We start from the raw sequence: 144,179 nt of genomic DNA on the forward strand, positions 1-144,179 counted from the left end.
TTTCAAATTGATTCAGAAGTGCCCTGTAACAAGGGTCCAAACTACATGATATTCAAAGTGTGATATTCAAATTGATTTAGAAGTTCCCTTTCAAATTGCTTATGTAGTTCATATCATTTACTGCAAGAATTCAAGATTTCTAAAAGCTTACCAGCCATCTTGGAGATTCTGGGATAATGGAGAGACCAATAAGAAATAGAAATCTGGGAACTAGCTCTGCATCACCTCCCATTGACAACCTACCTCGCTCATCAACGCATATTTTTTTCTTCTAGCTGTGTTCTCGGGAGAGATCATAGGTATATTCTGTATGAAAGTTTGTGAAAAGTGGCCACCAAGTGGCTTGCTTTTCCTTTTTGGAGGTGATATGTCATGCTATAAGCATTTTGCTATGTATTTTCCTTTCCCAAACTATGAAATAGAAACTTATGCATTCTTTCTTTGGAAAAATAAAATCAATTAAAATTTGCATACCATTCACCCTATCAAATTATTGTCAATCCAAAAGTTGCAAAAAATCAGATACCATTCACCTTAAAATACCCCTTGGATCAGACACACATGTTGCAAGGCCCATCAAACACATATATATCAATGTAGGAAAAAATAAGAAAGCAAAGTGCCATCACCCTTCCAATCTACCAGAAGCACATATCTCAATAAAGTTGCAAACAATTTAAAAACAAACTACCATCACATGTCCAAAAGCCTTTACAGATAGTAATTAATGTTAATGTCGTTTAGTGAAACACTGAAAGGAAATTCCCAAAAGATGATTGAGGACTCAATTGTCAATAATAACCAAGTGCAATTTAACTATTGTAGACCCCATGCATACGACTAAAATATAAATACTTCCAAAAAGACTCTGATAACACTTTTGAGCTATAGACTTTGATTTATATGTCCAATTTAAAAAATAGGAAAGGCAAATACCACATAAAAATTCAAAATAAAATGCACTTCATGTGTTAGATGTTGCTTTGGTGTAACTCTGTTGACTTGAGTGAGTAGAAACCATCATGATTGAAGCTCATGCCATCAGATCCTTGATATCCTTTCTAGCAAGCGAACCATTAATCTAAAATTAACGGAAAAAGTTAACATTAGTGAGAAGAACGACATACTTAACCGCAAAACATATTCATGAAAAAGGAACCACCTCTTCTTGCTTTTCATGATTAAATGGACCAACTTCAGAGGAACCATAGTGGAAGGCATCCAACACAAGTGTTGAGGTAAGGGGTACCCTTATCTCCAAATTGTATATATGTGTTGAGGTAAGGGGTACATATAGTTATATAGGTATGTAATTCTATTGTTTTTATGGAGGAAATACCAAATTAATGTTTGAATGAAACACAACTACAAAAAGATGAATGGCTAGTGAAAGAAACTTACACCAAAAAGTAGGTAGAAAAAAAAGGTTGAGTTATCCTGAACATTCACCATTTGAACTATTCACTAGACCTGAAACCAAAAAGTACAAAATTAACATCAGATTCATACAAACAAATCAACAAAAATATAACCAATAATTATTTATAAATGATCAAACATATGGAAATACATAAGGAAAGAGAAAGTAGAATGTTTTGAAAATCTACCTTGTTCAATTTTTTCATAAAATCTGAAAAAGCTTTGTAGTCACTTTCTTCTAATTTGTATGTATCATTCCTACCGTTGTATGATAAGTTTTCAATTGCTATAACAGATTCAAGTTGTACAAAAGCATGATCTGTCAAATCATACTTATACGTGCGTTGCCCCTTTATTTTACTATACCAACATAGTTGAAGCTCGGTGCTTTCTAATCTATCCAAAAGGTCAATGTCATTATGGTAATCAAAAACCCTATTACCATCCTTCTTCCTTATTCTTTGAACCCTTCCAATGTACCACGTTCCACAAGAAACACCTTGTTTTGTACTTCGAGGAACACCCTTTCTTGCAGTATGTTTAGTGGGGGGAATTGAGTTGCTTTTAAACAACACCCCACAATCTGATCCAATTCCAAAGCCAATTGAAACACCCTTTTGTAGAGCATTCCCATCTCGCCTAAGGTAGACCCCATTTCTCACTTTAGTCAACATATCTTTGGATAATGTTGGATTTCCATTCAACTGACTAACCAAACATGCTTTAAACATATCCTTACCATTAATATCCACCACTAGCTTTATCGTTTTGCTTACATTTTCATCAATGGAATCTAAAATTTCATCCAACTCGTGTCTCCACTCACTTTCCATTATTTTCAATTCACTTTCATTGTGTACCAATGATGATGGAGATTGGAATATAGAGTTGGAACAACTCGATGGAGAATCATCAACTACTTCATCCACAATTTGGAATGTTGGATAATTTTGATCCTCTGTCCATGGTTTAACCCACCAAGAAGATTGAATGAAATTTTTTGGTTGCATTCCAAGAGTTAATAAAATGTATTGTGCATCCTTCAATCCAATCTTAAGGTCTTCTATAATTTTAGCGTCTTTGGATATTGAATCATATTGCGACAATACGTCAATGATTTTTATTGTTTCTTGGTGCAATCGTCCAAATTATTTCTTGCTTCTTATGAGATTTATTAAAATGAAGCCCTTAGGGATTTGATTCTTCTTCGACAACTCTATTAAGGGTTCCAACAACATGAAGCAAGTTAGTGAAATCATAGGCCCTCTCCACTCCAACCATCCCACCAACTTTACTAAATAAGTTCTCACATACATCTGACCCAGTCAGGTGCAAAACACATGGCAAGTTAGAGTAATGATCTCGAAACAATCTCATCAACAAAGCTACAAAATGGAAAGAAATTTTCACATCTTGATATGCCTCTTTGCTGATGAAATTTATGTTGACATTAGTGTGAGATTGTTTCTGAACTCAACATAACCATAATGTGAAGAATGATGAACTCTTGAAGCATTTCACACCCTTTCCCAAAGGCTCAAACTATGAGACATAAAGATGTCAATGTAGTCAGCAACAATCATTAGATAAGTCTATGTAGCTAGTGTCCTCTCTAACTTTCCACTTGGGGTAATTCTCAACTATTTCAAACACCTTTGAACATGCCTTGAAGCAATGCATTGTGCAAATCCCCAATTTTTTCGATCCATTCTCTCTATATCTTCACCCTTAAGCTTGTGATCATCCACTTTAAAAGTGTGATAAACCATTTTGACAAGACCAAAACTTATGTACTAATTTCCTAAAACCAATTCTTGTCAACCGCTAAACAAACAATTCACTAGCTTTTTGCTGTTGTGGATGTAATCTTGATCATGCAATCCTGTTACATTGCAACCATTGTACAACCTAGTTAGCCTCCACCCTTCCCAAGCAATTTGATATCGAAGATATGATGTTGAAGAGTAATCCTTCAACATAAGTTGTCTTCTTCTACTATCCCCATCCAAGGAATGACCAAAAATAGGCCCCAAATTATTTTCCACGTGTTTCTTCCACATAGATTCTACCTTTTCCCATTGTTGATAAACAACATTTGCATTCAACATATTGCATGTTGGATGAACAACCACAACCAAACGAGGAAGCTTTTCATGTAAAGGGTTTGTAATAATAACACGTGCATAATAGACAATAACATTGTTCTTAAAATAATATATTATAATCTTATAGCCTACAACTTCCTCACCAACTCTCACCAAGAAATGTGATTGGCATTTATGTTCTTCTTTTGTACCACAAAACCCCACCAGTTTATCACTTTTTGCTACCCACCCAACATATTTTTTCACAACTGTTTCATCTTCAACAAGAAATACAGGAATTGGGCCATCTATACCATGCTTGGCTTTATAAGAAGCATAAAATTTTTTGACTGCCACAAAAATGTGCTCATGCTCCCCTGGGATATATGCTAATGACTTTCTAGCTTGCCTTAAAGTTGTAGATATTGAAGGATCATCCAGATTCAAGCTAATAAAGCTATGTAATCTAAGACCTCCCCATAAATTGATCATCTCATAAAGGGGTTTTGTGGATGTACTATAACTTCTCCATTCTTTTGCATGCATCAAGTTATGAAATATATCCTTGACAAACTCCAAAACTGTGTCTTTACGTTGTAATTTTCCTTGCTTATGTGCCTCACACACATCCTTGCAAAACCTAAAGACATCCTTCCTTTCTACTGATCCAAACAACTTTTCCTTTAAGGATCTCATTCTAATAGAGAGTGTAGCAACCTTTGTCCTCTCCCACCAAAGGGCTCACATTGTTGATCTATGGTTAGCATTTGTAACCCTTGCAATATTCTTTAGTTCATTTTGAGTCAAATAGTCTAGTCTTCTACCTTTTCATGTATCTCGTTCACTTGATTTATTGGTGCACATTGATTCACCATATAGTTGCATCCTGAAGTCATTACATTCTGGAACCAACTTGCAAAATTTGCATGTTAATGAATCAAATGGGATCCCTATTTCAAAAGCCCTCTGGCAATGAATATGCCTATATGTACCATCAATACGACATTCAATACCCTCATAACATAGCATGATCTTAGTATGCTTCTCTATGTCCCATAATTTTCCACCCCTTTGATCATCCATTAGGACCTTTGTTTCCAATCTCTCCCCATTTCTATTAATATAAGGATACCAATACCCCCAACATTGTAGTAACAAGGGAGATAATTGAACTATAATAAGATAACAACACAAAAAAAACAAATAAATTTGAAGTAAGATAAATAAAATAATATAAAAATTCATATTCAAGTTTAGTCTAAATTGTTAATTAACACACCAGAAGTAGAAGGATTTGCAATTGTAGAATCCCTATGTAATAATGATGGTGATAATGGGACCAAGAACTTAGTCAAACTTTGTTGGGACTTACCATTAGTAGGCTTCTTGGGTCTCCCAACCGTGCCACTCGTCAACCTAATCTCCTCATGTGAACCCTCATTTGAAGTAGTAGTAGTTTGATTCTTTGGTTTCATGTGTTCATTTAGAGAATTGACAATATTACCACTTTTCGGCACTAAACAAAACCATTTATTGCATTGTGTACATTCCAGTCTCACTTTTTTCATGTCCTTATAGTCTGCAAGTGTTTCCTCAACCACCTTGAACAAATTAGGCTCTTATGTCTTGTTAAATAATCTAGAAGTTTGATTGCTTGATCAATATGAAATTGATCTCTAACCATCACCGTCTGTTGTACTTCATTACATGAAGGAATTTCACCACCTCTTGGCATTGAAAGGCATTGTTGATGGGCCCCTATTTTCATATGGCAGTTTTTGAAGTTGCACATTGTTCATGATGCGAAGGATACATCACCTGTTCCATAATCAATGCTACAAATTTCACAATGGATCTTTATTTTAGATTCTCCCTTTTTTGAATATGCTTTGAGAGTAATTTTCTCATTCACAAAATATTCCATTTAACTTTTAACTTTTTTCCCCAAGATGCCAATACTCTAGGATCAATAACTATGGCTTGTTCCATTTACAAAGACACATTTTAAACTCATGGTTGTTTATGCATAGGTCCCTCCACATTCACTTCAATGTTTTCAAAGATTGGTATTGCTTCCACTACATTTGAACACTTTGTTTCCACATCAAATGTGCCTAGTTTCCTCTTGATGCCTAAAAGTGTTGTATAAAATTTCCATTTTTTCTCTTGCTTTGGATTTAAACTTATTCCATCCTGGATAAAATAAAAAGGGTATCCAACGATTTCATCATCCAAAATTTCATCACGGATTTCAGCAAATGTACAACCTTCTCGATGCTTGACCACGCCAATGATAGAATTCTCTTCACTGATAGCAATTTTATAAAACAACTCCATCTGTTTTTGCACATAAATAAATGAAAAAGTAAGTAAAATTCCACAAGAATATTGGTTTATTATAAAACAAAGAGCAAGGAAGCAAGGTATGAACTTTCAATTCAAAGCTCCAAAGAACATGAAGAAATATTATTATTTTGATGAAACACCTTGATTCAAAATGTACTATCGGTGGATTCCTCAAATGGAACTAAAACAAAAAATAAGATAGATTAATAAAACAGATTTGAGAGCTGATTTATTGAGCCAAATATTGACAAACTTATAGGAAAGCTTAGGCCCTAGAGCTGCCTCAATTTTGGCCTTATTTACATCAATTTTTTGTGTCCTAAAGAGGTCAAAACCAAACCCTTGTAGCTTTTACTATTCGTTGGTATGAAATGCATTTATGTTATCATGTTATATTTATGTTTATGAAATTTTTTATATATTAAGTTCTCATGGCTATTGTTTAATACAAGTCTGCATGTAGAATATTTATTGAATCTATCCAGAAATTTGCAAAACTTGAAGCAAAAAGAAATGACAGTATAGAAATACACTAAGGAACTATATAGGTTGTTCATAAGATCTGAACAAAGAGATGGGGGTGATTAGATTGTTGATATGTATATCAATGACATTTGGCAGTTGCTCAAATGAACTCACCAGATATCATTTGAGCAACAAAAAGAATAGAAATATTTAATTTTATTAGGGTTCGATGGTTTGGTTTCATTGATCTTTATTACCAATAGATTTTTTTCTTGTTTCTAAAAATTGGATTTTCATATGATGGCCCTAAGAGGCTGCTGGAAAACTTAGTTTTCATGTGATGGACCTATGGGGCTATTGGAAAACTTAGCTTTCATGTGATGGTTGTAAGGGGTATGATCCATGGATCCATTAGGTACAACAGAGACCATAGAAATGGCCATAGGAACCTCAAGTGGCAGTAGAGGGAAACATCTTGGAAGAGAGGAGTCTTTCAAAATACTTGTACCAATACTAACAAAAGTACCAATACTAAAAATATATTTAGGAGTACCACCCATTGAAGGAACGTTGCTAGAAGTAAGCAGTTGAAAGTTCAGGGTGTAGAAAGATAGTTGGTCCACTGTCACAATTTTCCCTTGGTGAGGAAAATAGATAAGTTGGAAGACTGACAGGACAATGGATTTCATGGCATAGATCCAACTACGCTCCAACAATGTTACCATTCAAGGTACGAGGGAAGATCCTGAGTCGGATATTGTCATCAATCATGGAAATGGAAACACACCAGAGATGGTATGTAGTGACATGTGTCATCGCGTCATCTCCTTGCTTGCCTTCAAACTTTGAAATGTTGGCAGGAATTTCATGTGGGATCGGAGGCCACAACAAGTTGTGGTTGATGGGGTCATTAGTTAACTTATATAGATCTGGGATGTGGAGAGTAGCCAAAAATGGCAGTGGAGTAGGTGGCATGGAATCTGACTAGGGAAAACTATGTTGACCTGAAGGACCAAAAGGTCTAGCCATCAACTAGTTTCCAAAAGGGTACATGGGTGTGATTGAATAATAATTTCCTTGTGGTGGAGTTGGATTTGTCTAAAGTGGAAATCCATATGGTATGCCCCCTGCCTAAGGGAGGTAAGAAGTAAACTAGTTACCCCCATAATAGAGGTTTCTTCCAACATGTATTGATGGTTGAGTTGGAAGGCCTCAAGGAGATGCAATAGACCTAGAATATGGGACACTGTTGGACACATAAGCACTAGTACAAAATGATGAAATTAGTGACTAGGTGACTAAAAAAGTTAGTCACCACAATTATTTCAAGTGAATTACTACTAAATTTGAGCAATTTTAAGTGACCCAACTAAAAACGACTAATTTAGTCTAGGGGTAAAATATACGACTACATAATAAGTGACCCAACTAAAAGTGTCTAACTTAAATGACTAATTTAGTCCAAGGCTAGAATATATGAACAGATAATAATTGACAAAATATATGAATTAGTCATTTATGTTAGTAATTTTTAATTGCGTCACTTTGGAAATGGAGAATTGCAATTTTGATATTGAAGTGTCACATTTTACTAAATTCTAACACTGTAGATGGATTCAAAGACCTCCTTAGAGGAATCTATAAATCCATTTGCACTGTTAGAATTTAGAGACACGTGGGTCTCTGAATCCATCTACGGTGTTAAAATTTCGAAGACCCTTTAATTGTCACTAAATTTTAACGTTGCAGATGAATTCAAAGACCTCCTTCTCTGAATCAAGTTGTAGTGCTTTTTATAGTCCAGGGGGGGAGTTATCCATAGGAAATTATTGTTTTAATATTAAATTTATTGTTTGTGCCAATGACCTGCATGGATAGTCAAATCAAATATTAACATTTATATTTATTTGGGTGAAGTTTAATTTTGTGTTTGCACCAATGCGTTCATTATAATTTTAGTAAGGGTAATTTTTAGATAGTTAAATATTGATATTTATATTTATTTGGCGATAAAGTTTAATTTTTAAACTTCATTGCTTCATGTGAGTTCCTTTAAATCTAAAGTTAAATCTTCATATTTGCATTTAGTAAATAAATAATCATAACCTTACTTCATGTTAAAAGTTAAAAGTGTGAGTTTATTTAAATATATTATCAAAATATAAATAGATAAACCTAACACACACACACACACATATAAGTAAATATTCATAACTTAATTGTATAATCATTTTTATTTTTATTTTTTATCAATTTAATTGTGTAATAGTGTGTGTTTTTTGCTTTTGTATTTTTTTTTTAATCAATGTTATTAGGTGACTATCGTGCTCACTATGAATAATCTAATATTATCGAAAACCCAAACCCATTTTATGTGTTGGCTATCAATAATTTGATGTTCTAGTGTCAATGAAAATGGGAAACTAGTTGGTTGGCTATGAAGTTTGTGTCTCCGACACTTGCCTATGAAAATCCTGCCTGTGAAACCCCTAGAAAACTTGACTATGAACCTCGTTTCCACGAAAACTAGTCATTCTCACCCTGCAAAATCTGGCTATTTCCATGAGAACCAACTATTCTTACTATGATGAACCCTTTATGAAATCTAGATGTTCTGAACTATCCATGAAACTAGTTTTGTTTGCCAATTTTTGCTTTTGGTGGGAGTGTTTTAGTTAGTTTTGAGACAAATTCATATGTGGTTAGATATTTTTAAGGGTTGGGAAATTTTATATATATTTGTAGCATCTGCAATGGATAAAAGGTTATTGGAGAGAACTTAGAGGCTCTTGAAGAGGCGGACAATAGCTAATTCACAGTTGAAGTGTGCAACTTCGGATAATTCACAGGTCAGTTGGGTTTGTATCTGTCTTATGTTCATGCATTTTAACATATCTAGATTCCTATTACAACATTGAAAAGATATATACAACTTTTGGTATATAGTAGCTCTGTATATACCTAAACCCTTAGTGTAGACAGAAAGAGCAGACACATGTGTTAAGGAAACCTGTTAGTAATGATGCATCCCATTTGACTATAATTTCCTTACATATATTTGAGATATTGATGTACAAGGGTTTTGATTTAGGGGTTTATGGTTTTATTGGAAAAATTGAAAAATCTGATTCAAAGGTTTGAAAACGAAGTAGAGAACCATGGCGGGAGTTCTTGATTTTCTTTCTGTTTGTTTGTAACGAGTGTGATTAGAGTGTTTTAAGGGGTTGGGAATCGCCATAGGGTTTTGAATTTCATCGTTTCAATTTTATCTATTGTCTTTTTCAGGTTCTGAGGTTGCTATTTCTGATGAGCGGCTGCGGGTTCTAAACTTGCGCCATCATAGTTGTTATCTATATCGGTTCCTGCTTCAAATACCTTGGAGAAAGACGTTGAGTGTGATTGGTAAAGTCATTATTCCTAGTACCCTGATCTAGGGAGATGGATACCATTCTTCTTCTCTAAACTTCAATTCTTTTGCCTTTTAAGGTGTGTGGTTTGACAACCCCCTTAAAAGTCACGACACCATAACTTTTGGAGGCAGTTTTGGACAACCACCCCGCTCACCCCCCCAAAGTCATTAGAATTAAACTTTTAGAGGTGGCTGTTAAATTAATTCCTCCAAATGTTCAATTCTAATGAATTTGGGGGCATGAGGATCTTTTGGTGTATTGAAGGAGGCAAGGGGACATAAGGGTAGCATGGATGGGTAGAAGTGAGAGGTTCGAGCATGGTTTACTGACAAGTTCATCATGGAGTCATCCTGACAAATGAACGCCAGATAAGGGCCATATACATCACTGGTCCCAAAATCTACCAAATTAGAAAATCCACTAGCATAGAGGATCATAACGAAGCAACTGTGAGTGATATAATAGTCCCCAAAATGCTTGCCATCCAAAGCAAAGTTAACAGCCTACTCGGAAAGAAGTGTGACTAATGGGCTAGAAAGACCTAGCCACCAGGACCAGAACCCCGAATGGCTCGATTTAAAACTCTCACCAGATATATAAAAACAAAAAATGCCTTTCACCAACACTAGCTACGCCAACACCAACACCAACAACACCTCCATCAAAATCTCTCCATTACCGTTTATTTACATACCATCATCAAAACATTATTTTATAAAACTAAATAACCATTAGATTTCAACTTTAATTATTTATTTATTTAAAAAAATTAAATTTTATTAAATAACCAAACCTATTATTTATTAAATTTAATATTTATTAATAAATATTAATTTTTAATTAAAATAAATATAGATTTCCTTACATGTAAGAGTGCGCCCTTACATGTGAAAGTAAGGAATTCTAAGGCCCATCCATAAGTGTGGAATTCTCCTTACCTTTGGCCTTTCCCTCCCTTTTACAACTAGACTCGTCAATAATTATAGATGTTATAATGACCTGTTGTATGTCTTCCTCAAAGATTAACTAATTTGTCGTTAGATTGAAGGGATAGTTTTGGTCGCTGTTACGTCCACGAAGCTTACTCAATTTTCATTGAGTACAATAAAAATTGGTATATCTACACATAAATTTAGAACCCAACTACCATCGTAAGTACTAGATCGATAACAGAGGCATACGATCGATAGTGAAATATGCTACTGGATTTAGATTTGACATGGTTCAAATGCAATTGGTGCTGCATCAATTTCCATTGATTTCATACATCCTTTTACATCCTTTTTCCATGGAGTGTACCAATAAGGAAACATTAATCTAAACCCATAATGATAGCAATTTGAGTTTTTCTTGGTGGGGAGCGAGGAGTGAATTTGTTCACAAATCATTGTCTAGTCTGCAGTTAGATTTTTTGCAATCACTAAATTCCTAGCTATAGATCTTCCTACTCACTCCTCTGTTGATCTAAAAGCTATGGAACTTCAGTAATTTGTAGAGAAAAAACCAAAGAATTTGTGTGTCAGCACCGAATCCCCTGACTGATTGGCGACCACGAGGACCAATAACATGCAGGCCAAGTTGGTGGGGTTGGATGATTGTCTTATCATTATTTTTTCCAATAATGAATATAGTACTATCATCCTTGATGGGTTTTATGATATTTCTAAGTTTGAAGGGGAGCTTGTTATGGTTTTATTTGAGAATGAATTAGATGCAAGGTTTCCTTATTTCGGCCCTAAGTATTTTTATGCCCTCTCCAAGGATTTTTTTTGACTGAGAATGAATCAGTAAAGGATCAAAGCAACATGATGATTATATGGATAATATTAGGTGTATTGCGTGCTTCCTAGTTCATTTTATTGTAGGCATGGCTTTGTTAAATTCACGGTGGGCGGGTCTTGTTAATTTGATAGAATGATCTTGATGTTCATTGTCTAACGAAGCCGATGGCTTAGATATAACTTATCTTGTATTAGACACCACCAAGAACATCTGTCTTGGGATGGATGCAGAAGGTGCTTCTCAATTTTTGATTATGATGGTCTACCTCTTATGATTGTGTTTATAATAATTCTAGTCATAGTGGGATCATAGTGGTTCCGGTAATCAAGTGCACTCCCTAAATCACCCTCTCCAAAAAGAAGTTGTACAAAAGAAGGAGTCGGGGTCGGGGTTAGGGTTGGGTAACAAAAAATAAATTGTATTAGCTTGCTTATTCATGCGATGAAATTGAATGCATGACAATATCATGCATTCTAAGAGGCCTCAAAGACCAATGTTATTGGGTTTGTCTTACTGGGTTGGGTTAGTCTAGAAACACAGGTAGTGAGGCCCTATGTTTCCATGAGCCTAATCAAGAGACCTTACTCTTGCTCGCAAGGGTAGGGTATATATACCTCCATATATTAAGTCGACTATATTAAGTTGGATGTAAAAAACAGAGAATCTTCATTGATAAAATGAGTTCTTACATACTTCCTCAACATAGAATCAAAATCAAAAGTCACCCAAGTGAAGGGGACAAAGCCTACCAAATTAAACATAGGAACAGAACAATGAATTGCATTGAGTAAATCAATGGATTAGAAAAAACAAACACCTAGCCAAAACCCAAATAAAGCCACAACAATATCTGGGAAACCAGACAGATCGTAGAAAAACATTCATATCTCAAAGGACCTAGAAGAATGAATGGTTCCATCAATTCATAGCTCATAAAACATAAAGCTAGAGATACTATCCAGCCCTTGCTTGGACAAACCATCAACCTCCATGTTTTTTTCTTTGTACACATGGAGTAAAGATAAATCAGATAAAGAAGAATGAAGGGCATCCATATTAGCCATCTAGTGATGTAGCAAAGGAACATCTAGAGCACTCCTCCCCTACAACTAGTCAATGAAAATTTTGGCATCTCCAAAAATCCTAATGGATTCAATGGCTAGCCAAACTAGCCGTTCCATCTTCTGAAATTAAGACTTTCGATGTCATTTGGCGTACAATAACCTCTATATGCTTATCACCAATTCGTACCCCTTGGGATCGGTAAACTTTTTGAATCTGATTGACCAAATGAATCTGACCTTGTTCCATAGTTATCCTAGCGCTTATGAATAACCCCCAAAGACTTCCAAGAAATCTTGTCATATCTCTGGTCCAATGTTCAAAACTTTCTTTCAGATTCATCAATATTGAATTATTCAAACGGGCTTCTGACAATTGTTCAACTTTAGGAAGACCTTGAATTATATCACTGGATTTGAACCTTTCATATATCAATGTTATCAATGTATCTCCTTTGTTAAGAATTTCTCCATAATGACTATGGACAGTCACTTTTCGAGTAGCCAAATAAGGTTTAGCTGATCTAATGACTAAAGATTCCTCATCAACTGCTATAATTTGACCAGATTCAGGGAGTGGTTCATCCTCGGATATCCATACACTTTCAGGAATCAATTGTCCAAGACTAACTACTGGAAATGGTTTTTTCGCAGAATTCGGATTCGGATGAGGAAGAGCACCAATTTGGACCCAATAGATTAGAAATGATGTTCCTGCACGGATCGAAATGATAAATTATCATATTTTCGTCCATGAAATAATATTTAGGTACTTGGAAAGTATTGAAAGAATTGTGGAAAATGGAATGTTTCTTTGATAATACTTTTTTATAAGTTAGAAAATGGGAGGATGGAAAACGATTGGTTATACTATGTAAATTACCCAAGAGCCCTGAAAATTCAATGATTTTTGTCATAGGATCCTTTCTATTTGATTGATTTCCCGTATCATAACATTTAGAATCATTGAATAGAACGATTCGAAAATAGTCGGATGGTGATAGAACCATAAAAGATCCACTGTCTTCTTCCCCATTAGATAATGAGCAAATAGTTCCTTGATGCTTACTAATTAATTGACTCTCCCCATCGGAAGATAAAAGATTAGTGTGGTCCAAATTGTTATGGAACATAAAATTTGGACTTGTTTTATTGTCCATTCTCCCCATGAAAAAAGGGGGGTATTTCATCAAGCTAATTTGAACCATATTGTTAACGATCTTATTTGTTCTTACTGAAATAAGAGAAACATAAGCCTCAGATTCTATAGAATCTATTTGTTCCCAATCAAATCCTATACAAGTTCGAACCAAGGGAATACTTATATCACTCATTACTTGGATTCGTTCACCATCTTCATACGAAATAGAATAGCTAATTTGAATATGCAAGTTGTCCCCTTCCCTTGATAAATCTAGGGAAAAGGGTGTTGTCATATTCGACCCATCAGGTATTCCATGTTCTACGTTAGAATATCCAAAAATGGAATTTCTCTGTAGAATACCACTTTTGGGTATTCTAAGAATCACATCAGGACAAGGTATTATTCTTTTTTCCCATTCTTTATCACACTGAAATGAGACGATGAATTGATTCATTTGCTTTTTCCCCTTAATATTGTAATTATTAGGGTAAAAGACATAAATAGAGTCTTGATTCTTGTTGGATATGGTCCGATCAGTTTCAGTTTCTGAATAACTAAAGATTTTTTCTTCCTTCTCATAGCAATTTGAATCACCTGATCTATGTTCCACTTGATCCACGTAAGAATCAGAAAGTGATTGATGTTTGGCAACAAAAGGTTGAACATATACTTGATCCTGATACTTATGAAATGGAAAGGGTACTACATGGGATCCGTATATACCTCCCGATAATATCCATAGATAACCCGTCCTGAGTATAGGATGAACATTACCCTGTACATATTCAGGTGCATGACACACATTGGTACTCTAGTGCATTTCTCCTTCTAAGTCAGAATATATATTTTTGCGAACTTTTTCCTTGAAGGAAGATGTTCTAGCATGAACCTCGGCAATAAGCTGTTCCGATTCCACATATTGATCATTCTGAACCAAAAGAAAACTTTGTGGTGGAATGGTTAAGTTCTGTACTTGATCCTGACCATCAATAGTAATGGATAAGTTATTATGACATAGATAAGTAGGATGTCCATTACGTGTACGTGTGGGATAAACCAAATTTTCATTGAATTCAATGTTCGTATATGTTTTGCAATATCACCAGTAAATACCCCCCTGGTATGAAAAGTCCTTAGTGTTAGTTGAGTTCCTGGTTCTCCAATGGATTGGCCCGCAATAATACCTACTGCCTCTCCTAATTCAATCAAGTGACTGTGATTAGTACTCCGACCATAACATAATTGACAAATTCGAGATATAATCTTGCAAGTAAAGGGGGTTCATATATATATTGGTTGTGTTCGAAGGTTTATTAATTGATTGGCAAGTCCAACTCCAATATCTTGATTGCGCGTGGCAATGCATCTCCTATTTATATATACATCGTCTGCTAGCACACGACCAATCAGTATTTGTGTTCGTACAACAATTTCATTTCTGTCCCTCTCTCGACCTCGAATGGGACTTACGAAAATACCTTAGATAGTGCCACAATCTGTTCTACGTACTACAATGTGTTGAACTACTTCAACAAGTCTACGTCTCAGGTATCTAGCATCTGCTATTCGTACATCAGTATCCACAACTCCTTTACGAGCCCCATAACATGAAATAATATATTCCGTTAAAGAGAGCCCTTCGCGTAAATTCCGTCGAATGGATAGATCGATGATTTGTCCTTGAGGATCTGAAATTAATCCTCTCATACCTACTAATTGGTGAACCTGAGATGTACTTCCCCTAGCTCCTGAGAAGGACATCACATGTACTAGATTTAAGGGATCAGTCATGCTAAAATTCGGATTCATTTCTTTTCTCAAATATTCACTAGTAGCATACCATATCTCAATCGATTGACGTAATTTTTCCACTGCGTGTACATTCCCATAATGATTCTGTTTCTTCGAAACAAAACCTTGTTGCTCCGCATCTTGGACGAGCCATCCTTTGGAAGGCGCTGTTAAAAGATCATCAATTCCTAATGAAATAGCTGTATCAGTAGCTTGTTGACAACCCGAAGTCTTGAGTTGATCCAAGATATGTGATGTATATGTCATTCCAAAGTGATCTATTAATCTGCTAATAAGCTATTTAATGGCAGTTTTATCCATCACTTTATTATAAAAGGGAAAATTATCAAAGGGAAATCTAGTTCGTTCCTTCATAAGGAAAAATCTCCATATTTTCATGAGCAAGATTAAGCAATGGGTTCAAGCCGGTTATTCGAAGGCTTCCTGAGAGCTGGTAGTGATTTATTTGGGTGTTCAGAATAGGCAAACCCTTGTATGGCTTCTTCCATTTCTCGATTGAAACGAGTACGACCAACAATTGTTCGAATGTATATATTAAGGATTCCTCCCATTCTACCTTTTCTTATTCGATAATTTTCATGGATTTCATGAAAAGTACCCAAAGATTCGTATTGAACTTCGATAGGGGCTTCTTGGTTTACTGAGGTAATGATACGTAAATCCACTTCCCCCCACCGGAGCCATAAGGGGCTATATAAGTCAATTCGTTTCTGTCGGTAAGCTCTGAGCACATCATCATAACTATAAAAGGAAGGTTTCTTACAAGAAAAGCTTTTATTTTCCGAGTGATACGGATGGTACCTATTCCCATAAATACCTTGACTATTTTGGACCGTTGATATTTAAAGTCCAAGAAGCATATCCTGAGTTGGTATAGAAATAGGATCCCCGATAGCTGGAGACAAAAGATTTGTCTCAGAAAACATGAGTAAACGAGCTTCTGCTCTAGCTTCCAGAGATAAAGGTACATGGACAGCCATCTGATCTTCGTCGAAGTCTGCATTAAATCACCCACAAACTGATGGATGTAAACGAATGGCACGTCCTTCTACTAAAATAGGTTGAAACGCTTGTATTCCCAATTTGTGTAAGGTAGGTGCTCGATTCAACAATATGGGATGTCCTTGCATAACCTCTTGAAGTACTTCCCATACAATGGGTCCCTTATCTCGAATCATACTTTTAGCAGTTCTTAGGTTGGGAGCAATATGTCGTCCGATGAGACTACGAATTAAAAATGCTTGAAAAAGCTCTATTGCTATTTCTGAGGGTAATCCACATTGGTACAATGATAGAAAGGGACCCACCACAATAATGGAACGACCTGAATAATCAACTCGTTTGCCTAGTAAATTTTCATGAAATCTTCCCTCTTTGCCTTCGATCACATCTGAGAACAATTTATAAGGCCTATTATGACTGTCTCTCATTGGTTGTCCGCAGATACCATTATCGAGAAGCGCATCTACGGCTTCCTGGATCAATTTTGTTTGATAAATAACAAATGACTCAGATCCACTTCTTGCTAATAAATTTGTAAGAGTATTATTCCGATTGATAACTCTTCGATAAAGTTCATTTAGATCTGATGAGGTAATAAGTCCACCTTCACCTAATTGAACGATTGGCCTCGGTTCGGGAGGAATAACTGGTAATAGGCATAAGACCATCCATTTTGGTTCTATATTTATTCGGAGAAAATGTTTAGCCAATTTCATGCGTCCAACCAGAAAATCCTTTCTTCTTCTAATTTTTTCATCCTCCCATCTATCCACAGTAGATTCTTGGTTCTCTTCCAATCTATTCCATTTCAATTCCACCAAGATCTTCCATTCCATATGTGAACTATCTATAATCATTTGCAGATCCAGACCCATTAGTTGTTCCCTGATAGCATCTCCCCTAGTAGCTATTTCTCTCTCTTTAAATGTTCCATAACCCCAAGGAAAGAGGTAATAAGGACGAGCAGAGAGGTAATGAGGAATAATCTCTCTCCAGGATTGAATCTCATAATCGAATGTACACCGTGATCTCAATAAAGTTGGTTTGTTAGCTATGGGCCTAGCAAGAAAAAGATTTGGACAGGTTATTCTAAGATTCCCCCCCCTTCAGGATTGGACGTGAAAGTTTCCTCTCATCCGGCTCAAGTAACTAAAAAAAAAGATGCAAAAAACTCTTTTTCGCTCTGAAGAGAGATCGCTACTCTCTGCTCAAGTTCCAAGTGAAATTGAGTATTCCTTTATGTTATGATTCTACAACATAGATATGGAATTATTGAGCAGTCTCCTCCCTTTCAAACAATCCTTTTCTTCTTGAAAGACCTTCAATTAGGGATTTACTTGTATTTATCTCGTTCCATTTGATCCTTTAGGTTCCTGCTTGCTTTGCTTTACTTCGATGGTTACAATACTATTGATCGAAGCATATGTGCGATGAATAGACTCCTATAGCCATATCTTCGATCCGGAATACCTCTATTCAGGGCTAACCCAAATAAAAGAGAATGAATTTCAAATTCCATTATTTGAAAGAAGTGTTTTCACGAAGTTTAATTAGCAATTTGATACATAATATCTAAACCCTAGACTAATTCCTGTTTCTCAGCATCTTGAAAAGATGCTTATAATTCTGAGCTTCATGCTACTCCTCTGGAGGGTCATGTCAGAGCTAAAGACATCCCAATGAGATTTAATAGGATGACAGTTCCTGATTACGGATCTGTATGGTCGGAACTTGTGATCAAGTCGCACATCGCAGTATACTGGACCTTCTAATTCTTTCCGAGTTTTAGCTAATAGATTCACAATATAATTGGGAAGGCATTTCAAATACCATACGTGAACCACCGGACATGCCAGTTTAATGTATCCCATTTGATATCTTCGAATTCGAGAATCAACAAATTCAACTCCACATTGTGTGCAAAATTTTGCATCTATCTTCTCATTTCCAATCCCTGGAGAATTTCCACAAGAACAAACTCTACTTTTGATAGGTCCAAAGATTCTTTCACAAAACGATCCATCTCTTTCTAGTTTATTAGTTTCATAATGTAGAGTATAAGGGTTAGTCACCTGTCCAACTATCTCACCATTAGGTAAAATTGTTTCGGACCAAGCACAAATCTGTTCGGGAGAAGCTAATCCAATTCTAAGTTGTTGATTTTTATTCTGGTCAATCATAAAAGATCTCAATTTATTGTGATCAAATTTCCTCTCTATCTATCTGAAAGTTTTTCTCAGATATAATAGCATGATTCAATTCTAGAGCTAAAGATTGTAATTCTCGAATGAGCAATCGGAAAGATTCTGGAGCAGTGTCAGGTTTAGGTATTGGCCCTCCAGTGATAATGGCACCAAGTACTTCATTACGAGTTCTAATATGGTTAGATTTGAGAGTAAGCATCTCTTGTAAAATATAAGCAACACCAAAACCTTCTAGAGCCCAAACTTCCATTTCTCCTATTCGTTGCCCCCCTCGTTTGGATTTTCCTCTAAGAGGTTGTTGTGTAACCCGTGCATAAGGTCCACTCGAACGTGCATGTATTTTCTCATCAACTTGATGACTCAATTTCGACATATAAGCTTTTCCTATTGTAACAGGTTGTTCAAAAACATCTCCTGTTCTTCCATCAATTAATCTATGTTTTCCAGGATGATCTGGTTCTAATACCCATGGATTAGCTGTTTGCTCACTAGCTTTGTAAAGTTTAGGAAACACTAGTTTTCTCGAAGCTTCTCGCTCGTATTTTTCGTCAAAAGGTGTTATTCTATAATGTTTGTTCATCGGGTTTCCTGCTAAACCGGGCAAACATTCAAAGATCTGTCCTACATTCATTCGTGAAGGTACCCCTAATGGATTAAATACCATATCAACTGGTATTCCATTTTGCAAATAGGGCATATCTTGTCTGGGCAAAACTATTGAAATAATACCTTTATTACCATGCCTTCCAGCTACTTTATCACCCACTTGTATCTTACGTTTTTGTGATATATATACGTGTACTGTTTCCGCATTATCACCGGAATCATCTACTCTATTGATCCATCTCACGTCGATAACTCGACCCCTTCCACCTATAGGTGTTTTGAGACAATTTTCTCTCGCAGTGGATATGTTATGAAACCAGCTTAAGAAAAGATAGAAAAGATAGATCAACGTCTTAGAATTCAACCTCTTTGAGGGGGCAACCTCCTTTACATGACATAAATGAACAATTCTTGGATGATTCAAGTGACAAAACCTCCTTTCTATATATAGGAGTCTAAGGAGTCACAATATAATCCAGTCGACCTAACAATAATAATATAAAGCCACAAAAATAACAATTGAGGGATTCTATGGGGCACAGTAATAACAATATGGGGGCAATAGGGGCACAACAATATTAATAAGGGGTATAACTACAATAGTAATGGGGTAATCACTAGTATTATAGGGACCCAACATGCCCCTCTCCTTCAAAAAAGTGTTGTCCTCAACGCTTGAGTAGTTCTGGATACTTTTGCATAAAATTCTCATCCTCCCATGTGGAATCTTCAGTGGATAAGTTCTTCCACTTGATAAGATACTCTGAAATTGATCGATTTCGTAGCTATCGAGTTCTTGTTTCTGTGACTGCTTCCGGTTCCAATATAATTTTTCCTTCCTCGTCAAGTTCTAGCAATATTGTTTGAACTGGGAGCTTGTCACCTATAACCTTCTTTAAACATGAAACATGGAAAACTGGGTGCAATCGAGAAGTTGCAGGAAGCTCCAATTTGTATGCCATAGTACCAATCTTTTGCAACACCTTGTACGGACCATAATACTTTGGTGATAATTTATTATCCTTCCTAGCTTGCTTGAGGGACATTTGCTTATATGGTTGTAGCCGTAGGAATACCCAATCACCTACATCAAAACATCTTTCACTGTGATGTTGATCTGCCTGTTGTTTCATTCTATTCTGTGCCAACACGAGGTTATCATTTAAGAGTTGGAGGACTTGTTGTTGATGTTCGATGTGATGTTCCACTGCCTGAACCTTAGAATTTTCTCTTAAATATGATGTGATGGATGGTGGTTGATACCCATAAAGTGCCATAAATGGGGTCATTTTTGTTGCTGTATGGAAGGAAGTGTTATACCACCATTCAGCCAGAGGTAACCATTTGACCCATTGTGTCTGTTTATCAGATACAAAGCAACGAAGATATCCTTCCAAACATTTGTTTACTATCTCAGTTTTCCCATTAGATTGAGGATGATAAGATGAGCTATGAGCTAACTGAGTAACAAGACAAGAAAATAATTCTGTCCAAAAATTTCCCGTGAAAATGGGATCTCTGTCACTTACAATAATCTTTGGGTTTCCATGTAGCTTTTGAATTGTTTCCATAAATGCAGTAGAAACTGTACTGGCTTTAAATGGATGTGATAATGCACAAAAGTGTGCATACTTGGTAAGTCTGTCAACTACCACCATGATGACACTCTTTCCCTCAGACTTGGGTAAACCTGTGATAAAATCCATTGAAACCTCCTCCCAACGTTGGCTAGATAAAGGTGTAATAGACCCAGTGTCTTAATTGTTTCAACTTTATTTTGTTGGCAAACCAAACTTTCTGCTACAAACTTTTGAATATCTGATTTAAGGCCATCCCAAAAAATTCCTTCTTAACCCTGTGGTACGTTTTTAAAAATCCTGAGTGCCCTCCTAAGGGAGAAGTGTGCAATTCCATAAGAATCTTTTGTTTTAGCTGGGAATTCTTACAGAGGTATAAGCGATCTTTGTACCATAATGAATCATTTTGCCAGCTAAATGTATCAGACGTACTGGAATCTTGTTGTAACTTTCGAATAAGTGCCCACACTTCTTTGTCATTCTTCCATTCCTCCCTTGCTTCGTTTATCCAATCTGGTTGGATAATAGAAATGGCGCACAACAATGCTTCCACATCCTCATCCTTTCTTGAGAGTGCATCTGCCACCACATTTTGCTTCCCTTTTTTGTAGATGATTTCAAAGTCATAACCCAACATCTTTGTGACCCACTTTTGTTGCTCTTCAGAGGATAATCTTTGTTCTAAAAAGTATTTAAGGCTATCATGATCCATTTTTACCTTGAAGTGTCTTCCCATTAGGTAGGGTCGCCATTTCTTAAGTGCATGGAGTATTGCCAACATTTCCTTCTCATAAATAGCTTTTCTTAAAAACTTTCCCTTGATTGGACGACTTTCAAAAGCAATGGGTCTTTCATCTTGCATTAGAACAACACCAATTCCATTTTCTGAAGCATCACATTCCACAATAAATGTTTTTGTGAAGTTCGGTGTAGCTAAGACCGGTGCTTGGCACATTGCCTCTTTAAGATGTTCAAAGGCCTTTGTTGCTTCCGGAGTCCATGAAAATGCATCTTTCTTCAATAATGTTGTTAGAGATGCTGCTATTCTCCCATAATTCTTAACAAACTTGCGATAATACCCTGTCAAACCGAGAAATCCTCGCAGATGCTTTATGGATGTGGGGATTTTCCATTCCTTAATGGCTTTAATTTTGCTAGGGTCTACCTTAACTCCTTCATGAGATACAATATGACCCAGATATTCCACCTCCTGGACTCCAAAGAAACATTTGGATCTTTTTGCATATAATTGTTTCTCCTCCAATATTTGTAGCACCCTGTCAACATGTTCAACATGATCCTTCCAAGACTTGTTGTAGATTAGTATATCATCAAAAAATACTAACACAAATTTTCTAAGGAATGGTTTGAAAATTGAATTCATCAAACCTTGAAATGTTGAAGGTGCATTGGTAAGGCCAAAAGGCATGACAAAAATTCATAATGACCCTCATGAGTTCTAAATGCTGTTTTCAGAATGTCTTCAGTCTTCATTCTGATTTGATGATATCCTGAACGAAGATCCAACTTGGTGAAGTAAATTGATCCATGCAATTCATCCAGTAATTCATCAATGACAGGAATGGGGAACTTATCTTTAATAGTGAGCTTGTTGAGCTCCCTATAATCCGGACACATGCGCCATGATCCATCCTTCTTGTGCACCAATACTACTGGAGCAGAGAACGAACTTTGACTCGGTTGAATTATACCAGCCTCTAGCATTTCTGCAACCATACGTTCAATTTCACTCTTTTGGACATAGGGATATCTGTACGGCCTGATGTTTGGAGGAACACTTCCTGGAATCAGATGAATAGCATGATCATGATCACGCATAGGTGGGAGACCTTTGGGAGTCTCAAATACCTTGGAATGATTGTCCAGGACTTTTTGGAGATCTGGAGAAATAGATGATTCCGATGTGGAAACATCTAGCGAACATAATTGTGCAATTACACCTCTTTTCTCCTTTTTTAGAAGCTTTGTCATACCATTAGAGCTGATTATCTTTCCTGGTTTCCATGCAATACCCCTTAATTCAACTTCCTTTCCTTCCGTAGAAAATTTGATGAAAAGTTCTTGAAAATTAAAAGCTATTGTACCCAAGGATTGTAGCCATTGGACTCCTAGTACAACATCAACACCTCCCATTGGAATGGAAAGCATTGGGTTAGTCAATACATATTCTCCCATGGATAGCTTGATATTATGGCACTTTCCAGAGCAATTTATTGTTCCTCCATTTGCAATCATCACTTGACACTCTGGTGCTGGATATAGGAAGCAATTCAATTCTTTTGCTACCTTACAATGAATAAAATTGTGGGTGCTTCCTGAATCAATCAACACTATTACCTTTTTCTTCTTGATTTGTCCTTCTATCTTGATGGTTTGAGGAGTGGTAATTCCCGCCAATGCATTACAAGATATGGTCGGATTTATTTGTTCTTCATCTAGACTTTGTTCCTGGAGTATATCCTCTTCTTTTGACCTTTCTTGCTCCTTTTCTTCTTCCTCTTCACAATCTATGTAGAATAATTTCTTCTCAGCACACTTATGACCTTTAGTGTATTTGCTATCACAACTGTAACAAAGCCCTTTTTCTCTTTTTTCTTCCAATTTTTTTGGTGTCAACCTTATAGGTTGTGGAAGACTAGGGGCAACAACACTTTCGTCTTTATAGTTGTGAGTGGTATGCTTCTTGGTTGCCATAATTTTGCTTTCCATTTTTCTTGCTAACCTGAATGCCTTCTCTAATGAATCAGGTTCCCAAAGGCGAACTTCATGTTGGATATTATCCCTTAAAGACCCTATGAACACATCAATCCTATGCTCCTCTGGAATATCTTTTACCCTTATGTTCAATTTTTGGAATTCCTCAATGTGCTCCATTATTGAACCCTTTTGTTTGAGACTTATCAATTGGCTAAAAAAAGTGTTGCTTTTTGTATCCTCATAATGTGCTATCAATTCTTCCGTAAAAATTGCCCAAGTGATAAATTGTTTACGAGAGCAAAGCCATTGATACCATACAAACTGATTTGGTTCCAAATATAAAGTTGCCATACGTACCTTTTGTGTGTTTTGCACATTATTGAGATCGAAGAATTGCTCCATCTGTAATATCCATGTGGCAGGATCCTTGCCATCAAACTTCCTCATATCTACTTTTGGAATATGGTGGGTCTTCGATCCAACATTAGAGTCTATGGAATCATGATTAACATTTCTTTTGTTCACATCATGAGTTTCCTTTACAACCTTTTCACCATTAGTAAGTATTTCTTGTAGAAAATTTGTCAAATTTGTCTTCAAATCTGCCATGTTTGTCTTCAAATCTGCCATGTCTCTCTTCAAATCTGTCTTCGAATCATCCATCTTAGCTTCCATGCCCTTTATATTAGATTCCACGCCATTTATCTTAGCTTCTGTTAGCTTTTGTGAGCGTGACATCTGTTGCACTTGTTCTTGTAATTTTGATATATCATGTAGCATTTCTTCCTCTTCTTCATGAGTCATGCTAGAGCTTTCAGGTTCCTTACTAGATGTTTGCATTTTCTTTCCTCGGGGCATCAGTTACTGATAATAATGCTTTACTATGCCCTTTGAATTCCTTCAAACCAAGCTTACGCAAAAATTTAAAAAAAAAACTACACACCTTTTTTCACTTTGTAGAAGCATGATATTGAATCTGATGTATCTCTGTAATTTCAGATCCCCCAGTTCTAAAATTGCGACCTGTAGTATCCTTCTATGTCCTCTTTCTAATGCCTCAAGTCTGACCCAAATTGGATTCTCCAAGGAAGAGTTATGCGAAATCTCCCACAGTGACTTGATTATAGACTAGTTCAGTAGAGAAAACTTGTACGACGTGCCACGAGTCACTGTTTCGACCTTTGGATCTGAAAAATGCGTACAAGAAACTACAGTCTGTCCTCTTTCTGTACCTTCTTACAAAATTTCAATCCAATCCACAGAGAGAAAGTTATGACGATTTTCCCCAGGTCACGTGTTTGAAATGTAATTCAGGAGTCTGCAAAAAGACCAACTTCCTCAGATCATATCTCCGCAAATATAGTGCGAAAAGCTCTGAAAGTTGGACCCAAGGTTTAGCGTGATTTCTTCTCAAATGGGTTTTTTTTGCAACTTCTGAGACATCACAGAAAAAAAGTTATAGCGAAAATTCCATGATGACCTGTTTGGAGCAGCGAAACCCTAGAATCCAAAGCTCCGATACCAAATGTTATGAAACCAGCTCAAGAAAAGATAGAAAAGATAGATTAACGCCTTAGAATACAGCCTCTTCGAGGGGGAAACCTCCTTTACATTACATAAATGAACAATTCTTGGATGATTCAAATGACAAAACCTCCTTTCTATATATAGGAGTCTAAGGAGTCACAATATAATCCAGCCGACCTAACAATAATAATATAAAGCCACAAAAATAACAATTGAGGGATTCTATGGGGCACAGTAATAACAATATGGGGGAAATAGGGGCACAACAATATTAATAAGGTGTATAACTACAATAGTAATGGGGTAATCACTAGTATTATAGGGACCCAACAGGATACCTCAATACCAAATATGGTTTGCAATAATCTTCCTTCTGGGGTACATAATGTTTCTTCTATTGTTTGAGGCGTTAATTTACCTACCAAAACATCACCTGTTTCTATCCAAGATCCTAGCATTACAAGACCATTTTCGTCCAAATGACAAAGTGAATGAGCATCTAAATGAGGTATTTCTCTAGTGATTCTTTCAGGACCCTGGCTCGTCATACAGATTTCAATCCTGTATCTTACGATATGGAAAGAGGTATAAATATCTTCATATACCAGACGTTCACTAATGAGTATTGTGTCTTCGAAATTGTATCCTTCCCATGGCATATAAGCTACTAAAACGTTTTTTCCCAAAGATAGTTCTCCGCCTACTGTAGTTGCACCATCCGCCAGAATTTGTCCCTTCTTTACACATTCCCCTTGATGAATTTGAGGTTTTTGATGCGTACAAGTATTGGTATTAGAACGTTGATATATAACCGATTCTGTTCGTACAATGTCTCCATTAACTGATGAAGTTATATTTACAACATCGATATACTCGATCCTTCCCTCTTGTGTAGCTATAGCTACACTTCCTGAATCTAGAGCTACTTGACCTTCCAACCCAGTTCCGGCAATGCACTTCTTGGGTCGAAAAAGTGGAACTTCTTGACGTTGCATATTAGAACCCATTAGAGCGCGATTTGCATCATTATGTTTGAGAAAAGGAATAAGGGAAACTCCAACGGAAAAATATTGGAAAGGAAAAATACTTCTGAAATGGATTTGTTCCCATGCAATAACTATAAATTCTTGTCGGTATCGAGTTGGAGTAATTTGTTCCTCTTGAATTTCTTGATTTAACGCCAAAGAATTTCCCGTAGCTATCCGATAGTATTCATCCTCATCTTCTCACGGTAGTAGATAAACCATATGTTCTTCTCTCGATCTCTCGAAGATCTTATAGAATGGAATTTGTAAAGAACCACAATCACCAATCTTTGCATGAATAGATAATGATGCAACAAGTCCAGCATTCATTCCTTCGGACGTATCGATTGGACAAATATGCCCATAATAACTGGGATGAATATCCTGTGTCCGAAAACTAGCAGTTCGCCCTGTTAAGCCCCCAGGGCCTAAATGGCTCAATTTTCGCCCATGAGCTATTTCCTTCAATGGATTAGTTTGATCCAAAAATTGGGATAAGGGGTGTGAACCAAAAAAATCTTGAAAAGTGTTTTTTAAAAGAGTTGAAGTGACCAAGTCCTGAGGAGTTGATCTGCGCTTGGTTGCTCTGTGTATAGTTCTTTTAACTGCATCTTCTAAACGACCTAGAGCTAATCTAAATTGATTCTGTAATAAATCTGCTACAGAACGAATCCGTTGATTTCTGAGGTGATCTATATCATCGAGTGTACCCATTCAAAATTTCACCCTGATAAGTAATCCACAACAGCCAATACATCTTGTGGTAATGAAAAAATCTCGTTCTCAGGTATATCAAGGTTCAGTTTTTGGTTTAGATTTCGTCGACCAATCTTTCCCAATTCACATCTTTGTCGGAAACATTTTTCTTGCAATTCTTTACATAGAGACTCGGAAAATACCAAATTGCCACTTATACAGTAGAGTTTTTTATAAAACTCCAGAATGGCTTTTTCCCTCGACCATAGATATTCCTCCCGCTCCCACCCCTCCTTCTTCTTCAATAAAAATAAAAATCTTTCGGGATAGCGAGTATTGTCCAGAATCTCTTCGAGATTTAAACCCATAACTGATAATAGAACTGGAATAGATATTTTTTGTTTTCTGCTTACACGAGCCCATATCCTTTCTCCCACATCGATCTCTAATTTCGATCTTCTTCCCCAATCTGAAATCAGAGTGCTAGTATATATATAATTAGTTCTATTATGGTCTAATGCTGAATGGTAATAAATACAAGGACTTACTAATATTTGATTAACCACGACTCTGTAATTCCCATTTACTACAAATGTTCCATGGGAATTCATTAAAGGAATATTTCCGAGAAATATAGTTTGTTTATGTATCTTCCTACTATTCCTCCGAATCGATCTTGCTGGTACATATCAGAGTAATATGTAAGGGACTGATATACAACATCTCTCTCTTTGATGAAAGCTTATGATAATTCATATTCATTACCAAAAATCCTGAATTCAATTTCTTTATCTATATCCTCAATTTTTGGAAAATTATGAAGTTCTTCCATCAAGCCCTGATCGATAAAACGACAAAATCCTTAAAATTGTATCTTACCAAATTCAGGGATTGCAAACGCTCCCTCATTTTCATCTAATCGCATTGGAAGTTTCCCATCTGTAGAAAAATCTATTCAATTATTCCCGATTGATCTATATGGATCAATCCGACAAACAAGATTCGGATGTATATTCAGTCTTCACTATATCCCATGAAATTCTACCCGTATCCAGATATACTTCCAATTAAAAAAAAAAAGGATAAGGAAGAGGTACTTTGATACTTTCTTCCAACCACGTGAAATGGAGCTATGAACGAATGAATCAAACCATTCTTAAATGTTAATCTCACTTAGAAAATTTCCTATTGAAAATAGTCAGATCGAAAGAAAGATGGAGAACAAATTAGATCCATTTCCTTTATGGTTGACTTTAGCATACATCTCATACTATACTTAAAGGACAAACGAATGACTTGAAAGGACAAAAGATTCGATCTGTCCATGGGATTCCCATATCTCGGCGACATAGCCAAGCGGTAAGGCAGAGGACTGCAAATCCTCCATCCCCAGTTCGAATCCGGGTGTCGCCTTGTTGAGGTAAGTAAATGGAAGGAAAAGTCTGTATTTCCATTACAGAACCTCTGGAGACATATTGGTACATATTACCAATATAGATAGTGAGTTACGTACATTTGATCCTGATTCCGTCGTGAATGTACGACCCTCGAGTTAGTTATAGTAACTTGTTGGTCAATGAACAAGTGGATTTATTGATCTCTCATATAAGCTCGAACATCAGTAACGTTCAGAATGCAAAGGTCGACCATTCATTTCAACTTCAACTTTGCACTATGGTTAATAGTTCCCTTATCATCTCGATGATGAAATCATTATTTTTTAGAGAACATGATCCATATGGATATAGTCGGTATAACTTGGGCTGCTTTAATGGTAGTTTTTACATTTTCCCTTTCACTCGTAGTATGGGGGAGAAGTGGGCTATAATGGTAATGCTTAAGAATCAATTATTGTGTTCCTTCCATATCATGCATGGTAATATATTCTGTTCCATAAGGATCCAGTAATATTGAATCTTTGTTCCAAATTGAAACACTCTACATGGAATTATTTCCTCTTTATCCCCGTAAGGGATGTACGTAATCCCTTATCATTATCATTTTCCTATGAAAAATCTTATTTTCTTCAACAGGTTTGAATTCATTAGTTCTTTTCTAGAATGAGTCGATAATCTCATTTCTTCCACTGAAGAACGATCTCTCTTCTCTTTCTTAGTAGGAATAGAAAGAGTCCCTATTTTATCAGATGGTTCCGAATTGATCGGATCAGATATGAATTCCATTCTCGGAAAAATATGGGACATAAGTCATAGATTCCTTTTCTTTTTCATATACCATTTCAGGTGCTATATCTAACATGTGCTAGATATAGTGTCATCACCCCCATTCCAGTAGAATTGAAAAACCCTGCTGGGACAAAGCTCAATGAGAACTTTGTAACTACATCGCCCCCCAACAAAAGTCCCATTGAAAAATCCAATAGGGAAGAGTGTCCCTAGATCCAAAAGTTGAACAACCCTTTCAGGAGAGCTAGGAAACTGGGGGCCTATCTCAAGAAAGTAACCAACAATCTTAGCACTGGTAGAATAGCAGTCAGGGTGCATGTCCTTGAATATTGTAGCATTTCTAGACCACCATATCCCCCAAAGAACATACATGGGGAGCACCCTCTATGGTCTTGGATTCAAGGACCAAAACATAAGACACTCAATAATGGAAGACCAATTCAAACCAACCCTAGGCTTCAGTAATCCTGCCACATTGAGCCATATGGCCTTGGCAAAGGGACACTCCAAAAATAAGTGAACAATGTCTTCGATGGAAAAATGGAAAAAATGACATCTACTCGGACCCTGAAGGCCCCTTTTCATCAAATTCTCTGAGGTCAAGATGTGGTTAAAAAGGATCAACTAGGAGAAACATTTGATCTTCAAGAGTGCATCCCATTTCCACATTGTTGGGTGGTGTTATATTCTTTCCATGACTAGCCCACGTAGTTAACCAGGGGTTACAGGGGGGGCGGAGCCCCCCCCCTCATTGCATTGATTGTGCAGTGGGTAGCCCCCCTCTATGGGGTTCGGGGTAGCACCCCGGGAAATTTTTTTTTGGACCCTATATTAGGTTGGGCGGACCTACCTATGGTTTTGTGCAGGGTTTTTTCACATGGTTTTCGATCCACGGTTTTGGATGCGATGGTTTTCGGTCCATGGTATTGGATGCTTCGACATGTATAAATATGTATTGTAACATTGAAAGGAACATAATGAAAAATCAAACTGGTAGTCCCGGTTTTGGGATCTAGGGGAAAATCTCTGTGTATATGTGTTTTATGTGTTATGCTCTCGCATTGTTTATTTTTTGTATTACCAAGGAAGCATAGTTATAAAGGAAGCATAGTTACGAGGTCTATGAACAAGGAAAGACATAATCTAAAGGTTACTAATCCTGTGAGCCAAGGATGCACTTTACTTAGGCTTTTTCACTCGTTAGGTAACAACATGAACTCCCTCTCCTCGTATGGTGGGTGTCGACTTGGTTAACCATAGTTTCACCATCTTTTCTTCAATGTTTTGGCATCTTAGTGGCTCCTACTGAAACTTCTGTAGTTCACTCTTCACAATTGTACCCATCATAGCTGACCTAACCCTCCCTTCCAAAAGGATTTGATTAGGTCCGTCAGGGTGCGTAAGCACGCTCAACTAATAAGGCCGCCATCGACGAAGTCACTCACTCATTCCCGTAGTTCATAGAGGGAAAACAGGCCCTTTATTTTATTACCCTAAAGTCACTTTGCATATGTCATTATGGGTTCGGTTCTCACCCATATTTCTTTCTTCACACTGCACCCCACCTCACCTCTCCCTTCCAGGCTTCGGGTTCTCCCAGCCAGCGTCACGTTCTAGCATCCACGGGTTCAACCAGCCGCCCGGAAGGCCGCCAATAGTATGGAATCTTCATTCATAGCTCACGTACCGATCAACTCTCAATCTAAAGGAAAGGGTTGATAAGGACCTGACTGGCTGGGTTTCTCAGGACCTTACCGCCTGAAAGGACCCTTTCTTTTTTGACCTCGTCTTCTATTCTCTTCCCCGATACCAGTTGATTGGGTCTAACCCCAATGCTTTAGGTCTTTCTTTCTAACCCTATCTGTACGAAGAATTCATATGCAGGGAATTTCTGTACGGGGTTAAAACCTACATTTGGTATCAGAGCTGTTTTGGCTTCAAGGGGATGCCTTTGTTACTGAGGGGTTTTGCTTGGGCCTGTGGTAGACCTTGTTCAGTGGGAGATCTGCAGGATCGATTTTGGTGGTGAAAGAAGATGGCGAACAGTGGAAAGATAGAGATCGAGAAATTTAATGGTTAGAGTTTTGAGTTATGGAAACTCAAGATGGAGGATCTATTGGTGGATAAAGATCAGTGGATCATGGTAGATCCAGGTACTAAACCAACGACAATGTTTGATGAAGAATGGAAGAAGTTGGATTAGAAGGCAAAGAGCACAATACGATTGTGTGTCTCAAATTCAGTATTGCTGAATGTATCAGGGGAAGCTATGACAAAGGCTTTGTGGGACAAGTTAGGGACTTTGTACCAATCTAAGTCTCTGGTGAATAAACTGTTCCTACAGAAAGAGCCGTATAACCTGAGGATGAAAGATGGAGACTCCGTAATAGAGCATCTGAATGCGTTTAATACTGTGGTAAGTCAGTTATCGTCTGTTGATATTAAAATTTAATATGAAGATAAGTGCATTAGTTTGTTGTGTTCTCTACTAGATTCGTGGGATAGTCTAGTTATTGCAATAGGTAGCAATGCAACTGCCTTGCAGTTTGATGAAATAGTCTCATCCTTGCTAATGGAGGAGATGAAACGGAAAAATATGGAGAGCGAGAATGGTGATGCCTTGTCTGTATGAGGACAGTCCTAGAACAGAAACAAAAATAAGTCATCGAGTGGGAGATATAAATCTAGAGGGAGATCTAAATCTCTAGGAAAACTTGTAAAGGTGGTGTGCTAGAAATGCGGAAAAGAAGGGAACTACAAAAGGGACTGTAAATCTAAAGCTCCTGACAAAGGAAAGGGATCTGATGATGCTCCTTCTGCAGAGGCGAAAACCACCTCAGATGAAGGTGGGGATGTGTACTTGGCTTCTTCAAGTACACATGTAGATCATGAGGCATGGTTGATTGACTGAGGTGCATCCCTTCACTTCACTCCCATAGAGAGTGGTTCTGTGAGTATGAGAAATACGATTCCTGCATTGGCCAGAAATCTGATTTCTGTAAGCAAGTTGGATGATGCAAATGTAAAAACAGTGTTTGAGAAAGATACATGTAAGATGGTTTGGGGAGCACTGGTATTGATGTGGGGAGTTCGGATTGGAACTCTGTAGAAGCTGCAAGGTAGCACTGTTGTTGATGGGTGCAACAGTTCTGTGGTTCCTGAAAGTGGAGCAGAAAATCTAATGGTCTATGGAGAGAAGACCATGCTATGGCATCAAACGCTTGGACATATTGGATAAAAGGGCCTTCGAATACTTCATGGTAAAGGTATGGTAGAAGGTATGAGTAATAGCTCTCTGGATTTTGATTTCTGTGAAAATTGTGTATATGGGAAGTAGAATCGGGTGAGTTTCACCTTTGGTGGTAAGAGGGCGAAACAAATATTAGAGCTTGTGCACAATGATGTGTTTGGACCTGTGAAGGTTCCATCACTAGGTAAGTCTGTGTACTATGTATCATTTATAGATGAATTTTCAAGGAATACATGGATATATTTCCTTAAGAAGAAATCTGAAGTCTTTGACAGGTTTAAAGAATTTAAGGCTCTAGTGGAAAACCAGACAGAGAAGAAGATAAAGGTGTTGAGGACAGATAACGGTGGAGAGTTTTGTACTAAGGAATTTGAAGAATTCTGTAAGAAGTGTGGTATAGCATGGTAGAACACTACTCCATATACAGCTTAGTAAAATGGAGTTGCAAAAAGAATGAACAAGATATTGATGGAAAGAGCAAGAAGTATGCTCAATGGTTCCGGGTTAGGATAGGAATTCTAGGTAGAGGCGGTGGAGACAGCATGTTACCTGGTCAATAGATCACCTTCATCAGCGTTGGAGGATAAGACTCCACAAGAGGTATGGACTGGTAAGAAACCCTCTCTTTCACATCTGAGGGTATTTGGTTGTGATGCATATGTACATGTTCCAAAGGAGAAACGAACCAAGTTGGATAGTAAATCTGAAAAGTGCATCTTTATTGGGTATAAGGATGGTTTAAAGGGTTATAAGCTTTGGAACCCAGCAACAAGGAAGGTTGTGTACAGCCGAGATGTGGTTTTCAGAGAGGTGAAAGATGTTATTAAACATGAAGTCCAACCAAAGGAACCTGAGAAGATAGAGTTTGAGCTAAAGGAGGAAGAATCAGACTCTACAGCACAGGAGGAATCAGAATATGAAGAGCCACAAACTCTGGGTGTAAGAAGATCAGTTCGAGAAAGAAGGAAGCCAGAAAGGTATAGTCCATCTGCTTTCTATTCAATTTTTTCTTTATCTATCACTGATGATGATCCCAGAACTGTGAAGGAAACATTAGATTCAGAGGATGGAAAACTCTAGAAAGAGGCCATGATTGATGAAATGGCATCTTTACATAAAAATGAGGCTTGGGATCTGGTGGAGTTTCCTACTGGAAGGAAACCCATTAGTAGCATGTGGGTGCTCAAGAAGAAGACAAATGTAGAAGGAAATGTGGAGAAATACAAAGCTTGGTTGGTAGCAAAAGGTTATTCCCAGGTGCCGGGAATTGATTTGGGTGATATTTTTTCTCCTGTTACCAAGGTAACTTCTATTAGATTACTTTTATCTGTTGCTGTTGCTTTTGATTTTGAGGTAGAACAAATGATGTGAAGACAAAATTTCTTCACGGGGATTTGGAACAGGAAATTTACATGAAGCAACCTGAAGGCTTTGTGGTGAAGGGTAAGAAAGAACTGGTATGCAAGTTAAAGAAGTCTCTATATGGGTTAAAATAGTCACCAAGGATGTGGTATCAGAAATTTGATACATTTATATGGGGACTTGGCTTCACGAGAAGCAAAGCAGATCACTGTGTGTATTTTAAATTAATTGGTGACCATGTTATTTATCTGGTCTTGTATGTGGATGATATGTTGTTGGTTGGAAATGGCAAAGAAATTATCCAGGATTTGAAGACCCAATTGTCCTCCAAATTCGACATGAAAGATCTTGATGCTGCAAACTATATTTTGGGCATGGAAATTAAAAGAGACCAGGAAAAGAGAAAGCTTTGGTTAAACCCGAGGAAGTATGTCAAGACAATATTGTAGAGGTTTAATATGCAGGATAGTAAACCGGTGAAGGTTCATATTCCTGTAGGTGTAAAGTTACCTGTTGAATAGTGTCCCAAGACAAAAGAAGAGGAAGAGGATATGTCCTGTGTTCCATATGCAAGTGTAGTTGGTAGCCTAATGTATGCGATGGTCTGTACTAGACCAGACATTGCACATGCAGTGGGAGTATTGAGCAGGTTTATGTCAAAACCAAGAAAGGAGCATTGGACAACAGTGAAGTGGGTTTTCAAGTATTTGTGTGGCACTAGTGATTATGGTTTGTGCCGCCAAGGAAGACTAGGATTGGATAGAGTTTTGGATATCTGTGGCTTTGTTGATGCGGACTGGGCTGGAGATCTAGATCAGAGAAGATATACAAGTGGGTATGTCTTTAACCTATTTGGAGGTGCAGTCAGTTGGATGAGTAAGAAACAATCTATAGTGGCACTATCAACTACAAATGCAGAATACATGGCAACCACTCATGCAAGCAAGGAAGCAGTTTGGTTGTAGAAATTGTGTCCAAGTATGGGGTTAGTACAGGGAGCTATAAGGATAGACTGTGACAACTAAAGTGCAATTTTCTTGGCAAAGAACCCTACTTACCATTCAAAGACAAAGCACATTGATGTTCAGTATCACTTTGTGAGGGATATGATAGAAGACAAAGAGGTGTTGCTGGTAAAGGTGGACACTTTGAAGAATATTGCAGATGCATTGACAAAATCTGTGAGCTCTGAGAAGTTCTCTTGGTGTAGAGAAACAATGGGCATTGCAGGGCTTGATAAATGACTAAGCTCTCCTGTGGCCCCTTGTGGAAAGAAAACAACAAGTGGGAGAATGCTGGGTGGTGTTATATTCTTTCCACGACTAGCCCATGTAATTAACTAGGGGGTTAGTGGGGGGGCAGAGCCCCCCCTTCGTTGCGTCGCTTGTGCAGCGAGGGGTAGGTAGCCCCCCTCTACGGGGTCTGGGGCAGTGCCCTGGGAATTTTTTTTTTTGGACCCTATATTAGGTTGGGCGGACCTACCTATGGTTTTGTGCATGGTTTTCGCACATGGTTTTTGGTCCATGGTTTTGAACGTGATGGTTTTTGGTCCATGGTATTGGATGCTTCAGCATGTATAAATATGTATTGTAACATTGAAGGAACATTATGAAAAATCACGCTGGTAGTCTCGGTTTTGGGATCCAGGGGAAAATCTCTGTGTATATGTGTTTTATGTGTTATGCTCTCGCATTGTTTATTTTCTGTGTTTAAGAATTCGTATGTAGGTAATTATTGTATGGGGTTAAAACCTACACACATGAACACAGTCCATTCATCAAAGGAACTGGGGGGGGGGATGGAGAACAAGAAATGAATGCATAAATTTCTTTGACTTCTATGTTGCCTCTAGCAACTCGGCCAACCCATGAAATAAAATTAAGCCTATCATTTAATGTTATCCCTACTTCAATAAGATTGAGTCTATAAGACTCCCATTCTAGATCTATTTCTGCATTCAGTCCCAACTCCCAAGAATGTGGCCATGTATGAAAGGGGTAGTCTAGGGAAGTTTGATTCATTAAGTCAGAAAGAAGTCTAAACCCCAATTGGTTTAATGCCAAGATAATTTGTGGCGATAATGAATGATCCCCTTTCATCCCCTTCATCGCATCAAACCCAATTTGTATCTTAGCCCCATTTCCTGTCTGCCATTTCAGATTTTCACGAAGCTAAACCTTAGCAGCCATCAAGCTGCCCCATATAAAAGATTTTTTACATTTAGAGGGAGCTCCCGAAATAACCCACTCTTCAATACTTTGTTGCTAAAGATATTTCCCTAATATTATGTCTCTCCATAAGCCCTAAGCATTAAAAGCCCTCCACAAATTACAACAGAGGAGGGCTAGATTAAACTGCTTTGTGTCCCTTAATCCCTAGCCACCCGAATCTTGAGGGAAAGAAAGAATTCCAATCTTGATGAGGTGATATTTTTTCCCTAGGCTAGATTGCGCCCATAAGAACTTGGTAATGATAGCATTGATTTTGTGAATGACCGCCGATAGGAGAAGAAATATGTGCATCCAATACACATAAATTCCTTAAAGCACCGATTTGATCAAGATCACCCTACCCCCGAGGATCAACCATCAGTGTCCTAAATAGAAAGTTTTTTATGGATTTTTGTGATCAACCATTCCCAATCCAACAGTCTGTTACAACTAGGTTTGAGAAAGAATCCCAAGTATTTGACGCCCTAAGACAAAGGGATCGACTTACTCCCAAATAGAGCTTCTATTTGCTGGCCGGTCCATACATCCATCTCAACCAATATCAACTCAGATTTTTCCTTATTGATAATGAGACATGAGGCTCTACCAAATTTAGAAAGAATCTGATATATAATTTCCCATTCTAAAAATACGTCCACACCAAAACAAAGGACATCGTCTATGAAGAAAAGATGAGTTGAGGTGGCTGTGGAAGAGACCCTACAACGGATCGTAGAAAAACATTCATAGCTAAAATGACCCAAAAGAATGGATGGTTCCGTCAATTCATAGCTCATAAAACATAAAGCCAGGGATACTATCCATCCCCCTCTTGGACATTCCATCAGCCTCCATGGTTTGTCCTCTGTACACACGGAGGAAAGATAAATATGAGAAAGAAGAATGAAGGGCATCAATATTAGCCATCGAATGATGTAGCAAAGGAACATCTAGAGCGCTCCTCCCCTGTAACCAATCAATGATAGTTTTGGCATCTCCAAACATCCTAATGGATTCAAAGGATAGTCGAAAAACACTTTGAAGTAAACCCCACAGTACCAAAATATCGGCCCTATAGTTAGTGCCATCACCCCCATTCCAATAGAATAAAAAAACCCTGTTGGGACAAAGCTCAATGAGAGCTCTGCAACCACATCGTCCCCCAATAGAAGCCCCATCAAAAGATCCAGTAGGGAAGAGTGTCCCCAGATCCAAAAGTCGAAAAGCCCTCTGAGGAGAGCTAGGAACCAAGGGGCCTATCTCAAGAAAGTAACCAACAATCTTAGCACTGACAGAATAACAGTCAGGGTGCCTGCCTTGAAGCTTGTAGCATTTCTAGACTGCCATATCCCCCAAATAACATACATGGGGAGCACCCTGTATGGTCTTAGATTCAAGGATAAAAACATAAGACACTCAATAATGGAAGACCAATTCAAACCAACCCTAAGCTTCAGTAATATTGCCACATTGTCCCATATGGCCTTAGGAAAGGGACACTCCATAAATAACTGAACAATGCCTTTGATGACATAATGGTAAAAATGGAATCTACTCGGACCCTGAAGGCCCCTTCTCATCAAATTATCCTAGGTCAAGATGCAGTTAAAAAGGGTCAACTAGGAGAAACATTTGATCTTCAAGGGTGCATCCCATTTCCACATGGGCATAGTCCATTAATCAAAGGAACTGGGGGATGGAGAACAAGAAATGAATGCATAAATTTCTTTGACTTCTATGTTTCCTCCAACAAATCAGCCACCCCATGAAAGAAAATCGGGCCTATCATTTAATGTTATCCATACCTCAATAATCTTGAGTCTATAACACTCCCATTCAAGATCCAGTTCTTCATTCAGTCCCAACTCCCAAGAATGTGGCCATGTGTGAAACGGGAAGTCCAGGGAAGTTCGCTTCATTAAGTTAGCAAGAAGTCTAAACCCCAATTGGTGCAATGATAAGATAATTTGTGTCGATAATGAATGATCTCCATTCATCCCCTTCATCACATCCAACCTAATTTGTATGTTAGCCCCATTTCCTACTTTCCATTTCAAATTTGCACAAAGCCAAATCTTAGCAGCCACCAAGCTGCCCCATATAACAGATTTTTTTACATTTAGAGGGAGCTCCAACAACAACCTACTATTCCATACTTTGTTGCTGAAGATATTTACATAATATTATATCTCTCCATAAGCCTTGAGCATTAAAATACCTCCACAGATTACAATAGAGGAGGGCTAGATTAAACTGTTTTGTGTCCCTTAATCCCTGGCCACCCGAATCTTGAGGGCAAGAAAGCATTCCAAGCTTGATGAGGTGATATTTTTTCCCTGGGCCAGATCCCACCCATAAGAACTTGGCAATGATAGTGTCGATTTTGTGAATGATCACCGACGAGAGAAGAAATAAGTCAATCCAATACACATAAATTCCTTGAAGCATCGATTTTATCAAGATCACCATGCCCCTGAGGGTCAGCCATCAGTGTTCCCAAATAGAAAGTTTTTTTCGATATTTTTGTGATCAACCATTCCTAGTCCAGTAGACTGTAACAACTAGGTTTGGGAAATCATCCCAAGTATTTGAAGCCCGAAGACAAAGGGATTGACTTAATCCCAAATATAGCTTCTATTTGTTGGCCGGTTGATACATCCATCTCATCTGATATCAACTTAGATTTTTCGTTATTGATAATGAGACCTGAGGATCTACCAAATCTAGAAAGAATTTGATATATAATTTCCCATTATGAAAATTTGGCCACACCAAAAAAAAGGACATCATCTATGAAGGAAAGATGAGTTGAGATGGATGTGGAAGAGACTCTACAACCAGTAATGTCCCTAGTTGATTTTGCTATCCTCATGCTTTGAATGAGCGAATCAATGAATAAAATAAAAAAGGAGTGGGTAGAGAGCACATCCTTGCCTCAGGCCCCTGGAAATTTTGAAGAAATTAGAGGGGTACTCATTAACTAGGACCGCCATAGATGCCAAAGTCACACATGCCATTATCCATCTAACCTGATGATGTGGAAAGCCAATCTTGTGAAGGATGTTGGGTGTGGAGCTTGATTATCTTCTTTATTCAGAGGTATCACCGCATTGGACACTATTTTGTAACGTGGAAGCAACATTGCCTATAAATATGCACTACCAGGGGGCAACGCCCCCGAAGCTAAAAATAGATGTAAAATTGCCTTGTAAAATGTTGTAATTTCGTAGTCAATCTGGGCCATTCATTAGGCGGAAACATGATGGTAGAAGTTATGTTTAGTTTAGGATTTTTTTCCCTAGAAGGTAACCCCTCGCTATATATGAGGGAATTGTATTGCGGCTATGTAGATCTATATTCTGAGCGAGAAAGAGAGAGGAGATTGTGTGTGAGAGAAGAGGAAATTACAATGGATCTTCTGTAGGATTTATCTCTTCATTTTACTGGATAATATAAAAGGAAGGACTGGTTGTTTCTCTATTGACGTAGCCCAAACTGGGTGAACTACGTATATCTGTGTCTCTCTTGTTTTATGCGTTTTTGGTGTTTATATTTCTGCAGTATTTTCTGTGTTCCATTTCTATGTAATATATAATTTTCTAACAAAGGATCAAACAAAGAAAATCCCAGTCTACCCGATCATATGCCCTTAGTAGATCTATTTTCACGAGGATTTTTGTTTGTTTGATTTGATCGAATGTATACTTTCTAATGCAATTGCAACTACATCCTATATTCTCCTATTAGGAAGAAAGCCAAATTGCTCCGGGCATATATAAAGAGCAAGAATATTTTTAATTTTGTTAGCTACAATTTTAGAAATCAATTTATAAATAGAGTTACAAAGGGAAATATGTTTAAAGTCAGAGAAACAAGTAGATTTTGATTTCTTAGGAGTCAATGCAAGGAAAGTTGTGTTGATGGCTCTTGAGATGCGACCAAATACCTGAGATTCTTCAACCACCTGCAACAGTTCAACTCCCATGAGGTCAAAATAGGATAAGTAGAGCTCAACTGTCCAACCATCAGGGCCCTTAGTTTTGTCTTTGGCCATATCTTTGAGCGTATGGAGGAGCTCCTTTTAAAAAACCGGAAAATCCATGTGCTTGATGTCATCCTCATTAACAAAAATGGGAAAGAGGTTTGCCAAATCTACTTTATCCGTAAAGTTATCCTCCTCCTGTTCAATGAACTGTCTGCTGAAAAACCTATGTGCTTCTTCCATAATATCCTTGAGAGAATGTATCCATCTACCCTCATATTTCCTAATATTCCAAATAGTATTAGCAGCCCTTCGTTTAGAAGCAACCCTGTGGAATAATTTAGAATTTTTATCCCCTCCTTTGATCCAATCGGCCCTGCTCTTAAGACTCCACTCCTCCACTTGGGCCAAAAGAATTTTACTATTCCTTTTAACTATATCCTTAACTAGATTTAAATGGGATTATAAAAAAAAAAACCCTGAAGAGTAAGTGATGGGTCCATATAAGTGGTGATATCAACCTCAATCTGCCTAAGTTCTAGCTTTTGCTCCTCCTTACGCTTTTGGATCCAGGCCTTGAAATGCCTTCAAGTCTCTTCAGTTTGTAGCTAAAGGTATCCACTTTTGAATTGAAGGCATGAAAAAGAGGTTGAGACCATGACTGAACAACCAATTCCTTGAAATCTGGCTCATCGATCCAATGGTGATTAAGTTTAAAAGGAAGTACTCCCTACTTCTCAACACCCTTCCATTGGAACATAATTGGATGGTGATCAGAGGTTTTAAAAAAAGAGATAAGGCCTCCAGATTGACTAGCCTCATTGTCAAGGATGAATGCACTAGGAACTGATCAAGCCTTTTGTCTATACCATCATCTCTAGACCGCCCGTTCCTCCATGATGGGTACAGGGGTTATGGAACAATGTCCAAGAGTAGTTTTTGATAAAAGAGGTCCTTAAAGTATCTAGCAAGGGGATCCACTCTAGATTTCTTCCCCCAGCATTCATGGTCCTCAAGAGTAAGGTTCAAATCCCCAACTACTATAATATGCCATAGGTCTAAGATACCATTCCCATCAATTCTGTCCGAGAACACTTTTTTGTTAATGTAAGGCCCATAAATATTCAAAATTTGAATTCGTTGACTTGTTCCTTGGCAGTATCATGATAAAATCATGCCAATCTCAGCCTTATATGCTTTGGATTTTAACATTATATTGTCCCCATATTATTTGCTAGATATGTTAAGAATATCCAAACTGCAAACAACAATGAAACCTCTAAAATTTCCAGAGTATAAGATGTGCTAATAATAAGGATTTTGTGGATGTACATAATGTAAAAAGTATAACCTGTGAAAAAAAATTATTTTATTGAAGCAATATCTTTAAAGGAAAGAGTGGAAATAGGGTGAGTTAATATATAGATGAAGGGCATGATATGCCTTGAATGGTAGAAAGAACAACATGCCTGTAGGTTAGCATGGGATGGATGCACGAGTACAATGCAAATCGATGAATGGATGTTTTCTCCTACAATATCCAAAGTTTTTGGTGAGAGCTTGGAAAGAGCGTCATTGTAGCTGGTTAAAGAGCCCTCTACATCATCTCTTGTGGTATGTGTTGTAACATGTATTTTGTTGTTTGTTTCATTCAAAATAATCACTTGAAAAATATTTTGAAAAAAAAAAAAGGCAAAATGGAGATGTAATAAGTTGTATATCGGAATTAAAACATAAAATAAACGAAAAATATATCGGATTTTACAAACGGAAACAAGTGTTAAGGCATTAACACCGGACCCGAAATAATATATGTTGTGTTTAAAAGTTTGGCGGGTCCGCAATGGTTATGGACGGTTGGTTCTGCGGACAAGCACCAATTGCGATTTGTGATTGGGTTCCGGACCCGATGATTTATATGCCATGTTTTATAATGACGACAGGTCTGGAACAACACAGAGCGCTTATATTATGTGTATGTGACCTCACTGATCACGATCTGCGATAGAAGCCAGACTTGAATATATATATATATATATATATATATATATATATCTATTATATTTAATAACTCTGGCGGGTCCGAAAAGCCTTTATGCATGTATGTTGGTTCCTTTGCCGATTGCGATAAGAAATGGGGATTCTAGACCCGATAGTTGATATATTATGTTATATAAGTCCGATAGATTTTCAATGCATACAAAAAGGCAAATTTCAAGTTATAAGGCAGGTTTTCAGACGGATCAAAGATAGTAAATGGTTTCTATTGGAACTCACCTGATCCCACTTATCATTCAACACGTTGAAACTGGGTGGAGAGAGGAAACCGCCCATTTTGGGCGGGTATTCTCCAGGCTTATGTACCACCCGAAACCTTTACAGATCGTCTGCTCTGAAAAGTGTAGATCAATGGTGGGGATGATTCGGCGGGAAAGTATACCTCGGAAATTGTATGAAGTCCGTATTGAAAGTGAAAAAGCATGTTTTATAATATATTTTCATTATAAAAGCTTTACAATAGAAAAGAGTAGATATAACATAAGTCCAACAATTCCATAGTTATGTGGCCTAAGGGTGCATAAGTTAAGTTTTACAGTGATTTTCGGGCCGATTGCGATTTGCGATGCATGTCAACGGAGCGCTAAACGGGTGGATTTGACAGGTTTATAAAGCAGGATTAACTCTTTTGAGTTCTAGATTAATCAGAAGTTTGCGTTAATTTCGCTGTGTAAAGTGGAAAATCAGGGTTAGAGCCGAAGCTGAAGAGGAAGACAATCCGATATGTTTCTTTGCATTTTGGCCAATCAGAATGCCCATAAGCCCAGGATTATACAAACTAAACACATTTCATTATGGCTAAAACGAATTAAGCATCATTAGGGAATTTACAGAGGAATTCGGCAGCGGATCAACAGAGCAAGCCAGCAGTTATCATCCCCTTCTGAATCCAGTTATGTTCTTGTTATTTCATGTTCTTTGAGGTGTCTTTTACCCTCTGTAAAATTCTGTAATAGTTTTTACTTCATATAGTTAGAAAAGCAGTTAGATAATTTGGGCAGTTTCAGAAATCAACAACTATTCCATAATGTATAAAAAGAGGAAAATTTACTAAGAAAGGGTTGGAATTTTGGAGAACCGGAGACTAGGCCACTGTATTCCTGATATCATCATTGATTAATGAAAGGATCAAAAGTTTCCATGAGTTGTTGCATATAATTTTGTAAGCTTCTCTGTCATGTGTCATGCTATGTTTTCTTCTTTTCAAGTATAGTAATGAAGCTGCAGGTCTTTATTTGCTTATGTAGATAAAGTTAAAATTCCTTAAAAGAGTGCTCCTATACTTGAAGTCCTCACTTCCTTTCTAAATTATAGATAATAGTTTCTGTGAAAGACCAGCATATTGTCTATGATTCAGTTCTCATTATCATAATTCCTCTAAGTTACAGATAGTAGTTTCTGTGAAAGATCAACATATTATCTTTAACTTCTCCTTCAAAATTTCTTCATTCATCATTTATATTTGGCAACAAATGGCATTCTGAGATGTTTTGTTCATACATGTATTAAGAGTTAAAGACCAAGTTTTCCAGGTCCTTAATTTGAGAATACAACAAACGATAAGTGACAATAAACAAATATTTACTAATGTCTTAAGCACAATTTCCCCACAGCTAGGAAATTGGTTTCTTAAGGAACAACAATACGCATAAATTCCCCACATATAGTTGTTGTAGTCATAAAACAACACTTTGTCTACTGTTTTAGTACTTTTCCTGCAATAATTTCTGCAACAATCTTCTTTAGAGTGGATACACAGATATTCAAACTCTTTGGGCATTTGAATTTCCCCTTGGTTCAAGATTTTTCAATTTTCAAAAGAGTAATTACAGGTTGTGCTAGCGTCACTAGCAGTATCCTCATGTTTGCAATATCTGAAAGCAAGCCCACATAGTAGGTTCCTTTCTTCTAGATATTAAGAACACTATGACACGCAAGGGGTTCCTTCATTTGAACAACAATGGATCACATTTAATGAGAAAGTACCAAGGTATTGGTGTTGTTAGTATTTCATTTGTTTCACTGTTATATTTAGGAAATGATTTTATGAAATTTTAGGTAAGCTAATAGCTAAGGAAGGCCTTCTGTTCATTTTTGTTCTATGAGATCCTGCTTGTCTCTGGAGTTTTAAATATATAGTTTAGAAATTGGTGTTAAGATGGTTTTAACTCAAGAAAAATAAAGAAGGTAAGTGAAATGGCCTGATATTTTCTTGTGAATTGAGTAATTTGTTCCTTTGCATTATGGACTATGGATTTTGTTAGCAAACATTCTCATTCCTTTGTTTGCTCTATAACAATGAAGTTTGCAGTGATCATTGAGGTACCTTCCCTCCTACCTATAATATCTGTTTCTGGACAAGTGTTGTTCAATATGATGTGTTTGTTTGATTATTGGAAATGTGCTATTCCTTGACATAAAAATTGTCTAGTTCTTGGTGTTGCACCTGCAGGTATGCCCCAATATTTGGTTCCCTACCCTCCTATGGTGTGTCCCACTTTTCCTCCACGTCTAACAAGAACCATGGGTGTGATTCCCCTTCCACGACCTCTAATTCCAAGGGTTCATGCAGTGCCCCCATTTCTGAAGCTCACTCCAGCCACAATTTCAGATCTTGCTTCAAAGGGTGCCATACTACTTATACCTCCCACTGAGAAACCACAAACAACAATGCACATTTTCATGCCTATTGAACTACACTTATCACCATGGGCTTGAATTACCCATTAGTGCATTTTACCTTTGTTTTTAATTAGAGGGGAGGTAAATTTATTTTCAATTTATCTTCATTTATTTGGAAAAGTTGGTTATGATAGCTTTCTAGATAGTGAAGGATGAAGCAGGTCTTATGGAGATTGGTTACATATAGGTTGTGTTAGGATACTAAGAATTCGTATTGCAGTAATGAGAATGTAGTACATAACTAATGTCACTGATGTTAACTGGATTGGGAAATGCTATATTGACATTATTTAGATGCATATTCAGATTTGGATTTGACACACAATAAACTAAGTTAAAAGTGGCCACAAGATGGCAGATACCAATTGTTACATTGTCAATGATAAGTAGTGTCATATCCAGTGATACACATGGATGTGTTCCCACACTGAGGGGATGCATTTTGTGCAGAAATGACATATTGAAAATGCTAGGGACACCTAGGGTGCGTTCTAGAAGTATCGTGTATGCTCCATAGATCAGGGAATCAACTGGGTGTGTTCTCATTCCAACTTGCATAGGGGTAGGTTGTCTCATCTTGTCTTAGTAACAAGTTTCATAGATTAATTTTCAGCAACTTATAAATAAGTATAAGTGATCTTATTCTTCAAAAAACAACTAAAAGTAATATTTGTAATATTCATTGATAAATATATCATCCCTAAGAATTGAGTCTAATAGCGAGCTTGCGCTCTCAACCCTTACATCCGAGTGATAGGCTTCAAGGCCTCTTAATGAGGATAACAATGATTGCATATAATTGTATCAGAGAGAAAGGATGAGGACGAAGACTTGAGGGTCTTCCTCATTCATTGGTGTTCCCCAATTTCTTGAAAATAATATACCAAGAGGGGGTGTCCATATTTATTTTGCATATCTAGACCCTTGGGTTTCTTGGGACTCGGAGTAATACTTAACCCATCAAACTCACCAAAAAATTCAAGTACTCTTCTTCCATCCCATTCTACATCCAAGCATGGACTTGGATTGATTAGCATTGGTATTGCATTGTGGTTGGATTGAAAGGTGAGAGTTTTGGCTTCTATAATAATGAGGATTAAGGCTCACTCAAATTCAAATCTCATTGGCTTTTCCCTTGTTCTCTAAGTTACAGAGTATAGGTTTCAAGAATAGCCTTTCAACTGTCCTAAGTGCTAACATCTTAATGTTTCTTCTTCCTTGAAAGAAGCATTCTTAGCCATATTTTGAGCTTGAGTAAAGTTGGCTATTGCATCCTTGATAATGGCATCTCCAAACCCTCCATTTTTTAGCCAACATGGAATACATTTCCAACTTGCTTATTCAAGATTGATAGAGTGGTACTTGTACTTCTAAACCCTACGCTTGAGTATATATGCATTCAACCTTATATTCTCGGTGGATTGGCCATGAACAAGAGTGTCTTAATAGCCATTGTTAGTATGGGTGCACTCTCACACAAGATATGCACATATAATTGTACATATTAATGTATAAATAACATCCCTTTTCTGCAATAATGTGTGATGGCACCAAGAATTCCCTTCATGGGAAGTATGGTTATATATACCTTACCATTGGATTTTTTTAGTAGAGTGAGATTTGAGGAGGGATGGATTAATAAGGTAAAAATAAGGCCATTTGACTTGATAACCTTCTTAACCCAATGAATCAAATTTGTGAACAACCTTTAAGTGGATTGATGAATTATCTAGCATTTATGTAAGGTTGAGGAAGTTCCCATTTAAAACCATTGTTATGCAGTGCCTTCATATGTTAGTGGCATAAGTCAATAATTATTATATGAATGAAAACATAGTGTTATTGATTGTAGGAGTTGAAAAATTAGGGAAATGTAACCTCAATTGATTCTTTTGATTAGCGACCTTCCATTCCTATTGTTTATTCAATGTCCACATTCTACTTGACATAGATGATGAGATTAGTTGGGATATTGGGAATCTTCATGTCTTCTAGGCATTAAAGCTGTGCATATTGGATTCTGCACTACTTGAACAATATAAAATATGCATAAGTGGCCCTTGATTTGACTTTAGAATCTCACATTTAATTATTGTTTTCTGTACCATGTAGCGGTAGAAGCTTTCTTGATTGAACAAGGCCTGAATTTTATTTTCCATTTGTAATGGATGGTAGTTTAGATTAAATTGTCTTTTTTGTAAGTCCCAGGGAGGCCCAGTTGGTTTACTTCCGGATGATGAAAAGTAGAATTTAAGGGTTTTCAAAGAATATTTTCCTTAACATTAATTTCATGTATTTTTATTTTTTGTTGGCAAGGTTAGTTTGGAAAATTCAATGCAAAATCTAAAGTCCTATCCTGTTAAGTACCATTTATCACATTTGTTAAAATGCCTCCTATGGGCGTTGTACAAAATATGCATGGTAAATGATCTATATCCCTACTTTTATACTCAGATAATGATTATGGTGGTGGTCAGATATAAAGTTGGCCATTTGGTTAGAGGGTACAATATTTTCCATTATGGAAAAACTCTGCTTCTTATTGATAATTTGATACACTATTAGTGTTGTCATTTAGTTTCTTCATTATCCATTGGATCCATTTTATTTGGTGGCTTCTTATCTCAAACAGAGTTAAAGGAATTTTTTTTTCTATGGCATCCTATGGAGGTTCTGAAGAACACAATTATTACCTAATCTAATCAGAGGTAAGATGGAAGACTGTTATTGTCAAAAATTTCTTTTCTTGTTGGTTCCATAGAATTCAATTTTGTTTCCACTCCCTTCATGTGCCACAATTGGTGAATTTGTCAACTATGGCTCAGGGATGTTCATTGTGGCATGATAGATTTGTTAATTGGAAACTCACTTTGATGGAGTCTGTGTAGAGCATAAATTTATCTCAAGTATAATTTGGAAGTATTCTAGAATCTAAATAGAATGAGGTTGCATGATGAATATTTAGTGCCAATTCAAATGATGTCATTGTGCCCTCACAGTCCTTTAAATCTCTAATTTATCTACCCTATAAGCTGGCCTTGGGTTTGAGGCAATTCAAATTCAAAGCTCTAAACTCAAACTTGCCTCCTAGGTTATTGAATCTTGGCCAGCTCATCAAGCACCCATTTAGGGAATCTTGAAGTTACCTTCTGGAGAAGTCGCTACAAGCTCAACTGATACCACCGTGAAGCTCTGGAGAGGTTCAAAATGTCTTCATAATTTTATAGGACACATAGGTACATCTGATACAAAATACATATTAATTTTATGGGGTGATTTAAGCATGGAGGAGATGTGCAATATCAATCCAAACCATTAATATGACATGTTTTATTGCAATGCCTATGGTGAGTGAAGTGAATTTATCATATTATATTAAAAGCTAGCTAGCCCTTCTCCAGGCTACTATTTTATCAGAGATCCTCAACATTATGAGAAAAATTGTAAAACAAAGGAGTCTAAGTAAATATGTAGAGAATCTTGGGCTACATATGATGTCTTGTAACTTTTATGTAACATATTTGTTTGTTTACCATGAAACCATATCTTTTGACATTGCAAGTAAAATCAAAATATCTTGTTGCTTCTTCACACACCATCTCTGGAATTATCATGTGAGCTATAGGTGTCTTTATACTCTCTTTCTTCATGCATACTTTCTTAAACTGCATTGTTTATTTCCTTTCTCATACAATTTGAAGAATATCTGCTTATTTTGAAAAGTAAGAATTCATTCAAGAGTTTCTGAAAATTGGCAAGGTGTTATTTGAAGGGTAGATAAATAACATGTCATTATGCACTATTCAAATCTTTAATTTTGCAAGGCATCTGAATGCCATATTTTGCTCCAGATCGAGGCTTTGTGGGGAAGTGAAGAGCGAGAAAGTTGTTGGGCATACCTCTTCTTAACTGAATACTCAGCTAAACCCCACCCTCTACATTCTAATTCCTCGAGGTTCTTTAGGGCACAACCATGCGATTTATGTTCCATTGAGGCCACCAAATGGAACAAGTGTGAAGGTGGAGCCCCAATGTTCCATCCTCTCAATAATCCTAAAGATCTGTCCCATGAAGAAATGTTAATGATAGAATTTTCTCCTTGCTGTCCAATCATATCTTTAAAGGAGTGAGATCTCGAGAGTCAAGCAACTGGTGACCCATGATGCTATTCTTCCAAATATTGATATTTTAACCATTTCCTAAAATCTAGGTAAACTGATCCATTATTATTGGAATGTCAGATTTCATAAGCCTCCAAATGGATGGCCATCATCTCACTTGGAGAATATCATTTGGAGACTACTTTCTTTCCCATATGAAATATTTTTCGTGCAACTGCAAAACCTTTTTCCACCATTCATACCTCTGTGACACTAGACTTCATAGGAGTTTAGCACCCATTGCTAGAATCCTTGTTTCCAAGCCGACAATGAGATTTGGGTTACTAGACAATAGACCAATTAACCAAGTGAAATATTTGGAATTGGATTTACCTCTTTACTAGAGAAAGTATCTTAATTCTTGAGCTAGAGTTTGCTTAACAATCGCCTGAGAAAGCATTGGAGAAAATTGATAGATGGGAAACATCTAAATTGGAATTGTTGCCAGGGAGAGTTTTTCTCCTTGGGAAGATAAAAATGTTTATGGAACAATATTGAGGGAAAGGAGAGCATTCTCATGCGATTCTTATTTCCTGTTATGCGTATAATCTTAATATATTTTGGGAAACACAACTAAATATTGCCTGTCACCTCCACCATGGAATAAACCTTTGTCCTATTGAATGAAATGTCTTATTTCTTGTGGTGAGAAAAAAACTAGTAGAATTAAGGAAAGGAATTCTCATATGGTAACTCCAAAATTACTGGGATTGGGACCCATTAAAAATGGCTTGTGAGTTGTCGTCCCTTCTTAACCAAGAAGAGCACAGGGGGGGCTTTGATGTGAGGAGAAAACAACTCAATTTAATTTTCTCAAGAATGAGATGCATGAGTTTGAGTTAATACAAATGATTCATAAACTAGAGGGCAAAATTATCTTTCTGAGGAGGAGATTCAAGGATTTGAACAATATCAGCTTATTGTACAATCTTGTTATTTTTGTGAGAACGTTGGTGTTCTTGAATAAGGTGAAGTTGTAGCATCTTACTCTCCTTCAGAAGTTCATGAGATTCACTCGGGGAAAATAATGAATGAAATGAAGGGTCATATTTTTTTTCTCATGAAACACATTCAAGAATTTTAAAGAAAATAAAATGTTGCCCAAACATGTTCTCATAAAGGTGGTGTTGCTTTAGAAGATAATTTTGTAGATCCAAATAGTTACATGCTTGATGAGTACTTTAGGACCATGACATTACTAGCCTTCCTAAGAATGACGATGAATATGAGGATTGATGGTTACATATTTTTTTTTAATATCTCCTTTGGTTATTTTGGTCTGTAATTCTGAAAATAGTTGGAACTTCTATTCATAAGATCAACCACTGTAGAAAATATGTTGCAAATTTGTACTGGGTGCTTTTCAATTAAAAAGAGAATGCCTTCCACCATATGGTAATTAATAGTAGCATATTGTCTAATGAAGTATTGTGGGTTCTTTACTTGTTGATTTTTTAGCTCTTTAAATTTCGAGGGAAATCCATTGTAATGAGGAAGGGTTAACTTGATGATTATCAGTTGGAAGTTAGGTTTTGAACTATGGCTTGTGATGTTTGAACTGCTTATGCATTTTCCTACTTTGCAGTTTACATGTTCTTGAATTATTTTGTAGTGGAACTTGTTTCCTTGACTCTATTTTCTCTAAAGTGAGGTCATGCCATACCCACATGTGTGTTGGCCAGGGGCTCACTCCACCTCTGTGTGCTCAAAGTGAGGGCATGCCCCCTACCCATATCTTGTTTTCATTTGGCTGAGTGGGTTTATGAATCACTTAAATCAAAAGAAATTAGTTCTAGTAGCAGGGATAGTTATTTATCAAGTTAGCCATTGCAGATAGTCATATTAGTCAGATAGTGTTGGTGGTTTTGGGAAATCTTATGAAGGAGAGATTGGCAGTGGTGGTGTGAAAGTTATAGTTAAGAGAGGAAACGTGCTAGTAGAACAAGCTATCCATGAGTTCCAAGAAAAAATATAGATTCTTTCTAAGCTCAGGCATCGCCATTTGTTGTCTCTTATTGGTTACTATGAATAAAATTGTGAGATGATTTTATTTTATGATTACATGGCCAAAGGACCACTACAAGGACACTTGTATGGTAACATGAATTTGAATCCTTTGTCATGGAAGTAAAGATTAGAAATATGTATTGGGGTTTCTCGAGGTCTTCATTATCTTCAAACATGGATTGCTCAGACCATCATACATTGGGATGTCAAGACCACAAATATACTTGTTGATGAAAACTTAGTTACAAAAAATTCATATTTTGGATTATAAAAAATGGGCACAACTCTTGACCATACTCATGTTAGCACTACGGTGAAAGGTATCTCTGGATACCTGGACCTAGAATATTATCGTAGGTAGCAGCTCACTAAAAATTCAGATGTTTATTTATTTTGTGTTGTGTTGTTTGAGGTGTTGTGTGCTCAACCTGCTATTAATCCTTCTCTTCCTAGAGAACAGGTAAGCACTGTTGAATGGGCACTCCATTACTAGAGAAAGGGTGGGGAATTGAATTGATGACTTAACATCAAAGAGTGCCTTAACCATGCACCCAATCACTGTCTATCCAAGACCCCATGGACCTACATGAGAGTGCTTCATTTGACAAAGTTATTGACCTTTTCTAGGTAAATGGCTTTGTATCCAACATGGAGAAGTGGATGTGGGATTTTGACTGCATAATAATGAAGGTACTCTAAATACTTAATTTTTAGTCTTATTGATACGTAACCTATAGAGATACAATTTCTAGCAAAAAGGAACAACTGGAACTTGTTCTTGGTTGATGAAAAGCAACAATAATATTCACCCATGAGGAAAACATTTGGACAAAAATAGAAGCAAATTACTAATGCAATAAGCCTGAAACCTAATCATCCCATGTAAGACCACATTAAGAATTACAATAGATATTACCAAGAATAGATGGATTTGACATTAGAGAGTAGAACCATGAGGCATTCTTCTTGCATTTTCATCAGTTCCATCCCTTCTTCCCTCGTATTAATATTAGTATTGTTCTTACTTACATCAACTTTACTTTCATGCCCCTCATTTTCTGTTTGAATTCCTCTCTTTGATTGCTTCATATTATCTCTTGAACCCCTCATCTACTTTCCTTTAATCTTCTCATCACCCTTTCACTCTTCAGATCCTCTCTCTTGCATGGGCTCATCTCTGGCTCTCAGCTATGTTAAGTTTTGTCTCTTCCGTCTCCTAACCTTTTATGTCTTTGACTTGATTTTTCCATTCTCTTTACTCCTCTTGATCCTCGGCTAAATTAATAAGGCATGTATATTTTATATGTTTTGGAGTTTTTTTGTTTGTTGAGGCTATAATTTTGTTTTCATTTAATCAAGTCATCATTAAATTTTTGTAGTACATGGCAATTTTCCAGTCATATGCTTTCACATGGTATTTTTCTGTAAAGTGATCTCCATGGCTTTAGCATTCTAAACATGTATTTAACACTATTCATTTTTGTTTCAAGTCTTCATCTTCAACAATATTAGTGTACCTTGATCAAATTGAAAGTCCTTTCCTTGTCTCAGTTCTAGGTTTATCTTTAAAATAACTAACAATTTTAACTTCCATTACATGAAGTTTTTTTTGGAAACCTTAGAGAAAACAATTTTCCTTCCAAAAATCCTCACCATATGACTTAGCTTCTGGTAGGATACCTTTCAAAACCAAATTTCAATCATCATTCCTTATTAAATATTATCACCAAAAAGATACAGTTGGCACTCATCTTTCAATGCTGGAGAAAATCAATTTATTTGAATAAGTATGCTTGTGATTTTCCTGTTTTCTTTATTATTTTCAATACTATTTATGGCCCAATTATGTTTGTGGGCTAGACTAGGGACTGTTGCAAAAGCTATGATTAAGGGACTTCCGATCATTCTCAATAAATTCATTTCGGGCCAGGTACCGTGACAACCCTATAAGTTGAGCTTCATTTGAAATGTGATACATGATACGTTTCACGAGAACCCTGTGAAGCCTTCGTAATTTTTTATGATAATTATAAAATCAGTAGTCTAAGGAATTTGCAATTCTAGCAGGCTTTACAACATTTATTGACTTTAATTTAAAATGGGGTACCTCCAAGCCATGATTATAGTCAGTTACACAACATCAAATCACTGTTCATTTCAATGCAATCAAATAAGCCTCCATGCCCTCATCCATTATTTGGATTGTAGTCAACAAGAAAGACATTTTGAGTCTATGAGGCTTGCCAGTGATTTAAGCCTTCAACTTACGTGGTGTCTAGAAACATTTAAACTAAAATGGGATGTAATATTGGTTATAAATATAGAAAACATGGATGGAAAAGAGAATATGTCACAAAATCTCAAATATTAGTTCTCGAGAAGGTTGAGATTCATAAGACAATGAAGGGATCAAATGGAACTGACCTGCAAACTCTATTTCTTGCAATAAACAAAGAGGAAAACAATATTAAGTAATCATAGCATAAAACCTTAAAAAATGTGTGTTAGAGCTGATTCACAAGCATGCTACAGAGAGAATGCATAAGTGCACTAGAGAGAAGAAAGGAAACCAAGAACAAGAGAGAAAACACTTGATATGGTGCTCATAAGCTAAATAATGAATCACTTTTTACTTAGAATGATGAAATTACAAATAAATCTTGAGTGTGTATTTTTACACAACTTAAGAGGAAGGGTGCACTCCTTAAGAATGGTTTTTGGTCCACATAATGACTAAGTTGGTCCTAACCGCTTAGATATATAATAAATTTGTTTTGACTAGGTTGGCTTTAAGCCAAACCCTAGAAGCACACTAATACAAAATAATAATGAATTGAAAGTGAGGTTGTCCATGGTTGTATGGAAGATTAGATTGTCATTTCAACATTGTAATGTATTCAATACCCTCTGTGTAGTTTGAGGATATGGGGTTCTTCATGAAACCACCATTTGTTCACTCCAAATTGTTTATGTGATACATTTCCTCACTACCTTGCTATTAAGAAATTAATACTTGTGGGCATGTCAATGCAAATTTGTGCAAGAATAATTAATTATTCAGCCAGAGTGGCACCATTATAATTGTAGGTTTATGCATGCAAGAAGTATTGAAAAAATTAGAAAGTTATAAATTTCATAACATAAACAACATTAATTCAACACAATTCACATGTTCATTCAGGAACACTTATCTGTTTGGAAAGTGTCCATTATATATATATATATATATATATATATATATATATATATGGAAATTAAGCACTCGAACACCATGGTTTCTCTGACTCTATTCTAACATGCCTTCCACTTGTGCCTCAAACTCCACGTGGCTCTTCCATGTTATATTTTAGCACAATCAATTTTTGTAAGTTTATGTGCCCTGACATATGCAGATTTATAGGTAACCTTATGGGCACTGGAATATGCAGATTTATAGGTAACCTAGATTTAATATGTGGTCTGCAAGTTGAAAAGCTTTGTAAGAATATGCTTGAGTTCCTTGCATTAGTACCCAAGTCTAATGATGATGACAATGTCATGGATGTTGAACAATGAAAATATCCAAAATACCATTCTTAGGTGATACTTTATGCATGTATTTCATTTAGGTGATTTGAATTATGAATTCTTTCTATTAATCCAATAAAATAGTCATAATGCAAGGAAGGAAGAAATGTTGTAAAAGAAACATGTTTATAAATAGACTTTAAGATTGATTATATGCATTTATTTCATTTAGGTAATTTGAATTTTGTATTCTTTATACTAATCTAGTAAAATCTGCAAGGAATAAATGTTGTAAAAGCATTATGTTTATGAATAAACTTTAAGACTGATAATATGGAACCCATTGGATTTCAGCAAAGCATGCTAGGACATTGGCATGGTACTTGAATGGACTCTTGATTGGAGCAATGATTACAATGGGAGTGGCTCTTTCTATTCTCCTTGTGTTCTTGTGGGTTTGATTTTTATCTAAGAAATGAGTCAAAGAGGAAAAGGAATATAGAAATATGGAGCAACTTCCCAAGAACCAAACATGTATTCACTTTGAAAATTTGAAATGATATATATATATATATATATATATATATATATATATATATCAACAAAATTGTTCTCTTTGATCATTTTTTATGTTCTAGGAAAGCTTTAAGGAATGATATTCACAAATTGTTTACTTCTCTGGCAATTTTCCAAACATTAGATTGTGATAGATGAAAATGGATCTTTCAAAACACAACTTGTTACATTGCATGGTGATTTTCCATACACATTCGAGGATATTATAAAAAATATAGAGATGCTTGATGGCAATGACATCATTGATTCTGGGGGATTTGGAACTATGTACAAGATGGTGATGGAACTTTTGTTTCCTAATGGTTAAGAACATGTTACGAAGGGGGTAGAGTATGCACACCTGCATAGAATTTAGCAGTCAAATTTCTACACAGAGTCGAGTCCCTTGTCTCACAAACAAGGGAAAAGTGGGAGAACAACAAAGAAATCATATTTAAGAGAAGCCAACAGTCAAGAGTTTGTAAGAATAGCTAATAGAGTTAAAACATATCTGCACAAGCGTAAAAGAAGTATGTACTTAAAATGACTAAGGAATCCCCCAAAAGGGAATCTTTTTATGAAATCAAACATGACATTTCTTGTGCACACAAATCCAATATCTTTGATGTCTGCATGAATCACATGAAGCTGATAAAAACCACATTCTGATGCATGTGATAGAGGCATAGAGACATGAACCATATTGGAAGAAGTGGTTTTATAGGGAAATGCCAAAAACCAAGGCAAGAAGCTGAGAAAAGGGGCTAAAATTTAATTGAAAACTGCACTAGAATTTAGAAAATGCAGTAAAGTGGACACCGCAAGGCCTAATTTAGGATGCATGAACACACATCTCTGAAGTGGGAAACAAGGACTAAATGGTAAACTAATAACGTGGAACACCACCAAAATGCCATATGATTTAAAGTGTACTTGGCCCATGTGTATGTATCTAATCTCAATTGTTATTCCATGAAAAAATCTAGGTTTCTCCATTTGACCAACCACCTGCTTCTAGAGATTTCCCAGAATAAATACTTGCAGAATATAGTGTATATAACTTTTCATTTCTATTTTCCAGGGAGTGATATCCTAAGCACCAAATCAAATATCATCACACTCAATAATGTTAAAAATTTTCACCAACAATTCATTAGGGCATTGTTAAGGATTGGGACATCCATTCCCACGATTGAATTCTTCTATCAATATTATTTTGAGTATAAAAAAAAACAAAATATGGTTCTAGTTGCTAGCAAACATAATGGTCATTGAGTAACATCTAACAAACAGATTTTGCACACTGTTGATAAATGAGGAAACAATCCAAGGGGATTCTCTAAGAACTACCACTTTTGGCTCTTCCTCAAGGTAGTATATTGAAAATTTCCTTTGTGACAACTATGCAATAATGATCTAAATCAAACATCAATAACTTTGACTAACTGTGATCCTAGAATAGCGATGCTTACTCTATAATATTTGTTGGAATGATAACACCAGCCTAATATGTTTCATGTGTTGTTTGGTATACAAAGGAGTTTGCATTCAGTTGGATGGAATGAAAGTTCTTCTATGCCTAGACATGGCAATGCTTCTAGCTCCAATGCTGGTGTAAGGGATCATTCATATTCTCAGCAAGAAGAAGCTAGTTCAAGAAACATGATGATGGGTATTGCTATTAATGCCTGGTTTGTTGTAGGTTCAGAGAACAGAGAAACTAACCATGAATCTAGAAATGGCAGGACTTTTGCTCTGGAAAATCAGTCGTATTGATCGGGGCATACTTAAACGGTAAGAGGTTTTGGACGAGAGCAGAGCGATTCCATACATCGATCGACGCATGCCAAGCAAAGGTGAGAGAAAACTGCCATTGATCACGCGCTATCGGTCGAGCAAGTCAACCACGTGAAATGTGCGTATGGCGTCGGATCTGAGGGACTCAGATTGGACGGCTGAGATCGCGCCCGATGGGAAGAAGTGGAATTGACAGGGAAATAAGCCGCGTTTTAAAGGGATTTGGAATCCGTTTGACTGCCACGGTGGAGGAAGAATGCATCCATGACATAACTGAAGAAATGAATCGATGAAGCATGCAGGCACCATTTAGAGGAGGACAAGTGGCCACTCCTTGAGCATTCATGATGACATCGAACAAGGAACTCCAAGCGTAGTTGCAGAAGGGGAATTGACAGAGGCGGAAGGGGAACCGAACAGGCATGGGGATCGAATGGCTAAATCCATGAACAGAGGAAGAAGACAGTCAGTCGGAGTTGTCGAGAGGGACATAGAACCCCAGGAGAAGAAGTTGAACAGTGAACCTTGAGAGGAGGATTGAACACAGAGAATAGTATAGCAAAGCAGAGGAGACAGAGGGCCGAGCTGACCAGCGGCATCATCGAGCACTAGAGAGCTTTAAGATTCAAACCATCCCATAGAGGAATCTATCCGGATTGAGCATCACATTTGGCTCTTTTCACTGTAGACCAGAAGGTCACAGAGCTAGTAGGAAGAAGAAGAGTCTGTGTATTCCAGTGGCTTGGGGAATCCAAGAACCACCCTGCCAAGCAAAACCTGCTTCAGGAGAACTCACATTGAGTATCTGTATAGTAATTTCTCTGCTTAAAGGCACAATAAAACAAGGCCACCACTGAAAGCTGGACCAGAGACATAGCCTTGGAGAATAGGGTGAACTCCTTATCAAAATTGCTTGTGTCTTTATGTTTGCTTACTGTATTCCTCTGTTGTCTTTCCATTTTATTGTTTGTGTATTGGCAATCTGATCAATTTGTTGCTTCAATAACATAGAATACACACCAGTAGATGAGTCTGTAATACCTTTGTTTAATAAAACTTTAACTGATGTCGCTCATAGGGTGAATATCAGATCAAGTGGTATCAAAGCTCTAGGCTGTAAGGTTAGACAAGCTTGTGTTGGTTTAGCTGTGAATGCTCACAAGATAAAATCTCAAATTAGGAGAAGGAGAGTTGGTGGAAACTAATCCTGAAATTGGGAGAACCTATCCTTGAAAGACCATGTCAGAGGAAGGTTCTGTAGGGCTAGACCCTCAATTCATAGAGATTTTCCTAGCTATAAAGTCTATGGTGGAAGAAATGTATAGAGACTTTAGAAAGCAAAAGGTGGAAGATGCATCAGGCTCTAAACAAGATAAAGAAGAAGATGAGTCTCACTTCCATGACCACTCCAAAGGAAAGGGGAAAGAGGAAATCTTTTTCACACCTCCTAATAGCCCTATGCATAATAAGAAAGCGTCTTTGATTAAGCTAAATGTGAAATTTGATTTTCCTATATATGATGGAGAGCTAAATGCTGAAAAGTTGGACAATTGGATTAGACAAATTGATGTGTATTGCAGGGTACAGAACATAAACTCAGACAAGAGTAAGATTTAGCTGGAAAGCCTATGCTTAGAAGGCACTTCCTTGGTTTGGTGGGAAGGCAGAACCCAAGATGATATGAAAAGGCATGGTAAGACCATCTCTGTCTAGAGTGAATTTGTTGCTGTAATAAAAAAGCAGTTCTATCCATTGGCCTACATGCAACAAGCCATGATGAGTTGGAAAACTCTTCGATAGTTGAAAGGGCAAAGTGTGCAAGGGTATACTCAAGAGTTCAAAAAGAAAGCGTTGATGTTGGGTATCTCATTAGACTCACTAGAGACTCTTTTGAAGTACATTGGTGGTCTACACAGCTACATGAGGCATAACATCCTCATGTTTAATCCCACTAAAATAGATGAGGTATCTGTACAAGCTACTCATCTAGAAGCTAGAGGAAAGAATGGCAATCCAGAAGTTGGGGGACAATCCCAACCCACTGTAATCAAGAGAAAGGAGAAAAGAAAGCAGAAGTGGAAAGAAAAGAAGGCTAACACTGCACAAAAATCCAAAGCTTCATGCACTCACTGTAAAAAGGAGGGGCATGATGATGAGCATTGTTGGATTCTGCATCCAGAGCTGAGACCTAAGAAGTCCGAGGGCAAGAAGAAGACAACTGCATCTATTCAGAGAGATTTGGGGTCAGACTCGGGAGATGAAACAAATATAGCAGCCACAGGTATAAAAGGTAAGAATTCTGAAGCATCTACTATTAATTCTGCTCAATCTGCTATTGATGAAGAAAATGAGAGAAAAAGACATGAGCTTTTCCATATTCAAGTTATTTCCAAAAATCAAAAGATTGATTCTTTGTTTGATAGTGGCTCACAAGTAAATTTGATTTCTGAAGTAATTGTAAGGAAATTGGAATTAACAACTACACTTCACAAGAAACCATACCCATTAGGATGGTTGAATGATAAAGTACAACTACAAGTGACTAGACGGTGCAAACTCAAGTTTTCTTTTGGGTCAGCATTTGTAGATGAGGTTGAGTTAGACATAATTCCTTTGGATATATGTGGAATTGTTTTAGGAAGTCCTTACTTGTATGATAGAAAGGCTATTTTCTATAGAGTTGAGAACATGTATCTACTTGTTAAAGATGGAATCGAATATTTTTTAAGAGCTCATAAGCTCAAGAATAATTATACTCTCATAAACTCAGGACAGATGAAAAGAATGATTAATTCATGCAAACAGTTCTTACTAATGGTTGTAAAGGAAAAGAAATCTGATAAAACCAATGTATTTGAGGGCTGTAATGCTAAACAACAAGCTGATATAGAAAAGGTTGTTTCAGAGTATGATGTCTTGTTTCAAGAACCTAAAGGTCTGCCACCCAAAAAGGGAATAGTACATGATATTATTTTGCAGCAAGATGTTCCTTTGCCTAACATTTGGATGTACAGGTTGTCTGCTTTAGAGAATGCTGAAATCAAGAAGCAGGTGCAAGAGTTGCTCGAGAAGGGCTTCATCAGGCCTAGCACATCACCATGTGGGTCACCAATCGTTTTGGTGAGAAAGAAAGATGGCTCTTGGAGAATGTGCATTGACTACCGAGCACTAAATAAGATAACCATAAAAAATCATTATCCCCTTCCTTGCATAGATGATATCTTAAATCAATTGAAGGAAGCTGTTTATTTCACCAAGCTGGATTTGCACAGTGGATACCATCTGGTTGGAGATGCAGAGCAAGATGCATGGAAGACTGATTTCAAAACAAAGCAGGGATTGTATGAATGGATGGTTATGCCTTTTGGCTTAACTAATGCTCCTGCTACTTTCATGAGATTAATGAATGATGTACTTAGACCTTTTATTGATGATTTTGTTATTGTGTATCTAGATGACATTCTGATTTTTAGTAAAATTTGGGAAGAACATTTAAAGCATGTTAAGCAGACATTAGATGTTTTGAAAAGAGAAAAACTTTATGTTAAACTCTCAAAATTTGAATTTGGCAAAACATCTCTAAACTACTTGGGTCATATAGTAGGGGAGGTGAATTGAAAATAGATCCCTCTAAAGTGGCAGCCATTATGAACTGGCCTAAACCCAGGTCTGCTATAGAAGTAAGAAGCTTCTTAGGAGCAGCACAGTATTGGAGGAAGTTCATTTCTAACTTCTCCTCGATTGCAGCTCTCTTACATGCTTTAACAGGATTGAATAAGGTGTTTCAGTGGGGAGGCAAACATCGGAAAGCCTTCGACACCTTGAAAGAGAAAATTAGTACAACACCCGTACTAGCACTGCCAGATCTACAAAGACCATTTGAGATCCAAACTTATGCCAGTGACTATGCCATGGAAGCAGTGTTGACACAACACGGTAAACCCATATGTTATCATTCTGAGACTTTTAATCCTGCAGTAGTTAACTATCCTACATATGATAAAGAATTGTATGCATTAGTTCAAAGTGTGAAAAAGTGGAAACATTACTTAATGGGTAAAGAGACAGTAATACATACTGATCATCAGCCACTTCAATATCTACACTCCCAAACTAAGTTGCAGCAATTAAAACATTACAGATGGATGGGGTTTCTACAACAGTTTCATTTGGTCATTAGATATAAAAGGGGCATACATAACAAGGTTGCAGACATGTTATCTAGACCCATTATAAATGCATCTACCATACTTAAGCATAATTTTGTGCTACGTGAAATCTACATAAAACAATATGCTCAGGATATGGACTTTAAAGATGTATATGCAACTTTGAGTCAAGGCAAAAGAGTAGAAGAATTGAACTATCATATAAAGGACCGACTCTTATACCATTATGGGAAACTTTGCATTCCACAAACTGAGAGGATAAATATAATTAGGGAAGCACACACTTCTCTGATATCAGGTCACTTTGGGGTAAGTAAAACAGTTGCACAGCTGCAAAGATTTTGCTATTGGCCGAAAATGAATGAGACAGTTTCTAGATATGTAAGAGGGTGTGCTATGTGTGCTAAAAGCAAGCCCAACAATAGAAAACTAGGCTTGTATACTCCATTGCCAGTTCCTTCTTACCCTTGGGAAAGTGTTTCCATGGATTTTGTTGGAGGACTGCCTAAATATAGGAAAGGTCATGATTATCTATATGTTGTTGTGGATAGGTTCAGCAAAATGTGTATTTTGATACCTTGTAGTAAACAGATTATAGCTGAATAGACTGCAAAATTATTTTTTGAACATGTATGGGTTCATTTTGGATTACCCACTTCCATTGTATCTGATCGAGACACCTGATTTGTGGGGAAGTTTTGGTCTACTCTGTGGGAACTGATGGAGACCAAGTTGAAGAAAAGCACAGCTTTTCATCCACAAACAGATGGCCAGACATAAGTAGTAAACAGGACAATGATCTAGTAACTGAGAGGATATTGCAGTAAACATCCTAAGCTTTGGGATGAGCACTTGTGTTATGTGCAACATGCTTACAATAGAGCCAAACACTCTTCTACACATAGATCTCCATTTGAGACCTGTTTTGGTTTCACACCAAGGTCTCCTTTGGATTTTTTCTTTGGTAAAGATACCATGGTTGATGGACACAGTGATGTGGACAAGGCAACCAGGTTCATTGAATCGATCCAGGAGATCCACCAGGCAGTACAGGAACAACTGGAAAAGAGCCAGGCCAAGTACAAGGCTAGGGATGATAAGCATCGGATGGAGCATAGTTTTCGAGTTGGAGACCAAGTCTGGCTGTATATCAGCAAGGACAGGATGCAAGGTGAAGGTAAAAAGCTAAAGCCTATTAGGTATGGACCTTTTAGGATACTTGAGAAAATTGGTGAAAATGATTTTTGCCTTGATTTACCAGCTTACATGCACATCTACTTAGTCGTAAATGTAGATTGCTTGAGATTGTTTGAACCTTCAATGATTGAGGACCCTGAAGAGCAAAGTAAATTGCCTTCTATTGATGACCTGCTACCTGAATACCTCAATGAGTTGCAGGAAGACACAGTGCTGGACAGGAAGGTGAGGACAATGCGCAGGGGAGATGTTGAGTACCTCAAGATTGGGCTCAAAGGTTCAAAGGCAAGCAGTGCAAAGTGAATTGAGATTGAACAAGTGAGAAAACAATACCCTCACTTAGTCGATGCTTGACAACCAACTTTTGGTTGTCCAAAAGCTTTTTCAGTGGGAAGGCCGTGATACAAATCGGATCCATAGAAGACTGTCAAATAACCATGACTGTATTAGGTCGAACAATTCTCTAAAGAAATCCAAAACAACGATCAAAAACACCCTAAACCAGTGGCAATGGCAGCTAGCGTGGAACGACGAGGACCTCGGTCAAAGCGCGCTGATCGAGGCCCATGGAGACCGCACAGGAGGCCAAAGTAGCCCTTTGGAGCCTTGGAATGGGAAAAAGAGGTGATTTTTGATGTGCAATTAGCGCTCATCTCTGGGCGAACAGGCCATGAAGGAAAGGCCCAAGCACTCGATCACGTGGGGGAACCGAAGGACTGTGGGCAGAAAAAGGAAAAACCGCTAAACACAACAGTGGGACTCGTGCTCTGGAAAACCAACGGTATTGATCACGGTGCCCTTAAACGGTAAGAGGTTTTGGATGAGAGTGGAGCAATTCCATAGATCGATCGACATGTGGCAGGTGGAGGTGAGAGAAAACCGCCATTGTTCGCACGCTATCGGTTGAGCAAGTCAACTACGCAAAACATGCGTATGGCATCGGATCTGGGGAACTCAGATCGAACGGCTGAGATCGTGCCTGATGGGAAGAAGCGGAATCGATAGGGAAATAAGCCATGTTTTAAAGGGATTTGGAATTCGTTTGACCACCACGGTGGAGGAAGAACAAATCCACGATGTAACTGAAGAAATGAACCGACGAAGCATGCTGGCGCCATTTAGAGGAGGACAAGTGGTCACTCCCTAAGCGTTCATGATGACGCCGAACAGGGAACTCCAAGCGCAGCTGCAGAAGGGGAATCGAAAGAGGCGGAAGGGGAATCAAACATGCATGGGGATCGAATGGCTAAAGCCATGAACAGAGGAAGAATACAGTCAGTCAGAGTTGTCGAGAGGGACAAAGAATCCCAGGAGAAGAAGTGGAATAGTGAACCTTGAGAGGAGGACTGAACACAGAGAATAGTAAAGCAAAGCAAAGGAGACAGAGGGCCGAGCTGACCAGTGGCAGCATCGAGCAACAGAGAGCTTGAAGATTCAAGCCATACCATAGAGGAATCTGTCCGGAATGAGCATCACATTTGGCTCTTTCCACTGTAGACCAGAAGGTCACAGAGTTGGTAGGAAGAAGAAGAGTCTATGTACTCTAGTGGTTTGGGGAATCCAAGAACCACCCTGCCAAGCAAAAATTGCTTCAGGAGAACTCACATTGAGTCCCTGTATTGTAATTTCTCTACTTAAAGGCATAATAAAACAAGGCCACCATTGAAAGCTGGACTGGAGACGTAGCCTTGGAGAATAGGGTGAACTCCTTATTAAAATTGCTTGTGTCTTTATGTTTGCTTACTGTATTCCTCTATTGTCTTTCCATTTTATTGTCTGTGTATTGGCAATCTGATCGATCCGTTTCTTCAATAACACAGAACACACACTAGCACATGAGTCTGTAATACCTTTGTTTAATAAAAATTTAACTGATGTCACTCATAGGGTGAATATCATATCAATTACTAGTAAATTAATGGCATTTTTTATGTAGTTATTCAATCTCTGAGGTGGCTATACTTTCATATTTGGATTTTGATGAAATGATCTATCTATAGAGATCCTTGCTTGTAAAAGAAACCTGGGTTGTGGGATGTGTAGGGAAAATTGGATTGCTCCCAACATAGGGAAGGAGGGAAAACATAGAGTAAAGTTTCCAAATCCCTGTCAAGACAAATATCAATTATGAAATTTGGTTCAAACCTTGGAAGATAATCCTTAGAAAAATCACTTGTTTGGTTTTTTCCCCTGTCAAGACAAATATCAATTATGAAATCACTTGTTTGTATCCAATCTCTGTTTATGGGAAAATTGTATGCTCATTAATTTTGCATTGTGTGGTTCATGCTTGTTCCAAATTAGAAATTTTAGGAAACTGCCATCAAAGTATTGCAATTGGCTTGATTGATCTCTTTGTGACAATGTAAGACTCTCCAAATTTCTTTCGAATTAGTGTTTTCCATAGAAACTATGACGTTGATTCTTGTAATCTTTTGTGCAAAAGAGTGTTTGGGGACTTGTTGTGAATGAGAGTTTTACAGTATGAGTAGTAGGCATTAATGCTATTAAAATAGGAGACGAGCCTTGTAGCCTTCGACCATTCAAACTGAATCTAGCTATAGGGAAAATTAATAGCTTGGCATAAGGTGATTGACTAAAAAAAACTCCGAACCCTTCTAGAAATTAGAGATATTGTAAATTGCCAAACCGGTAACAAAGTTTTTGAAGGAAAAAAGCTAGAGTTTGAGGACATGCCTTGTCATGTTTCTGGAATTAGAATGTAAGGAAGAAGTTGCAAACATCTAAGAGGGGCAGTTTCCTTGTGCCATTGACACTTCCCACTTATATTCCTCGAATTTGTGATGCGCTGAAGCCTGTCTGAACCTCCACCTTCCATCTTTGAACACATCTATTTAGGTGCAACATGAGTAACTTGAGGGGAAGGAATAAAGAGAACAAGGAGGTTGCCTCTAGAAGGAACTCAAATATGTAAGTGATACAAATCAATGAATATTGAAACACCTACAAAGAACACAAACCATCGAACATAGAACCATAACCCAACTTGAAGTTTTCCATTACAAACAACCCTTCAACGAAGATCCTTGATCTACCATTTACAAGTTGTTTGGCTGACTTGTATGCATATAATACTTCATATTGATTGTTGTGCACATAAGTATCCACTTTATTTTGAATTTAGGGGATCATTCTAAATTCCATCACCCTACCTTTAAATAATGTTCCAAGGCCTGGTGAATGGAGCTCCTTGAATTGCCATTCCCAAGGTGTTTGGCTGGCTTGTTTGCATTGAGTACTTCATATTGATTGTTGTGCACATTAATATCCACTTTATTTTGAATTTAGGGGATCAGTCTAAAGTCCATCAGCTCATCTTTTAATAATTTTTAGGGCGAAAATTCATAAGCTAACATAACCTAATGATCTACCTCCTCATTCATTTCTCACTTGAAAGAATCAGATTCATTTGAAAAGAGAGAGAATGTTGTTTGATTATGGAAATGAGAGTCTTTCATATATACTTTTCTTGATTTGGTTGGTCAATTGTTGCTTTTATGACAATATCATTCAAAATATTTTGAAGACCCCATGTGTATTAGGTGTTTCCTATTAGACGTTTTGGAGTTTTTAGCTGGAATATAGCAAAAAAATTGTTGGTCAAACCTTGAATTGTATCGTTTAAACTGGGTTTTCGACTACATATATGGATTTAGCACCCTGAAAAACCCCTCAGGCACTTGGATTGTGGAAATTTCACAACTCAAAGTTGTGATTCCAACAAATCCTTCTTAGATTTTGACCAAATGAGACCAAAAAACAGGCCTTAGAAAAACCTCCAAAATGTTTAACAAATAGACTATGGCTATATAATAGGCTATCTTATTTACTCTAGGACTATGAAAACCCGCCACACATGTTGTACCTAGTATACTTAGCTTTCAAACTCATCCTTATTTTTTTTTGTTTTTGGTCTTTTCATTTATGTTTGTGTGGTGGTAGTTATGTGATTCTTTAACAAGAATTATATTTTGTTACAGTTGGAAGCAATTTTCTTACAAAACAAATGTGATTTAATCACAAATTAATGCTTTGGGTTATTGTTTTTAGCTTTATATATCTGTTTCCTCTTGTATTTTTGATGTATTGGGATGTTTGTGTGGTAATTTGATAGGTGAAATAGGCTTTATAAAAGCAATTATTTTAGATATAACAAAAGATGTTAATGTAAGATATAAAAAAAGATGTTAATGAAACAACTAATGTCTAGATATGGAATACTCGGTCCATCTAAATGACTTACACAATTAGGAATCCAAAGTCTTACCTGTTTCTTGGTTGACAAATATTCAGAAAATATTTATGAGTAAGATCCACCATATTTATGGATATATTTGTGGAAACAATTTTTGTACCATGCAATTAGTTTGCATGACACATCTCCAATTTTTTTAACAAAAATATAAAATTTTTGAATATTATTTTCTGCTAGTATTTATGAGTATCTGTATCATGCATTTAGCATGCTTGACAAGTCTCCAATTTTTTTCTACAAAAATACAAATCTTTCGTTTGAATGTTACTGGACTCTCGGGTGGGCAGATTACAAGAAATGGGATTGGAAAAAGGATGGGGAGACATTGCAGAGAATGTCTTGGATATGATTCATTTGTTGTTGGAGATCCTTCAGGTACTTGTGGTGGGCTCCAGTATTGCAACAATAATGCTGCAACTCCTAGGACTCCCTTCTTTACTTTTATCAACCCAGTAGTTCGTAACAAACTTGGAAGCGACGCTGCTGTATGCAAAAGTACTAGCTCTTGTCGTAGCTGTCACTTGGTCAGCTGGCACAAGTCCGCTAGGGGCTTAAGCCAAATTCTATGAGCTCTTAGAAGAAGCTTTTTAACTGATGGATGAAAGCTGACTCAAAGGAAGCTAATCTACTTGTGGAAAGAAACTGAAAGCCAAAAAGTAACGCAAACCCTAGCAAACCCTAATTCTACCAGCTAGTCCTACTGATGCAAAGGAGAGAATGAAAACTACTGGAAGGGATGCCATTACTTCTATGAAGGTAAAATACATGTGTCTAGAATATCTCTACCTGAAGAAAACATCTTTTTGTATTTTTGAATAAGTTATTAGAATTATCATGCATGTGCTTTTAACTAGCTTTTTACTGTGCAGGGGTGGATCAAGGAGGAGAAATGCTTGGAAAAGGTTGGGAAGGTTTAGAGAGAGTCTAAGGAGTCCCTAACACCCTTCCGGAGAGTTTCAAAAAGTTTGGCTATCAAGAAACCTCATTGGTGAGCTTTTACAAGAAGTCTGCAGGGGTTCTACAGGATGTTAAGAGATTTCTATAGGATGTTCAGAAATTTCTACAGGATGTTTAAAAAGTGGATTTTAGAGGATGGGTGAGTGAGGGAAGATGCATGAATGGATAGGGAGGTAGGATAGGGGCCTGGAGTGACCCAGGGACTGGTGGATGGAGTGGTGAGAGGGTGTAGAAGGCTGACTTGGCTTAAAGAAGGCTAAGACAATGATGGAGCAAGAAGGTAGGGTTACGTGGGCAAAAGGACAGGTGTGAGATGAGGAACCTAGCTAGGAGATGGAACAGCTGGCTCTGATGAAGCTTAGGTGGATGAGAGAGTGGTAGGGATGCCCTGCACGGTGTACATTTAACCGAATAAACAAAGTCTTACAAATAATCAAAGTCCTAGCTAATCTAATCTAACTGTCAATAGAACGAATGAACAACAGATTTATTTGGAAAGAAGACCATGTACATCAATCATGCAAAGAAACATTTCAGAGATCTGAACCCATAACTAACTTCTGCAAATGAAACTGGTACACTAAGGATTGCATGGTCAAGCAAACTAGTGTTTTTTGTTGGGGCAACACTGTTTCTTCAATTCCAGCCCCTGATCCAATAAGGATGAGGTGAAATTGAGAGTGTTCTTGACCCTTTTCTTGGAGCTCTTTTCCTGTTATTATCATACCAATCTATTTTAAACATCTGAAGCAATTCTATTCATAAACAGTGACCTATTTAACCAACACAACTAAATCTGCCTAACAGAAATACGTTTCAAATGCATAAAAGGAAAACAACGATGCATAAGGGAAAGGTAACAGTACAAAAAGGAAGCCCTAGGCTCTCAGGTTGGGCCCAACCTTGAGAGCTATGGCTCCTATAGAAAACTCAGAGTTGATATAAAATTGGACTACTTCTCATTATCAAAAAATACTCATACGTCAATAGTTATGCCAAAATGGCTACAAGAGAACAAAGTAAAGCTAACAGCACTATAGTGCAAAATATGCAATGGTTTCAAAAGTCCCTTACAAAGGCTGAGGCCTTAACATTTATACACCACGAGGGCCCTAGCTGGCCTCCTAGATCTATGGGACTTGGTTGTCCAAACTGTGAGTAGACAACCCCTTCCAAAATCTGCTTGGCTGCCTTCTAGATCCGGTTTTGGTGGCCTTTGGAGCTCGGAGTTGGGGGTGAAGATCTCGAGGAAGGGCTATTTAATGCCATAGACAACCCCCCTATGAATCCTCACCTCAAGCTTGGCTGTCTTCTAGCCCATGATTGCTCGGTTTTGCTCCAACATGTGTCAAAAAACCTGAAATGAGCATGTGTTAGCCACCTAGGAAGAGTGACTACCCTTATTCGTACAAGTGACATAAACATACTGAAAAATAATGCATAAGCTATGTAAAATGAAGGATTTAACAAGGACTGAACAAGGATAATTAGGCCAAATGAGCCCAACAAGTTACCAAATTTGGGGCTCATCATCACCCCCCTGCTAAAAGGGTTGCTCATCCTCTGAGCAACTAGTCCAGCTCCTCGTCTTTCATTGCTTTAATCGCCACCCTCACATCCCAGGCTTCTGAAGTAGTATCCTCCTCACTGTCATGGAATCCGGCCTTCCTTTCCACCTCTTCCCACTGCTTATGCTCTTCTTCTTCTGTGCCTCCTTCTAACAATCCCAAAAGAAAAGGTGGACTTAGCTTGAGGCCTATCCAGTTGGCCTGGAGGTTCTGCATAGACTTCTTGTAGAGAGGCACTCGTGCCAAGGCCTCCCTCATTCTAGTTGGAGTGTGATATTCCCTGATTTTGAGGCTGTGGGACAATGTGTTCCACCTACGGGTGCAAGCATGAACACAATTGTCCCCTAATAATCGCTCCATATCCTCAAAGTGTGCTATGGCCTGAGCCTGCTGATCCATGTACTCTAATAAATCTTGAGAGTTGTTTGCTAGGTGCTGGTGAGCGGATATCAATGTTGTGGGGTCCCCTGGCTCTGCTCTAATCAGCAGTAGTTCATGTAGTTCTCAGTTCATGACATTTCTGACCTCTGCCGCTCTTTTTTCTTCGTGGTTTAACCATGAGGTCATTGCCATCAGCTGCATGTCCCCTACTGCTGTGTTGGGGTCCCACGAGGCTATGTTTGGAAGGGCCAAATTATGAAGGTAAAACTCTAAAAGCTTAGCCTTATCTTCCGATGAACTGCTGTTACATAAATCCATGAACTGTCGGGGGTTTTTGATTTGGGGGATATCCCTTTGTGCCAATGTGTTGATTTGGAATTGCAGCCACTAATCCCTTAGGTATAGGCCATAGGATTTGGCCGGCTGCCTACATCGCAGAGCTTCCATTGCCCAACTGGCCATGCAAGCCAGTTGTGCCTCCTTTTCTTGCATCTGCTGTTTTAGAGATTGTATCTCTATGCATGCCTGCAATTCCCTTTCCTGTAGTTGTCGGTTTAGTTCCTCAAGATCAGCTTGCATTCCTTCTTTTTCTTGAGGTTCTGCTGTGGTGTCCTTGGCTGTTGTGTCCTCTTCTTTCCTCTGTCCCTGTAGCTGTAGCTGCTGCCTAAGCAGCTCATTCTCTTCTCTTAACTTGGCCTGTTGGGAGCTTTCCACATGCTATACTCTTGCCAACTCCCTTTGTGTTTCCTTGAGCCTTTCCTCTAGAGGCCCTATATCTGCTACCCCCTTGGATTTAGCGATCCTCATCCAAGTGTGGGTTCGTACTCTTTCTTCCTCTAGTGCTAGAAACAGTGGCACTGTGAATTTTTGAGGAATAATTTTGTTGGCCTCCAAAAAGTTATAATAAGAGCCCAGGCTGGGCTGGGGGCTTGGTTCCATGATGACATTGGTCTTCTCCTCCTCCTGTGGTGACTTGGCTGCTCTTTCCTCCATCTGCTCAGTTTCCTTCAGCCTAGCCAAAGTTTCCTGTAGAACCGCCTCAGCATCCTGTAGAGAGGCTTTCAAGTTCAATTTCTCCATCCTTTCCCTCCATGAGGATGTTTTCGAGCTCCCCCGCTCATAAGTAATGGATGCCTTGGAGGGGGACCTATCCCTTGGTGTGGTAGGGGTATCCACAATTGTGATTGGCTCTTTTGATGGAGGCTGGGGTCTGCCAGTCTTAATTCTCACACTCCTTCTTGCTTTAAAATACAAAGGAGTCTCCCTCTTTTGTTTTTCCTTTGGCTTGGGAGAGGTACCTAGGGTGGCCAGCATAGCTACTGCCTCCCTAGCTAGAATTTCAGCCGATTTCTCCTTCTGCTATCCTTTTTCTGGACTTCCTGTAGAAAGTCCTGTAGTGGCTGGTTTCTGGCTTCCTGTAGAAGCCGTTTTTAAACTTCCTATAGAAATAGCCTTCTGGTTTCCTGTAGAAGCAGATGGCACCGTTTTAGCCTGCTTGGCTGAGGGTTCTTTTTCCTTTAGCTTGGCTGAGGCTGCCTTAGGGGTGCCCTCACTAGCTTGGACTTTCTCAGTCCTTTCTACCCTGCTCTGTAGTCTTTTCTCCCTGGGTGTTGGTGTAATTTTACCACCCCCTGTTTTGGCAGCTTGGCCTTTTTCTTGTGTTCCTTTCTATTCTTTCTTTGGTGTTTTGCCTGGGGTTTCTTGTCCTTTAGCTTTCTTCTCTGCCTGAGTGTGCTCCTTCTCCTCGCTGCTGGAGGAAGTGAGCTCCTCGGCCAAAATTCGGATGTCATCATCCTTAGACATATTCCGAAAAATTTCCCAGGAGAGAGGGACAGTGTAAGTGTGGAGTGCATCTTCCACGAGGAGCTTGATAAGCCCATGATGGGCTAGCTAGTCTGGTGTCCCCTCTCTCAGTTTGGTGGCACACTTAATCATGGATTGAAGGAGGAAGTAAGGAATGCTCAATTTTTGTTCTGAGGGTAGGTCCATTTGGTGCTTGAGTTTTGTGAGCAACCGGAAATGATAGCCATACACAATGCTAAATCGCCCCTCACACGTAATATACTTCATAATTTGGAGGCTGACTTCACCCCAGAACGATTGTAGGCTAGTTCTTTGAACTCCATTCTTGTCCTCTGAAAATTGTTCCTCTGGCAAGAAGAACTCTTTTTTAGCTTTCTGACCCAATTTTCTCTCCTCCTTATCCCAGGGTACCCCCATCGGTAAATCAGTTACTTTGCTAATGAGCTGTGGGGTGAGTCTGAGGGTCAATCCTATGAAGTTGACAATGGCCAATGTCTTTGACTTCGGCTTCAAGGACCTTAGGAATTCTTTTGTAATTTCGTCATCGTGACCTTGAAGCTTGTCACAGAATGACATCCAGTGTGCACGGGAAAACAAGTCCACCACCTCAGGGGTTTCCCATAATTTCTTGGAGTCCAAAGGTTCTTTTCTAATGAACCCTCCCGGCATGGTAAAAAACTCTATTTTTGTTGTTCTGAACTTGCCTGCTCGTGTACAGAAGGAGGACTTCGAGATTTATCTACACAGAGCATAGAGCTACGTCTTCGTTATGCACACGATCATATAAAATTCACAATTTTTCACCGGTGAGCCTTGACAGTGTCTCAATTTTTCTACAGGAGGGATTTTAATTCAAGACCCTGGAGAAAATCTCGCATGCAGACTACGAAGACAATTTCATGCAGCGATAAGAAAACGGCTTTTGAATTCATAGACAGACTTGCATTCACATTTTCCCTACCCCCTCAACATGTTGAATTCACCACCTTTTGAATTATTTGCATGGGAAAGTTATGTTCAGGCCTACCTCACTGAGAATTTCCACCCTCGACGTGAACAGTCCAAGCTTCTTCGTAATGCCGGGCTCCCTGTAGCGCAGCTTCCTGTAGAAATTGTGCACGGCTTCTGGAGGACGTTACGGTGGTTCTGGACGAGTCTGAGCAGTAGCAGGACATTGGAACAGACTGAGAACTCGGGCTAACAACTTGCAGAGGAGGAGGACGCGTACTCGGCTACAAAACGGTTGTGAGTGTAAATGACTACAGTGTATCATAAGTTATTCAACTGGTCGATTTTGAATTGCTGTGGAATTCATGGCGTGGGGGTGAGCTGTCCCGGTCGATCCGTTGGCCGACGTCATAGCCATCATTCCTCGGCGTGTCCTTGATCGCCGAATTCTTCCCTCTGCATTCACCATCGCCATTCCTGTCATACTGCCGCTTCTCCCCGACTGGACACTTCCCACGTGTCAATTTCCCGTCTTTTCGACATAACCAAGCCCATTCGGATCCTACGAGGCCGTCTGATTGGTTGTGGTGGCCAGTTGAATGGCTACCAGACTTGTTCAATCCGTACATTCTCACAGTCATGCACATTTCGAGTATAGCTTATGTAATTTGACGAAATAAGGTTAGGCACTTACCTGTGCGGCCGTGGCCGTGGTTTTTTCAGGTTTCGGGACGAGGAATGCTGGATCTGCTTGTTGCTGCTTCGTGCACGAGTGTTGGAGCTCCTCTTCATTGGCTGCTGTTGGCTATGAGACCTTGAGACCCGATTTCCTAGTGGTGAATGCTGCATGCACCGACTTCATGAGCTGTCGGTGTCTCCATGGTATGTGCTCCAGCTGGATCAGCTGCTACAGGATTCCTGTAGGACATCCTGTAGCCGTTTCTCCTCCTGGGGTGCATGCTGAAATAAATGAGTCACGTTCACAGGTGCAGGGTCCTGAGGTCGCCTTGTGCGAGCCTCTGCATGCTTTATTTCCCACTTAATTTTTTTTTTTTATCTGAGAAAACAGGGTTCTGGTATGACTGTGCAGGTATATTCGACCAAATGGTAGAAATGGTGGTGAAAGGAGGTGAAACAAGTGGAGGATGGAAGAAAAGAGTGGTTGCATGCCTCCTCAATGGACTTCAAGCTTCAAATCCTTCTCCAAAATCGATCCTGGCCCACCCAAAGGCTCTACAGGATGTTTCCTGTAGAAATACAGAACTTCCAGTAGAAAGTCCTATAGCTTCTTATAGAAGGCTAAACCATGACCATATTGTGTCCAAACCTTGGAAAAAATGAGTGTTCATGGAGGGAGTGTATGTGAGGTTGCCTGGTAGCTTGGTAGGGACCCTTGTCCTTGAGTTGAGAGGCCTCCTTTCTGCATTGTGTTCCTGCAACCTACAACAATTTCCAGAGATTAAACTTTTTTTTTTCTTCTGTTTCTTCCTTCTTCTTCTTTTTTCTTTTTCTTTCTTTTTGTTTTTTTTTTTTTTTTTTTAAGAGACAGTAGGGGCGCCTCAATGAGGTTTTCATCCCTACTATTTGCCTTGGGTGCCTCAGAGAGGTTTTCACCCAAGGATCTTTTTATTCCAATTCTTTTTTGAGAGAGACAGCAGGGGTGCCTCAATGAGGTTTTCACCCCTACCATCTGCCTTGGGCGCCTCAGAAAGGTTTTCACCCAAGGATCTTTTTTATTGCATTTTTATTTTTATTTTTTTTTTATTTTTATTTTTTATATAATGATGCTCAGGGTGTGCCCAAAACAGAGGCAGAACCCTTCTCTATGACCAGCACTGATTTTTCCACAGTTTTGATGAACTCTTGCCTCGAAAGATGTTTCCTGTAGATCTTTAGTCGATGCCCATTGACGAGCATGGGGATGGCTTCTTCATCAATGGTATGGATAAGGATAGAACCATTGCCATTACACTTCTCCACTGCATATGGTCCTAGCCATCTTATCCTCAGCTTCCCCTTGAAATCCTTATGTCTGGAATCATACAGCAGCGCCCAAACTCCCGGCTAGAATTGTTTGTCATTGAGGTGTCGATCATGCCATAACTTCCTCTGAAGTTGAACCACTTCTGAGTGGAGGAGGGCCTGCATTCGGTGTTCATCTAACCCATTCAACTGCAATAACCTTTATTGTTGAGCATGGCTGAGATCTAGGTCCAGTTGAGCTGCCATCCTCAATGTGTTGTACTCAAACTCGATTGACAACAAAGCTCTCTTCCCATAGACCAGCTCATAAGGTGTGAAACTGGTTGTGGTCTTCCAAGTGGTGTTGTAGGCCCAAGTGGCCTCAACCAGGTGATCTGCCCAATCCTTTCTACTGCTGCTCACCACCTTAGTCAAAATCCCTTCTAATGCTCTATTGGTGACTTCCACTTGCCCATTTGCTTGAGGATGATATGGGGTGGAAGTCCTATGCTTGATCTTGTGATGAGCGAGCAAGTCTTTAATTAAGTTGGAGGTGAACTGGCTTCCTTGATCGGTGACTAACTCTCTTGGGTAGCCAAATTTGTAGAAGATGTTTTCTCTTAAAAACTCAGCCACCTTTTCTTCTGTTGCTGCTTTGATTGCCTTGGTTTCCACCCACTTTGTCAGATAGTCTGTGCACACAATGATGTAAGACCTTTGCCTTGAAGGAGGGTTGATAGGACCCACAAAATCCATACCCCACTTCTCAAATGGCTCAAGAGTCACTTGAGGTTGGAGAGGCATTTCATCCCTTGGAGTCGGTTTCCCCATCCTTTGGCATCGGTCACATTGGCTAATATATCTTCTGACATCTTGATGAAGAGTGGGCCAATAGTAGCCTGCCTGTAGAATTTTGAAGGCAGTCCTCTTGGCTGCAAAATGTCCTCCACAAGGCCCATCGTGACAGGTTAGGAGGATGTCAAAGACTTCCTCCTCCCTTACACAACGCCTTAAGATCTGATCGGGGCCAAGTTTGAACAGGTTTCCACCGATCCAAGTGAATGAGGAACTCTTCCTCACGATTCTGCTCTTCTCCTTTGAGGATAGATGCGGAGGGAACTGTGCTGAGACTAGATAGTTTGCGATATCAGCAAACCACGGAGAGAGTACTGAGATAGCAAACAGATGTTCATTTGGCATCTGGTCATCCACTGTTCCTTCTTCACCTGTAGGCAAATCCAATCTAGACAAGAAGTCAGCAACAACATTTTCTTTACCTGGTTTGTCAATGATAGTCAAATCAAACTGCTGCGACAAAAGTAACCATCTAATAATACGAGCATTCACATCAGGCTTATTCATTAAATATCTAATTGCAGCATGGTTAGTATGTACAAATGTTTGATAGCTAGTGATGTAGTGTCGGAACTTGTTCAGGGAATGGACCACGGCCAGGAACTCTTTCTTAGTTATAGTATAATTTATTTCTGCCTTGGATAAGTTTTTGCCGACAAAGTATATGGCATATGGAAGTTTTTCTTCAACTTGTCCTGAGGCTGCCCCTATGGCTTTGTTCGAGGCATCAGTGTGGATGTGGAAAGGTAGGGCCCAATTTGGGCCTCTCAAAATTGGGGCGGACACCAACTTATCCTTTAATTCATTCAGAGCCCTCTTACAGTCGTCAGTCCATTTAAACTCAACATCTTTTGCTAAGAGGCCAAACAATGGTGAGGCTAGCTTACTGAAGTCTTTAATGAATCTTATATAATATCCCGCTAAGCCTAAGAAACTCCGAACATCTCTTACCTTCTGAGGAGGTGGAACCTTTTTGATGATAACAATTTTATTAGGATCCACTTGTAATCCTTGGCGAGAAATGGTATGACCTAACACAGTCCCTTCAGTCATCAGGAATTCACATTTTTCAGGGTTGAGGGATAGGTTCATCTCAATGCACTTGCTTAAAACTTTTCCTAGGTTGGACAAGGCTTCTTGGAAGCTAGACCCGTAAGGAGTAAAGTCATCCATATAGATTTCCACCGAATCATGAACCAACTCGGCAAAGATGCTCAATACAGCTCTCTGGAAAGTGGTAGGGGCATTGCATAGCCCAAAGGGAAGGACTCGGTAGGCAAAGGTACCCCATGGACAAGTGAAGGTGGTCTTATCTTGGTCCTCCGGGCTGATTTGGATCTGATTGTACCCGTTGAACCCATCTAGGAAAGAGAAAAAATTCTTTCCTGCCAGTCCATCCAACACTTGATCTATGAAAGGCAGAGGGAAGTGGTCTTTCTTGGTGGCTTTGTTCAGTTCTCTGTAGTCCACACAGATTCTCCACTTCCCATTTTTCTTGGGTACCAACACCAGAGGGGAAACCCATTTGCTGTCCGATATGGGGTAGATGAATCCTGCATCCAACAATTTTTGCACTTCTTCTTTAACAATGTCCTTAAGGGCTGGATTCATTCTCCTCTGAGGTTGCCTGACTGGTTTGCAGTCCTCCTTAATGTAAATATGATGGGTACAGACTGAGGGATGGATTCCTTTCATTTCCGTGTAGCTCCAGGCAAAAGCCTCCAAATGGTGGGTCAAGAGGCTACATAGCTCCTTTTCTTGAGAGGGAGAGAGAGAGGAGCTGATATTTAAAGTTCTTTCAGGGCCAAACTCCACATTCTTAACTCTGGGAGTGGTCGAATCAGTCGCACATAGGTCCGCTAAAGCATTGGCTTGGGTATCTTCCACTAACTCTTCCAAGGATAGTGCACCAGGGGGAGGATTTTGGATTAAGTTCTCAATCAAATCATCCTCAGTTTGAGGACCTCCCCTGGTGGCCTCTACTGTGCATAATGGTGAAGAGTAGACCTCATCCTCTTCTCCTTCTTCCAACCATAGGGGTAAGTCATGTTCTAGTAGAGGTTGGGCAGGAGGGCATAGGACCAACTGTTTGGACATAGGCCCATTTTTGATGGTCACGCTTCCTGCTCGACAGCTGATGTAAGCATCTGCAGTAGCCAACCAAGGCCTTCCCAAAATGAGGGGATATCCCGTGAGTTTTGCCTTTGGCTGAAGGACCAAAAAGTCCGCAGGGTACTCCCAGGAGTCAACAGAGACCAAGAAATCTTCCACAATCCCTTCGGGAGTCACGGTGGAGTGGTCTGCCAATTGTAGCACTATCGAGGTCTTCCTTAAGGAACTCTAAAGGTTGAGCTTAAGCATGGTGTCCCTGGTCATCCCATTAATGGCGGCCCCTAGATCAATCAGGGTGTGGGGTATGATGGTGCCATTGATGTGGACATCAACTACAGGACTCCCAAGGTCCAAATACTTTGGACAGATTACTTGCCCCAACATGAGATCGGACAGTTGTCCTATGACATTGATGGTTGAGGCATCTCTCTTTCGCCTGCCTGGGTGCCTGAAACACTTCTCCTTAATCAATTTGTTGTATATCGGTACATCTTTTATGGCCTGGAGAAGTGGTATTTTCACACACAACTACTTGAGTTCTCCCAGAAGCTCATTCTCTTCTGGGTTGGGTTGTGTGGTTACTGTGAGTCGCTCAGGAAAGGGTGGAATGGCTTGGGGTTCACTTTCCTGTTTCTCTTCCTCCTCCTCTAGGGGAGGAGGTTGGCGCTCTGGAAGGACCTTCCCAGATTGCAGGTTGATCTCCTGGATCTCCACAGCATAGGTAGGGCATGTTGTCTCCCCAGTATATACCTGCTGGGCCTGTCCGTTGTTGGGGTTCGGGTTCGGTTGAGCAGGCATCTGGGGTTGTCTTGGAGGAGCAGGAGGTAATGGTTGTGGTTGAGCCGGTGGTGGAGGCAAAATGGCGGGAGGAGTGTTGTATTGGGGCCTCCACCCTAGTTGAGGTGCATTCCACTGAGGTTGTGGCTGGGCATGTGAGTGAAACGAATGAGAAGGAGGTTGAGTATGCTATGGAGATGGATAAGACCACGGAGGAGGTGTGGACCAGGAAGGATGAGCAGGGGGGGCCCAAGAAGGCATATGAGTGGATTGGTTGGGGTTATAATAAGCTTGGGATGTCCCTTGCATCCCCTGCTGGTAAGGTCTGGGTCCATGTGGCCTCCTCTGGTTGAGGAAGTAGAGAGGTTCAGTAGCCACCTCAGCCCCTAGATACATGGCTTTAAATCCAGGCAAGGTAGGGCATTGGTTGGTGGGGTGGTCTTCCTCACAAACGAAACATACCTCTACTGAGTGCAATGGGAACTCATTCTTGGGATGCTTCCTCGTGCATCTAGGACAAAAAATGGCCAAAGCCCTCTCAGCTTCCTCTTTCTTTTGCTAAATTCGGAAGGTATCAAGTTGCATGGCAATAGTCTGTCTCATCTCACTCTTGAGGTCTTCCATCTAGTTAGCAAACTCATGCTTGGAGAAGGTGGTACTAGCTGAAAGATGATTCCCCCTACCTCTCTTCTGGGCCGCCCTAGAATGGTTTCTAAACACAGTATTTATGTCCTCATAAGGTAGTTGGTAGATGTATCCTCCATTCAGCATGTTAAGGGTGTCCAGAAGGTCTTCAGGGACTCCTCGGAGCAGAACCAGCTTCAGAGATTCCGGGTCAAGTGTGCACCTGGCCCATTTATAACTGAGTTGGAACCTTTCCTCGTAGTCTTCTAAAGATTCATCGCTTCCCATGGTCATCCGAAAGATTTCTCCCTTAGTTTCCTTGGATCTACAGTAGTCCCGGTATTTGGTATTGAAAGCTTGCTGCATCTGAGCCCAAGTGGTGATACTGTTTCCAGGTAACCCCATGAACCAGCGTAATGCTGCGTCCTTGAGGGTAGAGGGAAAGAGTTTCAACTTTTGCTCATCCTCAGCATAGTCATAAGTTCGACAAAGGACAACAAACTCAAACAGGAAGGTATCAGGGTCTTCAGTAGTCAATCCATGGAAGTGAGGTAAAGCGGAGGGGCTTATGTTTTTCATTTTCATGTCTCCATTGGTCTCTCGGATGGGAAAGGCACCTTCTATTCTCTCATCTTCTCTTCTACCGTTTCGGTTTTCAGCCATGGCTTCAGATGGAGTGTTCTCTAACTCTTCTTCTGTTATAGGATCTTCATATATCTCAGGAAGTTCACCTATAGGTTCTTCTGGCTCACTGTCACCAGAGAAGAGAGAAGGTTGACTCAGTGATGTGGTGGGGGTGTTGGGTAAGAATTTGCCGGTTTTATCTCTGTTCCTACGAGGCATGAAATGGAAAGACTGTTGATTGCTTTTGTTTTTTTTTTCTTCTGGTACCTGTAAAACTAAAATAGATTGAACTGCAACTAACTATCTTGCTGAAATGAAAATGCAGAACTGAAATGAAAGCACGAAAGGACTAATCTATTTTGCTCAAATGGAATTTTAGGAATTAAATGCTAGTCTACGCTTGCTGAATTGAAACGCTAATCTATGCTTGCAGAATTGAAATTGTGGAATTGAAATGCTAATCTATGAAAGCAGGAAATATCTACTCTACTTTTGCGGAAATGAAATGAAATAAACTACTTAGCAGAAGGTTGTAGGAGAAAAAAGAAGAAAAGCAACAATCACCAATACTCTGACGCTTCCCTGGCAATGACGCCAAAAAGATGGTGGGCTCCAGTATTGCAGCAATAATGCTGCAACTCCTGGGACTCCCTTCTTTACTTTTATCAACCCAGTACTTTGTAACAAACTTGGAAGCGACGGTGCTGTATGCACAAGTACTAGCTCTTGCCACAGCTGTCACTTGGTCAGCTGGCACAAGTCCGCTATGGGCTTAAGCCAACTTCTATGAGCTCTTAGAAGAAGCTTTTTAACTGATGGATGAAAGCTAACTCAAAGGAAGCTAATCTACTTGCGGAAAGAAACTGAAAGCCAAAAAGTAACGCAAACCCTAGCAAACCCTAATTCTACTAGCTAGTCCTACTGATGCAAAGGAGAGAATGCAAACTACTGGAAGGGATGCCATTACTTCTATGAAGGTAAAATACATGTGTCTAGACTACCTCTACCTGAAGAAAACATCTTTTTGTATTTTTGAATAAGTTATTAGAATTATCATGCATGTGCTTTTAACTAGCTTTTTACTGTGCAGGGGTGGATCAAGGAGGAGAAATGCTTGGAAAAGGTTGGGAAGGTTCAGAGAGGGTCTAAGGAGTCCCTAACACCCTTCTGGAGAGTTTCACAAAGTTTGGCTATCAAGAAACCTCATTTGTGAGCTTCTACAGGAAGTCTGCAGGGGTTCTACAGGATGTTCAGAAATTTCTACAGGATGTTTAAAAAGTGGATTTTAGAGGATGGGTGAGTGAGGGAAGATGCATGAATGGATAGGGAGGTAGGATAGGGGCCTGGAGTGACCCAGGGACTGGTGGATGGAGTGGTGAGAGGGTGTAGAAGGCTGACTTGGCTTAAAGAAGGCTAAGACAATGATGGAGCAAGAAGGTAGGGTTACGTGGGCAAAAGGACAGGTGTGAGACGAGGAACCTAGCTAGGAGATGGAACAACTAGCTTTGATGAAGCTTAGGTGGATGAGAGAGTGGTAGAGATGCCCTGCACGGTGTACATTTAACCGAATAAACAAAGTCTTACAAATAATCAAAGTCCTAGCTAATCTAATCTAACTGTCAATAGAATGAATGAACAACAGCTTTATTTGGAAAGAAGACCATGTACATCAATCATGCAAAGAAACATTTCAGAGATCTGAACCCATAACTAACTTCTGCAAATGAAACCGGTACTCTAAGGATTGCATGGTCAAGCAAACTAGTGTTTTTTGTTGGGGCAGCACTGTTTCTTCAATTCCAGCCCCTGATCCAATAAGGATGAGGTGAAACTGAGAGTGTTGTTGACCCTTTTCTTGGAGCTTTTTTCCTGTTATTATCCTACCAATCTATTTTAAACATCTGAAGCAATTCTATTCATAAACAGTGACCTATTTAACCAACACAACTAAATCTGCCCAACAGAAATACATTTCAAATGCATAAAAGGAAAACAATGATGCATAAGGGAAAGGTAACAGTACAAAAAGGAAGCCCTAGGCTCTCAGGTTGGGCCCAACCCTGAGAGCTATGGCTCCTATAGAAAACTCAGAGTTGATATAAAATCGGACTGCTTCTCATTATCAAAAAATAGTCATACGTCAAGAGTTATGCCAAAATGGCTACAAGAGAACAAAGTAAAGCTAACAGCACTGTAGTGCAAAATATGCAATGGTTTCAAAAGTCCCTTACGAAGGTTGAGGCCTTAACATTTATACACCACGAGGGCCCTAGCTGGCCTCCTAGATCTATGGGACTTGGCTGTCCAAACTGTGAGTAGATAGCCCCTTCCAAAATCTGCTTGGCTGCCTTCTAGATCCGGTTTTGGTGGCCTTTGGAGCTTGGAGTTGGGGTTGAAGATCCTGAGGAAGGGCTATTTAATGCCATAGACAACCCCCCTATGAATCCTCACCTCAAGCTTGGCTGTCTTCTAGCCCATGATTGCTCGGTTTTTCTCCAACATGTGTCAAAAAACCTGAAATGAGCACGTGTTAGCCACCTAGGAAGAGTGACTACCCTTATTCGTACAAATGACATAAACATACTGAAAAATAATGCATAAGCTATGAAAAATGAAGGATTGAACAAGGAATGAACAAGGATAATTAGGCCAAATGAGCCCAACAAGTTACCAAATTTGGGGCTCATCAACTTGATCCATCGACTTTGGAAATGTTTTTAGGAAGGATTCCTATGTTTTTTAATTTTGTGATTCTTTCACCTCGTGGTTATTTTGGGCAAGCAATTTTAGGAATGCCAAACACTGGTGGATAGGTAAAACATACTTTTTATAATTTCACTGCCCATTCCATGATATCCTCTCTTTATTGTTTGATTGTATTTTGAACTTTTACTTTGATTTTGTTTTGTATTTTAACTATAAAATTTAAAATACTTGGTATCATATCCATTTAAACAACATCCAAAACTTGAAGATAATATTAGTATTATAGTTGTTTTGTGTTAAAATATTTTTAGATTCAAAGTTTATATATATATATAATAGATAAAAAAATGTCAATGTCTTCATTTGATTGTTACTTGACTCTGGTGTGGGCAGGTTACAAGAAATGTGATTCGAAAAAGGATGGGTAGACAATGCAGAGCATGGATTGGATATGTTTCATTTGCTATTGGAGATATTTTAGGCACCCGAGCTATCGACTTTGGAAATGTTTCTAGTAGGGATTCCTATGGTTTTTAATGTTGTGATTCTTTCACCTCATTGGTTATTTTGGGCAAGAAAATGTATTGGGAATGCCAGACAAGACATCGATGGACATGTAATTTTTTTTTATAATTGCAATGTCCATTCTATGATATCGTCTCTGTATTGTTTGATTGTATTTTTTTGTATATTTGGTCATTAATTATGGCAATTAATGATTAAATCAATAACTAAATTAATGACCAAATTTATGACTAAATATACTACTAGACGATGAAATTGAGGCAACCAATTAATGACAAAGCTAAAAATGACTAAAAGTTGGTCGCGTTATAAGATACTGTAAATTAGCTATTATTGGTCACCGACTGAAAAATGGTCATTTATATGCAAATTTTAGTCATTTTTTTAGTAATTAACTAGCCTACTAGTGAAGATAGGTTAGGTGTAGGACTACTGCCTTTTATGATAATGGGGCTAGCATTAACAGGATAACCACCAACATGAATAGAATCAATAAAATAAAGACCTCATTGTACCATGGGTTTGGTGCATGCAGGAATGCCCCCAACTATCGAATAAGTACCATAAATGTTATCCCTGCCTTGTGGTAAAGGTGGGATTGAACTTAGAAATGGATTCCAACCAAAAGGATTATTGAAGGTTAATGAACCATTGACGTTGAAAGGAGTGTTAGTCAAAGGTACAGGAGTCGAAAAAAAAGGATAAGGGTTGGCAAGAGGTACTCATTTCAATCCACCAGCCACAATTGGTGTAACTAAGGTTCTTGGATTAGACATAGTTTGGGCAATGGGATAACCGACAAATGGTGTAGAAGCTGAAACAGGTGGGGTATACAATGATGGACCAAAAGTGTCCACAAAAGACCATGACTCACCAATAGTCAATGGGATATTTGGAGTGGAAATAAATGAATACATTGTAGGGAAAGGTGCTACCTAGATTGAAATAGGCTTGAGAGGATCCGTTAGAGGAGGATTAAAAGGAGGTACTAGACCTTTAGTAAAAGTGTCTTTGGGCAGAGTTGAATTTGGGTCAGTGTGTAATTATTCATAATTAGAAACTAGAGACAACCTCCCTTGAGTAAAAGGGGAATCTGATTCACTCAGAAATTCCTCCACATAAAGTGGAGGAAGACCTTACAGTCATCAAGACTGATGATGAGATCTGGTGGAAGCCACAGTGATGTGAGTGCAGTAGGATTTTCTCTCTTTAATGACACTAGTTTAGTTTTATAGCCTCAGGGAGTTGACTTCCACATCCTAACTCAAGACCCTAACCTAAGCTAATGTGTGTTTTTATAAAATAAAGATTTACGAATTTCTTTTATTACATTTCTATTAAAGGAACTTTATTAGTGTCTTCAGAAGGGTGTTGATTTATGGAGTTTGTGAGACCTGAGTCAAAGCATGCAAAAAGAATGTTGTTCAATTAAATTTTTAAGAAAAATAGTTTCTATAGGGAGAGAGTGCTAACATCTTTTCCAAACAAACAACCCTAAAGCATCTTCTAATATATCTCATTACATGTAGATATTCACAACTCATAATAAATAGCTCATCATTAAACTGATCGAAACAAACCAAAATAACATAAAATAAGTTTTTTTTTTTTTTTTTTTTTCAAGTAATGCAATTAAACTACTCTTTTAAAATAAAAAAGCATCTAAAGGGCAAAAAATACTAGGGTTCAGAGAAAATGGACCTCAAAACCAGCAAACAAGAATAATCCAAAACAATGAAATCCACAAGTAGAGTGGATAATAAGGTTTTCATGAAACTAACGTGGGTTTCTAAGTTATACATTGTGTTAACAAATAGGGTCACTCTCTATACAAAAAATGAACCTGCATTAACACGAACTAAAAGGCACTAGTTGTTAAAATGTAACTAGTATCGGTCTTCATAATAATTCTTGAGTCATGAATTGATATATTTATTGATGTACTTGTCAAAAGAAAAAAAGAAAAATATTATTTGTGAAAAAAAATATATTTGATTGAAATTGGTTTCTTGCCTATTATGTTGTGGTCCTAGGTCAAAGCACCCATTGTGTTCTCTAGGGGTCTTGTTGTCAAGTCAAGAGTCAAGGTCATGATGTACTAGCCATTGGAGGGCCCATGTAACAAGAAGGAAAAATATTGAATGTAATATTTCATGTCTAAAAGCCTCTAAGTGATGAGTCGTCCAACCCTATTCAAGTTAGCCTAGAGAGGCCTAATTCGCTCTCATGGAGGCCTATAAAAAGAAGAACTTCAACTCATTTGATACAAATATCGAACAACAAGTTATCTATGATCCTAACAAAGAAAATAGAGGGCTGATCTAGTGAAATTGTGTGGGAAGGAGAGCGAATTTTTGGGAGGCCAACAAATCTGTTGAAGGATACGAATTTGTCGTTGTTGCTCACTTGTGCAAGTTTGAGGGAATAACTAGGGTTTCCTCATTACAGTTTTTTTAAAGACATCTTTTGGGTTTTGACTAGCTCATACTTGGGGTTTGGTCAAGGTCAAGGTATTGGAAGTCTTCATTGAAATTCTATAACAATAGATTTTTGCAGGTTTTCTTCTCTATGAGAGGTTTTTGGCCTTGGCTAGCAACCTACATTTGGTGTTCTTATGTTTGGATTGTGATCTTCCTATTAGCGTTTGTCTTGATGATCAAACATAATTAAATGATAATAATAATATCAGAAGAAAATTTCATGGACATAAGATACATCAAATTTAAAATAACCCTAACTATTATGCCCTAGATTTCTCAACATGGTATGAGAGCTAGGGCTTTGAACAGTGGGCAGAAACAAGATCAGTTTTGATTTAATTTTATGCAAGAATATCAATTTCCTTGAGCCAAAGTTGTGAAGGAAAGTAGAAGAAGTTCTAGGTAGTTTTTCAAGCCATAATTGTAGCCATTCTCAAGGCTAGCGACCCTTCATTGTTAGCCAACTTTTCGTACACTACGAACCCTGCAAATGGAATTCATTCTCATTAAGATATTCTTCCTCTCTGGTATGAAAATTATTTGCATATTCCTAAATGATTTAAATATTCTATCATAACGACACATATAAGACTGTAGCTTAGAAGAATTTGAGAATCAAAGATACAAGAAGAGAATGCACATAAATTAGTACCAAAAATACAAGTTAAGATTTACACAGCTAAATCATAATACTCACACTATATTTCGTCTCTTAACAATAATGTTTATGGAATTAAATGTAGTTATTTAGCTGGAATATATGTGATAGATTAATCCAACAAAATGTTTACATCAAATGAAGCCATTCAAGATGTCATAACGAAACATAATGTTTGTTGGCTTTTTAAAATTTAAACAAAGATATATATCTGATACAGGTTGCAAGAATCACTCGTAAGATATAAAAGGAATTTCTAAATAGAAAATAAATAAATTATTTCCAGTTTCATCAAACTCACCTGGAGATATCCACACTTTCCACCATATACAAGTTGGGTACACCAACTGCCATTAGAATGTTGAATATACAACAAAATGCATGAGCATAACATCCATACTAGAATTCAACAAAAAGTAAAGAAGTCATCATAAGACAACAAATCTCATAGTACTGCATGCATCTGCAACATAAATTCTTCCTCTCACACCTTAAAAGAATAAGAATAATAATGCTCATAGAAGGCACCCAATTTTCAAGAGAATAAACAATAAATGTTCCAAAGTTCTAGTATAATAAAATATGTGTGCATAACAAGAACTTGGTGCTTAAAATATTTAGGGTTAAGATGGATCAATGCATTTTTTTGTTTGTTTAACATTTCACATCCGAATTCAATTTTTTTCCACACGTGTGATGCATATCATCCAACTGGACCACAATAGAACCTCATTTATCTAGGCACAATTATAGTTAAAGGGCCAGTCTTGAATTTAACCATTTTTTTTCTTCCCATTCCTTTTTTCCTTTTAACATTTGGCATCTAACGTTAATTTTTTCCTTTTAATATTTTATATTTGACTTCAATTGTTTCCATTTTATTTTACTAATGTGATGGACATACATACAGATGTTACACATCTCATCTAATTGGGATGTACGATAATCTCACTTCTCTAGGTGCAATTATGGTTGAAGGTTCCATCCACAATTTATTAAAGGAAAATCTTATACATCGCTCAAGGTAGTTGTAGGTTGCACTATAAATATTTCACCTTTGTAATGAAATTTTCATGGAGGTTGTTAGCACCTAAATTTGCCTTAGGCTGAAGGAAGGCAAAATTCAGGGTAACCACAAACCACGCTCAGTCTGGTAGCTAGCCCTACCAGAACAAGAGAGGGCTCTCTCCGGGTCACACTCAGGAAAATAAACAATAGGGTCTGAGATGACTCAAAAATGAATACTGATTTTAGGCTAGGTAAATAAATATGATGGAGGTATTTTGATGAATGACTGAGTTTTCTGGGATGTGTGGGGCCAAGGAACAACATGAGCAGAGAATTTAACTCAAAGACGTAGATTATTTCATGAGGCAAGACAGGCGGAAAGTCTAGCAATTAGATTTGAAATAATATGAAGTGGAGAGATTGTTTAAGAGTGTGAAAAGGGCATAAATACATGAATCCTTTTCAACAGAAGAAAACATAGAACGTGAAAACTATCCCAAGGTAGAGCAGTACACTGAATTCTACCTTTTCTTACTTAGAAAGCTTTCACTGGAAACGAATATGAATGAAAATATGAAACATAACGAAATACATATGAAACATAAAGAAAATACATTTGCTAAATTCACGCCATAGGAATCTCATGAACCAGAGCTGCAACCTTTCATTAATTCTCTGTCAAAATGTATAGTGAGCGACTGGGTTTCTCTCCCACAGTTTCCCAGAAATTCCAACCCTTTTCAAAATGACTCTCAATACAATAAATAATCTTTGCCATGAGAAATTCGATCAACCCAGGAAATGAAGAGCCAACCATCAGCAGTTACATTTAATTTTCTATGAGGACCAATTAGAAAAAAGCAAACATGAGCGTAGATTTTTTGGGTGGCTGTTCACCTTCATTTGGCCACTTGGATAGAAGCCGAAAATGTTTTTTAAACTTTGCCTTAGATGCCAGGAAAAATTTATTGTAAATGAGCGGGCCCAATTGGAGAAAATTGCGAATCGAAATTTCGTGGAGTAGGAGTGATTTTGGCCTTTGGGTCTCTGTGCGCCACGCCAAAAAATGTATGTGTTGCGCTACTTTGGAGCTGGTTTTGAGGCACCTTCTGAAGTTCAAATTGAGCCCAAGTGTGCTTGTTGGAAAGCCCTGCCTGTCTACTTTCCAACCCAAGTGAAATTTCCGAATTTGGTGCCCATTTTCCCCTCCAAAACTGCAATATCACAAGACTGCTTCCTGTGTGTCAAAATAGGGGTAGCGAGGTCACGTTTTGGGTGTTTTTGACCTCCTGAGGACTCAAAACTGGCCCAAAATTCTTGGCCATGCACCAAAAGTCATGATTTCCCATGGAAAATCCAAAAATGTAAATTTTTTTCCATTTGGAGCTCCCTAGCGAAAGCGCGCGCCAGGTGGCGCGGCGCACAGGGAGAAAAAACCTGTTTCTTGTGCACAAAATTTCAAAATGCAAAAATGTGCTCCAAATTTCTTGAAATTTGGGTTGTACCTTCTATATCACATGTCATGCTGGACCAACAAAGCCTCAGCCAAGATTCGGAGCCGATCTTTCTCTTTTTGCCTCTTTTGTCTTTTTGTCACCTTCCTCAATTTCGCCTTTAGGCTCCTGATTCTTGCTTTGGAGCTCATGTTTCGGGCCATGTAATGGTGAGTCATACGCCTTAGCATCAATTTTTCCCTATTAGCCTTCTCCACCAGCTTCTCCAAGTGAACGTTCAATTTCTCTAAAACATACTCCTGGTCCTCATCTCTTTGCTCCATAGGTCTACCTTGTGCTGCCATGATGTGTTGCCGGTTTTCCTTGATCAGTTGCAACTCTATCTCAGCTTGCCAATCCTCAAGTTGTTTGTTCCTCTACTCCAGATATTTCATGTTCCATTTGGCTCTTTCCAAGTCAAGGGACAAAGCTTGAATCTCTGTTTGCTGCTCCTGGATGATCTCTTTAAGCTGTGCACTTTGTGGATCTGTATCTGTATCATCATCATGAAGGAGAACGAATTCGGTCTCTCGTTCACCTGATGGCCCCTCATCATGCATTGGATCCTTACCTCTGTCCTGTACCTGTAGTGCTGATGTAGGAAGCGAGGCCCCTTCCACCCCGGGTGGAGATAACACTCGCTTTGCTGCTGCAAACAAATGTCTAGCACCCCTCTGATATGTGACGAATACCGGCACACTGGCGGTCTCATGGTGCTCATACTGATGAGAAGGTTCCCCTGTCTCAAATCTAGTCTCTGGAGGTCCTTGTGAAGCTCGGAAGAAGTCACGAGAGATGAAATCATCCCAAGTGATACCCTGTAGATCAAGCTGATGCACCACCAAAATCTTGATGAGAGCAAAATGATAAACACTATTAAGTTGCTGATGAGGGATTTTATGCTATATAAAGGTGGTCATCCTCTCTATGTTCCGGCAAATGAAATACAGGATGTTCATCATCTGTACCTTGGTGAAATGCATGAGCAACCTGATGTGATAAGCATAAAGACGAGAGAATCATCCTTCACAGCTGAAGTATTTCATAATCAATCTCATTAGTGGAGAATATTCATCTTTCAGATATCGGAATGGAAATACCTTTTTGAGCTACCTCAAGAAAGTGGTTTTAATATATGGCTCATAATGATGCCGATCAGTCTTCTGCTTCTTGTTCCGTGGTTCTCCAATGTTTGGTATGCTGGTTGCTAATGAGACAGATTCTGGTGTAAGTGTGAAGGTGACACCAGCTAAAGTAGCCTGATCTCCATGTAAGTGCAGCACGAATAGACGAGCCAGCTCATGATGAAATTGAACACTAGCCACCTTTTGACAAAACTCAAAGCATGACTGACGCTGGAAACATGACATAGCAAGAGGGCAGGCCTGCAATTCTGTAAGGGTGGTCGGTTCTTCTCTAACATGTCTGCCACTTTTGTGAGGCCTCTGGGGAGCCTGTTCTTCTGAGGATGAGTCGCTTTGGGTTTCCATTTCATAGTCCGATGCATGTTCAGATGCCATGACTGCTGTTTTTCCACTGTCTTAGAGAAAAAGATGCTGATGATAAAACTGTGTTTGGATTGCTTTTGTGATGTGTTGAAATCTGCCACCAAGGGGAAAAATGCAACAATGGACTGTTAGGAAGGTGAATAATATGAAGGGACTAGGGACTATGAGGAGGAATTTTATTTAGGGACATGTAGGGGGTTTAGGAAATTTTATATGGGGTAGGGTTTGGGGTGTTAGGAAATTTCATATGGGGTAGGGTTTAGGGTTTTATCTTTGACAAATGAGTGGAGGGGATAGGGAATAGGATTTTAGTAGCATTTTAGGATAGGTAAAAATGGGAAAAGTGGAATAGGGAAGAAGGGAATGAGGGAAAGAAGGAAAAATGAAATGGAGGAGGAATCTTGGCGCCAACACAATGAATTTGCAATCCTAACAACATTTGTTTTGATGACTTTAAGTGGTAGGGTTTAAGAATTTTTTGTGCAACCATAAGTAGCCATAAACCATCATCATACTAACATAAAAATGGATGAAACACTGAGAGATCAACACCACCTAGCAAATTCAAGGGATTGAAAGGCGATTTGTTGCAATTCTGAGCAAAATCGGGCTTTTATGTGTATGCGCCGCGCAGCATACCCAGTGCGCCACGCCATTTGAGTGCGCCACGCCCATGTTATTTAACACTGTGTGGTCACACCCAGTGTGCCGCGCTCCCTCAGTGTGCCACGCCACTCCACCTGTGCGCCGTGCTCCAACCTTTAACACAGTCACGGCCTTTCAAACTGCAGTTTGTTCTTCAACCTCCAAATTCGACTTTGCTATAAGATTTCATGAATGTAACTTGATACAAATGATTTATATACTTGGAGAAATATCTTGCAAGAGTTGGATTTGATTTTTTCTTTCTCCAAAACCCATTTTGTAATGTTTTCACTTTGGCACTTTTTCACAATTAATACAACTCTGCTTTTCACACTTCCTTTTGATTTCTTTGACCAAAATGATGAAATTTTTGGCAATTTTTTGCAGGGGTAGCCGACATGGAATTTGGCTAAGGAGACTAGGGCTGCACTTAGAGAAACCCACTGAGAAACTTTTGAAAATTATTACAAATGACAAACTGTTGACTTTTCTTCAAAACAGAGTTTTGAAGAACAGTCGTAATCTATCAACATGACGATGAAAATCTTTGAATCACAACTTTATAAGAGCCTCCCTCTGGCCTTGCTGGCTTTATTGGATATTGTATGAAGACCAAATGACTAATCCCTAGACTTCATGACTGAAATGTCTCTTTTCCATTAAAAGATCAAACATTGACTGTCATGGACTTTAATACACATTGATGAAAAGACCTAACCCAGCAGGTACAAGACATGAGGGGAATGAATGATAAGGCCCTTCTGTCAGATTATGGCATGCCCCTAGCGGAATGCAGCTGAGTGAATGGAGCGAGACACCTAAAAATGAAATGCAAAAAGAGTTTTGATCTCTAAGGAGGACTGACAAGACCAACTCTAACAGAAGTATGAGAGATTATAGAATAGGAGTTTCATGTGATGAGTTTATACACATCTTAATTTTCTGGGCATATTTTATTTCCGTGTGTCAGAGAATAACAGGTTGTCACACAAAAATCATGTCCTCCTAGCTATAGCAAGGACCTTCCACAGTTTGAGGGGAACTCTTTTGCTACTGCCGCACATGTCCTGGAATTTATGAAGCATATATGGGAATTGATGGAAAGACATGAAGATTCCATGATCATGTTATTTATGCTTTCTTTGGGACAAGGGAATGGTGGCTAGCTGAAGCATTCTTTCATCCCAAAGAGCATACATTCTCTCAAAGCTTTAGTTGAAATATTCCTCAAGAATTGTCACCCAAGGTTCAGAAATTTGATGGTACATATCAAGAGTTGTTGACAACCCTACAAGAGGAAGGCCTCCTTGGTATTTTTGAAGGAAATGATAACATTGTTGGGGATGAATGTGGAGCATCTATGGAAGAGGTATTGTTCTCAGAATTTGAATATGAAAACACTAGATATTTGTAACACAAACAACCTTGTGGAAGCAATAACAGGAAGGAGGGCAATTTTAGATGCGGCCATTTTAGCATCTAAAATGATTTTTGAACACATAAATGAGTACCACCATGAAAAATGTGATGGCATTATTAAGCCACCTTCAAATGATACATATGCCGCTCTTTCTGGTGAGTATTGGCATCAAGTTGGTGATGTTTTTATTGGCTGCCCCATAGGAAACAATGTTGCAGATCTAGAAGAAGAAAGTAGTAGCAATTTTGAGATGAATTTGGCACGGGAATTATGTTCAAAATTAAAAACAAGAACATTCCCTTCTCATATGGATTCTGCACGTGATACCCATAATGATGAAAACATAAGCCTTGACACTCATAATGATCATCTCATCAGTATGGATCAATCATCAGACCATATATTTGGGGTTGGGTAGAGGCAAGTCCTATACACTACTTTCATGGACCACCGATGTTTGGTGATCACGAAGAAGAGGGGAAGTCTGATTATGAGCCCTTCACAAGCATCCATTAGGAGGGTTTTGAGACTGTGTCATGTTATAACAGTGTTGGACTAACCTCCCTAGACTTGTCACAAGAATTGAGGATAGAATCTCTCTCCAAGGATAAGAGACTTTGCTCCAATTATGACAACAATAAGGATTTTGCACCAAACATTGGCATTTATGATAATGAGTATCAACATTACACAAGTTATGAAATCCTCGATGATGAATTTGTTGCTCTAGAGGAACACAAGTATTTCTATTTTGCACATCAATTTACCCAAGTCTTGGACAATGAAAATAAAAAATCAGCAGAGTCCTCTTACCTCTACAATCAAGACCACAAACCTTCTTTAGTAGAGAAAAGGCATAAGGAGCATATTTTTGAAGGGTCAAAGGAATTATCTAGTAGTGTAATAGAAGTTTCACCTCTTCACATTGGAGCGAAAAATAGAAAGGTGCCCACTACGTCTACATCTTCCAAATCACCGAATTTATGAACATCTACACAAACTTTGGTATGTACATTACTGATCAGTGAAACTATTAAGAATGGATTGTTTTACTTTTTCAAAGCACTTAAAGCTCTCCTATTGGAAACTATATCAATCATAGAAAGGAGTAAAGCCCTCTATGTATAGTTCTAAATTTGTGTGTGCTTCTGTGCACAAGTCCTAGAAGGACAATCTCCAAAAATTTCACTCCAATGCATTAGTTGAAGGGCTATGTTGGGCATCAGTCCTATTTTGAGACCACTATCAAAGGTTACTGAAGTTTGTAAGTTCAAGATACATGAAGAAATTTCTGAGCACATTTTGCAAAGTCCAAGTACAAATTGAAGAAGCCGAAATTCTGAAGTCTGAAGTCTATCAATTTTTCTTAAAAGAAGTTGAAATTGTGAGCATGTTTGTGAAAGAGCCAAGAAAATTATTTAAGGATGTACCTGTATATTATAGATATTCTCTAGGAAGCACTTTTTATCAACTACTAATACCGCTTGTTGCACTGCACAAGCCAAATCCTCACCCCTTCTTTTATTTGTGTTAGGTGTTCGTAGAACCCATCATTTTTTAAATCCTTGATCATGAAGGTTACAGTAGCTGGACATAACACATTAATTTTGGGTTATGGACTCCCTTCGGTATGAGAATGAGAGAGTCTATGGGTGGGTGGAAATGAGGTATCTTGGTTGTTGTGTTTCTTGGTTGTAGGAGCAAGAAAACTAGGCTCAGATATTCGAACAAAAGAAGTAGGTCTCGCTCAAGTTGGAAAGGAAGAAAGGAAGTCTTGTAGGAAAAACTTGCTTAAGCTGGAAAGGCAGAAAGGTGGTATTGCTCGTGTATTTCTCAAGCTAGAAATGCAGAAAGGCTTAGGGTTCAAACTTAGAAACGTAGAAAGGCTTAGGGTTGCAGAGAGGCTCGACTGCAAAATGTGACCTTTCCCACTCTTTCCCTCTGCGGGTGAAGTGTAACCACACTACTCCTGACATCCTATAAAAATATGGTGTATTTTTCCCTCCACTTGGCCAAAAAGTCATATAAACAATACCTTAGGTTATATATATTATTATATGGTATATTAAAACCCTTTAGGCCCTCATAATAACCCCAATATATTATTTTGTGATTTTCTGTTTTTAATGCCCCAATATGAACACACATGATATAATATTGGTATGTAATTAATGCCCCTATGGCCCAACTAAGGCCACTGATCTATAGTTCTTAGCACTTTGCAGTTGGAGCCAATATGTTGTAACTAAACCTTGCCTATGAGAACTGAGATGAAATATTGAGGAAATAACCACATCTGTCAATATTAGAAGCTTTCATCAGTAACCAAGTTACTGTGTCCCAACAAAGTTTTCAATTTATGGACAAATTGGATTTTCATAACAAATCCAATGCCTTTTGGTTGAAAGAGTTATTTTTATAAAATTTTGGGATTAGTGCCCAAACAAAGTATTAATGTGGAACCATGAGGAGACATAAGTCTACACAACACACTCATATGAAGGAAGTTTCCAAGACCAACACTCACATGGATATTTCCTTGGCATTACACATCGAAGTAATTTATGGATGCGGAGGTATATCAAGCCATTTTATTATTTTCATTATGCAACGTGGGATAAAACCAACAACATGTTAAAAACAAAATATAAAAATAATGGCATGGTTCATACCACATTAAAGGAAATGAACATATTGTGCACAGAGAGAGGAGCCAATGGTTGCATCAATGTTTTGCTCAATGCATCCAATAGACATAAGGATGTTGATGCTTATAAACATCAAGACATTTCTGTTATCGAACAATGTTGGATATTTGTCTTGACACACCACATATATATATCTATATCTATATATATATATATATATATATATATATGATGAGACTAAAACAAAAAAACTCATTAGAATATTATTACCCAAATTGGTCTACGAAGAAGGTGGGATTCGAATTAAGTGGAAACTTTTTTCATAGTATGGTTTATTATGGAAGCTAATAATGAAAGCACCAACAAAGGCAAAATCCGTATTATTTGTAGCGGCAAGAGATGCATCACTAAATAAACATCGATGGAGTCACAAGACACAATCTTAGTACAAGGTAGTTGTATATACAAATAGTCACAGTTATCACTCTCACACAAGGTGCCGAGGGAGGAACCCATTTGGCACTTTTCTCTGCACAACACATTGGAACTCCTTGTGATGGGCATGTGTCAATTTTTTCTTCTCAACCTAGTTTACTAGGAAACCCACAATCTAGAAACAATAAGAGTGTCACTTTGGACTCATTAGTTGTGTAATATTTGAAGCATTAGCATTGAAAGTGCCTTGCTCCTATGACGACTATTCCTCCATTATCTTTGTTTCATCCACATGTATGTATTGAACCTAGAAGACCTCTAGATGCACCTTTTAACACAATAGGATAGTTAAGCACTTGTGAGTTTAGAACATAATATGGTGGAATGTATGGACATAGGCGTGATCGACAAGTTGTTTTTGGGCTGTTCAGGCCTTGACATACACGTCACGATGATGTTGATTATTGACTTAAATTACATTTTTGGGAAGTTATACACATATTGCTACTTGTTACAATAGACAATCCATCTTGCGGAAAAGAGAGATCTCCTTAGATCCTAAATGGAAACTAGAAACAATCATGACAAATGAACTAAATCTTTCCCTAAGTTGAACTTGTTTGAATTATAAGAAGTCTAGCTAATGGATAGACCTCTTACTAGTTTCATGAAATTCCTGATGAAGATCCCTGGTTGTGACTTGATGCAACTCTTCAATGCTTGATAGGACCTACAAACATGAACCATAAAAGGATCAAAAGCACATGTGATATAATAATTCAAACAACTTAGCCTAATGATCAAGGAAATTAGGGATTGAATTTGCCTTAATGAACATAATAATCAATTGCAAACTATTCATCATCCACAAAAGACAAAATCAATGGGAGAAATTGCTCATTTGTATTAATAAGAAGATAAGAGGAGATTTACAACCTTCACCTTGATGCCGTGAGGTCCCTCTCAAATCCCTGTTGGCATTATTATACAGGTGTTTTCCTTGATGGCAACTCGCTCAGAGGTATGATACAGGTGTTGTCCTTGGTGGCAACTCAATCAGAGGACAGATCTTAGTATAGCAGGTCAAGAGAGAGATATACGCAGGTTAACCTTGATGAAAGTGTGTATACACGTGGGTGAGAAGAACAAAAGGCGCGTATACGTACACACACAGGTTCACAGGAGGAAAGGCGCGTACATGTTAGAAAACTAAGTTTTGGTCCATGGTATTTTGGTATTGGTCCATGGTATTTGGTCCGAAGTGTTGACCCCAAGTATTGGGTCCAAGGTATTGGTTCTAAGTGGTTTTGGACCATGGTATTGAAAGAGGCCTAAACCTATATAAGGAGAAGATCATTAGGCCAAGGGGTGGAAGTGCAAGTAATGAATGTCTGATGAAGTGTGAAGATCTAGTATGCTGGTTATGGGTTTGTGATGCTTGGCTCGATCTGAATCAAGTTGGAAATGGCAGCAAAGGTATAAGTAATTATCTTTAGATCTGTATGCGGGTTCTCTCTGGTGAAAGCGCGTGTACACGCGGTTTTGACACAGTCAAGTAGCGTATACATTATGAGATTTGATGTTTCAGGTTGCTGTTGGTTCTAGTGGTTGTTGCAGAGTTTTGGGCTCTGGTCTGTGTTCAGGTAACTGTATTTTGATGACAGGGTTTTAGTGATTCAGTATTGGATGATTCAAAGATTGATGATGCAGGTATAAGTTGATGAGTGTATTGCAGTGGTGATTGTTTTGTATTTATGGATCCAGTATGAAAATTTATGAAACGTGGTCCCTGGAAGAAAAGAGAAGGTTGTAGCCTTCTGTAGGTCAGCACCTACGTACTAATACATCAACTAGTACAAGAGCTAAGGGGGTTGTAGCTCCCTTCCAGGAGAGTCTGGAGAACGAGAGAAGGTTGTAGCCTTCTGCAGGTAGAAGCCTGCGTATTGGTATAAGACTACAGCAGTACAAAACCTTTGTAAAAGGAAGTTTCTTATGAAAGAAGATAGAGACGAATTACAGCAGGTGGTTTTCACCCACATTGGGTTTCCACCTTATATCATGGTGTTCATGTGTGTTGCTTATGTGTGATGATCTATTCTATTTTACTGCTCTTGTTTACTTTTCATATGGTTAATAATGTTCTGATGCACTCATTAAGGATCAACTAACTGAATCATAAGTTTACTGGATATACGCTTGTTGCATTACACACAGTTGCGTATACACGCAGTTTTCCTTAACTGAAGTAGCATATATGAATCTTAATATGGAAATGAAAAAGTTATATTGATTTGATAATACTGATTCACCCCCCCTCTCAGTATTATTTCCAACAATTGGTTTTAGAGTAGGTCTTTTGGAAGAAGCTTGATCACTTGAAGGAATGATCCATCAGAATGGGTAATCAAGAAAGAGAAACATCCATCAAGCCACCAATGTTTGATGGAGAAACTTTGTCTACTGGAAGATAAGAACCACAACATATCTACAGTTGCTTGGAATGGATGTTTGGGGAATCGTGGAAGGAGGATACACATATCCGTTAGCAATTCCTACAGATACAGCAGAGAGAAAACAATATGAACTCAATGCCAAAGCGGTTACTATCTTATTGGGAAGTTTGTCACAATCAGAATTTGTCAAGGTCATGCAGTTCAAATCAGCCAAAGAAATATGGGACAAAATCATTCTAAGCTACGAAGGAGATGAACAGGTAAAACGGGCAAATCTTCAAACTCTTAGAATACGGTATGAAAATCTTAAGATGCATAGTAATGAAAGCATAGCTAATTACTTCCTGCGTATAGATGAGATTGTCAATTGTATGAGGAATTTGGGTGAAGAATTTAAGGAATTTGTCTTAGTTGAAAAGGTTTTAAGATCCCTGTCTGCTAAATTTGATTCCAAAGTTTCTGCCATAGAAGAAAAGGAGGATCTGCAGAAAATCACTATGACGCAGCTTCACGGAATCTTAACTGCTTTTGAGATGAGAAAAGGAGGACCATCAGATATGAGAGAAGCTGCATTCAAAGTGTTAGCAAATGAATCAGGATACATTTCAGAAGGAGAAGATGAGGTAAATTTTGTCAAGAATCTTGAATGGGGATTTGGAAGGTTCGAAGGTAAGCTACCTTTCAAATGCTTTTCATGTGGTAGAGTTGGTCACTACACTGCTAGATGCCCTCATAACAAAGGAAAGATGTCTGAAGAAGGTAATAGAAGTTATTATACCCATGATAAAAGTAATGACTCATCCAATAGTGATGAAGACATTAGACTTCTCATGGCATATGAAAATAAGGATGTAGAACCAGAAGAAGTTACCAGATTAAAAGAACAATTAGAGTCAGTAACCAGAGTAAGGGAGCAATTGCAGGATATAGTAAAAGATCAAAGCATAACAATTCAGAGACTTGAATCGAAGATCCTCTCTCTAAAAGAATATCTTAAAGAATCAAAGAAGCAGAATGAAGAAGCTCTTGAAGAACAAGAACATGAAGTAATCGAATTAAGGCAACAAGTGGAAGAAGGAAGAAAAGATAAAGAAAACATAAGGAAGCAGTATTTGCAAAAGGAAGAACACCATCAGGTTGAGGTAAATATCTTAAAAAGAAAATTAGAAGAAAAGGATAAACTGTTACGATTTCAAGATAGTACTAAGATTTTTGATGACATTCTTGGTAGTCAAAGATCCCCTACTATCAAAACTAGTCTTGGCTTTTATGAATCTGTTGAAGGTGAATCTAGCTCACAAGGTGAGGCAAGGAACTGTAATGAGAATTCTGAAATGATCAACAAAGAGATGAGAGGACAACCTCATCAACAGCCAAGGAAAGAAATTCCTCAAAGAAAATCCTTTACTCCTAACTATGGAAGTGATAGACGATTATTTCCTCCATTGAATAATGTTGGATGCTATGTATGTCATAATCTTGGACACGTTGTAGCCAGATGCAGAAGTAGAATGGCTCAAGACCATCACACAAGATCATCACATTCCAGGTACTTCAAAGGATATTGTTTTTCTTGCAATATGTTTGGCCACAAAGCAATTGATTGCAATAGAAGGAACATGAAACATGTAAGATGTTATGCATGTAACAAGTTTGGACATAAAGCAAGGGAATGCAGGAGCAAAATTCAAACTCCAAAGAAAGAGGATTATACATCATCACAATTCTAAGTATTGAAGAAGACAGAATTAGAGACAGAAAGGTGTGACATAACTCAGTTAGCTGACATAACAAACACAGGGGAAACTGAAAGTGTAGACCTTCAGTATTCCATCTTGCATACGCTGATATAACAAATGTAAGTCGCGTATATACGCGAATCATAGGCTGCATAGTCGCGTATATGGAGCTCTGAAGAAAAGCAGCAGAACAGACTCAGGAAATGGTTCGGTCGTAGTATATGATGGTTGGCACAGGCTTAGGGGGAGCATATGCTTTGAATAATGCATTGTTGGCATTATGGTTAGAAGTCCTTGGTGATGATGCTTATTGACACATCTTGCTACTGATTGTTGATTGACCAAGAGAATGGATTGCAGGTTATGATGCTTATGGTGTATGATAGTTGCTAATAACTATCATGGTCATGTTTAGGTCCTTGGTCCTTGTAAGTTCATATGATGTATTTTGTTACCCCACTATGCATGGGATGGATGATGTAATGGTTCTTGTTGTTGAGTCATGTATAAACATTTGGTATGTCCCCACTTGGTTGGGTGGACGAGTCTAAAAATGGTGTATTCCCACTTGGTTGGGAGATTTATGTATAGATTCATGTTATGCTTTTGCAGACCGTGCATGTGCTCATGAGGAGCATGAATAGATTGGTACATATTGGCATATACAAAGGGGGAGCTCAATCAGAGATTTCAACAGGTACTCAGGGGGAGTATGGACAGTAGAGGGAGAGAACTTCTTGGTCTACCCTTTGCCCTTGATGTCAAAAGGGGAGAGTGACTTGGTGTGGTGGTTGCCATCAAGTCCAAAGGGGGAGATTGTTGGCATTATGATACAGGTGTTTTCCTTGATGGCAACTCGCTCAGAGGTATGATACAGGTGTTGTCCTTGGTGGAAACTCAATCAAAGGACAGATCTTAGTACAACAGGTCAAGAGAGAGATATACGCAGGTTAACCTTGATGAAAGTGCGTATACACGCAGGTGAGAAGAAGAAAAGGCGCGTATATGTACACACACAGGTTCATAGGAGGAAAGGCGTGTACATGTCGAAAAACTAAGTTTTGGTCCGTGGTATTTGGTCCATGGTATTTTGGTATTGGTCTATGGTATTTGGTCCAAAGTGTTGACCCCAAGTATTGGGTCCAAGGTACTAGTTCTAAGTGGTTTTGGACCATGGTATTGAAAGAGGCCTAAACCTATATAAGGAGAAGATCATTAGGCCAAGGGGTGGAAGTGAAAGTAATGAATGTCTGATGAAGTGTGAAGATCTAGTATGCTGGTTATGGGTTTGTGATGCTTGGCTCGATTTGAATCAAGTTGGAAATGGTAGCGAATGTATAAGTAATTATCTTTAGATATGTACGCGTGTTCTCTTTGGTTAAAGCGCGTGTACACGCGGTTTTGACACAGTCAAGTAGCGTATACATTATGAGATTTGATGTTTCAGGTTGCTGTTGGTTCTAGTGGTTGTTGCAGAGTTTTGGGCTCTGGTATGTGTTCAGGTAACTGTATTTTGATGACAGGGTTTCAGTGATTCAATATTGGATGATTCAAAGATTGATGATGCAGGTATAAGTTGATGAGTGTATTGCAGTGGTGATTGTTTTGTATTTATGGATCCAGTATGAAAATTTATGAAACGTGGTCCCTGGAAGAAAAGAGAAGGTTGTAGCCTTTTGTAGGCCAGCACCTACGTACTAGTACATCAGCTAGTACAAGAGCTAAGGGGGTTGTAGCTCCCTTCCAGGAGAGTCTGGAGAACGAGAGAAGGTTGTAGCCTTCTGCAGGTAGAAGCCTGCGTACTGGTATAAGACTGCACCAGTACAGAACCTTTGTAAAAAGAAGTTTCTTATTAAAGAAGATAGAGACGAATTGCAGCAGGTGGTTTTCACCCACATTGGGTTTCCACCTTATATCATGGTGTTCATGTGTGTTGCTTATGTGTGATGATCTGTTCTGTTTTACTGCTCCTGTTTACTGTTCATATGGTTAATAATGTTCTAATGCACTCATTAAGGATCAACTAACTGAATCATAAGTTTATTGGATATACACTTGTTGCATTACACACAGTTGCGTATACACGCGATTTGCCTTAACTGAAGTAGCGTATATGAATCTTAATATGGAAATGAAAAAGTTATATTGATTTGATAACACTGATTCGCCCCCCCTCTCAGTATTATTTCCAACATTTCCTTCAATATCCTCCTCAGGTAACATGCTCTCCAATCTCAAACTAACAACATAAGTTTGTATTCTCTGAATTTTGACCTCCTTCATCCCTCAACCCTCTAGTCCTTTTATAGATCAAAGAGGGGGAAGTTTTAGATCCCTAAGAAGAGGATGAACCTAATTTAATGAAGGATTAGGTTTCCATGAGAAAAGGGATGGAGATGCATCTTATGAGGGTTATAGTTCAAATAATCATCACCTGGAAGCATTCAGTTGGGAAATATTCGACCAATTATGTTTCTAGAATGTACTTTTTATTTTTACTTTCTAGAATTCACCTCCACAAGTTTATAGTTACAGACAGAGTGCAACTTTGCACTGTTCTCAGAGTCAATTTCAGTGCATGCACGGGAAACACTAGAGAAATCGGTGCAGGTGGAACTTAACAAGGTGTGAGATCTATTTGACCCAAATTTCTCATGTACTTCAACATATATTGAGTTGTTTGACTTCTAAGGGATCTAGTTTGAACATGTTCACTGATGATAAGAATATCCATAAACTGATCAAGTGTCATGGTGACAAATTGACATGTAACAGATTTCCCCCTAAAGTGCGAAGTTGGAAAAATAAGTTTAAAGTATTGAAGCGCTTTATCATTCCAAGGATCAGATCAGAGGAAATGGTTGGAAGCTTGCAAGGAACATAATGCAAAATATATATCAAAAATCATCTTTGAGGTAGGCATTCCCATACTCAGAGTAAAGCGAACTCAATGAACAAGCATGGAAAAAATAAGATCATATAGATGGTAGACATAGCCTGGACACAACCATCTATCTACCTAATCGTGAATATAGAATTTCCTTGCAACTTGGATTGATGAAACTAGATCCAGGGTCTTGATATCCATATCTCGATCCAAAGTACGATTCTAACCATGCAAGTGAATGTCTGGAAGTCGAACATGACAGAAACCACTTGATTACCGGTCAATGATGTGAACCGTTAATAAGCATGAGAGAAACCACCAAGAATGAAAATGGTTCTCAAGATACTCCCAGTATAATCTATGAAGTGCGAATATGTGATCTAAAGTTGAACACTCATAGAATCATTCGAACGAAGGCCAATGATGAGAACTTGTCGTTGAAAGTGAAAAAACCTGCCGTTAAGGGATGCAAGCTTCAAGGTACTGAAGGTTTCTAAATCAACTTCCTAGATAATGAGCTGAAGTCGATAGGAAGCGCTTAGTCGAAGGAAAGCCTACAACATGAAACATGATATCAAGTTTTGAAAATAATTGCAAGGACTGACTCAAGGATGGCTGATGCGAATGGGGGTATTTGAACCAAGGTTGAAATTCTCTTGAACACATAACGACACTATAATGATTTGGCAACATTTGAGTTAATGATAATACCAAAAACCATGAAGACTTTCAATAAGGTTTGATTAATTGTAAGGAAAATGGATTTCCTAACCCAGACAGGAATGTGACGGAGCGCTGTGTTCAAGAGTGACATGCTACCTTTTAACTGATGATGTAGAATGGACACCCTCCCCAATTTATCCCACCATTATTAGAAAGTACCTCTTTATTTTAAAAGCTTGAGGAGGATAACATATGCTTGGACTATAAGCTGATCCTTCAAATGATTCCATTGAAGTATTTTTAACAAACCCTAAGAAGGAATGGTTCAGTCTCATCATGCTTAACGAGTCCTATACTGTTCAATTTTTTACAAGTCACTTAAAGGGGTAACTCGATGTTGTTTTCTTTTAAGAGTTTGAAAAAGACACAAAAAGAAAACTCATTCAACTCTTTAACCGTAAAATTTTAACGAGCCCGAAGAAAGTAAAGCTCGACGTTTTTCATTTTTAGAGAGTCATAAGAAAAACATAAGTAGACTCCATCAGGTTATTTTTCGTTAGTTTAGTCTCTCAGGTCCGAAAAAGGATATAATAATACAAGAGAGAACTCTATTAACCGTGTTTGATCAACATATACATTTTTCGTAAACAGTCCTGGCTTAGTCTGTAAAAGGGGTAAAATTATACTGAGTGGATGGTTGTTCATTTACTTTTACGAGTTCGAACAAGAAAGTACTTGACAATATTTTCGTTTTGAAAAAGTCCTAAAAGGTCTTAAAACAAGACTCCATGATTTTTTTCTTTTCGTAATTTTTAAAGAGCATAAAAAGCAATAAATGTTTGCTAAAATGTCAAGAATGATTCATCTTGACTCCGTAAACGATCTTGCACATTTAAACTCAATAACCCGTTATAACTACCGCAAAAGGTGTTTTCTCTTTTAAAAAGATTCAAAATATAAAAAATAGTATCTTTTAAGCTAAAAACTTATAAAAGTGGGAAAAAGTAATTTATTTTTACCATTTGCGTTTTCACCAGTTCAGAGCAGAGAGAGGGGTTTTTACTGTGAAAATTATAGGACTGATTCTGAGCCAACCGATCGATGAAATCATGCGTCATTTCCTCCAGGTAGAATCTCTCTCCATAACTTAGCTTTCTATTTGTTTATTTTTTCATTTTAAGCTTTCATTTGGTTTTTTGGGACAAAGATTTGTCCAAAAATGCGCCCTCGGCCCTGCGCGAGTTTCGCTCAATCGGGCCTGTGCAAAGCGATTCCATATGGAAATTCTCGGCTTGCATGGAATTCTACTGGAAATTTCCATGCAGCTGTGCCCTATCCATAAAAGAGAGGCTGCACAGGCGCCATGGGCTATTTTTAAAACAAATTTTGAAGCCCAAAAAACATGAAATGAATTTCAAAAATGCTTCTAACTGCTTTAAAATGGTCATTTCAGGTCATTTGTTTGCTAAAAAATGGAATGGAGGGAAAGAGAGCACGAAGCCAATGATGTGGCTACTTTGGCGGATCTGGCCACTTTGCAGGGTCTCAGGACTTATGGCATCCTGAAATACTGGCTAATCCCTGGGATGAAAGCCCAGGTAGATCTGATGACATGGTTGGTGAGGACTTGGAATGTCCAGGAATAATGTTTTGTGATTGTTGATCATCGCCTCACCATTGATGCTGATGAAATCTATTTCCTGACTGGTTTATCTCATCGGGGAGCTGATCTTTCACTATTTGGATCAAGAGCAGGGGGAGATACTACTAATGGATACCTACGACACTTTTGTAGGGGTGAACTGCCCAAATATGGACGGATTGACATTCAGTCCATCAAACTTTTACCCTTGAGGACCATTGCTTTCACTGTTTGCAAACTGTGTGGTAGTTTTGCCCTCCATCTAGCCACACGGGCATAGATGTAGACGAGCATGGAATGCTAGGAGTCCACAGTATACAACTGGTGCGAGGTAGTAGTGGTAAATATGAAGGGACAATTGACTAGGTGCAAGAATGGTAACATGAAAAATTTCGGTTATGGTGCCATTATAGTTACTTTTGCCCTAGAGAGGGTTCCTATTCTTCGGCCACAACAGATTTGGGCAGACGAGGGGGGTTCGAGGGATCTACGCTTGATGATGTGGGTTGTACTGATGGCACACCATGGTGGTGACGGTCCTGTAGTGAGGTAGACGACAAAGCTTTTTGAGTGGCTGAGCCAAAAGATTGTTCCGATAGAGGAATTTCTGTATGCTGTGATAGATTTCAAAGGTGATCCTAACATCCCACTTCCAGCCGGAGCTCAGTGGGGTGATCTAGGTAATAATTTTCTCATTTTGACATATTTTCAAAATTTTCGAATTTTTAAGTGTGTTTGTCTTCAAAGCCTAATTATCTGAAATGCATGTGAAGATGTGGGTGCAACTCGACCTGTCAGGATGAGACGATACGATAGAAGAGGTGAGAAACCTATGGTAGCTGTGGCAATGAACTTAGAGGTAGATGACATCCTGAAAGAGTTGGAGTACAACCTTGAGAGGTTGAATTCCAACATCCTAGAGATTAGAGTCGATGATATTCCGTGCACCTATCAGAGGCATGTAGTTGGGTTCCAGGGCCTCTTAGAGGTTTGCTGCGTCGAGTTGGTCATGTTATCGTGTGTTATCATGACCATCACCATGCCTAATTGTTCTAGTTTCTAGGACCATTTTTGACTTTTTGGTGTTAGCATATTTAGAAAATAAAAGGCCACGGGGCCTTATGTCCTTGGATGATATATTTTGTAGACACACCCAAACTCTATTTTAATGAAAAATCTGTTACTTTTATCTATGTTTATCTCAATCAATGTATGAATGAATATTGTTTTTAATTTATAATTGCTGCAAATGTCTATTTAACACATGATTCACGAATGCATTTGTATATGTGTTTAAATATCTTAGAATGTGTTAATATTCGGTATAATCAAATTGCCTTTCCAAGAGATGGACTCATAAAAACATCCTTAACATGGTTGGACTCCCTACTAAATAGACACCGTTTAAATGTAATATTATGAGTTGCGAATCTAACCTAATGATCAAACGTCGGATACCAAATGTAATGACATAAGCTAATAGCTCAATGATTGTGCTATATTCCATAATATTGTTCGTTGTTTGTCCGAGACATATTCTGTGAATAGAGACTAGCTCGTCACTCGGTGAATAGATAACCCAGGTCGTGGAAGATAAATTCTGAGTAGTATGACTAGCGCCATCAGCAAAGCCAATGTAAGTCAAAGAAAACATCGACATCTGCAAATCAAGTGTAAAAATGAGATAAGTAGGAGAAGTAGTAAAAAACACTAATTTATCACACATACCTAAAAATGGTAAATAATGTACAAATATTCACCAAAATTTTATGCAAAATATTTTTTTAGGTAAAGACAATTTTTGGGCTTTCCCAAAGGAACACCATCGTAATCAATCAGCTCATAGGCACCTTTAGCTAATATGTGTTTTATGATGTAAGGGCCATACCACATGGGCTCAAATTTCTCTGAACCTAGCTTGTCATGAGCTTGATCATATACCAAGACTAGGTCACCTTCTGAATATGTACGAGGATTAACGTTTTGATCGTATTGGGATTTGACACATTTCTGGTGAGCTTTGCTAGCCAATACAACATTACAATGATTTTCATCTAGATGGGCTAAATGTACAAAGTGTTCTTCATTTGCAAAGGTAGCAGGTAATAATTCGATAGCTAATTTAAGAGATGGAATTTCACATTCAATAGGTAATACGACTTCCAAACCATAAGCAAGTTAAAAAGGGGTAAAACTGGTCGATGTTTCTACAATAGTACGGTAAGCCCATAGTGCTGAAAAGAGCATAGAGTGGCAGTTTCCTTTATGCATACCAACTATCCGTTTAATCATATTGGTTAAAACTTTATTGACAGCTTCAACCTGACCATTAGCTTGTGGATAATACAGAGTGGATCTATCATGAAGAAGGGCGAGTTGCACGGATAGTTCGACCATCATACAGTTATGAAAATGACTACCATGGTTTGTAACAATAGCTTGTGGAATGCCAAACTAAGTAATCATATGATTGAAAATGAAAATAACCGTAGTGTTGCCATCGTCTCGATATGTAGGCATCACCTCGGCCCATTTTGTAAAGTAATCAACTGCAAGGATGATATATCCATGCTCCCGAGCTGAGTGAGGGTTACAAGTGTCGAATTCAATGCCCTATTTGGCAAAAGGACCGAAAACTACAATTGGGTGAAGAGGAGTGGGATGTGCTTGCATTTTGCAATCATAAATTTGGCAATTGTGGCATTTTCAGACTATAGTGATGCAGTCTTTAAACATTGATAGCAAAAAATAGCCAACACGTAATATATTTTTGTGTGGTAGCATACCAGACATGTGACCACCAAATGCTCCAGATTGGAAGTTATTTAAAGTTTTTCATTTTCTTGAAAAGTTAAAAAACATCAAAATACAGAATCAGCACCACGACGATAAAGAGCGTCGTCAATAATGTTGTATTGTTGGGATTGGTATCAGATTTGCTGACGATCAGTTTTTGATAACTCAGGCCTAAAAGTTTGTGTTTGGAGATATATAATAGTGTCTCCATACCACGAATCTAATGTACTAATAAGAAAGAGAGATTTGTCAACAAAAGAATCGTCTGCTACAGTTTCTATATCAGTATGGGGGAAGTCACACAATAGTTTGGCGAAAACCAACATTTTCTTTAATTTGGATTTTTCAAATTCCATATCAAACTCTTGTCAAATGACTATCCACTTCAAGTATTTCTGCCCTAGCAGTTGCTTCATGAGAATGTACATCATAGGGTTGCAATCTGAAATGACAGTCATTTTTCGGAGAAGTATATAGTGACAGAATTGTTGAACAACTTGCACAGTTGCCAAGGCTAGCTTCTCCACATGTGCATATTTAATCTCAATTTTAGTGAGACTCTTACTCAAATAGTAAATCACATGCTCGCTACTAGAATCATCCTCTTGGACTAACACCATGCCAATGGTGGCGCCAGATGCAGCTAAGTATAGAAAGTAGTCTCGATGATAATCGGGTATATGTAGTAAAGGCGCATTAGTCAGTGCATGCTTTAATGCATCAAAGGCTTTATCAACAAGCTCATCCCAAAAAATGGAATACCCTTTTTCAACAGTCGAGTAAAGCCCTGTGTTAGTTCAGCATAATTGTGGATGAATCTACGCAAAGAGTTTGCCTTCCCTTGCAAACTTTGGCGTTGAGTAAGGTTAGAAGGAGCGAGGAAATTCAAAATTGCCTCCACCTTGAGGGGATCGACACGAATGCCTTCCTTTGAAACGATGAAACCTAGAAGGTGACCATATTGCAAACAAAAAACACATTTATGCAGATTCAAGTGAATTTTGTAATTCCTACACCTAATGAAAATCACTTTTAAGTGCAATGGGTGATCCTGCCGTTTCATTGAATGAGCTGAGAGGTCATCTAAATAAGGCTGAACAATATGCTTGATATTGTGGAATGCGTAAGACATTGCTCATTGAAAAGTTACGCCAACATTTTTTAGGCCAAATGGGAGTTTGCAATAAGAAAAATTTCCCCATGGGCATATAAATGCAGTTTTATATTGATCAGCAGGGAGTATGTTTATCTGATTGTAGCCAGAAAATCCATCCATAAAGGAAAAAATTTCATTTCCGGCACAGTTGTCGACAATTTGGTTGATATACGGAGTTGGATAATTGTCCTTGGGACAAGCTTTATTGATATCTCGGTAATAAACACACACTCGAATAGTTCCTTGATTTTTATTAATGGGCACAATATTTGATACCCAATCGGTTAAAGGAATAAGGTAAATGAATCCTTCTTTCAACAATTTCTCAACCTCAGTTTTGATAGCAACAACTTTTTGCGGATGTATAGGACGTAATCATTGTCTAACTGGCTTAGCATCCAGATAAGTTTTTATTTCATGTACAACAATGCTAGGGTCGATTCTTGGCATCTCTTCATAGGACCAAGAAAAAATGTCACGAAATTCCTGAAATAGGGCTTTGTAAGTTGAAATCTCTTCTAATGAACAAGAGGCTCCTATATGAATATTTTCAATTATTTCGGGTTTCACTGAGATATCGATAGGTATCGTTGTCGACATGCTCCCTAAATTTTGTTCAAAACTGGAAGAAAGGGTAGATATTGGATTTTGAGGATCGCTAAGGGTCTCAGATGAAAATAATGATGAAAACATATTCTCAATTTTATCAAAGGATGGTAAGAAAGTTGAATGATGATGAGTATCATTCCACGACATTTCATCCAAGGTCATAACTTCCATAATCCCTTCATCAGTTAAAAAATATTTGTTAAAAGGATCAAGCATAGAGATTGGTTCCAAGCATGACAAATGAGAATATTCATCAATGATCATATTCATTTGAACATCATTAGACGTTGATGAGTTGGAAAAAGGTTGAATGGCATCATAGGTTAACTCAAAAGGACCATGAGACATTTCATCGCCATATAAGATCATTTCTGATTTTGACGGTACTTTCCATCCCATTTTGAAATTACTTGATGTAATCATGTTGATCTGTGCTTCATTATGAAGAAGAACGGGTGGAGGGAACGTAGAATTTCCCATCAGAGATGAGTCTTTGAGCAGGTAAACACCAACTTCTTCATATGGAGTGGTGGATTTTCCAGCAAATGGGATAGTGTTGGTAGAATTAGGGTCAGAGGTATATTAGGACAATTGATCTAATTTCACAATTATTCCTTTGTGAAGAAACATAATCATCCCAAAATATGATGAGACTACTATCGCCATGGCATAAATCTAGGTCTAACCAAGAAAAAGGTTATAGTTAAGTTGAGCATCAACAACCTCAATGTCTATTGCAACTGCTTTTCCCTCTAACTCAATCGGCAAATCATTTAAAAGCCCATATGGATGAAAACCTCTTCCATCGAAGGCTTTCAAAGTAATGGGAGATTGATTGATTGATTGATAACCCAAGGCTTTCCAGCAAGAAATGGACATAATACATGTTGACGCTCCTTCGTCAATCACTGTTCAAAAAGCTTGTTGAGTTTTGATGTGAACTAGTATCTGAAAATTCAATTGATGTGGGAGACACGGGACATGATTCTTGAGATTGAAAACAATCAAATGGGAGTCTTGAGGATATACAACTCCTATGTTTGATAATAATAATTTCCTTTATGCTGGACATGTTTGTAGCACTTCAAGGGTAGACATGGCTTAAGGTGACATAGCCATATCTTTGACGATGTTATAATTTTGGGCAGCCCTCACATGAGGATTAAAGGCTAACTTACGAAGCATACCATTAGGAGGCAGACGAATTATCATATCACGATTTGGTTTTTCAATATGTAATGGTTCAGAAGGAGGAGTAGACGTGGAAGTTTGACCAAGTGAACTAGAGTCATCTCCATTTTCAACAGGACTCTTTGACACATAATCTTTGGATCTAGTTGCTACCATAACTCTAGAAGACATCATCATGATATCTGCAAATGGGGATGAGGAGGATTGGTCATGAGAGATCATTTTACTATCTTGAGGAAAACGATCCTTCAAAATAGCGGGTGGGGTGAACTTTTGACGAATTTGAAAAATCCGACGCAATGAGGGCACTCCTTAGTGTAATGATCTTCTCCACAAATCAAGCAAGGATATCGAAGTTTCCACTTTTCGTTAGATGGTTCGTTCTTCGTTGATTTCTACTTAGAGAAGTTGTCTTATTTAATTTTTCCTTTTCCCTTTTTCTTATTTCTAGATGACTTACCCTTTCCAGTAGATGAATCTATGACGTTTATTTCGGAGGTAATTCCAGGAGAAGGATCTTTGTCAAGTGAATCAGATAGAGCTGAAACATGAACAATATTCGAATTTTTCTCTTTGTTCTTAGATTTATGTCTCATAGAACCAATCATGCCATCTGTGACATGTGCTCCTGGAAGAGGTGGATTACTTGGAGTAGATCAGGGTAAATTTGGGATCTTTTCATACAAAGTACCAGACTGAGTATAAATAAGATTGACATATTGAGCGTGGGTAATTACTTGCTCTTCAACTACAACACCCCCTTTGGCCACACCTTCAGTTATTACTGGTAAAGGATTTTCTATGAACCATTTGGCCAAAATATGGTATGGAATGTAAACTTTAACAAAGCGATGTCTTCGTCTACATTCGTGAATGTGATATGAGATATGGGTTGATGTTGACTACTTTAAAGAAGTCAAAAGTTTAGTTCCATTGTCATACCAAACGAGTAACTGAAAATGGGTCAAAAAGGTTGTAGCAAGGGCATTAAACATGTTGAAGGAAGCGCGCGGAAATTCTACATACCATTTGGCTACCGAACCAATTAAGGTTCATTGAAAAATTCGTAATCTAATAGAATCATCATTTAATGAGTTGGACGTGCACCAAAGATGATAGGTCATGACATGGTTGGACGGATATTCACTCGACTTACCTTCGAACTTAGGAATATAATTGGTCAACTTAGTAGGAATATATAGCCAATAGGGTAAATAAAGAAGTGGATCATCAGTTAACTGAGAGGGGTTGGACAAATCCAAAGTTGCAATGAAAGGCAATTGGAAATTAGGGTCCTGCGATGGATATTGATAACCCTGAGGGGCGAGTCCCATACCGGGAGGAGGATATCCAAGATATCCTAGGATAGCCTGAGCAGTTGGAATCTGCATACCTCTTGGGTATCCAAGATGAGCCATACCATATTTTGATTGAATAAGTTGCTGAAACGTATGACCTAGGTACGGTTGATTATGGAAAGGGAGATTCTTACCTATTTGACCTTGAAGAATCTATCCTTGAAAGGGTTGACTTTGCAAGGGTTGACCTTGGAGAAATTGAATTTGAAAAGGTGTACCTTGAACAAACTGAATCTGGGGTAAACCTTAGAAAGGTAGCCTTTGAAGAGGTACTTGCATATATGGGACGCTAGGATGAACAATAGGTATTTGAGGTGTTGAAGGAATTGTAGGAATGGCTTGAACACCAGATGCTCGAGGTAAAGATTGAAGAAGGGGTTGCATAGTAACCTATGATGTAAGTGGGAAAATTATTTGTGATACTCTTGGAATGGGAGTTTTAGGCGAGCTTGAACTTGGGTTCTGAAAAGTCGTTGACATAGCAGACTGCTCCATGGTTTTATGGGTATTTGGGGCGGACTGCTGAAGTGATTGCTGGGTAGGTGTCGATGAGTTAGCCTAGACAGTTGGTTGGACTTGAGAAGACATCCCTTGAAAAGGCAGTTGGTGCATAGGTTGTCCAAGAGGTTGGTCAGGTTGATACAAAGGCACTTGAGAAGCAACAGGAATTGACTGTTGAGAAGGGTTCCAGATTGTATTCAATCCAGGGTAAGGCATTCCAACAACGGGTTGAGGCATAACAAGCTGACCAAAACCAGTTTGAGGCATTTGAACGTAATTAAAGTATTTTCAAGATGGGGGTTCCCCCCAACTGTAGGGTAAGGTCCAACAAAAGGCTGTCCTCTAGGTGGACGATACGAGGTTTTCCCCCTAGCGGATTATAACCACTTGTTGGGTTAGCTTGTTGATTACCAACATTATCAGAAATCATATTAATGACTTTTTCATATTCCAAACCTTCACTGGTAGGGTTAATTACACTAGTTGTCATGTTTAAAGATGAGTTCGAGGAAGAAGCTCTTAAATAAGCTGCTGCGAGAGAGTGATATCTAGGTGGTAAAAAACCACCATACAATGTGGAATCCGGAGAAGTGAATACATGGATGTATCTGACATGACACTTATAGGAATCATTGTGGACCAGTCAAAACCAGGTACGGTAGAATAAGGAGTCGTGTAACACGGAATCCATTGTCCTAAAATGTTCAAGGGTGTACAATACCAAGGGTTAGGGTGAAGAGATTGAAATAAAAGTTCTGAGATATCTGCAGGTTCACTGGAAGAAACTATAGGTTATTCCTCTTCATCCGAAACAAGTTCTTCAAAGGCAATAAGACCAAGAGGGAGACTATTAGTAATGATAAGTTTCACATGCGGTGAAAGTGGGGGATACAAAATACGTGCTCTAGCAGGTGTATGAATTTCAGGCTCATAAATATCAGACTCGGGTTCGTCAATATTTGGTTTGGAAATGAGGTTTCTATTAGAAGATTCTCCAGTATCTTATTTAGTTTGAATGAGTTCAATAATTTGTAAATCAATTGCTGCTAAGTGTGATGTTAAATTCTAGTTTGATCAAATTCAGTTTCTGTTACTTCAAGGCCTAAAACAATAGATGTTATAGGTTGATTAACTTCAGTTCCTCTTACATCAAAATATATAATAGTAGAAGTTTTAGTTTTTGCTGCAGTTCTAGTTTCAAATGATTTAGATTTTTCTTCTTTAATATTTTCTAACTGACTCTGTGTATACTCAGGGGGATCCCCGAGTATCTTACGTGATTGTCTTGGTAGTTCTGCCACAATGAAATTTTTTCAATTGATTAATCACACAATATCTAAATTACACCTAAAGTCTCTAAAAAGTAAAAAACAACACAGAAAGTAACACACGCTAAAAAATCTAGGAGTTCAAACCATACACACTTACTCTTCACAGAGATCAATAGTTACTAGTTGGTGATGAAATCCAACATCGAAGAGATCAAGGGGAATTTTTTATAGAGTTTGGAACCAGTTACCTTGACAACCTGCTTAATGAAATGGTCTAGTGCAAGTAAATCTTCTATAAACCATCTCGAGCAAAGATTACCCTCTAGAGAGTCCAAGTGAGTCTAGCCAACGTCTATTCTAGGTATAGCATGACCTTCCCTCTGCCGTAACCATAGGTAGAGCTCTAGGATTATAGTCACTATGTTCACCAAATACAACAATTTTACCTGTGGAGACAGTCGTAGATCAGACTTACACACAAGGGTAAAGTAACAAGCTTAATCCCCTTGAAGGATCCTCCACATGATAAATTGGAGGTTTACTTTCAAGTGACCCCAATTACATTTCAGTACCGTTGTAATACGTGTAAATCACTGTATCTAGGCCAATGAAGTGGGTTGGATCACTTCATGAGATTTGACATGGCCTCGTGCTTAACTCATGTCTAAGAAGATATTCCCAGAGAAAAATGGAAATAATTGGATTTTCTCTCCCTAACTCAAGATTCTATTGTTCGTTTGTAGTTTTGGAAAGTTTACTTCCTTCCCTATTCCAAATCCCTACACTTAAGCTATTGTAGGTGAAAAGAGCCCTAAAAAATATAAAATTCTAAGTGAATTTTAATTAACGTTGTATTATTAAGTTGTTCTTTTACTCAATGGGTGATGAAGGTGAAACTTATGATGTTGTGAAACGACTCCAAATCTTAATGCACTCTAAAATGCAAAAGAAACTTTCAATTTCGATGAAATTCTATTTAGAGAAATGAAAGAGTTTTCTTTGATTTTTGAGAAATAAAATGCAACAAATCACAACTTTTCCACTTTTCTCAACAACCAATTTCACTATTATTAATGAAAAATGTAGTCAACAATCTAATTTCCAGATTTCCCTAATTATCAAAATAAATTAAAACACTCTTTTCTTCTAATCACTTAAAACTTTCAAGCATACTTAAATCAATAAAAAATATTGGAGAAAAGACATATTCTCCTATGAATGCTTTGATTCAATGACAATAATAGTGGAATTGCGAAAAATTTCCCAAGGTGAAAGCAATAACTTCTTTTATCAAGCTAAAATAACCACGATCCTTTCACAAAAGCACAAGGTCTTCAGAAAACCTAATTTGCAATTAAAAGTGATTTTGACTACGAATAAGTAATTTATTTTTAGGCTTAACCAATGTATTTGACAGAACAAAACAAGAATATCACTCACAAAAAGACATTCAAACTTGTTTTGATCAATCAACAAATCAACTAGGAAAAGCCCTAAGGTATTCTTCCAAGAAGACCTAATATTCAAAAAATCATAAACATAGCAATCAACTGAGTTTAGAAAAGAGATCACACAGTCCAAACAAATAGAACGACAAAAAGGGCACAGAGCTGCACTTTGTGTACACATAAAAATAACACAGGGAGGAAAACCTAAAGAAAAAATAAAAATTCGAGAATCTACCAATCATATCTAAAAGGTGATTAAATTATGAGGACTTAGGTTTGGATAAATCAACAAAATCAGAAAGCAAGGCTAAGGAAAAAGACGAGAAACAATATGGTCTCCAGTTTGTTACACTGGTCAATCCCTCTTGCGGACAAGAGCGATCTCCCTAGATCCTGAATGGAAACTAGAAACAATCATGACAAATGAACTGACTCTTTCCCTAAGTTGAACTTGTTCTAATTATAAGCAGTCTAGCTAATGGATAGACCTCTTACTAATTTCACGAAATGCTTGATGAAGATCCCTGGTTAGGACTTGATGCAACTCTTTAATTCTTGATAGGACCTGCAAACATAAACCATAAAAGGGTCAAAAGCACATGTGATATAATAATTCAAACAACTTATCCTAATGATCAAGGAAATTAGGGATTGAAATTGCCTTAATGAACATAATAATCAATTACAAACTATTCATCATCCACGAAAGAAAAAAACAATGGGAGAACGTGCTAAGAGGAGCCTTACAACCTTCGCCTTGATGCCGTGAGGTCCCTCCCAAATGCCTTCAATCTCCTCCTTAGATAACACACTTTCCAATATCAAACTAACAACATAAGTTTGTATTCTTTGAATTTTTACCTCCTTCATCCCTCAACCCTCCAGTCCTTTTATAGTTCAAAGAGGGGGAAGTTTCAGATCCCTAAGAAGAGGATGAACCTCCTTTAATGAAGGATTAGGTTACCATGAGAAAAGGGATGGAGATGCATCTTATGAGGGTTATAGTTCGAATAATCATCAACTGGAAGCATTTATTTGGGAAATATTTGACCAACTATGTTTATAGAATGTACTTTTTATTTTTAGTTTCTAGAATTCACCTGTGCGGGTTTATAGTTACAAACAGAGCGTAGCTATGAACTATTCTCAGAGTCAATTTCAACACATCTTCGGGAAATGCTAGAGAAAACAACCCAGGTGGAACTTAACAAGGCGTGAGAACTATTTGACCCAAATTTCTCATGTACTTCAACATATATTGAGTTGTTTGACTTCTAAGGGAGTTGGTTTCAACATGTTCATGGATGGTAAAAATATCCATAAATTGATCAATTTCATGGCGACAAATTGACGTGTAACACTACTGAAGTCACACGAGAGAACTGAAGATCTTTGATACAAACAATGGAAATGTGTTAGAAAACCATTCTTGCTATGAGTCACTGATAACTTTGTTTCAATGTACTTCACGTAATAGTAGAAGCTATTGCACCCCTGGAAGTCACCTTTTACTATCATCCTGTAATGATGTTGTTCACCTTTGGAACTCTTCTGCACTTGGACATGGTCCATTGGATGCATTTGACAACTATAGAGCAACACGATTCAATAACAATGGAAGTATGTTTGCAGCAATTTTATTGGAATTCTTCTCATCGAGAAATTCTTCTTTATGATTTTCAATCTTGTAATTGTGAACAAACATGTATAATAGTTCTTCAGTTTCATCTGGGTCTATTTGTATGCATGCGCAATCACTTGTCCATTTCAGTCCTTTGGATTCAATGTTGTTATGGAATGGTATTCTTTGGGATCATCGAGTTTCATGTCTTGTACACCGCTTTGACCAGTTCATTGACTATGGTGGTGGTGACTTCCATCCAGATGGAAATGAGGTTATTATTAATTTAGAGGTCTGGGACCTGCAGAAATTTAAGTTTCTTCAAAGTGTACCATCTCTAGATTAGACTTTTCTTAATTTTAATCTTATCAGAGACATCATACATGTGACATTAAGGAGGAATCTAGAAGATGTTATGTCTACTTGGATACACGCAGAGCTCGTCATATTTTACTTGCGGCTTTTTGCATAATGGATGTTGTCCATTATTAAGAAATTACAACAACTATTGTCAATCACTATGTCTTGGACTTGGAAAGTAAATCAACAGATTCATTTATAGGTCTATTTGCAATAGATGCAATGGATTCATTTGCTAGGATTTATGAGGTTGGGAAGCGAAGATCAACCGATGATGACTTAGATTGTAACAACCCTGTGAAAATTCCATGTAATAAAATTAATTAAAGGAAAAATAATAACCACGGATGATGGGACACTTATTCCAAGCTAAAGGTTGGGCATAATCCTAGTGATGGGGATCACTTGTGATTGGTTATGGCTAAGGAAATGGGAAATGGCAATGGTTAAGGCTTTGGAAAGGAAAATGACATTTTATTTATGAAAATAATGGAAATTAGGAGAAAGGGAGGTGAGAGGTCACAAGTTGCACGTGAGGAGGAAAATTAAGGAAAATAATGGAAAATGAAGAAAATAGAGGCCTCATTCATAAAAAGGCTCCTAAGGATCAGTTGGAAACCTTTTGACAGTTTAGTTTTGAAGCTCTCTCATTATTCTCTCTCTCTCTTATACTCTTGGAGACTTAGAGTTTTCTTAGAGCACTCTTGGTGGATGTGGCATACTTGGATTCTTGGAGAAAGAAGGCAAAGGAATAGAATGAAAGTACAAGAAGGCATCAAGTTGAACAACTACATGACATTTTCTTTCAAGTACTGAGTTGTATGTATGTTTCCTTCACTAGTTAATTGGCATGCATGGCACATGCATGTGGTTTCTTGGTTGTGATCTTTCATTGGCGTGGAGGATTGGATCAATTGATAGTGGATTTCCTAGCCTTTCCATTTCTTGGATAGCCATGGTGATTGTGGGTTTCCTTTCATTGTTTGTTTTTGGTTGGTTCTCATGTTTCCTTAGCTTGGTTTGAGTTACTGGTTCTTGGAGCCTTTGTTGGAAAAACACTCTAGAGCCCTGTAACAACTTGGTTTGAGTTACTAGTCTCATAGTCTTCGTTGGAAAAACACTCTAGAGCCCTTGGTGGGTTGAGTTACTACTCCTGGAGCCTTGGTTAGAAAAACATTCTGGATCTCGGTGACAACTGTGGGTTGAGTTACTAGTCCTGGAGCCTTGGTTAGAACAAATGCTCTAGGGCCTTGGATGGTTGGGATAGAGACCGATCCGATGATTGCTTTGTGATGTCTGACCGTGAGGTGGAATCACTGTTTGATGGGTTGAGGTGGATGGCCTCTGGAAGCCCTGGATGGTTTTTGATTGATGTGTTTTATGAGATGCCACATTCATGCTTGGAATATGGCACAAGGGTGAATGGCTGAAGAGAGATTTGGCTCAGCCATTCTATGGTCAGGTGGAATGTGGAAGTCCCATCTTGATTTTGGATTTTGCATCATTAATGAAGGCTTATTTCTCTTGGCATTTCTATGAGTATTACGGTGGATTATATGTATTGTATATGGTTGTGGTTTCATTTATATTTCTGTCCCTATTATGCTAGTTATGTATATGTTTTATAAGAACAACCATGTGTGGCTCTCATCATGTTTTTACTTGTAATTGAATGATCAATGTATCTATGACCTAATGGATGGAATGTCAGTTGATGTGTTGAGGCATCAATGGTTCTTAGCGATTCTCAGTTAGGTATGAGCCCCCTATGCTCAGAACTATTATTTACACCTGTAGATTACACATTTGCAATATGTTTGACGAAATGCCTGTCATGGCTAGTAGGGGTCCAATCAAGGTCTTGAACATTTATTTTCTTTTGTAATATCATCTCCATGTTATTTTACTGATATGAAGATATGGTTCAATTCTGTGCAGTTACCTGGGATTTGGGCCTGAAAAAGTGGCTCAAATCCCAGATTCGCTAGCATAGCATTGATAGTTTTGGTCTCTGGTCACTGGAAGGAAAGCATGTGAGAGTGAATTTGGGTTTCTGGTCACCCTCATGCTTATAGAATGGGAGCGACTGAGGCTTAAGTTGTCCAAAAGTTTAGTGGGGCCCCAAGGCAAGCTGTCTAAAGTATTGGATTAGTTCCTGAGGATCTTGTAGCTGATGATTAATGTTTGTATGGTGTGTTTCCATCAGTTCCACTTCCTTAACATGACTTAGGAGGTCAAATCATATCATAGTGGCCTCTTGTCACATGTTTACCCTGGTTGGCCGGTTGCTTAGGTAGATGTGGGAGGAGGGTGTTACAGAGCAGTATCAGAGCATGGTTCACCCCTTAGATTGGATGGCATATGTGTTGGTCATGCATGCATGTTAGTTTCATGTGTGTCTCTCACACTTGCATTCCATGTGCTTGTTTCATTTGCATGATGTTGTTCATGGTCGTAGTGATGTCATCATGTGAAACTTGGGGTTGTTGTGGTGGAATGCATAGTCGTGAGTGTATGACTAGTTACATGTCAATTTATGTCACTTACATGTATTGTTGTAGTATGATTGGTTACATTCTTGCTTGATTGGTTACATTCTTGTGTGCTTGTTTGTATGTACCATTCTTGCATGTTTGATTTCAAGAAATGTTCATTCATGCTTGATCATACATGTTTATGCATATGTGTGGATGGTTATGCATCATTTATGTATGTTTATGTTTGCAAGTGGTCAAGTGTACAATGATGTAGTGGTGGTTTTCATGCATGAGGTTGTGGTGTGTTTTTTTCGAGGTGATGCATTGATGACTAGACCCTAGCTAGAATCAAAGTTGCATGGTCATATTCTTATGTTTTATATTTTGATATGCTATCATGATTATGTTATACATGTATCACGCTGATTTGTGGATCTTGCAGACAAATATCCTCCCTGAGCTATACTAAGGTACGTTGGTTTGTTGTGATTTGGTTTAGGTGACATGATAAACCTTGTAGGAAGAAATATCAAATGGCTAGCAAGATGGTTGACTACAAAGACTCTCCCTATGAATCCAAAGAGCAGTATGGTTTTGGGAAACCTTCTGATTTGGCAATTACATTGAGAAGCTTGAAGGAAGAAATAAGGAGTTTTAAGGAAAATAATGATAGAATCATACAAACATAGGAGAAACATGCATAATTAAGTGTAGTAATACTTCAAAGTTGGTTAGATTTATAGTGACAGGGACCACATCGGATCAGCTACGAGAAGGAGGATATAACTAATGGGGCATATGGTAGTTGGTCGCATGGTGGTCACGGATCAGATAAGGATGACACAATTAGAGACGAAAGATTGTTGGACACTCCGGATAGGAAAGAGCATAAAAACATGTATGATCCTAGTTCTGATTCAGATAGGCATCATGATCATGATTTTCATCATCCTTATAGGAGGAGTCATAGGGGGTATTTTCTGGATGAGTTTAAGAAATCAAATCCACCAAAATTTGATGGAGAGATGAAGAAACCACGGGATGCAGAGGCATGGTTGGTTGGCATGAGGAAATTATTCAGGTTGCATGACTATTCATAGAACATGAAAGCTATAGTGGCTACATTCAGTCTCAAAGGTAAAGCAAACATTTGGTGGGAAGATGTGAAGAATGTCAAATGTATTCATGAGGAAGATTTGACTTGGAGTGAGTTTGAGCAGTTATTCAAGAAGAAGTATTTGCCAAAAAGATACTTTGATGACATGGCGAAGGAATTTTATGAGCTAAAGATGGGATCTATGATGGATGATGAGTACACTTAGGTTCTTGGAGTTATTGAGGTATGTGCCTTATCTCATAGAGGAAAGGGCTAAGATTCAGAGGTTCATTAGTGGGTTATCGATTGCATTTAAAGATAGAATTGAGTTTGATGAGCCTAGATCATTGGAGGAGGCCATTCAGAAGCTAAAGAATTGCTATGAACAATCAAAGTGTAGAACTGAGTCCAAGCCATACTGGAGAGGTAATGCAATGAACAAAGGAAAATGGGATGAAAAGAGGGCAAGGCCTTAGGATATAGGTTACAAGGAGAATGTCACACCACCTAAGAGGTTCAATGCATCAGACAGAGGATAGGGAAACTAATTTGAAGAGAAGAATAAGGAGCCTGTGTGGTGTTGGACTTGTGGAGGAGATCATCGTGGGAGGGATTTTCTACAGTACCAGAGTGGTAGGCCTAAGATATACAGTGCGTAGGAGGCACCAACTATTGGAGATGTTGGTCCGAGTATTCCACGTGTCTATGCAGCATTGGATAACAAATAGGCATAGCATCAAGCATCTATACTTGAAATGGATGGTAAGATTTGTGATCAAGTTGTTTCTATTTTGATTGATCCTAGATCTAATTATAGATATGTTAGCCCTGACTTGGTGGATAAATGTGGTTTGAGTAAGGAATTACATGCCGAGTCTTAGTTAGTGTAGTTGGATGTAGGTACAAAGAAGAAATTTCATCATTGGGTAATAACTTGTGCATTTGATTTGAATGGTATGCCTACCACATCACATTTGAATGTATTACCATTAGGTTCATAAAATATGTTGTTGGCCATGGACTGGTTGTATCTTCATAGAACCAAGGTGGATTGTTATGATGAAGCCATTGAGTGTGTTGATGAAAATGGGGAATCAAGAACCTTACAGGGTAAGAATAACACTGCATCAGTTAGGATGGTGAAAGCTATGCAAGCAAAGAGTAGCTGAAGGAAAGCATGTAAGTTATTCATAGTGCACATTTCTAGTGATAAGGGTAAGGAAGTTAAGGATATGGTTGTGTTGAACAGGTATCCAGTTTTAGAAAAGTTCAAGGATGTATTTCCTAAAGACATTATAGAGTTTCCACCTCACAGGGAGGTAAACATTTCTATTGAGTTAGTTCGAGGGGCAGCTCTAACTCAAAAACATCTTACAAGATGACCACACCTGAGTTGGTTGAGTTAAAGTTTCAACTGAAGGAAATGTGGGACAAGGGGTGTATTAGGCCAAGTGTATCACCATGGGGAACACCAGTATTATTTGTGAAGAAGAATGATGGAACACTTAGATTATGCATTGACTACAGGAAGTTGAACAAAGTGACCATCAAGAATAGGTATCCAATATCAAGGATTGATGACTTTTTTGATTAGCTGAAGGGAGAAACAATGTTCTCAAAGATTGATCTGAGATCTAGATATCATCAGGTACACATCAAAGAGGGAGACATTTACAAGATCACATTCAGGACTAGGTATGTGAATTATGATTTTGTTGTAGTTCAATTTGGATTAACTAATGCTCCAAATACATTTATGTGTTTGATGAATAGTGTGTTGCATCCATATTTGGGTAAGTTTGTTATTGTGTTCATTGATGATATACTAGTATTTTCTAAAAATGAGGAAATGAATGCCAAACATTTTGCATCAGTGTTGAGGTTGTTGAGAGAGCATGAGTTGTATGCTAAGCTCAACAGGTGTAGTTTCTTTTAGACTGAGGTACACTACTTGGGGCATGTTTTCTACAAGGAGGGCATTGTAGTAGATCCAGAAAAGATAATAGCCATCATGTGATGAGCCTCAGTATTGCAACACGAATGCTGCAACTCCCAAGGCTACCGACTTTAGTTATCCACCCAGGGTTCGTACAAACTTAATAGGTATCAACACTATATGTGCGGCATACAATGTGTCCTTCCTTTGCTGTCATGATGTAATGGAGTGCATGTACTGAAGCCAATTCCTAAACTAATTGCAGAAAATGAAATGTTCGAAATGGAACCTTAACTTATTGCAAGAAAGAAAGTAAAAGGAAAGAGACTGAAATCAAATGCTAAAACACACCATTTTCTAACTAACTGCTAAGAGGCTTTGCTTCAAAATAATGCTAAGTTAACATGTATGCAATCCTATTTTCCTAAGAATGCAGATTCAAACCATCAAACCTTCTACTGTTGTGCATGTAAATGAATAAAATAATTTTGTTTTTCTTTTTTTACTTTTTCATGTCAGAGTGTGAAAGCTAATCTCTTTTGGTGATGTGGCAGATGGCTTGAAGATGATGGTGGATGGTTGGAAGGCTTGGGAGACCCTTAGGTGACCTTATGTGGATTCCTAGAGGTTTTCCCTCAATTCGGCCTCAAAACAGGCCACTACAGGAAAACCTACAGGATGTACTAAAAACCTACAGGATCCCCTGAAAACCTACAGGATATAGCCGAGAGAAAAAGGATGGATGTTGAAGGTGATGGAAAGCTTAGGGAAGGTGGTTGGTGGATGGAATGAGTTAAGGGAGTTCCTAGGACCACTTCAGAACTCAAAACCAAAGTTGGGAGATGGATGGATTTGCTCAAAAAGCTTGGAGAAGTTTCCTTGTGAAATGATGAAATTGGTGAGGGTTTAATGACCAAGAAAATCAAATCCAAATTGGATGGTATAATTTTTTTTATTAACTACGATGTCTTTGGTCCCTATTCTAAGTGGAATCACTAAAAAATACCACTGTTAACCCATGCAAAAAAAATAAAAAACATTACTAGTTGAAAATCTATAAATTTGAGAACTAGTGAGTTAGTAAATCTAAAAAATGCCTAACCAAATCAAGTGAAAATGCAATGGGGTAATTTTTGTTATGAACTAGAATTATTTTGTGATCTAATGCAAGTGGAACCAACTCGATTGAAGCTCGTTAGCATGCTCTAAAAAATAGCAGAAATTTACTATTCTTTGCTAAAAAGGAGGTCCAACAATCTAGATTTGGGAATAAGAAGACTAATCCAAGCAGCTAAATGATTACTATGAACTTCCAAATATTTTCCAAGGATGAAATAATACTTATGATCCTGTAAAAGAACTTACATCAACCATTTAACTCAATCCTACAACAATAAATCATTAAAACTAAATGCATAAATAGAAAGAAATAAAAACAAGACATGCATGTGAATAAGCAGTGAAAAGAAGGAAAGAAAATGGTACAAAAGGGCTTTGAGAATCCTAGGATGGCCAAGTCCAAGGAAACTCAGAGACCTATGGAGGAGAACAAGATTTAGAAGCTGAAAATGACACCAATCTTCATTATTTTCATAAATAGAATTACATCACTTGTTGGCTTGAGGGGACTTGACCCAGGTTCAGTGTTAATTAGCCAAACAAATCCTTACACTACTTGCCCTTTTGGCATCAGCCCACGGAGTGCGGACCAAAGTCTCACCCAAAGCAGTATGGGGGGATGATGGAACCAAGTTTCCGCACCCTGAGATGGTTGTGATGTCGGTTGATTCCCTCTATACCTGCCTTCGCGCAGGTCACTTCGCTCTAGGGCTTGCAAGATGAGCCCTTTATTCCATCGTTCAATACCTCCGTAAAAGGGTATGATCGATCTTCGCGTAGCCGTAGCCTACTGCTCAGGTACTTTCGCGCTGCTATGGCAGCGTGCCGTGCAGATTCCCCAATTATTCTAAGTGACTTTCTTATCTTATCAAATGATTATAGTTAACACCTTGTAAACAAATATTCGTAAATGCATTCAATTATTCAATGTAATTGCATTCATTCACGCATCACATAAGCATAATAAAGGAAATTCATACATAACATATCAAGATGCATCAACAGAACAAAGACACAAGAATTGCCAAATATTTCTCTTTATTGATATCTTCCAAGTGATTATAGACTCTATCCACCCTACACACATAGTTGTAGGGGTCCGCGCACTCAGTTGCGGACTTCTACCCTAGGCCTCTGCACACTCAGCTCCAGAGGCTCTACCTACGCTACAACCCAAGGCTTAGACTTCTTACTTCACAGCTACAATTCTCTTACATTGTGTGTCTCTAACTACTTAGAGCTTAGCTCTTTTTATAGATTCCATGGTCCGCAGACCATGGGTAGATCTATTACAACCAACTTTACTTTAAAAAACTAAGGGCAGACTACCCTTTATGAAACATGACATATTCGCACTCTGCGAGCAAAAAATGCAGAGAATTTACAATTTTATTAAAAAATTTGACTCAAACATGGGCTTTTAGCCCCAAAACTACCCTTTGGTGATCCCACTCCCAATAGGCCCCGAACACAAACATTGTGACTCACCCTTGAGTCACTCGATAGGTGGGGAGATCTTTGCACGAAGCCCATCCAGCTCGACCCGTATCACTGCAACCTCGGTCGTGCGCTGCCCACTGCTTCGTGTCTTCCACTGTCTGCTCGGTCACTGCTCTCGTGCTATCAGCCTGAAGATTTTGTTACGTTGATTGCAGAGTCGCATTCTTGCCTTCAATATTTCCTGTGTTTACGTAAGTTTCCTCCAACCAGGGCTTTAGTCTCACCTTCAGCACTGCTTCCTTGTGCAATGCTGCGTCCACTTGTTCCTTCAGCTACTTGGCCTCCTACAGCTTGGCTAGCCTCTATGTTAGTGCGACGGTTCACACTGTACCCTTAACCACATCGTAGCACTGTTGTAGCTCATGTACTTTCGTCTCTAGCCTTTATATATTTGTGTCCTCCTGCAAGCTTGTCAGGACCTTAAATGACTACTCGAACAACTGCATGCAATCTGCTACTACACTCTCCACCGCCGCCACTACCTCTGTAATAGTGGTTACCCACTATTCCTTTACTTCTGGCAGTGTTGAAAGCTAGGCCCTCAACTGTAGCTTGGTGATTTGTAGGTTCAACTCCAACTAAACCTGCGCTATCTCAGTCCGAGTGTCGCGCACCCCTGTGGGAAACTTGCAGATGCGTACCTCAACTGGCTCCTCCTCCAGAATGGAAACTCTAGGAACATTCAGCACACATCCTCAATGACCTGCATAATCCTCTTGCTCTGATTGGTCACCTCAGTCTCAGTGGTGATGGAAACATTTCTCTGTATGGTCATCTGCTCATTGTTGATCTGCTATTCGTTGATTACCTAGACGGCGCGGTGCTCTCGGGTCCTCATTTATGCAATTACTCCATCCTGCAAGAGGTGGAGTGCTTTGTGCGGAAGCGCTGCCAGGTTCAGCCAACTCCCTTCAGGGTGATGACAGTGGGCCTGTCAGCCTCATTTTCTATGGTTAGTGCTCCATCGGTAGCACTATCGCACTAGAAGCCTTCGTGCGTAGCATATCGACAACCTTTGAAGTGCTGATAGCTACGCTGGTAGACACCGTACCAACCTGCGATGTGCAGGTCTGCAACTCCTGCAACCCTGTCTGGATAGCCCCTAGGATGATCTGCTACTGTTGTTCAAATTGCTGCATGGCCTCCACAGTGACATCCCTGACTGTGTCACCGATATCATGTAAGTCGCCCTCTATCAATTTAATAGGGTCCAACGAGGTTGTGGTTGCCTTTGATTTCTTCTTAGACCTTCCCTTCTCTAGCTCTCTTGGGGGCTTAATGCAAGCATACGTCTCCTGAGGGTCTGCGCCAGGCTATTGTGTTTCTTCCTCTTCTGTCTCAGGCGAAGACGACCTTGCACCTTTGTCAGAGCCATGCTCTGTTCCACCTGTCTACTTTCCTGCCTACTCCACCTGGGCCTTATCAATGGCCTCCTTTTTCCTTTTCTTGACTAGTTGTGCCATCTTCAGCTTGGCCTACTCCTTATTCTTCTATGCGGTGGACTTGCTCCCACCGACCACCAAGTCTATGGTATCGCGCCACTCCGCCGACCATTAGTCAAGCAACACATCAATGACATCATCCTTGGCCAGATATGGCAAGTTGTACCACTTCTATGCAGGGTCCTTTCACACCCTGATGGATATTCAACGGAAATTAGTTTTAAACTCAGTATATCCCTGCAGGTTGGCATACACCATGGGTGACAATCGTAGCTTGCGATTGATGGCCATCTTGATGTTCATCTCCATCAAGATCCAGAAGATATTGTTGTCCCAAACTTGCTCCATGTCCTTGGTCGCCCATAGCGAAGCGTACTTCGCTGCTTCAGGGAGGTTTGGCACGACCAAAGGGAACTGGCTGTCCTCTAGTAGCTCCCATGCTACCAACACAATCGACAGCAAGAGCCACACATAGTGGAAAATCTTGCTGAGCTCTTGTGCTTCGCGATAGTTCACCAGGAACTCTCCGCGAAGGTAGTCTAACCAGTTAAACTGGACTCCTTCAGTGCATTGTTGTGCGAGCATGATGACAGGCGCCGACACCTCATCAACGCGACACTTCCTGATTACCTTTTCTGCGAGGATCTATGTGGCTACCTTCATAGCAGGGTTGCAGATGCTGGAGAGAGGGTACCCGCGTGGCTTCTTCACTAGTTTGAATTTTTCCTTCATTGGCTATGAGAGAGCCTCCTCACCACCCTTTTCACCAAAGATCATGGCTGGATTCTCACCTATATACAACAGGCGTGTTATGTAGTGAATCAACCTATCTGTGATGGGTATCAGCTCCTCCAGCCACAGACACCCATCATGCACCAAGAAAAATAGTTGCTTGATGACCAAAACTGTCACCAGGGTACGGTTGTAGTGTGGCACCTAGAGTAGGTTGAGAAACCCTACCTTTTCTACTCCCTTGAGCCACCTTCGTGGCTCCAATGTGGTCATTATCGTATTCGTATCTATGATGTCGTGCGTTAGCTGCTCGGTTGCCAAGTGTGGGAACTTCTCATGGTCTGCCAAGTCCCAATCTTCAAGCTTCAGTAGGGGCACTTGTGCCAAGTGCGGACTGTCAAAAACAATTTCGTTCGGTAGTAGAGGGGTTTGCAGGGGAGACTTACTCTCATCAATGTCCTTTGGAACCTTGGACTTAGGCTTGCACGGAGGGACATACTCTAGCAACCGCGTAATAGGGTCCACACCCTGGGCTTCAACCTCCTCCACCTCTGTTCCCACATCCTCATTGTCCATCGGGATGTCTTTGATATCTTCCTCCTATGGTTCTAGGTTGATAGCCTTGCCTTTCTCCTATGTAGTGGGCTTTAGTGGGTTTCTCCTTGGTGATGCACACACCATTATGGAATGCTGCTTGCCCTTCTTGTCCTTCATAGTCTCCTTAGTAGGGGTTGGCTTTGGCCTCAGCGTTCTCAATGATTTAGGGACCTTTGCCAATACTTTGGCCACTTCTGGAGAAGCTACTTCTTCCCCTCTTTCCATTTCCTGTGCTGGCTCCTCTACTATTTGTTTGATATTTATAATTTCCAGGGGTGCTGACATGATTTTATGCAAGAATTCCTATGTTTTTGTTGGCAAAGTCTCAAATACCTTAGTAGCTATCAGAATCTCGTATTTCTCGTGATTCATATGCACCTGAGAACTCAATAACTCAATTTTCAAAATCCCAAGTGTTTCTTGCTAGATAGCCACTTGTAATTTATAGGGCATTTTTAATTCAAATACGACCGTTCCCCCCAAATTCAATTCATTAATGCCAGATTGGCAGTAGAATTTTAAGGATTTGAGCCATAAATTTCGTCTTAAATGTCGACTGCCCGCTCCATTTGGCCTCACTTATGCCGTCAAATCATGAAAAATAACTTTAATGGTCACTTTTCGACTGACCTGCACGATTTCTCCCTGGGTAGCGCAGCTCCCTCCGCGCTGCTGTGGACCCTGTGACACTTCCTTGCTTCACACCATCCTCCAATGGTGCAACTCCCCAACCCGGGCAGTGTATTTTATAGTCCCATGTCTCCTTTCAGCGGCTTGGAGTGCTAAGACTGTGCTACCTTCATTTAGTCACATGGTCGTGTATGGCTTCAAGCGAATGCCATTGACCTTTCATGGGAAGGGTTCTCCATTCAATTAGACCAGCTGTACCACTCCTCCATCGGTAATTTCCTTAATGACATAGGGCCCTAACCAGTGCATTCTAAATTTCCCTGGAAATTTATTAAACTTACTATTATATAGAAAAACCAAGTCATTTACCTTAAATGAGTGCAGCTTAATGTGTCGATCATGCCATGCCTTTTCGCGTTGCTTTTAAACCTGCTAGTGAAATCCAACCAACAATCTCTCTTCCTTAAGCTCATCTAGCTGTGCGAGCCTCTCCTCCAGGTCTCTGTGATCCATCATACATGTGAGAGCTGCTATGCACAGACTAGGCACAATATATTCCATAGGCATTACGGCTTTAACACCATAGATAAGCCTAAAGGAGGTTTGTCCAGTCAACTTCTTTCATGTCGTTCAATAAGCCCACAGTATGACATGTATACGTAGGTCCCAATCACTTCACTGAGCATTGCAAACCTTGGTCAGCACGTTTTCGAGCACCTTGTTGAATGCCTCCACTGTCTCGTTATCCTACGGGTGATAAGGTGTGCTTTTCTAGTGGTATACCTAAAATTCTTTCATCAACACGCTGATCATCTCATTCAGGAAGTGCATACCACGATTACTCATCAAGATCTTTGGACAACCAAATTGCGTTAGTATGTGCTCAAAGAGGAATTTTGCAGTGGTCACGGCTGTGCAATCCTTCACAAGTTGTGCCTCCGCCCAACGAGTCAAATACTTTGTCATGGTGATATTGTACCTTGCTCCCGTCTTTCCTTTGGATTGAATAGCTCCCCCAAAATCTATCACCCACTTCTTAGGGTTGCAGCATCATCTATGGATTGAAAGGAATCTCATCCCTTCATGATGGCCTTCCAGTCCTTTGACACACATCACATGCCTTGCAATACACTTTTGAGTCCTGATGGAGGGTTGGCTACCACAACCCTACGCGTAAAATCTTCTGTGCGGTTTCTCTTCCTACATAATGTCCTCCCATGACGCCCCTATGAGCGTCCATGAGGATGCTTCTTCTTTCGAACTCATGTACATATCGCCGCAATATCTCATCAGCCTCCATCTTGCATAGATGTCCAACAATGACAGAGAAATCTTCTACGTGCACCACTAAGTCCTTCTACTGCTGGATAGTGTATCCTTCCAGTGTAGTACCTGTCATTAGGAAATGTATTATATCCTCAAAATGACCATCCGTGATGCGCACTGCAAATAGCTGCATGTCAGGAAATCCCTCCTCAAAATTAGTGGGCTCTTCCCCTGTTTCGATGTGCGACAGATGGTCTGGTCCCGTGTTTAGTCGTCCAAGCTTTACAATAACTTCAAAATCATATTTCTAGAATAATAAGAGCCACCTGTAGATTCTCCCCCCCAACACAAGCTTATTGACCAGGTACTTCAACGCGGAGTGATCTGTATACATCTTAAAATGGCCTCCTAGAAAGTAGTGCCTAAACTTCTGGAGTGCATACACCATAGCTAACCCTTCGCGTTCGGTGGTGGAATAGTTATTTTCCGCTTTGGATAATCTTCAGCTTACAAACGCGATAGGATGGTCCAAGCCTTTTCCGCCAGCCTGTGTCAGTACTGCTCCTAGCACTATACATGATGCGTCGACATGTACTTGAAACTCTTTCTTCTAATCCAGGAGGGCTAGAATTGGCGTGGTGACCATCTTTTCTTTTAATATATCCAAGATCTTCTTACAGTCATCGTTCCAGCAGAATGTGACATCCTTCTTCAACAATTTCTCCATAGGCGCGGTGATCTGGGCATAGCCTTTGATAAACTTCTTGTAATATCCTGTATGTCCTATGGTAGCACGCAACTACTTCACACTCCTCGGCGCTTCCAAGTTCAATATCACCGCTATCTTTGCGGGATCTACCATCAGTCCCTGTCTACAAACCACATGCCCCAACAGGTTCCCAAAAGGAACACAAAACAGACACTTCTTAAGATTGAGCATGATCTGGTATCTTTGACAGGTATTCAACATCAGGTGCAAGCTTGCTACATGGCGTTTAACTAGCCCAAACACGGTCCAGTCATCAAAATATACCTTTAGGAACTTATGAATAAATTCCTTGAACACAGCCACAACTACACACGAGAAGATCGCAGGTGCATTCTTCAATCCAAATGGCATTACAGTGTACTAAAATCAACCCCACTCAGTTGCGAAGGTTGTCTTGCTTATATCCTCCAGCGCGATTTTGATCTAATGGTACCCAGAGAATCCATCAGTGAAGGAATATGCTTCCTAGCCGCCTACATTGTCTAACACTTCATCAGTGAACGGAGTCGAGAATGGATCATGTACGCAAGCATCATTCAAATTTCTGAGATCCACTCATATCCTTATTTCATCCTTTTGCTTTTTCTCATGTGCCACCATTGGGATTACCCAGTCAGATTCTTCCATAGGTTCAATGATGCCTGCCGCGATCATCTTGTCTAGCTCTAAGTGGACCTTCTCTTTATATTTCAGGTTGAGATGGTAAGGTCTTTACTTAATCAGATCCACGTTGGGATTCAATGTAATCTTCATCATTCCTAGGTCCCTAATTATCCCCTTCAGATCCGTAAACTTGGTAGGGAATAAATCTTGGTATTCGCGGAGCAATTCAATGACCTATCCACCATCGCATTGTCCCAGTAGTTTCCAATCTTCACGAATTTGGGTTCTGCCTGTGTACCAATGTTTACTTGTTTCGTTTTCAATAGCGTAGTTATATCAGGGTTCTCAATCAGCGGTCCTTTAACCTCGCGGTGACCCTCTATTTCTGGAATGTCAATCTTTTGTGTATCCTCATCTTCTTCTTTAGCAGTCATGTTATAACATTCCAGCGTGTGACTTAGCCGAGTATCCCACTCCAACTGAGTCAGGTCCAAAGGATCCTGTGGTATCCGAAATGTAGCTTCTTTCACTTCTTGTAGTGCCTCATCAATACAATTAAACTCGTCTTCAAAATTGAATGTCATTACAAAGCCCTACGTAGAATATTCCATTCACCTGTACCATGGCAGAGCTCTATTTCTACATACCAATTCATCAAGACAACATCCAGGGTATGAAAGAACAAGTGCACCATTTAGGTTGGGGTTTTTCTCCATAAGCCTAGGCCCATTTAGCCAGATGCGCACGGAGATCATCCTGCCCATCATACTTGTCTGTCATTCACATCTTATGATTCTCGAATCGTGTTCTCATCATCCTCCTACATTCGCGCCAATCATCAAAGCTTCCTTTATGCATACCCCATCATCTTGTGGGCGTAGTGTGCAGTGCCCAGTCCAATGTCTGGAAGTGCTACTTTTCTGGTACGTCCCTTTCAAATGCGTCCAAAAAGATATCTACCTCATTCAAGCCATCATAAGTAGGCATATTTCTTACCTTTGAGGACACACAGTGGAGTAATCAGGTCATCATGTTGCAGTTCAGTGTAGTCACTTCATGTAATCGATTCTACTAGCATTCTAACTATTCATCAGAGTCCAAATTGTAGGAACTCTCACGATCTTAGGTAATCTGCCCATTTATGTTGGGACTCACACAATCTTGGTCTCAAGCTGTTATATTATAGATAGAGTCCAAATCGTCATCACTCTCATAATCACGGACCGGTTCAGTATAGCGTGATCCCTTAACAGGACCTAGGGGTACGATTACACGTAGCGATTTCTTCTGAAAGATCATCTTCCACTTCTTTAGATTGATTACCGCATTCATATCAGTAGCCCAGTCAATTCACAGGAGTGCGGGATAGGGATTGCTATCTTCCACTATCTCTATTGCTTCAAAATCAGCGAGTACGCTCGCAACTTCAATATCCACAATCACCCCCTGCAGCCACCCCATGGGGACGATCTTATGCTGATTGGCCATCCTTTGTTGAATTGGAGACCACTGCAGCACCGGTCTCCCCATTCATTCCAGAGTCTACTTTGGTAGGACGTTTAAATCTGACCCTAGGTCCAAAATAACCTGATCCATTTCATACTCTCCTATTTGGGCGGTCAGTCTCATTTCTCATCATGTTCTTGTTTTATGCTTGCCAATTTTTCGTACTATGCGCAGCTCACCCGATGCGGTTCCAACACATCTATTGATGAGCTCTTGTAATCCTTTCACAACCTTACTATCACGCAGTAACTTCATACAGTTCTCCAGGAAATTTGTGAGCATAGAGGGGTCCATCTCCTGCTCAGGCTTATCCTTGCTTCCTCAGGTGGAGGCCTCAACGAAGCTCTTGTTAGCTTCCATGAAGGTTTCACATGCATGCTCCAAATCGAACTCATCCTCCTTTGCCAGAGCTTTTCGAGCCCATGTACTATCTTCTGGCTATTTCCCATTGTCATCTCCTGTCATGATTCCACTTTTGAGCACTATATTTACATTTGGATCCTCTTCGCTCAGCTCGGACCTCATCATCTGCAGGTTTTGAGTCAGCGAAGGTGGTAGCATCCCTTTGTCACGTATCCTTGCTATCAGCGTAGGACAATATTTTGTTTCATGATCAAACAATGTGCAATACTTGCATGATGGACGTGTTGGGTTAGTACAATAATGGGCATAGTGTCTTGGTCCTCCGCAATTGTAGCAGATCAATTGCCCTCAACATTTTCCAGGTCCTCCTCTGTCTCGGCCTCATTTGCACCCCTAAAATCTTGTTCGTGCCATCCCTATGCTCTGGTTAGGGGGGGCGCGTTTATGCCTGAACCCCATAGGCGGGAGTCATATCCATCATCAATTCATAACTCCCACAATTACACTCATCATGCCCTACTGACCTACAAAAGTTGCAAAACAACTGTTGCGGTGTCTGTACAAACTTCTGCAGCAAATGACAGTTATCTGTGCCATGTTTTCCTACTACCTGACAGATAGCACACCATAATGCAGGCCCCACACTAGGTCCTGCTTGAGCTTCTAGCCTTGAAGGCATCAATCCTCCTCCTGAAATATAGTTTGTAAAGATAGGGCAATGTTCCTTGTCATGCCCCTGACTCTTGCATTTCAAGCACCATACCTCCTCATGCACCTTTGGTTGAACTATCATGTCCTACTTCGGACTTTGCATCTCAAGGCATAGGTTCTTCAGCTGCTCATGGATCTACTGAACCCCAAGGTTTGGATCTTTCATCGGAGTTTCATGTAGTCTCATGGCAATCTCCAAGGATTCCGCCTGAGTGGTTATCTTCTATTGCGATAGTGCGACCCTTAAGTGTGGTAGTAGCGAAGCCAAAAACCACTCGCGATGTTGTCTGTCTGTCAAATTCATGTTAGTTCGTGGATTGTACACTTCTACCTATGATCTAGTTCCCAAGGCATCTCGCCTTGTTGCATCACGATTTCTTTGAATCCCACAATCGACTGTGCCTCAGATTTAGGCCTACTGAACTCTCTATTCAGCGCTGTGTGGATGTCTGCCACTCTAGCATTCGGGTTGTCATTAGAGTACTTGATATACCAGGTTAGTGCACGATATGAATAACCAATGTCACCTTCTTTATATGATCATCTATAACACATTGAGCTTCCCATACAACTTTCAAAATAAACCAGAATTGGTCCGAGTCCTCATTTCCCAAGCCTTTGAACAAAGGAAGCTTCACTGAATTTGCCATACTGAATAGTGGTGGAGGTGGAGGTGGTATGGGTGAAGTTGCAGGTGATGGTGGTGAAGTCGAGGGTGGTGTGGGTAGAGGTGGTATTCATGGGAATCCTTGTCTTATTAACTGAATATCACTTCGTGGAGAAACCTTCGCTATCTCTTCCTCGTCACCTCGCAGAGGTGAAATCAATGGGCTATACTCCAGACCCTTTTTTCCTTTGTTCCTGTAAGTTTTTCCACTTCACGTAATTCCGAACATCAAGGTAGCTGCATAAGTCGTTTTTTGCACAATAGCATTTTAATAGAGGTATTCAAAGATTTCACGTACTTACATTACGGTCCTTTGAAAAAGTGCCACTCCGCCTCGTTGTAGCTGACTGAGGTGTCGATTGTGAACTCAGTCACAAACCCTCCTATGACGCGATCGAGCCAATGATCGACAACACGAGTGATCTTGTCCTCAGATGCTTCCAATTTCTGTACTAGCTCCGGGGTCCAAACAATAGGACTGTCAAGTTTCCACCTTCCTTGGCTATCTGCTAGCTTTGAGATCCACTTGTATAGATCAATTGGGAAGGAGCATAAAAAGATCTCGTGGATCTTTGTATACAAATATCTATCCAAACATTGTTCCTTTGTCAGTCATGGGTTTCTATTCTCCTATGCCGCGAATTCGTGGATCTTCCTATCCAACTAGTCTCGGATCTCCTTCTTAGTTGGAACCATTTGTTGGCTTGAGGGGGCCTGACCCAGGTTCAATGTTAATTAGCCAAACAAATCCCTACACAACTGGCCCTTTCAGCATCAGCTTGTGAAGTGCGGACCGAAGTCTTACTGAAAGCAGTATGGGGGGATGCTGAAACCAAGTTTCCGCACCCTCAGATGGTTGTGATATCGGTTGATTCCCTCTATCCCTGCCTTCGCGCAGGTCGCTTCGCTTTAGGGCTTGCAAGACAAGCCCTTTATTTCATCCTTCAATACCTCCGCAAAAGGGTATGATCTACCTTCACACAGTCTTAGCTTGCTACTCAGGTACTTTCATGTTGCTATGGCAGCGTACCGTGTAGATTCCCCAATTAATCTAAGTGACTTTCTTATCTTATTAAACGATTATAGTTAACAATGCATAAACAAATATTCATAAACACATTCAATTATTCAATGTAATTGCATTCATTCGTGCATCACATAAGCATAATAAAGGAAATTCATACATAACATATCAAGATGCAACAACAGAACAAAGACATAGGAATTGGTAAATATTTCTCTTTATTGATATCTTTCAAGTGATTATAGACTCTATCCACCTTGCGCACACAGCGGTAGGGGTCTGCGCACTCAGCTGTGGACTTCTACCCTAGGCCTCTGTGCACTCAGCTGCAGAGCCTCTACCTACACTAAAACCCAAGACTTAGACTTCTTACTTCAGAGCTACGACTCTATTACATTGTGTGTCTCTAAATACTTAGAGTTTAGCTCTTTTTGAACAATCCCATGGTCCACGGACCATGGGTAGATCTCTTACAACTAACTTTACTTTACAAAACTAAAGGCAGACTACCCTTTATGACACATGACACCTTCGTGCTTCGCGAGCACAAAATGTGGAGACTTTACAATTTTATTACAAAATTTGACTCAAACATGGGTTTTTAGCCCTAAAACTACCCTTGGGGGATCCCACTGCCAACATCACTGGAAGAAAATACAATTGATTTGCTAAAATACGAGTTCTCTCCACAAGAACACTAATGAAAATCCCTCCCTAAAGGATAATTCGACTTGGTAATTATACAAAATGATTAGGAATCATTCCCCATGAATGGAGGAAGCTTTCCCCACCAAAATCCCTTGATTAGTGGATCTGGTCCCTTGGTTAGTGGAACACATTCCTAGATTTTCTCAATCATTGGAGTTCCACAATCTGTGCCATAATTCCATAATATCTTGCTAATTTATTATTTATTATTGATCCTCTTGTAGTAGGGAACAAGTCTCTAAATTATCTCCTCCTTCAAATCTTCATAATCTACTCAATATTCTCATAATATTCCACAAAAATAAATAATATTAGGCACACATCCAATTATTCGTAAACCTTCCTAATGAATATATTAAAGTTAAAAATAAATTATCTAATGCAAAAAGAGAGGTTCAATGCGCTGAAGGATGGTCGTAGGCCTTAATTGATGTTTAATTTAGAGGAATGGCCCTTAATTTATGTCTAATTTAGAGGCCCATCATACCCCCCTGCTGAAAGTGTTGCTCAACCTTTGAGAAACTTAGTGACCTCATTGTTCCTCATTCATGGCCCTGGTGGCCTCTCTCTTGTGCATTAATAATCTTTATTGTAAGTTCTGCAAGGACAAGCCCAAAAACATATTTGTGCAAAGAAAAATCATTGTTTCTTGAGATCATTAGCTTGCCTTCTTCCCCTTATTCAATATGGGATTTTTTTGAATATCTTTCAGTTTGGAAAGGTCTTCCACACCCTTATCAACCTTTTGCTACCTTGTTCCGCGATTTGGACACCTCTAACACCTTCAAAATGCATTTAGATGAGAACATGGACATCCTGTAGTAATTCCTATCAAAACTACAGGAAACCCTGTTAAAACTATAGGAAAACAATTTTGAGCATAAATGATAGTCTGAGGTTAGGGAGGCCCTCAACTTGACTCCCATGCCTTTTTCCCATTTTTAGGCCTTAGACAAAAGCTAGAAATAGATTGGATACCTATTGGAAAACATCTTTTAATCATTGTAGTTTGAGCTTTATTTTGATGTTGAATGTCTCATTTCCTTTTGTTTCCTTCTTCTTCTCTCTTGTGGCTTAGATGACTGCCTAATGGCCTTGGAGTTCTTTGAAAAAGCTCTTCCATCTTGGGGTTTAGCATAATTTTTTCATTTCTTCCTTCTTGCAGCAATATTCTGCCTTCTTGTAGTAGTCATTCCTCCTCTTTCAGGGTCTTCTAACTGTATGGGAGTGATGAGAAACGATGAAGAGGGATTGGATGATGATGCTAGGGCTCAAAGGGAGTAGTGTAGGTTTGTGAAAATGGAGAGGATGCTCTATTTGTTTGTTTGTTTGTTTTTTTTCTTTCAAGAATGTAATGGGATGGATGAATGATGAATAGATAGTGAATATGAAGTGGATGGAGGGCTTGGAGTGCTGTGGTGATTTGGCCTTTGCAAAAATTTCTTTTTTTCACTGTTGTCCTCATTCCTTGAAATCATCACCCTTCATAATTTGACTTTGCATGAGTGAAGGAGTGAGCTACAATTAAGTAGTTGAAGGTGACTGAGACTGCTGACCCATCCTTAGCTTATAAAACCTCATCTCTCATGCATTGACAACAAATTTCTAACTATAATATGCTCAAGAGAAGAGGTCAAGTATATTGCATACCTGTACCTACCTGATGGCCTTATTGTACATGCTGTTTGTTGGATAGTGAAATCCTTGCTTGTATTTGCTGCATGTGTTTTTCTCTTTGATGTTGTTCCTTGATGTGCAGGTACTGGATGGTGGGTTACCTCTTGTTAAATCCCCTTGTCATGTTTCTCTAATGGATGTTGAGGGTTGTATATGTCTCCTTATCACTGTCTGATGAAGCCAACCTTTGGTTTTTCCCTTTAAAACTGCTCACTGCCAATCCTGTAGGTGTTGTTCTGTATCTTGTAGGATGTCAGGGAATCTTGTAGGTTTTTGGGACAACGACTTGTTTTGTCCATATCTCCAAAATGGTAGAATGGATTTACCTGAAACTTTCTGAGCATGTTTCCATCATCATCATGCACCTCCCCATGAAAACAAATTGGTCAATGGATGGACTAATCTCGAGAAAAACTAAAAATAGCTGAAGGTGATGGAGGCCGATTTCTTGGAAACCATGCACTGGAGTTTTCTAAACTTTCTTGGGCATGTTACCATCATCAATATGCATCTCCCCATGAAACAACTTTTTAAATGGATGCACAGATATCGAGAGAATGCAAAATTGATGTAGGTGATGGAGGCTAATTTTTGGAAACCCGTGCATTGGAATTTGATGAAATTGCTTGAGCATGTCACCATCATCCATATTCGTCTCCCCCTGAAACAACTTGGCAAATGGAAGCACGGTTTTCAAGTTATGGAAAAAACAAATTTCTGCTCTATGTATTTTTGTATCTTGTAGTAAAATAGAGCATCCTATAGTTTTTTAGGACAAAAAGCAAACTGAATGGTAGAAGCTTGAGAATGATGGGTGGATGGTGAAAATAGATTGAGAATGATGGATTGGCATGGCTCTGGACTTGTTGGAGCATTTGAGCAAAGGAGGAGAAAGTCAAAATTTGACTTCTTTTGATTAGGCTTGACCAATTTTTCCTTTTGGTACCAGCTTGTTCTTGTTGCTTGTAGATGTTGGAGAGTATATGCATTCATCAAAGAAATGCATGGATCAAGGATTTCTTTTATTTTTTTTCTCTCTTTTTTTCTTCTAGGCCTTTAGCTACCTCAATGAGGTTTTCAACTAGTAGGTTTGCCTAGGCGCCTCAAAGGAGGTTTTCACCTAGGATCTTTTCTTTTTTCTGTTTTTTTTCTTTTTTCAAACCCATTGACTGCCTCATGGAGGTTTTCAATCAATGAGCCAATCTCAGGCGCCTCCAAGGAGGTTTTCACTTGAGATTTTTTTTTTTTACCCTACCTTAATTGAAAAACAAAATCACTTTCAAGTATAAGAATACTTCCAATGGAGTCATGTGCACATCAAAATGATAGACAAAATGACGTGGAGGCTTGAAATGTATTCTTTTCCATGTACCTGAATTTGAGTGATCAAATGCTTTGACTTTGAAAGGATCAATCATAGTTCAAGAAGAGAGTGATGCTGCAACTTAGTGACTATCTGGAACCAAAACTCAATATAACATTCATGCCCTTGGTGTGATTGCTTATCTAGATCGTTCTTCATGTCTTCTTCTACCATGACCTTCAAATCTTCCTCTTTTTGCTGATTGTTCTCTTGAATACATGGAGGATTTGATGGTAACCATGAGGGAGCTCTCTCGATCTCTAATTTTGATGTCTGTTCTTCATCAAGTGTAGCCCATGATTTTGTGGTCTTCTCATTTGAATCTTCTTCTTCTAGATGTGGTCCTTCAATGATATCAACATAATCTCTTTTTTTGTAATACTCTTCCTGAGCTATGGTGAATACCATTGATCTCAAGAGGAGATGTTTGGAAGTGTTGTACCTCAGCGTTTTAAGTGGGCTGAGCTACTTCAATGTGTGGGTTTGGAAATGGTGGTACAGATAGTTGAGTGGGAGTTGATATTTGAGATGGATGTGGATGGGGTTGTGGTTGTGGTGGAGGTGAATGGTAGGGATAACATGGAGTTGGTTATGGAGGATATTGAGGAAAATATTGAGGATATTGTGGATGGCTCCCATAAGTTCCTTGGAAAACTTGTTGCCAAGATTGGTTTTGGGGTTGATATGGCTAATGTTTCCAAGGAAAAGGTGTGTTCCAATTACTTTGAGGTGGATATGCATAACCTTGAAATTGTGAATTAGGCTCTTGCATCATATCAGATTGAATAGGCTGCCATGGTCCTCTTGGAGCTACATAACATTGTTGCATTGGCAATTGACTTGCTCCATTGTCCTCTTGGTAAACTTCCTTCAACCTTGGTAATGATGGAAAATGTTTAACATCATGTGATTCTGCAACACAAATATCAGCATTTTCTTTTCCTTCATCTTGCATTCTTAACATTTCTACTTGTTTTGTTAGATTTCTAAGAATTTCTATTTTAAAATCATCAAACAAATTTCCATGTTTATCTTGACTTACTGATCTTGATGCTGAGTTACCTACTTTTTCTTTTCCTCTTGATATGTGTTTGCATGTTTCACAAATTTCCTCAAATGATAATTGATATACATCACCTCTACTTGTTGGGCCTTAGTTTTGGTCTTATTTTTGCTCTAAGAAACTTACTAATCCATCTATTTGCCATCCATTTTCCCTTTATTCATCCCATTTTGATATATATTTGATATCCATTCATGTATTTAATTTTAATTTTTCAATTTCTAAAGTTTTTATGAAAGTTTGGTTTTAAGTGCAAAATTGGCAGATTCAGAAATTCCCGTAATAGCTCTATGGTTGATATGGTTGCAGGACACTTGGGCACGAATTGAATGCATGGATGGACAACTTGGGACCTAGGACTAAGCCAGCTATGCTTAGCTCGAATAGAACAAGCTTTATTAGTCCCATTTAGTGCTAGTCAATCATGACTAGTCATTCATAAATCCCATAGAAATAAGGCCGTTTTGAGATTCTATGGGATTGATCATATCTCTTGGGATGGGAGTGATGAATTCGAATTTGATAGATGGATACGAGTAGATGGGTTTGTTTGAGTGAATATAGATCAGTTTGTTTCATGAGACTTCTATTTAAGAGCCAAGACTTTGATGGCTTATGTATTGACTTATTATACTTTTATGCTGAGACACTTTTGGATTGGAGAGTTAATTTGAAGACTTGTGCTATTATTTTGCTGTTTAATGCTATGGATGTGTGACTGAATTTGAGCTTCTGATATCACTTCTCAAGTGTGCAAAGCAAGGGTGGAGGGCCCCCATTCCAAGCTAAGTACACTTCCTTGTTAACTAGTTTTATTTCTTGTAATCTGGTTATTGTAGAACTGGTTTTTCATGCTTTATTTTAGATTGCTTTATGGTTAATGTATGGTGATTGATTTCATTAGATCTTAGCTTATTCATCATTTTATTAAGTTGGAAAAACAAAGTGTTCAAGTTGAGCACCCCTTCTACTAATATGATGAATTGTAACTAGTTTCCTTTGATTGCATGCAAGTAGTTTCTTTATGTGATTTTGGTATTGAGATGAATGAATTATGATGAAACACATTATGTGTCTCTTAAGTTAGGAGCCTTCTTTCATTAATAATTTATCCATCTTAAGTTCTTGGTTTTAATCTCTGATTCATTAAGTAGTAATTGAGGCAGAAGTGGACTTCTTGAGTCAAGAACCATTTCAATATTTTTCCTCTTTTCAAACTAATTGAATTAGAGTTGTAGGATGTATTGCTTTAAGTTTTTGAATAACTTATCTTTCAAGGTTTGATTACATCTGATCTTCACATATAGTGAACTTGCCTCAAAGCATAAACAACCCGGATTGATAAGAAATATTTGTGTTAATTTCGGTAAACAAATTAGCTCAACATTTTGGCGCCGTTGCCGGGGAGGCAAATATCGGCATAGTCAATAGAAAGATAAATTTCAAATTTTTCTAAAAAAAACAAAAACATTAGTTACATTCCTTTTTAGTTATGTTTCTTTATGCCTAGATATAGAGATCCTCAAGGTAGATTTGTTAAAAACCCCCCACAAGTAGAGATAGGATCATCAAACACCCCAGTTACTGGTAATCCAATAATTGAGGAATTGGTAGAAAAACAAAGAACTGGACAAAGATTAACTTTGATTGAGAGGCAAACTTTGTTAGCTTGGGAAGCAAAACAAAAACAACCCTCAACTTCAGGAAAACAAAAAGAAATTATCAAAGAAAAACAACCTGTCTTTCCATCTATAAATCAACCTGTCTTTCAACAACCTGAATCTCCACTCAAAATTGAAACAACTAAACCAATGGCAGAAGAGGGACATGGATCTATTATTTTCACTCCTGAACAACGAATTGAGTATGAAAGACAACAAAGAGAATGGAGAAGAAAAAGAGAGGAGGAGGCAAAACAAGAAAATGATAGGAAGATAGAAAATGATCGGAAAAGACAAGAAGATGGTCATGATCAAGAGGCTACCTTTGGCTTTCCAATAGTAGACACAAGTGAAATATTAGGAGAAGAGGTGAAAATGAAAAATATTCCACCTTCTGTATTGCCAAATTTTTATGGAATGTCAACGGAAGATCCTGATGCTTTTATGTTTGAATTTGATATTCTATGTAGAACATATGGATACACTGATGACATTCATAAACTTCGTCTTTTCCCTGCTACATTAAAAGCAGCAGCTTTAAAATGGTTCATGGGTTTAGGAGAACAAACAATAGCTTCTTGGGATGATATGAGATTGGTCTTCCTTCAAAAATATCAAGCTTATTGTAGATCTAGAGATTCAAAGGAAGATGTTTTCAGAATGACACAACAAGAAGATGAAAGTTTAGAAGAATATTTGGAAAGATTTGCATATAATCTACAAAAATCTAAACAACACTCTCTAAATCAAGAAACCATTCAAACAATCTTTCTCAAGGGTGTAAGGGATGAATACCTTGACATTTTGAATGTGATGGGTAAAGGAGACATTTCAAACCTACCATTCGAAGAAATTGTTGAGTTATGTCAAAAATATTCTAGAGGAAGATCAAAAATCGGAAAGAGAGAAGCAAGTTCAAAAGCAGCAAAGTCAGCTGCAGGAGGGATAACAAGAGCGGAAATAGGAAGCTTATTGGAAAACTTCAAAACAGACCTCTTAAGTACATTAGGAACACAAGTAGATGTTCTAAAGGCAAATAAGAAGAAAGAAGAACAAGAACAAGCTCTAGCAATCTTTTGTTCCAAATGTAGAAAGAAACATCCATTGAGAGAATGTCCTTTGGATAGTATTCAGGTATGTGGTCTTTGTATAGAAAATCATTCCACAGAAAACTGTCTAAGATTGAAAGAATTACAAATGAACTCAATGGAAGAAGTGCCAGGAATAGAAGGTTTTTATTATGTAGCACCACGAAGACCATGGCAACCTAGGATGCCTCAACAAAATCCGCAACAATTCCCTCAACAAAATTACCTCTATCCACCTCAAAATCTTTGGACCCCTCCAATGCCATGGCAAGCTTGGCCTCCACAACAATATCCACAACAACCTGCACAAGGTTGGAGAGGATATGGTTATGGAAACCAACCACCTCAACAGTATCAACAACAATACCAGCAGCAATACCAACAACCATTTTCATATCCACAATATTCACAGTCCATACCATTTCCGCAACAAAATTCTGCATATCCACAATCCATTCCATTTCCACAGCAGAATCCACCACCATTGTTGATTCAACCACAACAGTTACAGCTACCCTCAAATCAACCCAGACCAACTCAATTACCAGCCCAACCAATGGCAAATCCGAATAATAAAGTGGACAAATCTGCATACACTATAGAGGAAGCAACATGTTTTCCCACATATTCTATTCTTCCTCTTAATGATGTCCATCTAAGGTCTGGAAAAGTGCTTAAAAAGGATTCTCCTCCAATCATAGAAGAGCCAACTAAACAAGGAGAATCACCTGAAACATCACAAACTGAGATACAAATTCAGAAAGGAAAAACCATTACAACTCAAACACCACCTTATCCTGAAAGGTTAGTGGAACAACAAAGAGAAATGACCTTTCCTGAATTTGATATTTTAGATGAGTTAAAAAATGCTTATGTAAAAATTCCTCTGTTGAAGGCAATTAAAGAAATACCAATATATGCTAAAACAATAAAGGAATTGTGCATTAAGAAAACAGGAAAAAAGAAGAAGGATCCTACTACAATCCAAGTCATTGGTAAATTAGCAAGCCTCATGTCTACACAAACCATTGTAGAGAAATATATTGATCCTAGTATCCCTATGGTTACTATATCAATAAATAATTTCTCAGTACCAAACACCTTAATAGACTTGGGAGCAGCTGTAAATGTAATGACAATGAAGACAATGAAAACTCTGCATTTAAACAACATTAGATCAACTTCTACAATTTTAGAACTAGCAGACAGATCTAAAGTTGTTCTGGAGGGAATATTAGAAGATATCATAGTCTCTTTGGATTCATGGGAGTATCCTGTTGACTTCCTTATCTTGCAACCAAAAACAAATTTGGGAGGACATCCTCTAATCTTAGGCAGACCATGGTTAGCTACCGCTGATGCCTTTATAGGATGCAGATCAGGAAGCATGATTATTTCAAATGGAGATGAAAGGAAACACATTGCTCTTTATTCACCTACATAATCATCTTCTTTAGAGTCAGTACTTGAAACTCAAGAAAAACAACAAACTAAATCAGTTTTAAGTATAAATCAATTCTTTGACTTTAGAGAAGAAGAAGAGAATGAAGACTTAATGGATCTTTTCATTTCAGAACCAAGTATTTCAGAGCATCTTCGAGAGGTTCAATATGAAGCTACAAGTAATATTTTGAATCAATGCTTTTAGGAAACTTGTACTGTTCAAACTTTGCGGAATTCTTTTATAGACATCTTTCCTGTAAACACAATCTCCAATCCAACAATAAAAACAATTGAGGTATATCCTGGAAAACATTTGAACATTGGAAACCAGTTGCAATCAGCACAAGAACAAGAGGTAATTGCATTATTACAGAAATATTCAAAAGCTTTTGCCTGGGATTATACTGACATGCAAGGAATTCATCCCAGCACATGTATCCACCACATCTATACAGATGATCAACTCAAACCTGTAAGGCAACCTCAAAGACGAATGAATCCCATGATGAAAGAAATAGTGAAAGAGGAACTGCAAAAATTGTTAAATGTTGGATTCATCTATCCTATTTCAGATAGTCAATGGGTTTCTCCATTGGTTATAGTACCAAAGAAAAATGGAAAGTGGAGGGT

At 38.6% G+C, this 144,179-nt stretch overlaps 1 non-coding gene across 1 annotated transcript; it reads left to right on the top strand.

The window, feature by feature from the left end:
- The first annotated feature begins 28,220 nt into the window (after positions 1–28,220).
- TRNAC-GCA (transfer RNA cysteine (anticodon GCA)) lies at positions 28,221–28,291 on the top strand. The gene has a single exon. It is a non-coding gene; the product is annotated as a tRNA-Cys (tRNA).
- Positions 28,292–144,179: the final 115,888 nt, after the last annotated feature.

This window comes from Pinus tabuliformis, chromosome X (genome assembly GCF_031772625.1).
Source record: "Pinus tabuliformis cultivar Carrire ecotype Pingquan chromosome X, CPIR1, whole genome shotgun sequence".
In the NCBI taxonomy this organism is placed as follows: domain Eukaryota; kingdom Viridiplantae; phylum Streptophyta; class Pinopsida; order Pinales; family Pinaceae; genus Pinus; species Pinus tabuliformis.